At 41.5% G+C, this 144,179-nt stretch overlaps 4 protein-coding genes and 1 long non-coding RNA gene across 6 annotated transcripts; 1 reads left to right on the top strand and 4 right to left on the bottom strand.

Moving 5' to 3' along the window:
- The first annotated feature begins 1,073 nt into the window (after positions 1–1,073).
- On the top strand, positions 1,074–5,118 carry LOC116790856 (interferon alpha-inducible protein 27-like protein 2B). Its single transcript, XM_032696317.1, has 3 exons — positions 1,074–1,335; positions 4,197–4,343; positions 4,940–5,118. Exons 1-3 carry the CDS (start codon positions 1,188–1,190, stop codon positions 4,966–4,968), a joined length of 324 nt encoding a protein of 107 aa, XP_032552208.1. The 5' UTR covers positions 1,074–1,187; the 3' UTR covers positions 4,969–5,118.
- Positions 5,119–29,754: 24,636 nt separating this feature from the next.
- Positions 29,755–55,824, bottom strand: GLIPR2 (GLI pathogenesis related 2). 2 transcript variants are annotated; one of them, XM_032688968.1, is made up of 5 exons: positions 55,578–55,824; positions 43,863–43,971; positions 39,951–40,054; positions 32,415–32,492; positions 29,755–31,359 (listed from the first exon to the last, which is right to left on the bottom strand). In XM_032688968.1, exons 1-5 carry the CDS (start codon positions 55,588–55,590, stop codon positions 31,199–31,201), a joined length of 465 nt encoding a protein of 154 aa, XP_032544859.1. In that variant the 5' UTR covers positions 55,591–55,824; the 3' UTR covers positions 29,755–31,198. The 2 variants fall into 2 exon arrangements, with proteins under 2 accessions (XP_032544859.1, XP_032544865.1); XM_032688974.1 differs by lacking the exons at positions 43,863–43,971; positions 55,578–55,824 and adding an exon at positions 40,343–41,467.
- A 4,560-nt stretch (positions 55,825–60,384) lies between these two features.
- Positions 60,385–66,144, bottom strand: LOC116787413. The gene is made up of 3 exons (XR_004357283.1): positions 64,895–66,144; positions 60,727–63,894; positions 60,385–60,573 (listed from the first exon to the last, which is right to left on the bottom strand). It is a non-coding gene; the product is annotated as an uncharacterized LOC116787413 (long non-coding RNA).
- Positions 66,145–67,163: 1,019 nt separating this feature from the next.
- Positions 67,164–73,441, bottom strand: BLOC1S4 (biogenesis of lysosomal organelles complex 1 subunit 4). The gene is made up of 5 exons (XM_032688959.1): positions 73,175–73,441; positions 72,780–72,851; positions 71,539–71,640; positions 70,722–70,856; positions 67,164–68,179 (listed from the first exon to the last, which is right to left on the bottom strand). The coding sequence occupies exons 1-5, from the start codon at positions 73,385–73,387 to the stop codon at positions 68,084–68,086; spliced, it is 618 nt and encodes a 205-aa protein (XP_032544850.1). The 5' UTR covers positions 73,388–73,441; the 3' UTR covers positions 67,164–68,083.
- Positions 73,442–74,570: 1,129 nt separating this feature from the next.
- PARD6G (par-6 family cell polarity regulator gamma) lies at positions 74,571–140,900 on the bottom strand. Its single transcript, XM_032713366.1, has 3 exons — positions 140,793–140,900; positions 127,465–127,687; positions 74,571–77,398 (listed from the first exon to the last, which is right to left on the bottom strand). The coding sequence occupies exons 1-3, from the start codon at positions 140,862–140,864 to the stop codon at positions 76,539–76,541; spliced, it is 1,155 nt and encodes a 384-aa protein (XP_032569257.1). The 5' UTR covers positions 140,865–140,900; the 3' UTR covers positions 74,571–76,538.
- Positions 140,901–144,179: the final 3,279 nt, after the last annotated feature.

Genomic DNA, 144,179 nt, shown 5'->3' with positions numbered 1-144,179 from the left:
GGGACTTGAGAAATTATTGGGTTAGAGATGCATAATTACAGAAGACCTCATGCAAGCAGATTAGAAAACAAACAAACAAAAACCCCATTAAAATTGAAGGAAACTAACATTCATGAATTAAAGAAAAATTGAATGAAAGAAAAGCGTTAAAAGAGCACTGCTGCTCAGGGGTATGTGGGTCAGATATCCTATTGCTCAAATAAATAGCACAGAGAAGAAGAGAGGAAAGGACTTTGTATACTTTGTTCTATAACCCACCACGTACAAGATATAGATACTATACTATCATGAAACGCTATAGTTTTATTCTGTATATTTCCACTTAGAGAACCATTCCTGTGGTAGTGTGACCTAATCAGATATTCCTCTTTACCTAAAGGAGGAGGTCTATGGATTTTTAATGAGCCTTATTTAAACTACTGGCTAAAAAAAGCTGCGATAAAGGAGTGTGTGCCATTTGCAAAGGCCTGTTCATTAAAGATGGAGGCTCTGCTTTAACAGGATTTGTATGGGGAAGAACAAAACATCTGTGTCAATCTGCTCATATGACACAAGGTCCCCTCACAGTTCCTTCCACATTGCAATTAATTCCAATCACCCATTGTTAGCTGGGTTCTGGTTTCCAGCTCTCTGTAAACCAGTAGTTTTTAGGGGTAGCTGTACCACAGCTGAACTCTGGGTGCCATAACCAACTCGAGCTGCAGTTTCTGCATGCTGCCACTTTGCTGCCTTTTTGTCTCTTAACTTTACTCAGAGTTGTATGAATTCTTAAAACAAGGGGCTATCTTCCACATGTGCAATTCTGTGCAATAGGGTGCAATGCAAAAGGGTGAAGAAACAAAGTTTTCAGCCACATCAGTTGCTCAACAATGATTCATGCACTACTAGTTTCCTTTAGTATCATTTCCTCAGAGAAAATTAGTTGGTTTGCCTAAATTTCAACCTGGCAACAGCAATAAAAAGGTCTATTCATAAAGTTCAGTTTCGTTTCTCGGCTGAGTTTCAGTTTCGTTTCTCGGCTGAGTTTCAATTTCGTTTCTCGGCTCAGTTTCAGTTTCTATTCTTCCTGATCACTGCAGCAGTTTCATTTCTTCACTGTTAGCTGGATAGTGTATAAAAAGACTGGCTTTGCAGTGAGCACTGAGCTTTGCAGTGCTTCACTGGACTTTCACCACCAGACAGCAAAAATGTCTGACAAGAATGTCCACAACGCTGGTTTCACTCCTTCTGGGATCTCACAAGGATCGCTTGCTTCATCAATGATGTCCCGTGAAGCGAAAGCATCTGGGGGAGGTGTGCGTTCTGGAGGCCCCACTTCTACTCTCCAGGAAATGGGTATGAGAAATTCAGTGTGTGTGTGTGTATGTGTGTGTGTGTGGTTTTGTGGTTCAGAGCGTAGGATCAAACAATTTTTTTTCTCCTTGAAAATAAGCTTGCCAAATAATCTCTTCTCTCCTACATTCCTGCATTGCACTGGAGATATAAGATTCCTATATTTAACTGTGTGTTGTGAGTGTGATGTTATTGTGTTTTCTGTATACGCACATATGCATGAATGAACGCATACACATGTTGTATTCATGAGGTTTTGGACAGTGTTTATTTGAAGTTTGTGTTCTCTCTTCATTCTACCAGGAATCATCAATAATATGGAGAGTCATGGTAGCAATAAGCAACGACACACTTATGCAAGAACATGATCTGTGTACCTATATTTCATATAAATTATCAGATTTTCCTTGCTCTTTAATCCTACACATCCATACAGGGAGAACTTGTAAAACCTTATGCAAATGCTATAGCAGAGGGAAATTAGCTGCAGTCAAAGAGTTGAATTCATGAAGGGAGTGTATATGCATCCTTGACAGCACGTATCTAAGTACTAAAATAAGTCATAGCTGCCTTTCACATGAACTAACGCTGCAGGTGTTTGCTGTTCTGTTGCTGGTACAGAGCAGTCCCTGACCAGATGACTCTTAGCAGCTTGGCACTTGTTTAACCCCATATCCAGTGGGATTCATGCACAAGGTGTTCTCCCTGCTAGACCTGTCTTTGTGAGCTGATTCAGCAGGCATCCTCAAAACGGGCATGACTCCACAGAGAAGAATGTCCCATGCAATTTTGCTTTACCTAGCAGCACAGTAATTAACTCTCTGATCTTGGATGAAGGCTTCAAAACTCTTTCTGCCTTAGGAGTCTTGGACCCACATGTCCCATGTGTCAGAAGTATGCCACCTAGCAGACATTATAAATGGGATTCTCTGCCATATTTGGTCAACCATTGGTACTTTCCATAATAAGCAGGTAGAAATCTCCTGAAGGATGGAGTTAAACATGACTGCTCCTGCCATAAAATTGGTGGTTGGCCAAATGAGCTGGTCAGGGTCCAGATTTGGGGCATCTTTTAATGGTAAAAAATGTGATACACTTGATTGAGGGGAAATAAGTCGGGGGGGTTTTTGTTTGTTTTTTGTTTTTTTTCTTTAAGATATGATTTACACTGCTACCAATATTATTCATAGCATGGGGCCTCCTAGACAGTGAGGGAATAAGTGATATAAGGGTCACTTAGAGACATACTGCGCATCACTCCCGCTGGGCGGGGGGCTGGCTCCCTGGCTGGAATTTCTTCTGTGCAACAATCTTCTTTGTCTTAAATATGTTATCACAGAGGCGTTACTATTACTCCTAATTGGCTCGACCTTGGCCAGCAGCAGGAAGTCTGTCCTGGAGTCAGCTGACATTGGCTCCATGGAACAGGGGAAGCTTCTAGCAGCTTCCTACAGAAGCCACCCCTGTAGCCCCCGCACTACCAAAACCCAGCCACAGAAACTCACTACAGCAGGAGAGCTGCTCTCAGGCACCATGCTTCCTTAGCAGCAGAAATCCTGGTATGGGGAGATAGTTACTCGCTCTAGTCCAGTTACTCTAGTCATATGCTGGAGTCAGCTGCACAAGCTTGCCTTCTGTTACAGATAAGGGTGGTACACCAGTTCTCAGCACACTCATAACCAGTAGCAAACACTTCAGTGGTCATGCCTTATAGAGAATGTGAAGTTGTTGTTTCTAAACTAAAAGACTGAAGACTTGATAAGAGAGAAAGCAGAGTAAACATTTAACCATGCCTAGTTTTTTTCTTACAATGTCTGTATTAACCACGGACTTTTATGAAAAACACCATTTTGGTGAAGAGAAATCTGCATGACTCAATGAAACCTTAACTATGCCAACAGGAGATACTCCAAAAGAGCTTTTATCCATGTGGAAAATGCTAGCTCTGTAACATTGCCAAGACAGGTGTGAGCTTTGGCTCCCTGCAGCAGGAGAGCTTGCCACACATTCTTTGCCTGATTGAGAGCTAAAAGGGCCTGATTTCATTTCCGCAGGTGCTCACTGAAATCTCTCCAAACACATCTTCTTAACCTTTTCATTTAGACTGTAACCCTTCCTCCCCCCAGAACAAACATGCTCAAAGGAGCGGCTGATTCTTCAGCAGGGCATGAGTATTGTTCAGTATCACTTTACAGAAGATGTTATAACAAGCTCATCACCAAAATATTTGAGCATCCTCCAGGAATGCTTTAAGCATTATCACTAACATTTGTCATCACTAATACTTTACACCTTTCCCTGGAGAAGAAGAGTTTGCAATGGAATATTTTGCTTGGGGCTTATTTATACTGAGATGAAAAATATGCATATAAATTGGCCACTGGCTACTACAGCTTGTGGTGTTTGAATTTTACAGGTATCTATTACAGGTTTATGCTAGTGAAAGTGAAGTGAAAGGAATGTCTGTCACCTGCAAAAGTAAGTGGTGAGGTCTGCAACAATCCTTAGTTTCTGTAGGAGTTTGTTCCACAGTCCTCAGGCAGTTCCTCAGAAAAGTGCGGTTTCAGCAGAGGCAAACTGTTCTAAAACTGTTTTGGAGATCCAGGTTTATCAGAAACAATCTGTACAAGAGTTGTGGATTTTCTTTGTGTTCTGGGAGCATCCACAGAAGCACTGAGAATGTCCTTTGCCAAGGTGGCAGCTAAAATGCAGTATACTGACAGAACAAGTCAAGTAACGAGCAGTCACCTTGTCTTTCGATATGTTTGGTAGACTTAAATTTTTCTAAAATATAGTACTTTATAATTATTCTGTAAGGTTCCTTCCTTTTTTTGTCAGTAGCATCTCCTTTGTAACTGTTTTAGGTGCCAGAGGTACAACCCATTCATCAGGTTTTACCAGCAGTGGGATCTCTAGTGGATCCCTGGCCTCCAACAAGATGTCCCAGGAGGCCAGATCTCATGGAGGTGGAATTCCCAGAGGCGGTACAACTTCCACTGTCCTGTCCATCTGTAAGTGAGAGTCTTCCCGAGAAAGATGAATTAACAAATGACTTCTGAGAAGTCAGTAGTACTTCCGCTGAAGTGTACATTTACTAGATGAAGGGATGTAAATAAGAGAAGTGGCTGCTTTGCAGCTGAAGCAGCATTTCTCCTGTTTGTTGCTTTAAAGTTGGTGGGAAGATGAAACTGAGGAATTAATGGAAATAACTATGCCACAAAGTTGCAAAGGTATGAGTGGACAGCAGAGACAGAAATCTGAAACACCCAGTGACAGAAAAAAAGCCCAAAAGTCTCCTCATCACCCTGCCAGGTTAATGCAACCCATACCTAGATCAAACAAACCAAGGTATGAGGTATCCTAGTCTATATGTGAATGCATCAGTAAAGAAGCCAATTGTGGTAGTAGGAATATATAGGGCTACAAAGAGAATTGGAGACAGGATTGAAGTTCTTAATTTCAAAAAAGTGTCTTTCTAAGCATAACACAGACCCTTGATTTCTGAACAGGGAACATTTTTAACCAATGCTTATATAGTCTGAATGTTTCCCTGTATTGCAACGTTGCTCTAAATTGTTCTCACATGTTTCTCTGTATTTGTCCTCAGCGATGGGTGGAAAAGGAGGAAGACACTGAATTGAAGAAAAACATCAATCCAGAAACAAGTTCCCCAAGCTGTTCATTCTTTGCCAACAGCTTTGACAACTTCTCCTCTTCTTTTCTCTCCTCATGACATAAAAGGCAAAGCCTCTTCCATGTGCACAAATAAAGTTTATGTTAAAGTGATGGATTCTTGCATTAAATTAGTGGGGACAGACATGAGGGGCAGTTCCTTTCTTGATTAAGCATCCTCTGAAGCACAGGCACATACAAAGACAAGCCAATGGAAGCTAAGGTACATTGGACTGCAAGGCTGTCTTAGGAAAATCCTGTGTTTAGCAACACTAGAGTCTCCCAATACAAGTAGCTTGCTTTGTTTATTTTACAAAAAGTCATCACAGTGCAAAAGTCACCTTGTTGTGAGAAAGAAGTATAGAAACACTTGTAAGGGACATCCAGCAGTTCCATTTAGATCTACTTCTAACAAGCTATCAAATTCTGCTTAATAAAAAATACACATAAGCAAATGAGAACAGGTCCCAAGAAATTTCTTAACTCAGAGATGCGGTTCATATTTGTATCCTGCTAGTGTTTCTAAGGTCCCTTTCACAACAATTTCAAGTGTTTGTTTGTTTGCTGAGAGGTCTCACCTTCGTCCCAGTCAGACTGAAACTACTCCTATAAACTTCCAATACCTGATAACAGATAGGGAAGAGACCTCCTTTTCTCTGTCACTGTTGGGGCTTTTTCCTGTTCCCCACGCCTGGCTCCTTTCTTTCATATGTACTTGTACAATGATGTTTCCCCAAATACAAATAACATTGTCTGTTACCTACACAAATTCCCATATACCTACACAAATTCCCATATACATACTACCCCACACTTCCATATTCCTTCTGTCTTTCTGGTTCCTCACCCTCCCTGCCATATAACCTCCCTCTGTATTTCTAAGAAAACCACAAAGTGCAGTTTCTCCTTCCTTTCCCCCATCCCAAGATGGAGGAAAAGAATCTCACACCTTTAGGCCAGAAGTCGAGAGGCTTGACTTGATTTGTGGTGCTGCAGTCAGTGATTTTCTCCAGCGACTTCTGTCACCCTCCTTGAGCACTCCCATCTCAGCTGCATCTCTCCACAGCTGGGAAATGTGTTTGTACCCATGCACCTTATGCTCTCGGATACGGTCTTTTCCCTGCTGCCTAGGCATCTTCCTGAATGGACATGCAGAGTCAGTGCTTGCCTCCAGTTGTAGCAAATTTAAATTGAATTATTTGATGAGGGGAGGAATGCTAGCAGGTAGGAGAGACTGATGAAGAGGGGAAGAATGTACCTTCACTTGCTGTGCTGTGCAAAGCATTAAAAGGGAAGTGAAAAATAAGGGCTTCATTTCATGTGATGGAGCTGCTGTCCTAGCAGGGAGCTATCTTGGGCAAATGCTTAAATGTAAGCAGGAGTTGAAGTCATGAAATCATAGAAAAATTTCATTTCAAAGAGGCCTTGATGTGAGCAGAATGGGAGCAGTTCTCTAGCCTAACATTCTCCTAGAGGAAGGGTTAATTGTAATGTTATACTAGGTAGCCTGTTCAAAAGTTTCACCCCTTTCACAGTTGAGATTTCCATAGGTTGAAGTAGGATTTCCTTTGTTGGAAAGGATCCACTGGATCATTAAGTACATACTAAATAATGAGGTATTTTAGAGTTTTCTACTTTAGAGATTCACCAATAAATACTCATTCCTGAACTGGAACCCAGGCCTCAGCAGTGAAGATGGGACTAGGAACATCCTTTGCAGATCTCAATGTCTGCCAGTGCTACTGCTGGGAGCAAACACACTATTCACAAATCACTTACTGTCACATCAACAGGAATGGACATTTTCTTTTTTCCCATACTTTCTGTATAATTACATACTTAGAGTTTTCTTCACACAATAGCAGTGTCTTATATGTTAGCTTTCATAGTTAAGGATCTTGAGCTGTTTTGTTCACTGCAAGGGAAATGCAGCAACATAGTCATACATGGTGATTTTTATAAATATAAGATCAGACATCTTTTAATTTGACTTGAGTGGTAGTTTCCATGCTCACACGCATGTGAAATCTTCCTTGCTCATTTACTGCATGCTGGCTATCTACTGCTAATTGTATCTATCTACTTGTAATATTGCTGTCGTACTCTGTAACTCATAAAGAGAAGGAATGAAGAGCATCATGCCTAGGTAAAATGAAAAAAAAAAAGTTGTTATGAAGTAAAAAATTGAAGTATTCAGGAACAACAATTCAAAAAATTGAAGTATTCACAGACAACAGCTAGACTCTAGGGTCTGTGAATTTGATGCAGAAATGTGGGGCACATGCTCTGAAATCGTATTTTAGATGTAACTTTCAGTCTTTCTTCGAATCTGCATCTGTTTTCCTCTAGTATCTTTCCAGATCTCGGCCATGTCTTTACAGCAATGATTTCCACACATAGAATCATAGAATCATAGAATTAACCGGGTTGGAAAAGACCTCTGAGATCATCAAGTCCAACCCTTGAATGCCCCAGTCACCAAGCACAAGGCAAAAGGTTTGGCTGGACGCAAACAATAGGATCTGGAAACTGGTGTCAACAGCCACTGGAGGGGAAAGGGAGGGAAAGGCAACAGACTTATAACAGACCTGTCTTTCCCACCATCCCCACCAAAACACCCTCCAATTAAGCAATCCCCTTCCCCTCTTTCAAACCTTCTCTTAGTCATCCTTGTTATGGCAGCAACCTCGCAACTGCTGCAGGACATCAGCAGGATGCTGTTTTCCTCTGTTGCCTTGGCTTGCCCTCTGTGAGAGCTATGTTGGAGCACTTTTGCTGGATTTGACTCTGCCCCACGACCTCAGATCACCTCTAAAAGAGGCTGTGGCAGCTTTGTTGAAGAGTTACTGGGGTATAGGTTGAGAAAGCAGGCTACATGCCCAAGAGCACAGCCAAATTTTTCTAAGGCACTTAGTGTTCCTCGTTAGTGCTGGCTTCATCAAAGTTCTGTCCTCTCTTTGTACAGGAAGAAAGAAGCATAAGGCAATGGGATTTTGACTGAATAGCTCTCTTTTTTTTTGCCTATTTACTACAGACTGAAGGATGTGGGCAAGTAAAAGGTAAAGGAGAAGGTGCATCCTGTCTTTATTGATTGTTATAGATAACCACTGATGCAGCTTTTACAGCTTTGTCCAACCAGCATAATAAAAATAAAGGCATTGAGAATCCAGATACTTGTGCCTTGGTGCATATATGCAAAGATGGACCCAGCAGTTCACTGATCTTTAAGTCTGGGCTAGTGTATGGCTCTAATAAACCATCCTACACTTTCCTCCGAAGATCTAATGCGGCAGCCCATGAAATACAGCAGATCTTTCTTCCCCTCTATGCCCTTAGCACTGGCTTGAGTTGGAGCAAGAAGGTCTGTCCTGGCTTCTTCTCATTCAGAGATTCCCCCCACGTGCAAATGCCAAGTTATGGACCCAGAGAACAGCAGGGACCTTGATTCCCACAGGCAGACGTTCAAACAGCTGCTTAGCACTGATGATGCTAAAATGAGTCATAAGAATGAAATTAATGTAAGAATAAGAAGAAATAGTAGAAAAAGTCAAGTAATTCATAACTCATCAGACAAACAATTTTGTAAATTGAAGCTGTATTACCTGAGAAAAAAATGTGTGACTGTTTCACGGCAATTAAAGACCTTGTTTCTTGTTCAGAGGGGGGAGATTTAAAACTGGATTTCAACTTTAATGTTGTCATTACTTGACCTCAGGTGTTTTTGTCTCATTAAAAAATGACTCACGTTAGTGAGAGCTGAAAGAAGGTACTTATGCCTAAACAAAGGAAACCAAAGCAAAGATCCTTAATCATGTACCATTTCACTTTTCAGCACTGATGTAATTGTGGTGTTACTAGTTTAAATTATTTTCCCATCTTTAGATCTTGTCTTGAGAACTAGCCTAGATAGCTTTACCAAAGCAGGGAGCATCCTCAGCTACAATTGAATTTCTTTCACTGAGTCAGCTCTAATAGGTCTGCAGGAGAACAAAGGTACATGCATCCTCCTGGAAGCCTTCCTCGCAGACGGCTTCAGCAAACTCGTATGTACATTACTACAAATGAATTATTTACATATTTAACAGAATATAATTGAAAAGGTCAAATAACAACAAATATGGCAATTTGAATCCCTTATGTCTCTCAATCAATCTTTCCACAACAAATAGAAAGAAAGAGAGAGAAAGGAAAAGAGGCAGCTGTGTGTGATTACCAGAGCAATAGCGCTGGAGCAAGACACTGCAGAAAACAGCATAGCTCTCCGCACAAAAATCAATTTCTCCCATGGGATGGGGTCGATAGTTGCCTGACAGGACACTATGCAGGCAATTTAATAGCATTTTATCTAAATGAATCTATTCCTCCCCCCAACTGGCCTCACAGTTCATAAGAAGTCTCTCTTAGTAAAATATATTTATTTATTTATTATAATACAACAGGAAAGTATTTATCATTCTGAAGCCACTGCCACTGTCTATTAAGAATCATTTATCCATCTAAGTTACTCATTAACCAATACTACCCAACCATTATTCTAATTTGTTAACTCATGCACGCAGCCTAAAAAAATCACTTTCATTTACTCTGGAAAATCTTTTTGTACCCCAAAATATTTGAACCTATAGATCAACATTTCAAGAAAAATAAGCCCCAAAAGGAGGTAAACTCAGTTAACTCAAAAGAGTATTGATATCTGAAATAACATTTTTATGCAAGAAGAAGTCTTGTTTTTTGAAGAATGATTTGTACACAGAGACTGGTTGTCCAGTCTATCTATTTTAATAGTACGTAATAAATAATAAAGTCAATCTGATCCTATTAGTGGGTATCTGTTTTAAGTAAATGATAATGAATTAAAAACCCTAATAAGCATAATTCCAAGGAGGGATCTTTGGCACTCTGGGAGTTTGGTATTGTGCCCCGAAGGCTCTTGTAAATCCAGCTGCAGTTCTTGCTCATCATTTAGAAGATTAGGGGCTGATAAGCGACAGTCAAGCCTTATTAGAACAGGCTAAGGCAACAGGAAACATTAATTGGGTAATTTAATGCACAAGGAGAAAAGAAATTCCTGCATTGTGGTTTAGATACTGTTTCCTCTGTTGATTTGTTCAAGTCTTGTTCTATGAAATTCTCACAAATTCTTGGAGGAGAGAGTGTAATAGAAAGCCTAAGTTTAAAAATATGAGAACAATTTTGTTATTTCCCAGGGCTTCCCTTTACCCTTTGTTTTACTAAGGGACCCATCAGTAGGCCTGCTCTTGGAAGCAAACAAATGAAGAATATTCCCTTGTCCAAGGACTCTTCCAACAAGGGATGGGAGAGATCCAAGGTCTAACAGCTATCTGCAATGAAATGCTGCCTCACCATCTTACCTGTGTTATGGTTTCTCCACAGTATGTGCAAGCAGCAGGAGCCCTGTGAATCTGGGAGGAATTTCAGACTCTGTTTTCCTCTAGGGAAGCTGGGAGCACTTAACAAAGCTTTCCTCTCTTTCACCATTCTGGAGGAGATGTAGAAATAGTTGCTGGACTGATCTTCCTCTGGAAGTAAGGAAGATGAGAGGAAGCTCTTGACATGGATGTTTCTTCCCTGTCTAATGCTAGAATCAATCCACTCATGTGGGTGGATTCACTACATTCCGTCAGTGACAGATATTAGTTTCTGGAACACTAAAATCCCTCAGCTGTATACCGGTTCCTCATTTGGATCCCATTTTAAGACCACCTAACTTAACCTTTCCACAGCTGAACAGAAGTGAAAAGAGGTTCTCTTACAGCGGAAGAAATTAAAAATTAGAAGGGGAGAATCTTTCCTTTACTTAGCTGACCTACACACTCTTTCCCTCTCATTTTCTAGCACTGTAGCTTAGGAGATTGGGGGTGATAATTCATGGACACTTTATTTTAATAATTTACTTTTGCAGCAATTTAAATATTAAAATGCATTTGGAAGGCATGCAAGCATCATTAATTTCAAATAAACATTGTACATTATGCTCTGTTTAACAGCATTCAGTCTCACTTTTTGTAGCCACAGTCTCTCCCTTCCACCCAGCAGCCTGGCACTGTTCTTGCTCCCAGCAAGGTTCCCCATGTCCATGGTGTGGGCTGGGAGACCACTCCTTGTTGCCTGCTGCAGCAAAACTCACTGTGGGCAGAGTACCCCTCCACTTCAAGCTTCTTCAGGACTGTCACATTTGAAGTTGGTATTTTACTGACAGCTCCCCATGTTTAAGGAAGAAGACAGCCTCTCTGACTCCATTTACCATATGATGCAGTGTGCCTATTAACAGATCCCCAAAATCATGGAAATTTTTTGTAGATGGGGCAGGGTCCACCTACATCACAACACATCCTCTCCACCACCCCATTAACCGGTGCTCTGGCTATGCTCCTTGCACCTCTTCAAGGGCCGACCCAAACACAATGATCCAAGACTGACCACTAGACCAAAACCAGGAAACGTGCACACCTTATTCTTGATACACAGCTCGTGTGTACTTGCACTGAGCACTGTGTGGGACAGCCAGCAACAATGTTCTGCTGGACACAGTGCAAGGATGAGCCAAGGCAGAACTCCACAACTCAGAAGATCTGACAGCCTACCTGGAACAAGACCAACACATTCCTTTCAAACCAGGAACTAGGTAGTCAGTAGCTCGGTTACGAAGGTTGGGCCCTTCCCTCTTCTGGAGAGGAAGACATCCCAATACTCTTTCTGTGGGCTTTCATTCCCCTGGAGTTTTGAGTGTTGTAACCATCATGAAAAGCAATAAAATTTTGCAGGCTGCCCATACAATGGTCTATTTCCTTCGGACCTCATATGTTAAAGAGACACAGTTAATTCCATTTAAATACACAATAATAAAAAAGATTGTAAACTCATCCCCTTATAAAAAAAATCATCATCATGATTACAGTAATTAACTTCCACATCCTTCTCTGTATCACTTTGGGGGAAAAGTGAACACTGACATATAATCTGGATTAGTGCTCATCTAATACAAGCGATATTTTATCTAAGATGTCTTGTTTTTACCAATTGTTCAGTGATTTTTTTTTTTTTTTTTGTTGCTTGTGATGTTTTTTTTATGAATGCCTGGATGTGAAAATAAATAAATAGATAGATTACCCTTAATGTAATAAAATTGCATAGAAAATATCATCCCTAAAGAAAAAAGAAAAGGTGTATGCTACAAAAACAGTTCTTAAAATTCAGATGTTGCTTTTTGCAGTCTTTTGCAATTGGAATTTCCACCCAGCCAAGATTTTTACTGGGCAGTTTTAAGCTACCTCTGCAATTTATGTTTATACATAAACAGCCCTGATTTTAATTGCTATCAACTTCTTATACTTGATAGATGGTCTTAAACATTCTTTGCCTCCTGAGGCTGCTTACTTTGCCAAGTATTGACACACTTTCAAGATTTATACTTCTCTAAGGAACAAAGTTTACAATAAAATATAATGTATTCCGTGGCTGTGAATGGTAATGTTACTAAACAGTCCAAAGATATTTCACAACTGATAGTTATTTTCCTCTCACATCCAGCACTGCACTGTTTTAGTACTACTATAGATTTAGGTTTCTAAAGAAAAATAAGATACCTAATTTGCCTAATCTAATGTGTCAGAGAACTACTATGACTTAATTTATGTTTCCTTCCACTAGAGTCATTGTTGGACTAATGATCACACCTTCATTTTTCACAATAATTATTTTAAGAGGGTAACTCTTGTGGAAGGGATTCATTCACTTATGGGTTTGGAATAACCCCTTCCAGAGCTCAAATATCATACTGCAGCCAGAAAAAGGAGCTGTTACAAATGTGTAAACTACGATGTGAAACATAAAAGTAGTTACTAACAACTGGATAGACATAACTCAGTAGATGATTGTAGTCACATCTTGATCTGAATATTTGGATTGGATCCAGTCTGCTGGTAGCAATCATGGGTCACAATGCCCAGAGAAACCCCAGAGGACAAGGGATGGTTGTTAGAAATAATACATCAGTTTGTACCATCTCCATGCAACTGCTGTGGCATTGTAGTAGAAGCAGCATCATCAGGCCCTAGCAGTAGCTCTTGTAAAATCATCTGGAGATCTTCAGCACTGAAACAATTCATGGATGTTACTTTAGTGATAAAGTTCAGCTCTCAGCCTTCTAAGAATACCCTTTTAAGAGAGAAGATTTCCTTTTCTTGTTTTATTTTTTCCAGCCATTTAATCTCTTTAATGCATCTTTTAATATTAATCCATTTTGTGTATTGGTAACTTGCTGTCACACAGTCTTTTTACAAAGGCAAAACAAAGATGTCTCTAGGTTGGTGAAAGATGCATCTCAGCAATGAAAGGAAACACGCCCCATGAGTTGCACCATCCATCTTCCTCACTGACCAGGGAATAGAAAGGAGGCGATCTGAGAGTGTCTGCAATTTCTCTGGAACAGATGATGATGCAGCCTCTAAAAGAGTAATTTGTTGTGAAGTTTTGAATTTAAACATCCCAATTCTTGGTGAGGCTACAGTTCCAGGTTACTTGGCTTTTGCTCTTGAGATGAAGGAGACATTCCCTACAATTTCTGTAAGAGATACTAAAAATTCTAGGAATAATGTATCTTGTCAAGGTAATAATTTCTATAATTACTCATTGGGAGTCCTTACCCTGGACATTCTCCCTCTCCCACCCATCTGATAGGGATTTTTCTGGAGCAAATAATATTTTAAATTGCAGACAGAATAAAAACTGAAGAAAGCAGAAGAATAGAGGTTTCTAAGAGACAGAAACAAGAAGTTGATTAAATCTGTTGATAATCAGATACAGAAACAATGAATTGGAATAATTAGAAAATTGAAGGGACCAAAAAGGAAAATATTCTTTCAGATTTCCACCTGTAGGAGAAAGCAATAGAAATGGAGACCTAATTTTGGATATGATTTAAAAACCATATAAGTATTAACTTAAGAACTTACAACCTTACTTAAACATTTATATACAAATGCTTAAGAGGTTCGTCATGTTCTTCACCATGAAGTCAATTTTGACTTTGGCCAGATAGTTTGTGTTGCAAAGATTTTTTTGCAAAACCACTAGTGAGTTTCCAACAAAGATTTTATTAGGATGTAAATTAACTCTAGAAATCTATTTCAAGATGTACAACCAATAATTCTTCTGTAGTGCATTTTATTTATTCCTTTTGGTGCAAGAATGTAAATCTGATTATAATTTTGTACCAGTCCAATAGAGGACTTACAAAAGACAGTGGATGAGATAATTCATTTCTGATTATTCATGTTTATTTTATCTTTAGCATGAATAGATTATGAAAATAATCTGTTCCATGGCTGATGCTTTTCTGACGAAATTTGAATTATACATGGAATATTCTTAAGCAGAAAGACACTGAAAATATAAATTTATTATTATTTGTACTCCTGTTGGCTCCTGTGCTTAAAAATGGTATACACACAAAGAGGTTAATAGCATTGCGATTTTCAGATAATCTGTTTTTAAACTGCTGACTTGGAAACCATGAGATTAATAGCATTGAGAACATCTAAAGGTAATAGGATTACAATTTAATATTAACTAAGTGTTTCTTGAGGGTCTGCTGTAGCAGTGCCTCATCTCTGGCATCCACTAGAGTAATTAGTCTGTAGTGGCATACAGTGGTGACACATGATAACTGCAGCTTTTCCTGACACATTTAGGATTTTCCATTCACTGGTAACTAGTTTTTATTTGTAATATCCGTTATAAGCATGTATAGAGCAAGCTTGCAATGCTCTTGCCCTAAGCTGATGCTGATTAGGGAGAGACCAGTTCTCAAAGGGTCCTTGTCATGATTTAACCCCAGCCATCAACTCAGTGTTGCATAGCCTCACTTCCCCCTGGTGGAATGGGGGAGAAAATTGGAAGAGTAAACCAGAAAAAAACTCGTGGTTTGAGATAACAACAGGTTAATAGGGAAAGCAAAAGCCACACACAGAAGCAAAGCAAAACAAGGAATTCATTCACCCCTTCCCATGGGCAGGCAGGTATTCAGCCATCCCCAAGACAGCAGGGCTCCATCATGCTTAATGGTGCCTTGAAGACAAAGGATATCACTCCAAATGTACCCCACTTCCTTCTTCTTTCTCCAGCTCTAGATATTGAGCATGATATTATGTTGTATGGAATATCCGTGGAGTCAGTTGGTGTCAGCTGTCCTGCCTGTGTCCCCTCTCAACTCCTTGTGCGCCCTCAGCCTCCTTGCTGGTGGGGTGAAGGGCAGAAAAGGCCTTGACCATGCTAACACTGCTCAGCAATAATGAAAACATCCCCATGTTACCAACACATTTTCAAGCACAAGCCCAAAACACAGCTCCATACCACCTACTGTGAAGAAAATGGACTCTATCCCAGATGAAAAAAACACAATCCTATACTGATCCAAATCAACAAGGAAAGATTTGCTTGCTTTTCTCCCATATAGCAGAATTACAAATACTATCTGCTGCCACTCTTACTACACTCTAGGACTAGTGATACTGCCTGTTTTAGCCCAGGGTGGCCAGAGGTGATGGATGCTGTGCTGTCTGCAGGAGAGAACAAAAAGAGTAACATCTCCTGCTCTACTATCATCAAAATTTCTTCTTTTTCCTCTCATTTTGCTAAATAAGTATACCCATGTGAAAGGAGTTGGACTCCTTCATCCCATCTTGCCATTCCATCTGGGATGACTCGGTAATTCAGTTCTGCTGTCATGTTTGATTTTTGATGAAGCCACACCTGAAACACCAGTCACAGCTAATCAGGGCAGTGAAGTGAGGGTTTTGGAGACTTTGCTCCTGTTGTAAGAGTTTGTATCAGAAACAATAAGATGGCATGAACCAAGTACAAGTGGAAAAGGACCGCATGACACAGCAAAACAAACGCTACAGGACCAGGTTTTATTTGTAAACAGGAGCACAGTCAACAACAGTCAAGCTTGTTAACACTGAAGAAGGTTTTGTTTACATCAAGATCAAAAGGCCCATGTTTCAGGAAGACCAAAATACAGCTAGGTCAGCAGAGGACCTGGTGGAAGGATGGCAAAAAGGTACTTTTTATCTGGCATCCCTCTTCCTGCTCTCTAAACAATGTTATTACAAGGAATCCAAAATCAAGAAAGTGAAACAATACATAGTAACCCTATGTTTAATACTTACTTAGAAATGTTCAGAAGCAAAATATTATCTCGTACTAAATATTGATCCTTAGAAGCTCACACAGACCAATTCGACAAAGCGCTTCATAACATCCAGCCCATGCCAGCCCCAGAAGTGCAGTGAGATCTCTGAAGCCAGAGCTCATCATCTGCCGGGTAACATAGAGGGACCTCTACCTACATTTTGTGGACACATGACATGCATCTCACTGCTTCTGTGCAGGCCTGGGAGAGTGAAAAACAGGCCAGGGTCTAGTCACAATTTCTGTCAAGTTCAGGATCTCTGTGTCTCGACAAACCACATTAAGTTAGCAGACGTGAGCCACCTTTCCACTCACAGTACCTCTGTGAGGCAGAAAATTTTATCTGGAAGCAACTGAGTGCATGAGAAACCTGAAGAAACTCTACAGCCACGCAGTAGAGGAGGGACCTGGGATTTATCAGGTGGCACTGACACAGACCTTTTTTTCCTTAGGGAGTCACAGAGGCTCAAAATTTAAAATAATTTAGGTTACATTTAAGTGATAAAGTATGACTAGTGATATTTTGAGTCACTCACATGACAAGATTCATTGCCTATCCTCACTGTTCAACCCTCCGCTCCCTCACTGGTGTGTTCCAGGGTCCATCCGGGTGATCACTGCCATAATCAGCCCTACCTATGCTGCACTCATACATAGGCTTCCCTTGTTCAGAGTCCTCTGTTAGAAACCTGGTCCCACAGTATCAGTTGCACACAGAGGAAATGAAAAACAAATTACCCTATATCAGTGAAACATACAGTAAAAATATATGACCACCTGCCGAGACACAGCAGCAAAATAAAGAGGAAGAGAGATGAAAGGCGTGTATGTTTATGAGAGAAAAAGCAATGGCAGCAAACCTCTGGACTGAAGGGAAAAGAACTCCTTAGCAAGGAGCAGCCATAAGCATCTTCTGAGAGGGTGAGGATGGCACCTGAGGACACAGTTCTCCTTGTAACCACTTCTTAACCCCGCTGGGTCATAGAAACACTGGCCAGAAGGGACTCACTGGAGTCCATACTAGACCATGTCATCTTTGCCCAACCAAGTCTTGGAAACTTCAAAGGATGGAGGTGTCTCAAAACATTTTCACACGTCATGGCCACTGATTTCAACAGAATTTAGAAATTTAAATTCATACAAAAATTTTTGTTTGAAACAATAAAACTAAACAGCTCTTCCACTACTGGTAAAAATAGTCACTGCTATTTGAAGCCATGATAATTAAATCCCCATAATCTATATTACAGAGTTATCAGCATATCTTGTACAGGCTAGCTTACTCCTTCTGCCCTATGTGAGCCATAGAAGCTTCTGTAAGTGCACCTGTGCATCTGCCTTGTTTCTTGTAAGCCGCAGAAGAATAGTGACAGGGCAGCATCCATTGCAGGACTGTAATGTGCACCTGCAGTGCACGAAGAGTTGCTTAAATGGATCCCTTCTCGTGATATCTGCAAAAGCAAGCAGGCAGTCGTTTGCTTCATATGGAGGGAGACCAGCATAGCCCACCCAGGAGTTGCTTTTGACCATTGCTACTGATCATTGCCTGCAGCGAGCTAGCTAGCAAAAGTATTAAACATTGATATATTTCAGTGTGCCAATTGACTGTGCATTTTAAATAGACTCTGCTATTCTCTCCCAGTGGAAAGATTTATTTTGCTTTAAGAATATATAGGGCTGTGCTTTCAGTACTTTTTCTTTGTTTAACAAGCAGCTCTCTTGCTGAAAACCCAGTAGACCACAAAACCAGTCAGGGGCTTTTATCGGGGATGTCTGACCCATTGCCTGACAATAATTAGTTCAGGTTAATTACAGCAAATCTGTAGATTTGCAGCCTGAAATCGTCTCATCCCCTAAGCTGAACCCTCCAGAGATTTCTTTTATGAGCTCTGCATCCTAAGGGTGGACTTAAAGTAATGAATTTGTCTCTAATAAGATTCATAGGTTTGTTCCCTAAGCAATGGTGTCAATTATAGAATCTAACACTGATGGCTTATTTTGCTGAAAATAGTGAAATTGAGAGTTTTTAATGAAGCATGCAGGATTTTTAATGCTTTTGTTTAACTCTTTGCATTGTTGGAAAGTATAAAAATACAATTATGTGAAATATCGTACCACTTTCTAAGTATTTCTGTGTGTGCCAATAGCTAATTTCCTTCTGCTCTATAATGTAAAAGGTTAATGTAATGACTCTGAGATTTCATTTGGAAATGTTCCAGAAGAGTGTCTGAGTATTTGCTGCACTTAATGGCAGGAAGTAATAAGTGAGGTTATGTATTGGTGAAAAATATTTCATGTACTGAGAAGATTAATACTGGAGAGAGGCACATGGGACACAAGCCTGAGGCTTCCTCCTCAATTCTGACACAATATAATATGTCCATACTTGATACGTGCCCTTCTGTAGTTAGCTCTTAATCATTAACAAAGCAGACAGTAAGTCTCTGGGGAACGTGGTATCGGGAGAAGAGAAGGAACCAGATGTAGGTTTCTCCTCTCTCCTACAAATGAGTGGCAGACACCTCCACCTGGGAATGCCAGACCAGATGGTACTGGTACCAGCAAGGTATCTGCATCACAAGATAATGCCATAACAACCTGAAATGGTTTGATTCTATCCTGAGTATTCCAACATCCACACTAATTTTGAGGCATTGTTATTGTACTTAGGGTCCCTGGAAAAGGAAGCACCATGTCACAGCTTTTTCAGCATTTTATTTCACATTAAATTTCTTATGTATGAAAAATTTAGCACTACTGCATATGAAAGATTAAGCCCTTTATTTCAACCTTTTCAAATTTACTCTTAATTCCGATCCTATTCCTGCTGTCTTAGTCCATTCAAGTCACAAAACTAAGGTTTCAAGCTCATGAGAAATAGCTCCATTTATTTATTTTACTAATTTTAATAATTAAATTGTCATTTTGCTTTTAACAGTGACTTTTTACAAGGGCAGGTAGTGATAGGATGGGGCAATGGCTTTAAACCAAAAGAGTGAGTTTAGATTAGATATTTGGAAGAAATTCTGTGCTGTCAGTGTGATGCGGCACTGGAACAGGTTTCACAGAGAAGTTGTGAATGCCCCATCCCTGGAGGTGCTCAGGTACAAGATGGATGGGGCTTTGAGCAACCTGAGCTAGTTGAATATGTCCCTGCCCATGGCAGGGGAGCTGAAACTCCCAACCCAAACCATTCTGTAATTCTATTCTATGATTCCATGAAAGAAGGGACAACGTTCAAGGACTCTTTACTCCACTGGAAAGAGATTGTTGAGGTTGGAACTGGAAGAGGGTATACATTGCAGTAGTCATCACTGGAAGAGTGGATATTGCTAAGATACACAGTAACTGTACACCTACAACAGCTCCTAATATTTAAAATACAATTTTCCTCAGCAAGGTAAATTGTTGAAAAATTTAAACTAACATTTCACTGATGACAGATTACCGTGAGAGCTTGTTCTTCTCCCTGGTTGGGGGTCACACTGGCAGATCAGTGTAAGCTACATTTTCAGAAATGCTTTTAGATCAGCTGTGGCTTCTCTGCACCTTCAGCTGAGTTGATGAACTTAGAAACTGTTGGGTTGGACTTAAGAGACTTGTGTCAGGTACCTAAGACAGATGTCTACCTGACACTGGGAGTGGGGATTGAGGATTATATATCTCATCACCTGTTCTCTGAATTCTCGCATTTTACTGAGTGTCATGCATAAGCTGTGGCTGATATCCTCTTTAAAGGATGCTTATCTAATGAAGTCGATTACAGTGCACATTTGAAACAATAAAGGCATCCATTAGGAAGAATATTTTTTAGAAAAGGGAAAAAACTGGAGATACAGGATACTACTTTCTCTAGGTTAAGCACTGATCAGATGCTTGCAGTGACACACTTTTTTTTGCTGGAAAACACTGAAATACTGTACTGGACTTACATGTCAAGGTTCTAGTAGCACAGGAGGCTGCATGGTGGCTTCTGTGACGAGACACCAGGAGCTGCCCTCGTTCCAGCCAGCTCCAAGATGGAAACAATGCTGGGCAAATTTGAGCCCTTCAGCAATGCCAGTGATACCTCTGTGATATTTAAGAAAATATAAAGAACACTGGGCAGCATCTGTGAGAGGGGAGTGAGAAAATATGAGAGAAACATCTCTGCAGACACCAAGCTCAGTGAAGGAGAGACAGGAGGCGTTCCAGGTGTCGGAGCTGAGGTTCCCCTGCAGCCTGTGGTGCAGACCACGGTGAGGAAGCTGTCCCCCTGCAGCCCACGGAGGTCCACAGGCTAGCAGAGATCCACCTGCAGCCCGTGGAGGACCCCATGACAGAGCTGGTGGGTGCATGAAGGAGGCTGTGACCCTGTGGAAAGCCCAGGCTGGAGCAGGTTTGCTGGCAGAATTTGTGACCCCACAGGGGACCCACTGGAGTAGTCTGAGCCTTCAGGACTGTGACCTGTGGAAAAGACCCACTCTGGAGCTGCTCATGAAAAACTGTAGCCTGTAGGCAGGGCCCAGGCTGGAGCAGGGGAACAGCATGAAGAGGAAGGAGTGGCAGAGACGAAATGTTATGGACTGACTGTAGCCTCCATCCGCTGCACTGCTTGGAGAGAGGAGATAGAGGAGTTAGGAGTGAAACTGAGATTGAAAAGAAAGGTGAAGTCACAAAGAAGGTGTTTTGAGTTTCCACTTTTGTCTTCTCACTATCTTTCTCTATTATTAATTAGCAATAAATTAAATTTGCTTCCTCAGTTCTGTTTTGTCAGTGAGAGTAGCTGGTGAATAATCTCTTCCTGTCCTTACCTTGACCCATGACTTTTTGTCCTGTTTTCTCTCCCTATCCTGCTGAGGATGAGGAGTGAGAGAGCAGTTTGGTGGGCACCTGATATCCAGCCAAAGTCAGCCCTCTGCAAACACCAAGACCTAAACCTTCAATGGAAAAATTACTTGATCTCATCTTTTCCCAGCAACATCTGATATTGTAATTCTGGAGAAGGAAACCCACACCTAAGAATGCTAAGGATTGATCACTTGTCTCAAATGGCAAATGCTTCAATATCAGCTGTCATTTTCTTTGTTTCAGGGTAGGGATCTGAACCTACAAATTGGGTGTTGCACATGGGTATCCACTCTACTGGAGGGAAGAGAGGGTCCACGTCAGCCTATCTGTAAATCACGTTGCCCTCTTATCCATTCATGCAAATAGAAAAAGACAGGCAATTGAAGACTGTATCTGCAGCCTGATGGTTACAGCGCTTGTCTTAAACACAACTTAGACCTGGGGGGAGGTAGGGTTAGGAGGATCATATTAGGAAAGGCTCAATTTTCTTCTGATTTTGAATAAAATAAAAATTATACAATCTTTCACATCTCTCATAAAACTAAAAAGTTCTTTTTCAGGTGGTCCTATGGACTGACAAGTGGTATTAATTACTTAGAAGACTGCTTTGGACACCTCTTTGAAAACATTTCCATTACAAAGTTATCAAGCCGGGGTTTAGTTAGGGGAGACACACAGTGTGTTCAGTTCTGTTAAACCTGTTAACTCAGCATTGCAACATATTTTGCCACATAACAATCTCTCCCTGTAGAAAGACCACAGAAAAGCTCAGGTGTACAGAATAGCCGTTGTTTAATCCTGTATTGCAGTCAGAACTCTCCTCACTTAGAACCTGTAACCTGTTAATTGCCTTACCCTCATTTATATGATAAGTGGTTCATTTCCTTTATTGTGATTGAATCCCCTCCCTATATTACAAGAAAACTGGACCTGCAGAGAGTGCTTGATTGGATTTCATTGCTGTAGGCCATTTCTTAAACAGGTTACAGGTTGACAAACATAGAAGGAGGATCAATATCCATCCTTTGCCTCATTGACAAGCTAATCTTTTCAGTAAACATTTCATCAGTACCTGCCATTTGTATACATACCTGCCTTATGAGGATGGAGAAAGCTCTGCTTTATAAGGTTTAGGTAATTAATAAATGAATAGACAAGAATATAAATTGGGCAAATCATCAAGATAGTATTTTTAGGAAAATAACCTTTTGTTGCCTACAGAATATAACCAAACACATTTCCAACCACTCTTAATTTTAATTAGGTTGCATTACACTCAGACCTTGTGTCAGTTTCTGTTTCTTTAACTCAGCTTGTATGGCTCTCTCGGAAAGGTCTGCCCCTCAGCCCCAAATCTCACACTCGCCAGAGTTGAAGATATTAAATGAGCTCAGCAGATGTAACAGGGGAACTAAAATGTCCCTTTTCCCTTCATGGGCCCTGCCCACCTTTTGCCTTCTTTTTCACTCCAGTGCACATGAGAAGGGCCACTACACTCAGTAAAGTGACATCCTCCTCTCTTATCAGAGATAACAGGGCTGTTTTTGAGTGGATATTGAAGGTGAGGCTCTACTAATCTTTTAAAATCCATGAATCATACTCTAAATGAAAGCAAGAGAGTTATGTTTAATGTGTTTGGAGACATCTTTTTTTGTTTCCTTTCGTTTCACGTGTTGAAGCCTCCTTCCCCCACAAGATGTGGGCTAGAAACTGGCATTGTCTCTGACATAAATTAGGGCCAATTCAGTCACTATATTTAGGCTTCTCTTACAGTCCTGAGTATTCAAATTGCATGGCTGAATGACAAATGCTGCAAAAATTGGTGATGCTGAATTTCAGTCTAACCTGAGACAGAGAATGAATACATTCCCCACAGGGTCTGGGGTGAAGGAAAATGAACAGCAAAAATTAAACTTTGGGTTTACAAGAAAATAAAGTAATTCTCTTGTGGATACTTTAGTAATAAGTTTATTATTATCCTCCAGTCTTTAATATTAAACTAAAAGTAGATATTAGTGATGCAAACAGGTTGTAAAGCATGGCAGGTGATTAATTTCTTTTACTGGCCCTTCCTCTGCATCTAGGATTAAAAGCTACTACTGGCAGTACTAGAGGACTGAACTATTTCCTCTTGCACTTCTGAAACACAGCCAGCAGAAGGATGTACACAGGAAAAAGACTCCTTTCTGGGTAGAAGTCTCCGTTCACTGCTCACTAAGGCTAACAGCAGTGGGTGTGCTGGTGCAAACTGGCCATTGGTTCATGTCCTACTTTATCTAAGCTGCTTCTGATCACAGTTACAGAACTTTAGCTTTAAGCAACATTAAGGCTTTTAGACCATCTCCATATAGAACTGCCAGCAGATGCTAGAATGGGATATACTGGTCCTCTGCAGTCATATCAATACATCTGGGATATGCACCAGCTCTGTTTATGGTGCATGCTGTGTTCTTTTGGACGTCTAATTTGCCATCTTTGCAAAGTCCTGCAAACCAGAAAAGCCTCCTGCAATGATTTTGGCAACAAACTGTTTCTTCAATTCTCACTAACTTTCCTGCTTCCTTTTTTCTGTTACATAAAGAAACTCTATTAAGCCACTCAGTAACATTTGCCAGTCAAATAAAGTTTGTAGACAATAGAATACATTAGAGGTGCAGATTTCCCCAGGTTTAACTTTGCTAACACTACTGAAGTAACACTAGAAATATTTTGGTCCTGCATCTTGCTATAGAGCAAAGTGAGGTGATACCAGTACTGAGTGCTTGAGAAATGAGAACAGAGAAACAGTGGGGCAGTGTAAAGGTCAGGAGAACGCATACACAGTTACTTTTCTTCCCAAGGGAGTATTTCAATAAGTCTTTTAAAATACACAGTAACTAACTGCAACACAGCTCAGATGTCTGTTCTATCATTTATATAATGTTAGGAAGAGCAAGTGGAAAGCAAGAGGTTAGTTAATGTTCAACAATCTGGGAAAGTCTTTAATGCAGCATTTTTCCAGCATATTGGATGCCCTCTTTTCTCATATCAAGCTGCTCCATGTAGGTCTGTAGAATTTTGTTTTCTAGCTTTTTCAATTAGCAAAAGCAGTGTTAGGATACATCTTTTATGTGATGTACAAACTAGAATAGAAATGTAATAGAGAAAAAAATTCCCATATGCATAGGTTAATTGCTAGTAAATGTTGCTCAAGCGATCCTGGATATGTTGATTAATGGCCTCAGCAAGGAGATGAAAAATAGCTAGGCTGTTGGAAAGATCATTAGCAATTTTAACTCCTCAGCTATAGCGATTGGCATAGAGAAACAATTACTAACATATAGAATATATTTTGCTGAATACAGTGGCACACTGAAACACGTTACAGTGAGGCAGAAACAATCACTGAGTTATTCTTGCATTCAGTTGTATAGAATTTTACAAGACAAAGAGAGAATATTTTTTTCTTCTTTTTCTAAATTTTTTTGACACATCCTTGATAAATGCATAGAATATTTTATACATAAACACAAATGCTCAGCTCTGCTCATTAGTCCTATTATTTGAAAGAGGAGAGGGACAGAGTTGCTGTGTGAAAGCTACAATGCTGGCAAGCAGACCATGTTTTACCTTGTAAAGGTACAGCAGTATTAAGTGGTGCTTTGCAACAGCACAAAGCTTGAAGTCCAGGGGCTGAAGAAAAGAATTATAAGCTTTCAAGCTGCCCCTGATCTTTCAAAGCTCTGAATATCATAGCCTCCCTCAGAGCATCCAGGAGATGATGGCGCTTGTGGGAATTCATGACAGTACCTCTCCTTACTCAGAGTAACTGCAGGCCCTGATGGTGCCACGGTGCCTATTGAAATTATAGGGAGGAAATCTCTCAGCAGTCAGAAGAGGACATTTCAAAGCTCTTACAGACCATTCCAGGCCATTTACACTACTTAAAACCAGGGCAAGGTTCCCAACATCAGCCTTCAGGTAGATGTCTAGCTCCACAAACACAGTCATAAATTGCCTTTCTCTAAACAAGTCCTCAGTAAAGAAGGAAAGCATCACTTTCAGGCTGACTCTTCTAGTAAGTCTTCTACACGCTGTAGCATGGCCCAAAAAAAACCTGAAGCACTGCACTCAGGAGGGTGGGTGAATAAGCAGCTGAGCTAAGAAGAAAGCTCATAAAAAAGCCACCTGCATACATGGTAGTGGACATTGCTTTGTTTGGGTATGAAGCAGTCTCCAGAAATTATGATCACTTTCCTTGAAAAGATGCACCTTTCAGCTGACGGTGTGGTAGGCAGGGCGTATTGGTACACAGGTCTGCCAAAATCAACTCTACATTTCTGAATGCTCTTTCTAGCCCTAAGAATCATTGACTCAATTCAGGTACAGCTCAGCCATCACCTCAGTCTGCTCCACTGCCTGAACCAGACATATACAGAATGATCCTTTGCAGCCCTGCTGATGTTTTTCTCAATCCTCCCATATTCTTTTGGCCACCTGCCACCTTCAACCCTAGGAATTTCACAATGATTTCTGCCCACCCGATCATATCCCTGCTGAAGAGTAGCAAAAGGGCAGTACAACCTCATGAACAGTCATCACTGTCTCCTCGACCAATATTTGGTAAGCCCCGGTCTAGGATATAAGCACTGTATAAATCCTTTATGAGACATCCCTAGTGCTCAGAGCCCTCTCTTCCTGCCTCTTTTTCTGTGCTAGCCCAGACAAATTTGTGACACCTACCATCAGAGACTCCATGATCCATATTAGCATTCAAATCCCGGGAGGGGATTATAAAACAATCCTGAATGGCAAGAGAAAAAGGGTGGCAAGAAGCTGAAGGCAATATCTGGCTGATAATGAGACAAGTACAATTGTAGCAGGCTCCCGGAAAGCTCATCAAGAACAATCCCTCACATGGTTTCAGAAAATATGCAACAGGAAATTACAGCCTGAAGGCACTGTGTTCACTAGCAATTCCCAGCTAAGAAAAGGAGAGAACACAAACCAAAATAATTGAATAAGTCTCCTTGAGCTTTACTTGCCAGCTCTACACGTGCTAAGGGAAGTGAGCAAGCAGCAAAAAAGGGACACAATATATCACTAATTATCAAATATAGGAGAGAAAAAGCCTGATTGTTGGAGCAACAATTCATAGAAACATAAAATCATAGTACCTTTTAGGTTGGAAAAGACCTTTAAGACTATTGATTCCAGCCGTTAACCCAGCACTGCCAAGTCCACCAATAAACCATGTCCCTAAGTGCCGCATCTACAACTCTTTTAAATATCTCCAGGGATGGTGACTCAATACATTTTCCACAGTGTAACTCTGTCTGGAGTGAGGCATTTGGTAATGTATCTGTGATGAAAAGACAGGGGAAATCCTCTCATGCTTCTTACATTGACATAGCTTTTTTATTGAGGCTTCTAAGAGGAGACAGCCTATGCACAACATGGACACAAAGCAAGCAAGGCACTGTAAGCTATTTGTTTTGTGGAAGAAACATACAGAATAGGTAATTGAGTTGTACAGGGGTTTGGCAGTGTCATAAGGCAAATGAAACACCCTTCTTGGTAATACCCCATCAACAGCCAGCTCACTATTGCAGGGTGTTTCTTCTCTATTTTGTAGAAAGCCTAAATAAATTGGGGTGAGGGGGAGGGGTAGAAATGAAGAAAAGTAGAGGCAGAAGGAGTGGGGAAGCCATCTACATCCCCTATGTGGCCAGGCAGGACATTGCTTTCCCTCAAATGGGAGGAAGCACTACCGATCCAGCCAAGCCACTCAGAAGCAGCGTTCCAGGCCCTGGTCCTGCTACCAGGGGGAAGGGATTCCCCCTGGAGCTGTGACCACAGATCCCCTCCTTTGTGTTCTTCCACTCCCAACACAGTGACACAGTGACAGACAGCCATCTGTATATGTACAGGTATCCAGCACCTTCTTCTCCCTTTGCCCAAGGCCAGAGAGGACATTTAGCCATTGAGTCAGGACTACAAAAAACATTGGGAACTGTGTTAGCCGGGATAGTCTAATAAACACAAGATTTTTGTGTAATGATTTTCCATGTTATTACTTTGTTTACTGGCACTGAAGCTTAATGCGAATTTTGGATGCAGGCATGGATGGAGCAGCAGACCCTGAGCCACAGGTGCAGACTCTGGGCTCACCAAAAAAAAAAAAAAAAAAAAGGACTGAATATAAATATAAATTCACTCCCCGTTCCCATCGCCACATCACTCTGTATTTTGGATGGGCTCAGCTAAGTCCCTTCCAAACCACGTTTTCAGTCAAATTCATGCACCCCTCAGGGGCGGCGCGAGGCGGGAACCGCGGGGCGAGGCTGCCCCCTGCCGGCGGGCCGCGGAACGGCGGGAGCGGCGCTTCCCGGGAAAGGGCCGGCCCGCCGCTGGAGCGGGCGGCCTGCCCCGGGGGTGGTGCTCCAGCCGAGCCCGGGGTTGGGAGGGCGGGGGGCGGGCAGGGTGGTGGTGGGAAAGGTAAACGGCCGTCCTTTCACAGGGTTTTGGCAGGCGATCGTCAAAGAGGCAGACTAAGTGCTAAAGTAAGGGGATATTTGATCGTAGAATCACAGAGTGGTTTGGGCTGGAAGGGACCTTAGAGCTTATCTAGTTCCAACTCCCCCCCCTCTGCCATGGGGCAGGGATACTTCCCGCTAGACGAGGTTGCTCAAAGCCAGAGCCAACCTGGCTTTGAACACTTCCAGGAGCGGGGCACCCACAGCTTCTCTGGACAACTTGTTCCAGTGGGTTACTACCCTCACAGTGAGCAATCTCTTCCTAATATCTAACCTAAACCTACCAGCTGTCAGTTTTAAGCCATTACCCCTATAACTACGTGCCCTCGTAGAAAGCCCTTCTTCAGCTCTTTTGCAGGTCCCCTTTACATACCAGAAGGCTGCTACAAAGTCTCCCAGGAGCCTTCTCTTCTCCAGGCTGCACAACACCAAATCTCTCAGCCTGCCTCTTGGAGTGGTACTCCAGCCCTCTGATTATATTTGTGGCCTCCTCTGGACTCACTACAACAGGTTCATATCGTTCTTATGCTGGAGGCCCCAGGGCTGGAAGCAGTACTCCAAGGAGAGGGTATCAGCAGAGCAGAGTGGGAAAATCCCCTCCCTTGACCTGCTGGCCACACTGGTTTTGATGCAGCCCAGGACACAGCTGCTTTCCGGGCTGCAAGTGCACATTTTTGGGTCTTGTTTTCTAGTCAACCAACACCCTCAAGTCTCCTCAGGGAGAGGTTTTGTTCTTTTGGGAATATAAAGGAGAGAAGCTGGCAAACTAAAGTGTTTAATACAGACTTCCCTCTTTAGCACCTTTTAAAGACCAGTCCCAGTTCTTCCTCAAGTGCTTTTTTAACCCAGAAGACAGGAAATGAACCTCAGTTCATCTCCTTCTTCTGCTGGTGCTGCTGCATAAAGACCTTAGAAACCATCTGCAGGCCTCTAGAGATAGGTATTTCCCTCTAGTATCAGAGCTGACAGTTTGCCTAATCTTTGTTCCCAGGGCAAACGTGACTTGTATCTGTATAACCATCTGAGGAAGCTCTTAAACATCTTGTTTTGGTCTAACACAACAGGAGATAACCTTTCTTTTCTCCTAATCTCCACAACTCTCCAAGATGTGGTAGAGAGTGGAGCAATATACCCATAGAGAGTCTTGTAACACAGATGGCTGCTAAGTCAAGTGTCAGTGTACAATTCCCCAAAATCATATGGCTTTTCAGTGAGTCATATCAGCAACATTACCCTTCCCTTTGGACTCCTACATACACCATGGCTTGCTGTGCAGCCAGAGTTCATTTGAAGAAGGTATCAATATCATAATTTTGGGTTGTGAAGAATTAAATTAGATTTGGGTTTTTTAATTGTTACAATCATACTTACTTACATGGACCCATTGAGGCTATTTGAGTGGCTTTGTGCCTCTTCCATGTGTAATTACCTCTCAAGCCCCCTCAAAATGCTCTGTTTAAAAACCTCCAGAAGTTCATTCGTCATTATCATTTTAAATAAAGATAACTACAGGCTTTGTTTTGTTTTGTCCTCTCTTTACCTACTTTCCCAGTTCTGACATTAAAATAAAACCTAGGTGGCAGCAGAGAAAAATTCTGACTTGACTCACTCAACTAGGATACATACAGTTTTACATCAACCATTCAAGGAATTATAGGGTCAATAGCATGAATGTCATTAGGATAAAACCAGAGTATTTTAATACCACTAATTTATTTAAGATCAGCTTTTAGCTTTATGTCAGTTGCAGCAAGCCTATTGTTTTTTTTTAGAAAGTCCTGTTTTCATTCCCATCTCACTTGTCAGCTGAGGGTTGAAGGGAGGAAGGTCCCAAGGCTGCAGTTAGTGAAACACACACGCCTGAGTGGGAGTCGAGTGGGTATTCTTTACTGGCAACACGTCAGCCGAGAGAGGGAGCAGCAGAAATGAAATGAGATACAAAGCAGGAGTTTGAGAGAGAAAGAGATACGCCTCTTCAGCTTCAACTGTTTGCTCAATCTTTATATGAAGGGATGATTTATGATCTGCTGTATGATTTATCCTTTCTTACAAGGCCTCTTTTTTCTTTCCTGGACTAGAATACTTGCTGCTTTTATTTGCCCCATGTTCCTAAAGTAATAAAGTCATAGGTTAATGTCCTAGAAATAAAATTTGAAGATTATTCCACAAAGAATCAGGTAACAGCAAAGGCTTGAGTAGTTCATATGCAAAAATATTTATTTTTCAGTTGTTCATGGTATGTATTAAAGTCTTGGTTACAACAAAAAATTGTAACAAACAGCATCACAGTGACGTATAATCAAGCCATAACAGTGCAGTTTATTATAACTGTGTAAACAAAAAGAAGTATTTCTGTAATGGCACTCTTCATGAACCAAATTATGGCATACAGAATCTTAGCAAAAGTCAAAAGAAACATTTAAAGAGAAAAAAACAAACAACAAATTGAAGCGGTGTGTAGGAACCTGGCCAAAACGGCCCAATCCACATTTAATCAGAGAAAATAGTGTCCTCGGCATTTTTGCTTGGCTTGTTATTAAGGAAATTAAGTCTTCATTTTTTTTTATAGCATCAATCCAGCATGTGAAATATCGCTATTATTGAATGATATGCACAAAGAGCAAACATCTCTTAATTATAACCATGTGAATACCTCCTACTGTGACATTATTAAAGGAGACGAGATGATTTGAGAATGTTATTGTCTGTAAAGCATGACAGCTGTGAAAAATGTTCCTTAGGAAATAAAAATAAGTTACTGAGAAATAAAATCCAAAGTGCACTGTCAAAGAAACTTTTTTTTTGGTGTAAATATCAAAAAGTAGAATCTTACTTTTCTGTAACAGAAGTAAACAATTTGATTATAAGACAAGGTACATACTGTAAACTGTAAGGTGGACTTTGAATCTGAAGTACACTCATCTTAAACATATTTTATATATTAGCACCTAAAATGGGATTTAAACAATTTTGGTCGATTTCAGTTCATGCATTAATTATGGTTTGCTTGACGGATAAAATTTCTCAGCAACCTTTTAGTGTTCTGTGAGATCCTCTTAATCAAAACACACAGGTCTGAATGCCACTACATTTTACACGTATACCTTTCATACAGGAAGTCTGCATATGTTCCACCTGCAGAGAAAAGGTCCCATAGTAGCAGGAGGTAAAGACAGAGGAAAGAAGTTACAGTTATTAAAAAATACTGGAAAACTGAGAGTATTCATATAATTCATAAATATTGAGAGTAATCATATAATTACAAGCTGGTATCTTCAGTATACAGAAGGCTATAAATTTCTTGTTTAAAAAAAATAAAGACATCCAACATGTGCCTACTCACATGCTGACATGGAGTTCATGCAAACTATTAAAAAAAAAAAACCACCATAAATTTTACCCTTCAGAAATGCTGCATATACTTCATCATCAAATAAACTGAGGCCTCCTCAGAAGCAATAGGGACTTAATGTGCACATTGACTCAAGCAACATGTAATTGCTTTCTCTGTAATGAGAAGTGAACAGCAGTATCAAACAGGAAATTTCATTGAATAGTGCTTCATTTCAAACACTGTTAGGTCCAAATCCAGGTTCACTTGTCGTTAAGCAATAAGATGACCTTAAAAAAAAAAGTTACTTTCTTGGAGGAAGGACATTTTCTTCATAATAGCCTGGATTTACTACATTTCCAGCTGGATCATATCTAGCCACCACAAACGTTGAGCCATCACTAGCAGATGCTTTTCCAACTCCCATCTTTTTTGTATTCTTCCAAACCATTGCTGTGAAGTGACCTGAAGAAAGAGAGAGAAACATATGCATTCACTTTAGGTACTAAATCTGTAACATCCCCTTTACCATGTGAGGTGCTAGGAAAGAAAAAAACAATACAAAGCTGTTTCTTTTTCTAACAGGTAAGGACATGAAAAAGAACCCTACATTTGCATTTTGTCTTGAAAAACCCTGATCCATACTGGTTCCCTACTACTATTCCCATTTCCATGTCCTATATCCAAATAAGAATACCTACTTGGAGAATCATAAAAGAAGTAGTTTGGGAAGTATTTGACATAAAATTCGACAAAGATATCATGGTCTTTACTCTCTGCAGTGTGAACAGCAATTCTGAGAGTGACTTATTATTCATTTGCTTTAACCACTTCATACTCCCCCATGTGTTTGCATGTGCAACTCTTCAAAAGAACACTGTTTTTGTGGCTTCTTCTGCCTAGTTTAATAACCACCCCTGCATTGTGCTGCTTCATCAGTTGTTCCCTCTATGCATAGACAAATCTCGTGGGAGAAAAACATTATTTTCTTCATCTGAAACAAATTCAGGCATCTCTCTTGCTTGAACATTATTCCAGGAACAATGTCCTTAAGTTCATTCCACACCAGATTGTCAATATGCAGCCAATGGCCTCTTCCTGATCTCTAAATTTTAACTCAAGTGGTCTCTGTGAGCAGAGTGATATCATTCAGTAGAGGTCACATGTCAATATAAACAACACCACAGTACATTTAGTAAGACACCTATATGATTCCAATTTAGTACTTCCTACAAATTAATTTGCCCTAAAAATAAGTTGCCTGTTAAAAACTTAGGAATTGGAGGAAGAATACAGTACTAAAAAAAGTCACTAGATTTTGCTAACTTTCTCATTTCTCAGTTTCCTTTTACCTTCTGCCAGTTTTTACACAAAACTTTAGGGAAATTCTAATTTTTTTCCTCTTTCTAATATTTTTTCTAAGAAAAAAAGTAGATTTTTAAAAAATATTAAACAAGTTGGCTAAGCAACTTCTTAAAACAGCTGTGTTTTTGAAGAGATAGTGCCCAGTTTGAACTTACCTGTCCCAGAAGAAAACCCTGGGTTTTGAAAGCTGTAATTTTTTATTTCACTGTACCATCTGTCAGCCACATCCTTTCCTGAAAGACAAAAAAATATGCTGTGAAATCATGACATAAACACAGAAGTGTAGCTCACTTACAGCCTGGCCAGCAAGATCTTCTGTTAAAAGCTGTCAAGAACTTCTAGAAACATGGAGGAAGTCCTTTTACTGAAAAGAGTTTTTGAAATGTAGGTAATGTGGCAGCACATAAAAGTATTTATTGTTTCACAATAGCTGTTGCTACTTTTATCACAGAATCACAGAATAGTAGAGGTTTGAAAAGACCTTTAAGACCGTCAAGTCCAACTACTAATTCAGCACTGTTAAGTCCACCAGTAAACCAGGTCCTTAAGTGTCAATTTTTCCTCATATCCAATCTAAATCTTCCCTGGCACAACTTGAGGGCCTTCTCCTCTCATCCTGTTGCTTGTTACCTTGGAGAAGAGACTGACCCTTATTTTGCCACAACCTCCTTTCAGGTGGTTGTAGAGAGTGATAATGTCTCCCCTGAGCCTTCTTTTCACCAGGCTAAACAACCCCAGCTCCCTCAGCTGCTCCAGACTCTTAACCAGCTCTGGACACACTCCAGCACTTCAATGTCCTTCTTGTAGTGAGAGAACCAAAAGTGAACAGGATTTGAGGTGAGGCCTCATTAGTGCCAAGTACAGGGGGATGCTCACTTCCCTGGTCTTGCTGGCCACACTATTTCTGATGCAAGCCAGGATGCCGTTGGCCTTCTTGGCCACCTGGACATGCTGCTGGCTCATGTTCAGCCAGCTGTCAACCAGCACCCCGAGGTCCTTTTCCACCAGGCAGCTTTAAAGCCACTCTTTCTAATTTATTAATTTAATAAATTACTAATTAGTCCAATGCTTCTAATTAAGCACCTCATGCCACCAATGCCATCAATGATTTGAGTTCTGTTTGATACAAACACAGTCCATCAGTTTCTCCACTGGAGTACCAGGGAACCTGTGGCCAGCAGAGCCTGGCTCAGAGCCTGGGCAGGCAACCCATGAATCAGCTTTAGAACCAGGTAGAGTTCATCCTGTTGAGGAAAGATGTCTGCAGCAAGGCGCGCACCAGGTAGGACAGAGCTGATGATGAGAAGAGTGTTATACTATCACCAACAGATCAGGAAACAGGACCGTCCATCAATTCTCATCTGCTGTTAAAACTTTTCAAGGCTGAAGTTAGAAAATCCTTTGTACAAGAGAGAACTGCGTGGCATAGCATTTGGATCAAAATGGTCCAGCAATCCCTTTAGTCCTCAAAGAAACATCTGGAAATCTTAACACATCGAGTTTACGTTTTTTTTTCTGCCCAGAATCTTCTCTAACTTTCAGCTTGAAAGGTAACAAAGACACATCTCTCTCATCTTGGATGAGTGCTCCTCGCATTGGGTTTCTACACACAGCTTTCACCAGCTCCTTCTTCTTGAAATGTATTTGAAAATGCCAGATTTTCTAAGCAAAGGGCACAGGGACCTGTTCCACATGGAGGCCTCCCACCTGTGGTACATGAAGATACCCCCTTACAGCTCCAGATAAACCAAAGAAAAATTACACTTCTGAAGTCCTCCAGTTTCCCATGTTCTCATCAGCATTGAATACTTCATATTTCTGAGTGCATTTATTTTTAGTTGTTTATATTTAGCATTTCAGCCACTGTGAAGATCCATTTTGAGACACACTAACTCAGGGTATACAGCCAGAAACCTCTAATATACATACTGCGTCTGCGTGGCAGTCCATGTGTCTCAACCCATCAAAGGCTTTCACTGATAACAGCTGTATAAGGACATGACTACATCCAAGGATGTAGCTCAGACCAGAATTTGCAGATGCTATGCAGTCAAAAGTCAAATGTTACTTCTTTTCCATTACTGGTTGTTAGGAAATTGTTGTGTCAAACACGGGCGGGGAAGGGGGGGGGGGGAAGGTTTTTTCCTGAGCTACATCAATAATGATATTTCTGCTTAGCATTCCAAGATGTATCATCAACACAAGGCCAGCAGATTTCATAGCAATGTGCCAATGCTATTAAGCCTACCGTCATGAAGAATGCTGGTCCCTGGTGGACTGCTGGCTGCAGAACAGCAGTGACTCATGCTTTGCTATTTCGCAGCAAAAAGCCTTAAACTTGTGCAGTTCTAGAAGTCAGACACTGCCTTAACTTCTTTAAACTTCATTTTCTTATGATTGAAGCTGCTAGCCTGGCAAGCTGGCTGTCAGAGCTGTCATTGAAAGGAAAATATTGAATAAAATGCCATCTCTTGAGAGGTTTGTGAACTGGAAGTCCCACAAACTTATATGCCACACTGCTAGTTAAGAATAGTGCTTAGTAGGGCTTTTTCTTTCCCTCTCTCCCTGCGCCAAACAAACCCTGTAGAGCTCTTTTATGGTTGAAGTATGTAACACATATTTATTCGTTCACTTGTTACTCACATTAAAGCTAAATGAAGACTGAAAAAAAGTGCAAGGAGCAATCTTTATGCAATACAAGGGAAAAAGAAAAAGCACATAGTAAAAAAACCTGCAACAAACCAAGCAGATCATCCTGTCCCACTCCAGACTTGAAGGCTTTGAAGGATTTAGACACGTTTGTAGTAAGCTGGGTGGAACAGAAGTACAGAATGTGATTGCTGACATATCTGGCCTTATGAAGCCCATGCGTTTTATGTGTACAAGTGCTGAAGTAACTACACTATATAAGTAGTATTTTTACAGATGTAGAACTTCATTCCCACTGCTACCAGCACTTCATTCCCTCTGTTAATGTATCAGTGTGATACAGCATAAAGAATATTTAAAGAGAAAGCAATTCCCACTCTGCTTACTGTAGCTCTAAGAAGTGTGCTGCATGTGACAGAAAAAATCTTCATAATGGAAGTACTGCAGGACACATGGAAGTTTTAGCAAGCACAGTATCTCTTCATAATTAATTTGCTTTTAATTTAAAGAACACTATTGTGTGAAAATTTTTTAACTTTTTAATTCAAGGGAGGTGGCAATGCCATCAGGTAAGACTACCTCAATCCTCTACCTGAAAGGCAACAAGCATAGCTGGACAGCATAGTCTACGATGTGCTAATTCCCAGACTTCAAGGATGAAAAGTTGCAATTTACTGAGGCCAGGCAGTGAAAACCTAGAAGTTGATCACTATGCTCCATTTTTCACATGCAGGATCAGGTTATCATTTTATGGCATTGCTGTTATCATCCTTGAATTAAAAGAGTCATGACATCATAAGCTGTGAGAAAATAAAGACTAATTCGTTTCCAGCAAAAGAGAAGGTGACCAAAGGACTAGGCAACTTTTGACAAACTATCTTGAAATCTTGTTAAAGAAGTGTCCTGTCAGTGAAGGGACTGAATTGTATCTGTCACATGCCACAGGAGGTGAGAGGGAGTCCAACGCAGAAGTTATTACCACCTGAGAAGACAGGTGATTGAACACTCTCTCTTTCCTCTGAAATACTTGTCTTCTGATTCTTTGCCCTTTGGGGAGCAGTAAACAATGCCCTGGTGGGAACAAGACAAACCAGTGCTGAAAATGACAGCTGGCACACAGGGGACTAAGGAAAAACTCTGTTTTGAGCCCGGCGATCCCCAGGCTTCCAGAGAGAAAACAGCAGAAGGGTCAGCAGAGCACTGAGCCTACCTGCTTTAGCAGCAACTTGCATCTCAGACATACCCTTTCAGAAAACTGACCACAATATTTCCATTTAGAAGCATTATGGAATAAATTATGTAGTCCTATTTACAGTCTGTTCCGATTGCTTTTCAATGTTTCATTGAAAACAGCTCCCACTGCCCAAAAAGTTCCTCCAAAACAGGGGTTGGTTGCTGTTCAAAATGCTTTTCAATCAGAAGGGAAGAACACAGAAAAGAAATCACTGCCACCCTTCATTCATGATTATAGCAGAATGATAAAGTTTATTTCTATCAAGAAGTGTGTGGACCTGCCCTATGGTCAGCCCTGTAGCTTCTCTTCTGTTCCTCCACTTGCAGAATCAATTAGTACACTGCTGAATTTTTAAAATACCCTTCCTGTTTGCATGGCTGTAAACCACACTCATAGTTGCAATACTTTCACTGTGGAAACACAGTTGGACTCCACCCCTCTCCTAGTGCTCGGTTAGACTTACTAGATGTTCATTTTGGAACAGGCTGAATCTCACTCTAATGAGTTTCAACAGTACCATGATAGACAACTGGAGTGGAACTGCAGCCTCAGGGATTGGTATGTCCGGGTGCAAGCTACTGGGGACACCAGGATCCAGGGACAGTACTGGGCAGACTGAGTGTCTGAGCTTAGCTACTGCAGAGATCCACACTGGGATTCTATTTCTATTACTGAGGTGTGTGCATATATATACACACACACACAGAGGTGTATATATATATGTATGTGTATGTGTGTATATATACGTACACATACACACACACACGTAAAATGATACAATTATATATTAAGCACTATGAAATATACATTATATCTACTTTTTAAATCAATTACTAAAAAGACATATATTTGTATTTACATATACTAGATTAATTTACTTATACATTTCCAGTAGGATATATCATTGCAGTCAGCCAAAAAGGGGAACAGGAAGAGACCACTGGTGCTCTTCATTTTCATGCTGACTGCATGAGTTTGTGCTGCTCTGCATATATATGCATGTATATGCTGTATACGTGTATTTGTGGGTGCAAGCCTGGAAATACATTCCTAGTCTCACCACTGGGAACACAATATTGTGGCAGCCCTACTGCTGTATTCAGCTCCCCATAAAACTTAATTTCTCTAGGCCCAGCCTTACTATTTCTCCTCATACCAAAGAATCCTTAAATCTTCAAGTAATCCCACTGAGTGAGTTGTTGAAAACATTCTAATAAAATCACATAGGACATATTTCTCCGCAAGGATGGGCAGCACCTTGGTAATCTACTTAAAAACTGAGTTATCACAACATTCCTTCCACCAGTCTGAGGGGAAGGAAGGTAGAAGATTTAACTTCACCTCAGAAATAAAATATCTACCTAGAATAAAGTCATACTAATGGGTTTTGGAACTAATTATCTACTTTCAGCATTCCTCATGCAGGTCCTTATCTTATTTTACTTTATTTAATTTAACAGTATTGTATAAGCTTGGTGTTAGACAGGGCTGAGGCAGATGGTGCCTGTGCTGCTCTGCCTGCTAGTCCCGATCTGTAGGAGACGCAGGTTTTTCCCACAACAGGTTTGGGTGATAACACACAGTGGATTTCTCTTATAAACTCTCTCAAATCCATAAACTGCAGTGTTTTCACAGGCAATACAGCACATTCTTCACGACCACACCAGCCATCCCAAACAGAATTTAGGCATCCAGTGCTTGCCTTCATCCTCCTGACATATGAAAAATGAGATGAGGCATCCTGAGAAGCCTGACATACTACAGCTGCCAAGGCAGGCTGTGGCCTCTTGCATTAGTGGCAGATGACAGCTCACTTATTTGAACACAGACAAAGAGAATTCTGCCACGAAGCAGTTCCTGCAGGACTAGAGGGAGGAAACAGCTGTCAACTATTTCTTGAATTACAGGGATAAACATATTTCCAGCAACAGCTTTAGGGTATGTAACTCTAAAATCCTGAATACAATTCAAGGTATTCTTGTACCAGGAGAGGAGTCAGACTAGAAGGCTTTATAGTTCAAAGCTTAAATCTTCTCTGAAACAAGAAATGCATCTTCTGGCATTATTACAGAACTCAGTAAGAGCCAAAATAAACAGCAGCATCACTTTGTGAGAGAGAATACAGAGTATGTTAGAGGTTTATTGAGTTTTGCTTTATCTGGGGAAGAAACCGGAAGACATTGCCTGCCTTTGTTAAGCCCTTGAATGGATGCCTTAATCCAAATTTCAGCCTCATTGAGCAGGATACAAATTAACTATCCAAAGAGAACTATATGAGAAAAAGAGGAAGAATGAGCCAGCTCCACAGAGATGAAAACTAAGCCCAGAAGAGAAAATAACTTTCTTTGAAGAACTAGCTTTCTCATTCTGGTACTTTGAGTGATCCTGCTTCATTGGAAATGTAGAAGTGTTTTACAGAACAAAAGAGGATAGAGGATATATAAGGCATTCCATCCTGTAGATAAAAAAAACAAAACAGCAAAAGTGCTCAAAACTGGAAAGTTATGTATGGAAACAGTGCATTGAAGAAAACAAATTGGATCCAGAAAAAGATAGCCATTATGTAGAAGGATTTGTGTGTTATATTTCCAGCTCTCTAAATGGGAATTCTGTGACTTTAACCCAGGGGGAAGGAGTGCAGGGCATTAACACAAACAAGAAGAAAGAAGTAAGCTCAGTCAGTGAGTCATAGCCACTATGCAAGCTTTGCTGTACATCTGTGTTTTCCTATGCTGCTCTGAACCCTTGCCTCACACTTTTGCAAAGGACAGAATGCCAAATATGAGTTGATCAAATTGTAGTTTTCCACAATGGGTTTCTTTTTCAACATGAAAAAGTACCCATTTGGGACTAAAGTTGGCACTTGAAGAGGAACTAAACAACGTCCCTGAGTCTAAAACTCACTAAAATTTCCAGGTCCTTCCAGCACAGCCTGCAGAAATGAACTTTTGTTTCCTCAAGGCTGTGCTGGAAATTCCAGAGGTAGATTGGAATAAAGAAAACAAGTGGTCACTTTTAATACATCCCACCTGCTGTCCCTGCAGGCTGAGGCAGTAGCCCTGCCCACTGGAGGAAGCAAGGAGGGAAGAGCCTGCCGAATCTCTCTCTGAGGGCTCACTGCAGGCTGTCAGCCTGGCGAAAATTCAGCTCCTGGGGCATCCAAACCAAAGGCTGCCAGTTACATGCTACATTTACAATCAGAAAATATATGGAGTAATTTTGTCTTCAAAAATGAAGGCATAGAAAAGGGCTCAAAGCCTGTTTGCTGACAGAGTGGACATACTAACATAGTAACACTGTCACTTTGGTGTCCAGTTTCCCATTTTTGCCCCCCCAAACAGGAACTACTGTCTAGTGCGCAATAGACATTTTTCCACTTTCCTCACCACAGCCATGGGCAGTCCTCTCTTTGGCTGGGACAAACTAAGGACAAAGGTGAAGTACATAGCATTGACGTCTTCCTTCTCTCCTCCTATGGACATACAAGTAGCACTAAAGACAGCTCCACAGCAGGGACATATGAAGCAACCTAGCTGCCAAGTGCCACCTCCAAAGGAACATAACACGCTACCACAGTCCCTTAACCCCTCTATGCCTACATGTGCTTCTTGCTCTCCATACACGTAGGAGATTGCAAACCACCATCCTGCCCCCAGGGAGCCTGGGCTAGGCTGGGCTGGGCAGTGGTGGATACATTTTTGAAATAGAGGAAACTCCAGCACCCTTGCAACCAGATGCTCTGAGTTCAAAGTACACGAGACAAACTATTTATCTGGTGTCTGTGAGACAACAAGAGAAGAAAACTCACCTGACTGGTCATAGGATGCCCATGCTAGGTTTTCACCACATTTTCCATTAGCAGACTCAGAGCTGTGCTTGAGGACCCTTGTAGTAGCCAGTTCTTCTGCATACCTAGTAAAGGAATCCACACATTGGGTCAGGGACCGTAGCTGCAACGAGCAGCAAGGAGGAAGAGAAGGAGATGCAAGCAAGGAGTTTTGCTGGAAGATGATGGCTTTAAGTCAAGTTATCAGGTTGCAAAGCCCTGAAGACAGGGATGCTTTAACCTTATGTAGATCTATTAGTTAGGTAAAGGGAAGGCCCAGAGGCCCAGTCTTTCATGAGCATCTGTATCACCGCTGAGAAGGGCCTAGAAGAAATCAAAAGTCAGGTCTCCTCCCACCACATTCTGCCCATCACCTGGAAATCCATTGGCCATCCTTAGCTGCAGCCATTGGTGGAAAGGGAAGTACCTGTAGCAATTGCTACAGATGTCACCTCCTGACATTTCTAGGCTCCTCATGGGAGTAAATCATATGTTCTCAGTGAGATTGGAAAAAAAGACAGAAATGGGGATTCAGTTAAAGCAAGCGTAAAACCCCTACTTTATAAATGAAAAAAAAAAAAAAGTCAAATGCAAATAAACAACAGTGTGCCAGGCAATAGGATGGAAGAGAAGGAGACCACATGGAGATTCTGAGGCAACAACTGTGTAAACTGACATAGGGATAAGCAGAAGTCTTTTGGTAGAAGTTGACATGTGTGAGAGCTGTCAATATTTTACTGTCTTTCAACAATAGGGTTAAGGAGGACATCCGGAGTAAACAATTATTCTCTTTATTCAACATTGGAAAGGCTTCAGTACAAAGACAGTGAAATCGGAAAGACCATTTGTTATTTCTCATGGTACAAGAAACAGGAGGCAACAGGGAGAACCATCAGGTCACAAATTTAAAAATCAAGTGAGACAAAGCACTCCTTCCACACTGTGGCAGAAGTCATTGCCACAGGATGATGCAGACACTGAAGCCCATGTGGGTTTGAAAAAGAGAAAGACAAATTTACAGTGTGTGTACGTGGGGGAGAATCTTCAGGACTTGTAAACAACAGCACCAAATAAATGAGGAGACGACCTACTGCTTAGGAAAACCACAGTTTGCAGGATAAATCTGTAATTTCCAAGAGAAGATAACAGGGGAAGGATCAGTACAATTGTTTTGTCCTTCTACTCCTTTCCTAATCATGAATTACTGGTATCTGCCAGAGAAAGGAAATTTGTCCAGCTGAACATTTTGGCCCAATCTAGTACTTCAGTCATTGGGTTCTAATTTCCTTCTGTCCTAAAACTCCCATCCAAACAAACAAACAAAAAAGTATTTAGCTACATCCATTAATTTAGAAATAATGAAAAGTCAGTTGTCAGTCTGCTACAGTCCGTGGGGGAGAGGGGAAAGGCCGCAGCACTGCACAAAGGGGTCTGACAAAGTTTGAGGTTGCGATGCAATGCCCCTTTAATGGGGGTGCACAAGGGCGTGGAATGCACCAGAAAATGGGGTGGAGCATGAGACAGACAACCAGGGAAACGAACAGGGATAGGGACTCAGGCAAAGAGGGAGGAACGAGCTCTCTCCTCTCTGAAGCTTCTTCAGCCAATCAGAGAGGGAAGCAGGGAGCAGGCACGCCTGGGCAAGCCCGGGAATTACAAATCTCGGGGAATCATACAATGCAAAACACATAATAACTGTAATAGAGTCCTTTCAATCGCTGTATATCTTTTTCCATTCCTGAAATCGTTCCCATTCTGATCCTTGCTCCTTCACATCAGCCTGCTAGATCCTGAACTGAGGATCTCTGAATGCTCCTTCATGCCATATATCACCACAGTCCCACAGTTTTTCTCTTCAAGGGTTCCCACATCCCAAGTTAGAGGGAAGACTGGAACAAAGTACACATTAGAGATGGATGAAGCTGCCAAGGATGTGAGACAAAGGGTGATTAATACACTCCAGCTCAGGCTGGAGACTGAAAGCATGAGATTTTCATCTGAGATCATCACCCTATGCTTCATTACAGTCAGAGATAAACAGACACCTGCTGAGGGTGACTCATCTCATACTAAAGTAGGGATCCATAGTCAGTTCATCTAACCTGTCACCGTTACTGGAACAAAAAATAGTAGAAAACAAACCATTTTCAACACAGACAGAGAAGCACAGAAAACTATCCAGAGATACACCAAATACATATCAACAAAGGGATCAGATGCACCTAAAGAAAAGTTGTTCTTCTTTGAATTTAAGAATATGCAAAATCTGTCTTGACAAATACGAAATTTCTTAAATTTCATGTCTTTTATTCATATCAAAGCATTTCTGGTTCTTGGTATCAACCAATTTTACCAGTCTCTGAACATATATCTTTTAATTCTTTCAAGTTAAGCTACAGACCACAACCAAACAAAGGTTTCCTACTGTTATTCATCACATAGGGCAAGTCAGCTGAAACCAGAGAAGACTGTGAGGAATTTCTGAAGGATCTAAAAATACCCTGCAAGGGCGATAGCACGTTTAGAGATAAATGTGGAGCAATGCATATTTGATAGAATAATCTGAACTATTCATACAGGCTGACTTGTTCAAACTAAGTGCAGCACTTTGGAGACATAAGAAGTGCTATTGACAAGTCAATGAAATCTTTTCCTCACTGCGAGCCATCACCTAAAACAGAAACAAAACAAGCCTTAGAAGAACAGAAGGAAAGCCCCAGCAGACTACAAAGGTACATGGATGAGTCACTGGCATTCCATCTCTTAGAAATACTGTATCCAGTTATCATGATGTCTCAAGAAAAAAACAGAAAAAGTGAAAAACCCAAGATTTTACTTGCTGCCAAGGTCATGTCTTCGTGCCATGTAGATGGTGTGTTGTACAGCACAACACCTGGCAGAGATGACTGGTCTAGGAGTGTGGGAGCTGGTGCATCTGTGTGACAGTGCAGCACCATGCTGGGACAGTAAATCAGGTTCTGCAAAACTACAGCCTCTCTGGCTCCCAACCAGCCAGCACAGAGAAGTCTGAATAGTCATGATAGAAAGCCTAATGATCTTTTACCTGCAGAGATCAAACTGGCCACTGTTTAGCTGTTATGGGAAGACATTTATTTTCTGAATAGTTTTATCAGCATTTACTCCTTCAGTTATATTTCCTTTGCACTGTGAAGATCAGCCTGAAAAAATTGAAGATTTTTAAATCTACTTTTTGAAAAAGGTTGCTGTAAAGTGAAAGGAATTAATCTGGTTGTCGTAACTACAGTAAAAAGGACAAGCAGTATCAGACTCAAATTTGTCTAAGAAAGACTTAAGTCAGAGAGCAGGAAGATGGATTCACTGTGCGTTAGACTGACAAGAAGCTGTGCAGTCTTCAACACCAGAGAAGAGGTAAGATGTTTCTCTCCTGACAGAATGGAGAATGCATCATGCTTTTGCTTTTGGGGCAGGGAGATAGATAATTAGATCTGATTCCTTCTGATTCCACTGATCTTAGACCAGTCACCACTTCTTACCATGAAGAAGTTCTTTATCTCACTATTTCAGCAGCTGTGGATATTCTCCTGCAGATGATAATCCATCATCTGACAAAACTGGTGGTGAAGCATGGTTTAGGCAACTACCAGAGGAGACATACCAGTGCAGACTGACACAGTGGCGTCTGAAAATGGGTCCCGGAAAGATTTATACAGTTGTGACCACAGAAGTGTCCATATAACCAGCTAGACCTATGTGATGGAGAAAGAGAGGACAAAAGAGTGGAGTCCCACACCTTCCACCCAATAAGTCTTCACCGAGTATCAGCATGTCAAAAGGCATTTTTGTATGCAGAGTTGAACCTAACAGATAAAAGTGTCACAAATCTCTTTAGAGAAAAGAAAGGACTGAACTCACTGTTGGGCTCCTCTGTTTAACTTCTTGCAGAGTTTTAAGGGGGGAACTCCGTGTTTCTTCCTGCAGTCATTGTGTGCTTTCAAGACTTCTTCAGCAAATTGTTTGGAAGCTGAAATCACATTAAAAAAATTGGAAAGGTCTGTCAAATACAGACATTGGTGATGACAGAAAAAGCATACCCTGTAGCTAAGACACTGGTGCAGGCTAGACAGAAGAACAGAAGAATACCACCCTCATTACCTGGGAGTAGGATGAAAGGAACCATTAATGACTTCCATCCAGAAATTAACAGACACTCCCATTGGGATGGTACAGACTCACCAAAGGTTGAAGAAAAATGTGATCCTTACTGCTTTCCTCAACAGCAAGGGGATTTAAGGTTAGTCAGTCAGTTTGTCAGTTCAAAAGAAAAGTCACTTTGACTTATTTTAAGATATCAGTGCTCTGCATCATCACTGCAGAGTCTCAGAGTAAGTGACAAATAGCTCCTTCAAGGAGATGCATTAAAAATGCAAATTATGGTCCACAAATTACCTGTATTAGTCAGGACACCACCTAGAGGAAATGAAGACACTAAAATGTTCAGAACTATGGAAGTACTTTGAAACATGTACCATTCTTCTTATTCATTATATAGTACAAATTCATAGAAATCTCAAAATGCACCTTTATTTGGCTCAAGACAAATAATTGTTCACAAACAGCAAATCCTAAGGAAAGAAATGACTGCTGGGGATGAGTTTTTCCCCTTGTGCTAGAGTGTATTCAGTAAAAATCTGAAAAAGCAAAGTTTTAAAACAGCTTATGTTTGTACCCTGGTGAACTTCAGACTTTCAGCAGCACAAGCAATCAGTCACAGTGCAATTCACTTTGACAGCAATTTCATGTTACCTCCTTTTATGCCTTTGCTGACTTTTCTCAAGACTCAGAGGGGAAAAAAAATTCTGCCATTGGTCACTCTGTGGAATTTGCTGCTTAAAGAGAATTTTGGAACCCGAAACAGGGTATTGGGACAGTTAGAGAGGTATAGATAGCATCTTCAGAACAATTTTCACTTTATCTTGCTGAAGCTTCTGAACAGGGCAAGAGAAATCTTTAAGTATTTAACTCTGCTTTTATCCTGACACAGGTTTTTACATTTATTAGTGATTCACCAGCTTCATTTCTGAATATCCTAACTACACGACTACCATCATTTTCCCTGTAAGACACTTTTGAAGCCCAAACAGACCTCATATCTAGAAAGTGTTTCCAGTTATTAACCTCAGATTTCTCACCTTCCTCTTTACTACTCAATCCTAACAACTAAAATCAATCATTCTCTGCTTTATTAGCAAGTACACTGTTCTGTTGTTTGTAATGATGCACTTTCCCCACAACAGAACTGTCAGTTTGCACATACTGCTCTCAGAACTTTTTCCCAAGGTAATTACCCGACTCACACTCATGTTTTAAGCTGTTCTCGGCGTTCTCTCTAGTTTCCTCAAGAGCATTAGGATAATGCGGCAGCCTAAGATAATCTCAATATCCAGTGCACATAGGAAAGCCATTACTGTTCCATGCAGTATGTTAAACCTTTAGAACACAGTCTGAAGTTGAGTTGACTCTTTCCTGACCAAAGTGTCATTGTGGACATATGTCTAATATATTCTTCATCAGTATGCTTGCAGGCTCTTTTTTTTTGTGGTATCAGCAACCCTTTTGAGTGAGATGAGATCTGCCCACCACACCTTCCTCCTCTTCAGTTCTCCTTCAATTTTTTGTATCACAAGTTGCATATCATCAAACAAAACAGGCACCTCCATTCTGGTATTCAAGCACATCCTTCACATCCCCTCCTTTCCATCTCCCCCCACCACCTTTTGCTAATGAGCCTGTCTCATCACTCTTATTACCATTGCTCACAGCTCACTGATTCTATCAGGTCAGAGTCCTAAACCTCTCATCTGCTACATCCAGTGAAGGTAGATAAGGGTAACCTATTTGCACAACATGTATCACAGAGGAAACAACACCGATTACTGAGGAAGGCAAGCCTACAGCCAGTTCACTTAAACTCACTGATGAGGGAGTCCATGCTTCCAGCAGTGAAATGTTAAGACACTCTGCAAATCAAAGAAGTTGAAACATAGCTTTGAAAGTTGCATCACATACTACAGGTTACTTTTTTTTCCATGAGACCATCCTAAAGCTTGCGACTGTTATCACCTGGACTTAATATCCCATCCGCTCAGCACTGAATAGTAGATAAACAATCTGACCTGCAACTATGAAAATGACAATAACAAATTAAAATTTTAGAAAAAAAAGTCAACTGAAATACAGATTTTATCAACATCAGTCCATCCATTAACAGAAATAATTCATAATTCAGCTCTGTACTAACATTCTGATTTACATAGATCAACAAATCATGAACAAAACTCAGCTGTTTCTAGTTACAGTAGGCACTGCTATGCTGTCCCTAGAGAACCTCCATCTTCCCCTTCCCTCAAAGTGGCTGCTATAGAAATACTTATCTTCTGTGACTCAAGCTCATGTGCTAACCACCTCCCTCTGCACAGCTTCTCCCGTGCCTGATGATGTGTGGAGAGGGACGCCCAACCGCCAGATACATTTCAGACTTGTTTCAGGAGGCATGTTAAGTTTTTCCATTTTACCAATGTTCCATACACTGAGAAGCCAGACATTAAAAGTGAGAGTTAATGGGAGTTTTCGGGCTCCCACCCAAATGGGAACAGCTTCCCCAACAGCTTTGGAGACGTACTTTTTTCCCTTCATGTAAGCTGCTTAAGCTGCTAGAAAAAAATTATTTCCTACTGCCAGGAAGTTAGGTTTGGTCATGAATCATTACAGAGCTTAATAAGTAAAACAACTAAAGGTGTTAGATACAATTGCTTCCTCCTCATTATTCAATTATTTACCTCTATTTTGTATTCTTCTGCAAAATTGGCTAAGATAATGACAGCATGTGACAGTAAATTTCCAGGCTATGATGTGGTACAGAGCACACCTTGCAGTTGTGATTTTGGACTTCCAGATTCATTGATTAACTTTGTGTGATCACAGAAAAGTAAGCAGAGGCATCTGGGTTGCCTTTTCCCATCAGATTTGTTTTTCAGAGTTTTCTTATTTCTCTGTTCTTACTGTTTCTGACCAACACCAATCTACTTAGTCTCTCTTGGGTGAAGAGCTCTTCACGCCTGAGTCCCATCCTGCCTCTTCTTTGAACCATCTCCTCCTGCTGTTTCTCCTTTAGTTTGGACATCAAAACAGAAGCGAGTTACCTGAACATGTATTCCACAATACAAGCTGCTCTGCATCACCTTTGCAGCTGTCAATTGTACCTACTCCACTGGTCTTGCAGAGCCGCAAGATGGTACGGGGAAACAGTAACAGTCAATTATTCCACCAAGCACCTCTCTACCTAATCCCAACACAACAGAAATGCTCATTGCTGGAGGTTGGACTAGATGACCCTCAAAGATGTCTTCCAACACAAATTGCTCTATGGTTCTATGAAACAAACCTCCATGTAGAATCCTACACAGAAGAGTACCACTATGTCTGTCTCAATTGCTCTTTGAACCATAACAGAGGCCTCAAACTTTTCACCCAATGTTTGCATTACAGGTAAATGGAGATAATGACCCCCCCTTTCAAGCCTGCCCCCAAAATAACTAGAAATGTGCTCATACAATAGCAGGATAGCATGTAACTTCCACACTCTTTACAGCCCAGAATCCAGGCAGTAAGAAGCCAAGTGCTAGAATACATGGAGAGGACACAAATGCAAAGTAGATAGAAAACACATAAAAGGTAACCAAATAATTTTTTTAAAGACTGAGTATAGCTCTGCTTTGATACTGAAATCTCTTCAGTCTCCCCTGACTCTGCAGAATTGCTGTACCCTACTCTGAGAGCAGAAACGGGGTGTGGAATAAGAATGCAGCAAATACAGCTTTTAATATGTCCAACAGGTTTGTGGAAAAAGTAATTAGAGGCTTTAGGGAACTGTAAAGTAATTGAATCTAGAAGTCCTTTGTTACTGTCCTAGATAACTGAATATACCTCTATTTTGACAAACTTCTCCAGTCCTCCAGTCCTTCTAAAGGACTGGACAAAAACAAAATTCTTGAGTAAAAAACACCCCAGTTTATAAAGATGATATTTTCATCTAGACTCTTCTAATAGACCTGACATTTATTATTAATAATCTTTATCCTCATTTGCAATGTTATTCTCTGGAAATTAGCCTTAGCTGAATCTTTTACACTCTGAGAATAGTTTAATTGATACAAGAAATGTTAAGAAGACAGTTATGTTCTACTGCATTTTGACTCAGCACCTTGGTTTGAAGTCACAAATGCTTCAGGGTGGTCTTGTGCTGGTTGGCCTCTGCAGTGACAGAGGGAGTGAATGTTCCATGTTTCCTTCTCCATTTATTTGACTGCACTTGCTTGCCCCCACATTTGGCACTGTAACATCTCCCAAGACTGGCCCTTAATGCTATTCCTAAATATGTCATTTGGGAGCATGGACCTGATACTCCAATTCATGAATCCCTTTCAACCATAAAAGCTGATCTCCCTCAGTGCCAAACTTCCCTGCTCTCTAACAAAACTGGCTGACTGCTTGGAAATACACAGAAGAAATGAAATCACATATAAATCTTGGAGGAAAGGAAAGATAAAATCATTCAATGTTCAGAAAGTATTATATCCTAGGTGGGGTTTCCTTGGCTCCTTTTTTGCCTTTGAATCAAGAATTCAATAAAGGGGCAATGTCTCCATCCCATTCAGTAGGCATTTATGAGGGATATCATAATTGTTCGTACATTATTTCCCTTACAACCTGAATTATGCTATAAACTTACTAAAATTTAGAAGAGAAAGTATTGCTTATCAGAATTAAAGGAATTGGGAGTTATAATTAGAACAAGTTTGAATGGGAGTAGTTTCCTGGAACGTTCTTATGTTTGCTGCTCAAAATAGCTTTCCCTTCAGCTCAGGAGATCCTTTTTAAGGGAGGAGTTTCTGTGATGTTTTTCAGCATTCAGTTTTGCCTGAACTTTGTTCACACACCTGCTTACCACTGAAGTGAGCTTCAGGACAACAGTAAGATGTCTCAATTAACTGAGTCTGATGGACAAGGACATCACTCATTTTTTTATATGGGCTTGCTTTACAGCAAACTAGCAACTTAAAAACCTTGCATTACCTGTGCTATATGATGTAACACACTCTTTTCCCCCTTACCCAATTTGAGGTATATGGCATGAGAATAGGAAGGCAACGCTGTAATGATGTTTCAATGACATTAGTCATGTCACCTTTTGATTGCAAATCCTATTCTTGCTATGACAGACACTGTTGATTACTTCCTCACTTAAGGCCTTTTATAAACTGTTAGGCAATTGACTGCCCTGATTAAAAAGGAACACCTGAGAAACTGGAAGCTGCTCAGCTCTGAGAAGCAGCAGAGCCTTCCAGGATATAAGCATTTAAAAAACAAGCAACACTAATCACCAGTCTTGAGCACTGACAGAACCAAGTTTTCACTTTCACTGGAGGCAAGGGTGGGAGGAGAAGTCCTCTGCTCATAGCCCCTCTCCTCCAAACAGACCCACAAGTCAACAGGCAGAACAAGCAGTCACTACCACAGAGTGATTTTCTCACATAAGGTGGGAACTGACTGCTCATCATATCTAGAGCAGCCAGTCTTGGCTTTGCATAAAAGACAATAAAAATATTATTTTTTATTACTACTCTGCCATTTAGGACAGGTGAGTCTTGTAATCATGCCACACACCCACAGACACAGCTCTAGGAGGCATTTAATCTGTATACTGGTAACCCTTTAAAAAGACTAAGGAGACTCTCCCATTTGTAAGGTCTTCTATTTGTAAATCTAATTGCCACACAATTCCTAGGGCACATACACTTCCAAATACAAAGCCACCTGCATGTGTTAGAACCACACTATGCAAGAGAAGAAATTCAAGCAAACTTCTCCATTTCTTCTCTTCTTCTGTCCTCAACATTGTATCTGCTTAGACTTTATAATTACAGTAATTTATGAAGAAAATAAGGTGCAACTATATTCACTAATGAGTAGCAGCAGAAAGTGTTTTGAGTAATCGAAAACAAGTAATTGAATTAAAATTGAGTAATTTTTACTGGTCACCTATTCGTATTTTGGATGCTGCATACTCTTATGGGATGGGCAGCCATAGACAGAACCTTGTTTGTACCCAGTGCCAAGTTCATTTTACATAGCACTGTGAGCTGTTTGGTGCCAACCAAAGACTTTGCAAAGTGAAGAATTTCGCAAAGAAGAACTGAAAAGAGGTAGAACAATCCCATGTCTCCTGGAATATGCTCTGTCATTTTATACCATGTTCTACCATTGCTTGGGGTAGGCATACCTGAATTAGGTTTCATCTCATTAGTTTCAATACCCTCCCACCATGCTTTTCTGCCAAGGACATCCAAGATAACTCAGGCAATGTCCAAAGTATATTTATTTATGCACCTTCCTGAGGCATGGAAATATGGCCACGAATATTTCTTCTGATCACTGATGTGTAAACTCCCCTATCCAGTAGCAAAAATCAGGCAGGGAAACAGAGAGAGCTTTCTTCACTCATATTTACTATCAATTACATCATATCTTTCTCATCCCTCTACTCAACAGGTTAAACCCCAGTTATCATAACTCAAAATCTTGGCAAAAAGGTATGTATTTCATGAAATCCTGAATAACAGAATGGTTTAGGTTGGAAGGGACCTTTGAAGAGCATCTAGTCCAACTCCCCTGCAACGAGCAGAGACATCTTCAACTAGATAAGATTGCTCAGAGCCCTGTTTAACCTGACCTTGTACACTTCCAGAGATGTTAAATGATGTTTGTGGTGGCCTTAAACAAGCCCATATTGTCTTCCTACACAAGACTCCAGACTACGATCCCATTTTCTCACCCTTACTTGCACCAGGGAGGTCGGCCACCTGCGTGGCCTCACCTCATCCCCCTCTGCAGGGCCACCCAGACCAGCTCTGGCAGAGCTGCTGCTATTCAGACCTTCATAGACTAGGCAGAACTTGCCTACATCTGCCTGTAAAAACAGAACATAGATATGCTCCAGCTAATCTTTTGGAGAACAGTAAGGCCTCTACAAAAATAGAGATCTGAAATAGCCTTCTGGCCTGTTGAGATACATAAACGACAAAACAGTTAAAATCAAAACACTCATTTTCTCATACTTTTTGCTCCTGCACACTCATTTTCTCATACTTTTTGCTCCTGCACACTCATTTTCTCATACTTTTTGCTCCTGCACACTCATTTTCTCATACTTTTTGCTCCTGCACACTCATTTTCTCATACTTTTTGCTCCTGCACACTCATTTTCTCATACTTTTTGCTCCTGCACACTCATTTTCTCATACTTTTTGCTCCTGCACACTCATTTTCTCATACTTTTTGCTCCTGCACACTCATTTTCTCATACTTTTTGCTCCTGCACACTCATTTTCTCATACTTTTTGCTCCTGCACACTCATTTTCTCATACTTTTTGCTTCTGCACATAGAGCAGCAACAGAGGCAAATTCAAACTCAGTCAAGATAGACACTACAACCGTATTGACAGAAAACTAACAGTCTGAATCTTCCCAGCAATAAAAGCTTTCTTCATGCTTAACTTTTTTTTTTTTTTTTTTTTTTTTTTTGAGAAAGATTTCTTGGAGGAGTCAGAAAGAGGAGATGATGTTTTTTGATGTACAACTCAATAGCATAGGAAACCTTGGCAGGTATCTCAGTTGTTACAGACCATCACATTGTGTCTTAATTCTTCGTGAGCCCTTCACACTTGTTTTGACATTATCTGACTTGAACATGAGGAACTAAGGGTACTAATCTAGCAGTCAACAGGAGCAACAACTGCTGCATTACCCTCTTTTCCCCCACCGAAACCTGGTGGTTCAAAAGATAGGTAAAAATCGGGCTCAGAATATTGTTTGTCAAAGCCTAATGCATTTCTGTCAGACTTTTCTCTATTTGATATTTATTGAACTTGAAGCAAGTAATCAACGTTTTCCGCACACAAAAACTGGAGGTGTGGGGTTATGAATTGAATTAACCTTGTTTTTGAAAGGCCCTTTTCTCACCACACCTCCAGTTCAATTCTGGTGTAAAGAAAAAAAGACAACAACAAGTTCTGCAAACGTCCCATGTAACCAAATGCAAGCGCTCAGCTGCTAGCAGTTTAGACCAATTCATTTTCTCTACTCCCACCAATCCTGTAAAACCAGCCAGCACGAAACACTTGGTCATTTTGGCAGCTTGCAGGTATAGCATTTCTCAGAAAGCCAACAGGTCACTTCTCTAGTATGCCCGTACTTTTGTTACGACCTGCCACGGCTGTCTCCTACTGAGATGCTGAAGTACAGGTTAGCGCTTCAGATCAGCTGAAGATGTAGCTCTCCCTGAAGGAAACACAACAGTCCTTTTTACTGTGCTCTGAAGGTGCATCCTGAGAGTTAAAAAACAGCACATGTTTCTCAGATAGATTAAAACCATCGTGGAAAACTGCACTGAGTCTGGTTTCTGTCTTTTTTCTTTTTGTCAAAACATTTTCTCAGCCTTTTTTTTTTTTCTGTACTGACTCAACAAGTAGAACAGTGGGCAACTCCTAGTCTTCTCTGAGTCCCACCCACATTTCCAGAAGGGGAAAAAAAAGAGAAGAGAGAAATAAATTAAAAAAAAAATATAAAGGTAATCCAAACGCTGTAAAAAGATAGCCAGTATTTACTGAGCCCGTTCTTGTCTTTCATAGCGTCTGCAGCCACTTGCCAGAGTAAAGAGGGCGATTCCCCCGCCATCACCTCCACCGGGTTTTTAGGGACCAAAGGGAGCAAGCTCCCTTCCCCCACCAGGTTGAGCCAGAGGGGAAGTGGAAGAAATGAGACTTTTAGCAGCCTTTTTCTACCACCATCCCAGCCTTTTCAGAGACTCCCACTGCTCAGCAGGAATCCCCGTGCTCCAGAGCGGAGGAGTGGAGCTTGCAGCCAGCTGCTTCCCTGAGCATCGGCTGCAGCTGCTCGAATGGATATCCCCTCTGGGGCAAGGGCTGCCCTCAGAACCCCGGCCTCCGGCCCGCACAGCTGCAGGGGGGTCAGAGCCTCGCCAACCCGGCACTCACAGCAACAGGGCAACGAGGAGCAGCCAGCTCACCATCCCTTCATTTCCTGCAGAAATACTTATCCCTGTCTTTTTGGTTAGGGCTCTCTAGCGCCTGTGGGGAGGGCTGCCTGCACCCCCCACCAATCCAAATGCTGTCTGAAAAGAGAATACATGGGAAGGGCGGAGGAGGTCTCTATGTTTGGCTTGAGTATTTGCAGGACTTACAGTGATGGGAGACATTTTTCTAAACCTGACAAGGAAGTTTCAGCACAAACTTGGTTTCAGCACAAACTTGGTTTCAGCACAAACTTGGTTTCAGCAGCCTGCAGCTTCCAGGGAGGAAAGCTGAGTCAGAAGTACCAATATCTTGCAACACTGAGCTCTGTTCAATGAAGCAAAACCAATGCTAAGTCTCTAGCTTTGATACTCGCAATGAACATTGGTTCAAATACAATGTAACAGCTAGTAATATAACATTATTGAAGAGCATTTATCAAAGAACTGCGATTTTCAACAGTAGGATTTCTTTGTGTGGTGATACTTCTACCTCAAGACAGGTTTACCAAAACCAAAAAGAGACTGCTCTGAAGACATTTATTTTAAAATAGCGGTCCCACTTTACATGAATTAGAGCATCCTCAAATTTAGACTTCAGGCAATCTCTGCCTTAATCTTTCTGACCCAGGAGAGGAGCAAGGACTCTGTTTCCAGGTTAAACAGATCCCAACCTGTTTCATTTTCATGTACCCTAGTATAGAGAAACTTGCCCACATTGCACCTCAAGAGTACTACAGTGGAAACGTGAGGTATTTGACACAAAACACAGAGGAAGCAGTACTCTGTAAAACAGCTGCTCTTCCCATTCAAAGGCAAACCACACTGAATGATCTCAGACAGGAATTTGAAGACTTCAGTGCACTGGAAAGGGCAGATGGGATTTAGTTAATAAACCAATTGTCAGGACAGGATATCAGTTTTATGATTCACCTAAAAATATTGCACACAGCTCAAAGATAGTAACCTGGACTCAGTTTAATCTTTATTTGAAAAGTGTGATACAACTGACAAAATATGCACCTAGATCTCAAGTTTTATTTGTATAAGTACTTAGGGATGCAAACATTCCCCAAGCCTTGGCAAAGGGAGTTTCTCATCTGTAACTGCTCCTAAGTTTGGAAAAATCAACTAATGTACAGCAATAAATGTACAGGAAAAAACAAAGATGGTGATTGCCTTATGACTGTTTTAGCAGTGTGCATGTATTAAAACAAAAGGAGATTTTTACTCCTTCTGAAATTGGGAGCTTATATGGTATTTGTACTTTTTATGCTATTAGCATAGGAAGTGCTGAACTTGATACTTCTGAGCAACTACACTTACTTAAATTGTTATAAGGTTAATTACTAAATGCCAATCCACTTTAAAACATATGCAGCTGCCAGGACATGGGGCCAAACCCACTGACAGTCACATAGTGCTTTGCCTGGACTGGATGTCATACCAGTAAACCCTTTACAGTCACATTTGCAGTCAGTTCTGATCTCATCTAAGAAGCTGACCTTTAAAAACAAAGAAAAAGAAAAAAAATCAACATACCCATGCTGAGGCCCACTAAAGTGTTACCCACACAAAGATTTTCCTCAGTTTTCTCTGGAAGAGGTCTTGGTTTTGAGTGAATAGAGTACTAGGTTTTGCTGAGCCTGTCCCATACGTGCTGTTTACACACAGGACAGACAGACAATATGCCACCAGGCTCTAATTTGTCACAGAAGTCAAGTCCTAACCACAAGATTAAAAAAAACCTCCATCCAGTTTTATAGCCATTTCAGAAGTTTGGCACAGATTTTCACTCATGACTCTAACAGAACAAGGTAAGAGAAAACAGGGGGCATAAGTCCTCCCTTCTTAATATCTCTGGCTCCTCGGCAGCTTCGGAGGTGTATTCCCCAGCCCAGACTGCCAAAGCAGGGCACGCAGACAGCTGGCAGCAGTGGGAAAAGGAGCAAGAGCGTAGGCAACAGCAGGCAGAAGCTCCAAGGGTATGTGCACAGCTGGGGAGAGACTTAGGAGCTGAGGTGTCCTCAGTTAAACGGCAACCAAATCTTAAATCTAAATCCTTCCGACAATGAAGGGTGATAAAAAGCTTCCCCCCCTCTCAAAGCATCCTGCTGCCCATCTGCAAGGCTGGTAAGTTTTGTCAGACAGCTAGACATGAAGTACTTTTAAAGCTATAGGGCTTATAATTATTGCACACAGCAAAGCAAAAGTAATTTAAGCTACAAAATATAAACTGTATATAAATACAGCTACCTCTGCACTGTGCAGGCTGGGGAGACAGGGATCGTTTTTCTTGTTTTTTGTTTAATCTAACTCCTTGTCAGAGAGAAAGCTCCTCCCAGACTGTACCATGCACAAACGAAAGCAGCTTTCTCCGAGGAAAGCCACTAACGCTTTAGTAATGCTTTCTGAGCACAAAACCAGGCACAGACACTGTATGAAAACACAGCCAACTGCACGATTTTCCCATGCTCACCTGATTTTCCCATGCTCAAGTGGTGTTTTTTTTTAATTTCACCTGCCGCCTCCTCTCTTGACTGAGTTTCGCCGTTAAGTGCCGGGACGAAGCGTTTGCAATTTCAGTTTAACTTCTTCAGACGCCTGCGACCGCTGCCGGAGAAAACTCAGCAGCATGAACCCGCTACTGCCCCTCCTTCAGCACTGCGATAAGCCTGCCCATGCCTTATAAGGCACAGGGACACCACTCTTTTTTTTTTTTTCATAAAAAGATCCTGTTTAGGGTCAGCAGCTATTTATCCTCCACAGTAACCAAGCAGCTCCAAAACACCATATGTTTTCACATACCAGTTTAGTTTAGTAATTGCGACTGTCCTCTGATAAGAGTAGGCTGTGCAAGGAAATTCTGCTGACAAATAATTCTGCTGCCACAGTAGGCATAGCCCACGAGGCTAATTCATACACACAAAGGCTGCTGAAGTTTTATCCAGTTACTGTACGTTAAGTTAAAACAGGAAGTCATAAAACACTTCGAAGTATAACTACGTTTTTATGTCTACAATGAATCACTTCCTGCACTGTTGCAACATAATCTGTAGAAGGTATTAGTAAAATAAAATTTTGCAGGTTAAAGAGGAGCTGTGCTGATGGTGTGTTTCTGTAAAAAGAGTTGGATGTGCGTACACCTCATTTTATCTGTGTAAGCACTGTGCCACTGTTATCTTCACATTACATTGAAACGCCTCAAGCTAATCTGGCAAATATTAACTACTTTAACTACAGTGAACAGGATACTTTGATTTAACTTCAGAAGTGCTGCATATCTCCAAACAATCATTCAGTTATGTGTTTCCAACTTTCATCTTTTCATCACCATGAAAAATCATCTGAGGTTAATGCTTCCCCATTTTTCACAACGCCTTTCAAAATTACGAAGTTCTACTTGGTTTTGTGCCAAGTCTGCTGGCTCAGCAGGTTTTAATTATCCTTTACCCACCTCTGGAGGTGAGTTCCATGATGAACAAAGGAAAAAAAACTCTCAGAAATAAAAAGATGCAGGGTTTTGGGGCTTTTTTTAAACAAGTAGCAGCAGCAGGTGGGGAAAGACAACATCCCTTCACCAACACGCTGCTTCTCCTGAGGTTGTTTCACTGGCAGGGCTGAAAGAGAGGCTGAGGGGGTGTCACTAACAGCTGATGGGATCACTAAGAATTAAGGGGGAAACCCATGGAGGAGGAAACTGCAGGGCATGAGAACACATTCATGTTCACAGCTACCTGATGTTTACCCTTGCTGGTAGCAAGGCAGGTAGCAGAGCAGGAGAAAGAGGTCAGAGAGGATGCAGAAGGAAATCCCTTCCCACTGCCTTTGCTGCACGTGGCAGTAGGTGGCTGAGGAGCAGGGTGGAGAGCTGTAGCTTGTTCTATCAGAGCCCTATCAAGGCGAAAGCTGCTGTTTTATTTGCTTGCAGGAGTGAACAAACCATGGGCTAGTCTGTGAACCCTAGTCTATAAAAATGCTCTGCTAACTTGAAACCACTGGGCTGTACTACTCCTAGGCCGTACATCAATGCTCAGCAATAGCCAGTGCCACCCTACGGTCATGACAAGGAGAAGAAGGGAATTTCTATTTGCATAGTGGGGAGTTTCTGATACTCGAAATGCTCATTTATATTCTCACAGTTGATTGTTATATTTTACACTGTTTATGTTTTAGGTCTTCATAATATTCAGCTGAACTATAAAGCAATATCCTTTAGGACCTGGACTGCTAGTAGGAAACAGCATCAAGCATCTTCAAAAGCAACCAGATACAACTGCATAACATTTCCACAACATCCTGTGCAATCATAACTTGGAAAATAGGGTTTCTCTGATTTGACAAAAATCCCGTGTTACCTACAGGGGAAAAAGTGGTGCTTTTTCTGATCAGAAAACAAGGAAATCAAAATCACTGCTCAGGCTAGAAATGTAAAAGTACCAGTACAAAGTAAATGCAATGACTCATCAAAGACAGCAAAGCAGTGTAAGCTGAGACATACGGAAGCAAAGAAGAAGGAAGGAGCTGGGATTTTTTAGCATTTTAACATCACCTGCTGAAATTTCCACACTAAAGAATATTACTGATCTTATCAGATGGAAATTTGGAGGAGGTATGTACACTAATAATTAAGAATGCAAACAAGTCTTTGAAAATAATGAAAGTGATTAAATAAAAAAGCCACTGCTGGTGACGTTTGCAAACTGTAAATTATTAATATCCTTTTACCAGTTTCAGGGAGTATCAAACAAATCAATCTGAGTGGAAACAAACAGGATTTTCCATTTACTTTATGATGTATCAAAGTACCACCAAATGCATGTTTGTTTAATTACTGCATGATTCCTTTACACAGAGAAATTACTAGGATGACATTGGTATTATCCAATGGTGGGCATTGGAAACTATCTTACAGAAACAGAAATGCCCTGTACAGTCAGATGAGTCCAGCATTCTGCCTCCTATAGCAACACCTACTAAATGTTTCTGGAGAAGATGCAAAAAAAAAGTACAACATAGACTGACTAATTTTTAATTGTTTCATCTTCCTGCTAAGAGGAAAGCAGAACAAAAACAGCTGGCTAGAAAAAGTAACACTTAACTAGTAAAGACTGTTGTAATAAATATTTTTCCTGGAAATAGGTTATATAGAGCCCATGAGAAGGAAAAATGTAATTTGAAAGGAAGTGCTTGAATCATTACAATCAGGGAGTTAGTAACAATTCAGCTGCAGTAGAGCTATTTCATCTGCATCCTGAAAATCTGTGGCTAAAGTTTTGGTGTCAAACTGACTATGTGGTATTCGGATGACAAAACATTCCTCCTTCTATTCTGTCTTCCCTTTTCTCCCAACAAAGTAAATCCATTTTACCCACCCACATCAGCCACTTCTGTTTACCTTGATGTGACTGACCCTAATGCACACTGTCTCATAACCTCCTCTGATGCCACCAGATGTAAACCCACATCCTTCCTCTGCTTTGCTTTCCTGTCTCTTCTGGAAGCTTCCTGCATCTCGGTTTCTCTTTCCTGTACCCCAGCCTGCCCTGTGAGACCTGCTGTTTGCATTGTGACCGGCCCTGGGTAGGCACAGGCACTCCTGTGGTGCCCCACAGATTGCCCCAGGGCATGTGGACGCAGCAAGGCCAGTGTGGTGGAAGTGGCAGTATGGGTTTCTGGGCCCAGCTGGGATTGTGCTGCTGCTGCCTGCTGTCTCGCACAGCTTAGTCTTCACAGCCATGTGCTGACAGCCTTCAATATTCCTCCAGGACCTTTCACCAGCCATCCATATATGGCTACATCTGTGGAAACTCAGGACTGAACAGATGTTTTTTGATGGAGTAAGGACCCAGGCAGATCTCAGGTCACCTGTTGTCTTCTCAGAGGTCTGCATGCACACAGCTGAGTATTCCCCTCCATCTGGCAAGGGAGCCCACCTAAGCAGGGGCTCTGCAGCAATGTGCCTATTGTGAGGGCCCCAGCAGCATCGTGGATTTCAGCCTGCAGATTTCTGTTCCAGCAACACTGCAGTGATGAAGGAACAGCCAGCCAGCTCCTGCCTATCAGATTCCCAACTGGTTGCAGGCAGGTTTAGACACATTTAGAAGGCTTGAGATGGAACCTTTTCACATGTGCATGCTCTGGTGAGTCCAGTTGATGCAAATGCCTGTCACCATTAATGTTTTGAATCATTAATCATTCCATCAGTTGGTATCTATCAGATACAATTAGTTGGTCTGCACAGACCAGACAAACACTGTCACACACAAGCCCGGCCGAGGAGGTGTGTATGCACTCCCAGCCTTCTTCTACATACAACTCTAAGCAGTTTCTCCACAAGTCAAACCACTCAGACAAAAAGGTTTGTGAGCCATTCTAAATGTACAAATCTGTTTTTCCCAGACCCTCTTAATAAGTGACCCTAGGTCCAACAGTATTCATATGACTATAAATACATCACATATGAATGACATCATATATAGTGACAAGAACCATAAGTGAGCCGTAAAATTATGCCCAAAGCTCTATCAATCAACTAGAAAACTGCAATATTTTTAAAATTGTAAAAGGAAAATGGGACAAAAATTGTGGTAGAATATTGAGAATATTCAACCTGTTCCAGTTTGGCCAGGCTTTGCTTGTGAGACCCAAATTGGTATTGCCATTTCACCTCTGAAGTAACCCAGGCTGGGTAGCAGATCAAAAAAATTCAACTTTAACACAGTTAGAGATGTTAATTTTTCTTGCAACACAGCATGTTGCTTTCTAGTTTGATCATAATGCTCAGATGCTGAAGAAAATGAAAAGAACTGAGCTGAAAAGAGCAAGAGTACAAAAGCAAGGCTATACCTCATTTCTCAGCACTGTACTGTTATCAGCTGACCACAACCACAAAACCCTTACAGAGAAAACAGGGGACTGTCACTGCAGAATAGTCATTGACTTAACTTCTTCCCACACATTGCAAGATAAAAGTAGCATGTGATTAATCATCATCACAGAATCACAGAATAGTTTGGGTTGGAAAGGACCTTAAAGATCATCTAGTTCCAACCATTCAAACCCTCTGCCACTGGAGGGGAGCAGGTGGAGGAGTCGGAACAAACAACAGTCCTAAGGGCTAGATTCCAAGCAAAAGCTTGGGGGACAAAATGTGGGAATACTGCTGTCCAAAGGAGTGTTGAACAGGCACTACCATTCTCTCAGGGGGCCTAGCACCTTCCCCAGCTGACATTCTTCAGGCTCATCTAAATGTTTGAGAGTACAAGGACACAAATCTCACCAGAACAGGGCAATGAAGTGCCGACTTCAGATTTTGGATGTTCCTCAACATGGGTCAGACTACTGGGTTCTGGCTTCAGAAAACAGAGGAAAACCTTCAGCATGGGTTGCTCTCAACTAGCTTGAAGCAGGAGCCTCCATAAGAAATGTCACTCTCCACCTGTGCAAATGCTCGGAGTGCTTCCCCTGCATCTCTGACATGGAGAAAGTAAGAGGAAACGCAGCCTCTGGGTACAGAGAAGTTAAGGGAAAGAAGGGGGAGGAGAGTGTACCCTGAAAGGAACTTTTGGCACAAAAAAGGATTTGGGACACTGAAGAGAGCTTCTGTCAGTTCCTCAACATGTTACCTCTCTCCTCCAAGGCTGCAGTGGGCTGAAGAGTAGCTGGAGCATGCTGTTAGGACACTTCATGGGCTTCTCTGCTTCAGCACAATACCTCGGGTTGAGTTTAAACAACCATTTTTCCAGGACCACTGCTCTGTAGTTGTGATAACAAAAGTTAAACAACAGCCCAGGTGAGCACAAATACATAAAGAGGTCAGACAACTAGATCAGCTGTTGACCTCCAGTAGTGGCATATTCACACACAGACTGACTCCCACAGCATCTGTATTTTAACTTCTGTGCATAATGCTGAAATCTACTACTTTTTATATAAGATCCACATAGGCAGTAACCTTTGTTTTAGCAAAACCTCATCCTACTAACTGGAAGCACCTCCTGCTTAACATCCACGTATTTAGCCATTACATTAAAATATCCCTGTATATGAACCACTTTATGAGTCAGAAATTAAATTTGAGCAGTTACTCATGAATGAGATCACACAGTTTTGGTAGGTCCTGGAAATCAGCAGTTTGAAGAGTCAGAAGAAGACAAGAAAGAAGATCCGATATTGGGGAATAATTAGAAAAGAGACAAGAAGAAGGCAGACTGTGGTACTATTTAAACCTCTGATTTGCTTATGCATTAAATTATGTGGGTAGTCCTAGTTTTCTGACCTCAAATAGAATATGGCATAAGTGGTAAAGGATCAGAGGAAGGCAACAAGGTCATAGAAGCTTCATAAACAAAACAACAGGGCTTCAAAACTTCAGTCACTTCAAACCCAGGCCATTCTATGATTCTTCAGCCAAGGGAAGAGATCATGGAAAGGAAATTACAGACATTACTAGAAGAGGATGAGCAACAGAGATGGCTCATAACTGTTGATTGTGCCCTCCAATAAGAGAATTAGAGGATATTAAAAGAAGCTGGTGGGAACATAGTTCAAAAATACGGACGTGGGATGCAACAGAGAAGATGCTTTGGCAAGGAGAATTTATTTTTGTGCACATTGCCTCTTGTCCTACCAGCGAGCACTGCTGAGAAGTGTCGGTGTCCTTCTCCCCTCACTCCCTCCTCTCCTCCCAGGCATTTACACATGCTGATGAGTTTGCCCCTGAGTCTTCTCTCCTCCAGGCTGAACAGTCCTAGCTCTCTCAGATGTTCCTCATAGGAAATGTTTCAGTCCCTTAATTGTCTTTGTGGCCCTGAACTGAACTAACTCACTGCAGTTAGAAGGTCTATGTCTATTCCTCCATGTCACTCCCCCATCATCTCCTCTCCAGCAGCTTTCCTACCTGACACATCAGGCTTTTCACAATCCCTGCAATATCCATATTAGTGACCCATTCGAGTCAGATATAAACACCAGCACCATCACATCTGCATTCATCACACAGCTTTGGTTCAGTCTTTGTACTCCTGCAGGGTGCTGGGGTTTACCCTGGGGCTATGCCTGTCCTACCAAGTAGTTCAGCACAGTAGTTCAGGCAGATTTGTAAAGAGAAACCTGATGTTCAAGCTAAATGTTTCATTGAGTTTCATCTTGACCTAAATGTAGCGCATGGCCAGCAGCACGGAATGAATACCCAAGAGCAGTTGTAGCATGTCAGCTAAACTCCTGAGCAAGTCTTTGGCTATATCCAATCCCAAGAGAACCCATTTTACACCCACTTAAAGAGGCAGTTCCATGGTGCAAGCTAATGAGAGCCAGAATGCTATTCAAGATGGGCAGTGGTGTCTCATATAACCCTGCTTTTGCTGACCTCTTTCTATTGTTGATTCTGTATCCTTCTCATAATTTCATCTAACTCACTTGTCAGAATCTTGACTTATCTCACTGGTACATGCAGTGAGTTTGCAATGGCACTGCTCATCTACCTTGTTAGCTAACAACATCATAGTTGATTTTCCTTAGGAAAGATTTCTCTGGCATTATGGCTTTGTGTTTTCCTTCCTTTGACTACAGAAACACAATTAAATCCAGGAAAAGTCAAGCTACTAAATCCAGAAAGAAAACACAATTTTTGTTCAATTATATTGTTTAGTACTTTTCCCCTCAAATATTTTTTCCCTTAATAATATACTGGATTTTAGATGCTACAGGCACTTCAAAAAAATTCCCAGCAACCTCTGACACCAAGAATAAGGGCACTGCTTATCACTTGCAGTTGAACCACTGTATTTGAGTTGATAAAAAAATCGCTGGAAGCAAGCATCTGAGCAGGCACACAGATATCTCTGTAATGACAACCAAAAGGCTACTCCCAATGCCTAATTTTTTTGTCTTCTTTTCCTCCATGCTTCCAAACAAATTGCAAAACCATCCCTGTAGAGGAAAGGGTTAATCAAACAAACATGAGGGAAACAGATGCTAATTCCACAGCAGGCTGTACATGGGGAGACACCGCCAGGGAAAGTGCTTTGCTTGCCCTCTCAGGGGGATGGCTGGGAGTAGAGAAGTGTCACCCTCCACCCTTGTGCCAGGTCATCAACACTGGGGTTGGACTGTTTGGCTTGGCAGGACTGATTTTTAGCCAGAACAGTCCAATGGTCTGGCTAACTCTACCTGCAAGTCCTACTGCTTTCATGAGAGAGGCAGTAACAAGAGGCAATAACAGCAACCCAGTCCAGACACACACTCTAGAACTACTCCACAGTTCAAGCACAGTTAAAGCCCCTCCTAAAACTGTACTTGGGAATAGTGCACCCTGGAGTAAAAAAAAATAAAAATAAAAACAAGGTCCTAAACTGTGAATAAATAACAATATCATGTGTATGTCATGTATGTTGTAGATCTTCAGTCAGATTTCCCAGTTCAGGGATCTTGCCCTCATCTGTTCATGCTGTGTCACTGCAAGTTTATGCCTTAGAATGTGTCCTGGCTTATCTCCTGGCTATGCTATTTTCTGCCTCTCCATTCCTGAATAAAGCTCTTACCATCCCTTTTTTTTTTTTTTTTTTTTTTTTTTTTGTATGAATCAATCAGAACCAGCTTTTCTGCCATCCTGCAGTTCTCTGCAAACCTTTTAGATTCACTGACATTCAGAGAAACATTTCAGGTACTCCTGTCATATTTAGTGTCAGCCCTCATTTTTAAAGTCTTAGGATTGTGGGAATTTCTGCTTTTGCTTTTCCTTTAAGGTTGCTTTCTAGACCTCTTGCTTGTAAAGAAACTCCCGACGGTGTCACCTGTAAGGAACAGATGGCAATTAATTTATTTTTAAATAATGTACGCATTAAGCTATTCTCAGGAAACCTACAACTTCTGAACCGTGGGAGATGATAAATCAAATTGGATACTTATCCTTCTTCCCTCAGCGAGTGTTTATTTCCCCTCATGAATTTCATTCCTTTGTCTTTTCACTCAGAACCCTCTAAGGAAATCCTTGCTAACATTCAGTTCCTTTTCTTACTTATGTCAGCACAGTTAGTTACCTGTATTTTCAAAATACTTTTTTTAAAGACTATTTGAGATCCTGTATAGATAGCACATTGGACTGAAAACATTGTATTTTATGACTGCTTATGCAATTTTAATGTCTTTTTTTATTACTTTAATAGTCCATCAAATAATGTACAGCCAATATTAAAGTTGACAAAAATTAAACGTCATTTTGAGTCTTCCAGGTGGATTTTAGACAGTGGATATTTCGGTTTTCCTACCATATCCTTCTGTCTGCTATAATTCCGAAGGCATTATTTCAATTTCTCTTTTTCACATTCTGCATCTCCAGGTGACTGCATTCTGTCTCCCCAGTGTTGTTTTGTACTGCCCAGGAGCAATACCTTCTGTTCCCCTTTTTTTTTGCTTTGCTTGTTACTTAGCACTTTCAAAACTCTGATCATCATGTACCATTTGCATACTACTTACGCTGTTTTGCAAAATCATAAAAATGACCAGCCTTGAAAGAGTTTGCGAGTAGATAACCCCAAGCAAAAGGTGAAGAAAACTCCCCTAATCTCCGAGATCAGCTGGAGCTGATCAGCTGTACTACTACCTTTAGGCTGTACTACCACCCATCGGCTTAAAGTAGCATCAGCAAAAGCAGCCGTGTGGACAAGACCTCTGCTCTGCCACCGCAGCACAGCCTGCCACAGCAGCTCAGCTCCTACAGGGATGTGAATCCCAGCCGTTTAAAACTCCGGATACCTGAAGGATTTAGCTGCAGTGGCTAGAAAGATTACTGACCTCCATTATGATCCTCTTTGACCATAGATATATCTGAAAGGGATTCTGGCTTTTCAAGGCAGGGCTTCAGTCTGGGTACATAGGATTTTCTTGGTAGCTGGTCCAAGACTAGATTTCTTTTCTTTTCTTTGAAAACTGAGGGAGTTTAAAAATGTCATCACTTAAAAAACGTTTTCTATTTTTTTTCTTTTCTTTTTTTTCTAGGGAACCTTAAAATATTTACCAACTTCAAATATAAAGTTCTTTTCATAGATGAAGACGTAAGCTCTTCTTTCTCATTCTGGAAGGTCTTTCACTCAGGATCACTCTCTACAGCTTATGAGCTTGGTATCTGGAAACAGTTCCTGTGCAGGACAGAGTCCAAATTAAGTTTGCTACTAATTTCTTAGTAGTGCAGGTAAAACTCCTTAACTTTGATAGTTATTGTCAGCAAAAGTAATGAAATGCCACAGGTTTTGATGTCAATGTAATCTAGTGCATCTTTAAACAACTTATTATATTTTTTGGTCAGATAAATCATAAAATCTGTTTCTTTTAATTTCCATAATGTGCATTCATCTGTAATTTCTTTGCGCTTTATTGCAGCACTGCTCAAGTGGAACAAAATATGTCGGTCCAAAAATAATTAAATACAAATATCAATCTTTATGTGCCTGCTTCAGCCATAGTTTATCATATAACTAAATATTTATATAAGACAGATGACATTGATTTTTGTCCAGGAGCTATGAAAAATGTAGACTTCTGACATTCAGTTCAATCTGCACAGCTTGTGAATAGAGCTTCTGCTACATATTTACATACATCATAGAGTAAATGACGTATGTATCTTTTAGAAAGCTGCAGCATTAGTTTAAATTAGCATTAGGCTAATGCTAATTAACATTAGCCTAAAATGTATGTAACTATAAGAATATAAAAACTTTTACCACTACTTCTGCTAGGACTGCTTTAAAATGTTTGCTTCATGCCATAGAAAAAAAGATTTGTGTTGATTTTAATAATTTGATATTAAACATTAGCTCATTTCACATGCTTGATAACCAACCTTTAGCAGCTCAGCACAGTAATCACATCCTGCTTCACATCAATTCGAGCTGAAGACCTCTTCATGTTAAAAACCGGTAATAAAGCCCTACAGTTCCTGGCTTGCATCTTGGAACTCAAGCAAAAGGAGAAAGACAGACACTGTGCAATGAAAGACACAATTATGGATTTCTGGGTCTATGAATATTGGTACCAGTGGAAATATTTTGGACCATTTCTACACAGAACTATACTAACTGCAGGAACTGCATGATTTTTGTTTGTGGTGTGCTTTGAAGATACAGCCCTTTTTTTTTCATACAGCTGTTTAACATAAACTCCCACTTCAGAATATATGATTTTTTTCTCTCATTAACATGAACAATATTGTAAGACAAATACTCAGCTGTATAAACTTACTGAAAACTTTATTATTTAAAATATTATCTGTTTAAATGCAACTCCATTTTGGCTCACCTTAGCAGAGGACAAAGCTTTTATTTGAGCAGTTGATTCATTTAATTAGAAAGCTGTTCTAAAGTTATCTTTTTTTTTTTCCATGTCAGCATTAGTGCACTTGAGAGTATTTGGCTGTAGCTTTCTGTTGGTACACTGAGTTGGAGGTATGTAATTTCATTAGACCTCACTGAGGGATAAACCTTCAAGCATTATTTATGCATAAACTGAAAGGTACCACACTTTTTAGAAATGCAATTGTTGCTGCAGTGAAAAATCTGAATAGTGAATTATTTATGAAAGTGAGGAGTATGGGAGGTGGAAGAGGAGCCCATCTTCAATGTCATGTCTGTTCCTTTCTGCATGTTTACATACAATTATTTTTCTAGACTCTTTATGTTAAAATTCAGATAAGTTTTACATCAGGACTGCTTTTGGAGCCTAATAATTCTGACTTCATGATCTTTGTTTTCATTTTTACTCAATGTTGTTTCAGATACTGCTTACAACCCCGTCCCTTCTGCTGTTTGGAGACAAGAACATAAGCTTTTCAAAGCCTTATCTATTAATATATAATCCTTGCTCTGCAAATCCACACCCTTTTCTGTGCAGACATACTGTTTCCCTAAAGCATTCCTTATTCCTCCAAAATCTGAATTTTGGGTATTTCTAGTGACAATTTATGATTAACACCTGTTAGGTATTATATGAGGCTGTATGCAAAAAGGTTCTCAGAAAGAAAAGGGCCAACCAATACTGTCCGGTGAAATGCAAGACCACAACAGGGTTTAGATAGCTATTAGTTTATTGACAATATAAACTGCAATCAACAAGTCCCAGTAACCACATGGAGAGTTGTGAGGGAAAAGAAAACAGTCTGGTGAGGTGCCTGACTAAGGCTCAGTCAGGCACATCCCTGCCTCAAGTTTTCAGCATGTTTGTTTTATATGTGTCTATAGACAGAGATGTATCTATCTCATGTCCACCTGGCTACACATCAAACATTACAATGATGCACTAATTAGAGGCTTGGTCACTGTGATCTGAGGGTCGTCAGTGGGAGTGGGATAGTTGCTTTGTGAACTGGGACTAGGTCATGTGGATCAAGAGTTGGACTTAATGATCTCAGAGGTCCTTTCCAGCCCAGCTGATCCTACGATTCTATGATCCAGTCACATCCCTGATGAGCTTCCCCTTCCTCCCCTTGCAAATAGTATACCCCAACGTGGTACATTTCTCTGTACAAACTGCAGGGACCAGGCTTCAAACCTTGGAGTCGATGGTTTTATGCATAGTTTTTCTTTCACCTCCACCATTACATTAAGAAAAAAACCCAAAATAACAACCATCCTTGTGGTATAGCTATTTACACTTGCAGCAGCACAAACATTTACGTGTTAAAGAATTTATATACAAAAGTATGTTTCCTATTATTTTCCTATTAAAAAAAACGAATGGCAAAGTATTCTTAAATTCTCTCCCCAAAATAATCTGAAAATTTATATGGTGTTTTAGGAAGATTTTTGAAATAATGAACACAAACAAAGATTACCTGAAAATACTGCCTGAAGGAAGACAATGAGAACCAGAATGGCAATATGTCATCAATAGTGCCCAGAAATGCCGCTGTTTTGAGGTTAGCATTTCTTTTGTTCACTTGGCTGTCTCTATTCTGGCTGATTCATATCAATCCCAAAGCAAAAACCATCAATAAGGTGCTTCATTAAGACATGGAAAATAGTCTTCAGTCTTGAAGAGGACTGGAGGTTCATAGAGAGTCTGTTGTCGCGAGGAAGACGATTTCTGAAAATCAGACAGGTTTATTTTTTGCCTTTTTAAAAAAGTATTTTAAAACAAAGCCTACAGAGCTAAAATGCAAAACAACAAAAGTTCTTAAGGTGTATCTCCTTAATCAAGTGAATTCTTAACCATAGCTCAGACAAGTCTGGCATATTCTTAATGTTATTGAAGAAATGCAGGTTTTGATGCTTGCCATTCCAGCACCTAAACAGACTCAGTCCTGGAAGGTGTATGATATGCCAGTGTTGCAGGAGCCAAACTGTACCATCCAGGTGATGGTATAGTCATTGAAACCTTCATCCTCTCAAAGCCAAATACCTTTACCTTTTCTGCTCCAACCTTCGAGTTCTCCGCAGCCGCTTCTTTTGAGTTAACCCCAGGCCTATGCTCTCATTTAGTTAGTTAAAAAAGTCTTCATATAGAAATACACCTAGTAGATGTTGCTGTCAAGAAGGCTGCTGCTCCTGTTGAGCTTCTTCATATGACATACAGCTAAAAATAATCTGGTAGTGGACTGGAAAAGAGCTGCTACACTGTTTTTCAGGAAAAGTGTACATGTTTCTTTTCAATATTAAGCGTACATTGTTTTGCTATGCCAAATGGCAGGAGAAAAGGACCACTACTGATTACTGCGTCAGTCTTCCTGCATATAAATAATGCTGCAACACAACACAGACCCAGTGTATGTTTTCAGTAAATGGCCTTAAATAGAATGTTATCTAATAAATCAAGATTTATTAGAGTCTTCACCAACAATAAAGCTAAAAGCATACCAAATATTATTAGCATACTTGGAGTTTGGAATGCTTTTGCAATACCAAGATGACGATGTAAGTAAGCATACCTCCAAAACAGCAAAGTGGAATATTCAGTTGAGCTGTATACTTGTACTCCATATGAAATAAGTACATAAACTCCTGTTATATACAAAATTGCTGATTTATTAAATTATATGTTGTTAACTTTACGATAGTATTAATTTCTCTAAGTTTGTTTTGGCATTCAAGTTGTGATGAAATTAAAAATTATAAACAAAGATCTGATCTATAAATAGTAGATATAATCAGTGTTCTCAACACCACAAATTTTTGCAAATGCAAAAGTAACATCTGAAATCAAAGTTCTGATGTTTAGAATCATCTCCTATCCTGTACTGTCCTATGAGAAAACACCTTGCAAGAAAGGGAAACTAAGGGCACAGGTCTTCTGCAATCCACTGATTTGAGGTGTTATATTTGCCTATGTGCAAGAAGGGGATAATTTCAATCCAGTGACAAAATTCATAGGCAGGCACAGTACCCACAGTTGCCTAAGCACACATTTATGATTAGTTATTTTTGCAGCTGCTTAGCAAACATTTTTATCTTTTCAGAGTCTATATCCTTAGTGATACCAGAAGTCTTATAGTACTGTACTTTACACTGACTGGTATTCACAAGGGAAGAACTCTGGGCAAAATCTGAAAGTGAGATTACAAATACACAGCTTGAGAAATACAAAATATATCCTTTTTATAAAGAAACAGGGAAAGGGGGGGGGGGGACCTTGACTAAATTAAAACTGCACCTGGAAAATACAAACTACAGCTACAATGAAAATCATGACATGAGAAGAGCCTTCTTTTCCAAACCATGAGGAGAAATCTCTATAGGCATTTTCATTCAGATATGCTTGTGTTTACTAGTGAAAGCAGGTATTTTACTGTGCAATATCCAGTAGCACTGCAGAATAGTAACCTGCCTTTTAGCTAATCAATTAATGCCAGTAAGTTCTGAGTGGTTTTTTACTGCTATCCATACTCAAACTAAGAAACCACTGGACATGACAGGTTCAGCTTGCTGACACTTCTTAAGAGTTTTCTCATTATTAATTGTGAAAAAACAGCTAAGCTGATGAAGTGTTCCCATGCAACACTGAAAAAGAAGGCACTTTCTTAGAACTACCAAACTTTTCAATTGAAGATTATATTGCCTTGGTTGATAACTGTTTTTAGGAAAAAAAAACCAAATGGAAAATACTGTTGAATATTCTTGAAGGCCACTTATGTAGTTGTTTGTTTTTGTAACTGGCCTATAAATAGCAGCTTTGTGTTGTTTTTTTTTTTTTTTTTGAAAAGAAAAAAATGACAGCACTCTAAACTTAAACATCAAGGAAAATGAAGGAATGAGATGAGAAATTAACTAACTATCCTTTAACAGTCTTGCCTGTACAGGCTCTTCCTACTTGCTTTGCATATCATCAGAGATCAGGGGTGCTTCAGTATAAAGGCTTGTGCATTATGTGCTTGTTTGTGCCCTTCACGTTCATTTCTTTGTGTCTCAGACTTGTTTTGCTAAGTTACACAAATCCTTGTAAGGAATTGTGATTTTTAAGTTTGGCTGTGGTTTTTTTCTTTTAATTAAGCCTGAAAACTTTGTAAAAATCCTAATGAAGTGTATAAAACTTAAATTCAGATGCATATGTAACAAACTTACCATTAATTTAATAATCTGCTTTAGTCAGTAGAGCAACTAAGCTGGTCACATGGTAACTAAAGTTTACTTACATTAAGGAAGGATGGTATGCTGATTGTGTGCAAGATTTTCTTGAATGTGCTTGGAAAAGCTCCAAGGTCTGTTTCTGCCTTTATGACCCGTTCTTCCAGTCCAGCTACGCTATTTCCAATCATTTTCACAAAAGCCTAGTGTGAAAGAAAACCAACAGAAATATGACATTTTCACTAAAAAAACAGGATTATGTATTGCAGAACAGTGGTGAACGATCCATTACTTAAATGAGGAGTCAAGAGTTTCATGCTGCCTTCCACCTACAAGTCTATTTCATTGCTAAAAATTACTTGAGACACTTAAAAGGCTGAACACCAGGTTAAATCTAATAAAACAATCAGTCTTTCTATTTACCTGTCAAGTAACTCATTTGGACTTCTTAGAATCTAGACTTACTACTACTAAAAGAAAGACCAAGGATCTGCATCACAATTTTGAAGCTTTATCAGAAATCAATAGACCTCTCATTCTATTTGTCTCTGAGGACAGTAACTTTGAAAGACTACAAAAACTGCCTTGCTTTGAGCAGTCAATAACCAAAAATCCTTTTTTTTTTTTAAATAGATGTTTTAAAAAAAGATGTTAAAGAAAGATCCAAAAATGTTTAGAATGCTTACAGTGTCCAGAAATTATTAATAAATTGTGTTCTCGTTATTAACCCTGAAGTATTGAACCCAGATTGGACATGGAGAACAAAACTGGCCTGAGCCCACTCCACATGCATGCATGAACACACACACAGACATGGTACATCATTGATTCTCCCCCCCTCTTCTGTTAGGAAACAGAATGCATCTAGAGATATCAAATACCTACCTCTAGTTTGTCAATCTTCCTGTATATCTGCCTCATTTCTATTGCTTTTGTGTAAATTTGAGGTATACTTTCATTGACAACTTGAGAGGAATCACTTCGAATCTAAAGACAATTCAAAGAATTAATACAAAAATCAATGAATGAAACAAAGCGTTTAATAGATTTCATTCTGGAAACTAGAACTGTGCTCCAATCAACAGATTAAAATTCAGAGTTTAAAACCACCAGGTTAAAATTAGTACAGGAATACTAGATTAAAACCAAAACACTAGCTTTTTTGTATAATTTCGAAGAAAATTTATTTTGCATAGGCTAATATTTACCTTTATAATGATATTAAAAGTAGGCTACTACATCTCCTTAGAACTGAGATGGAACATTTTCCAAGACATACTAAAGAACTAGACACATTAAACTAAAATTTTTACTTAAATTTTACTACCCATACTTTTCCTCAGGTTTGTTAAAAAAGTCAGGACACAAAGTCTTGGTTTACTGCTATTAAAATAAAAAAATCCTAGGATGAAGTTCCCCTTAGAGTTGTGCAGAACTACATGTGCTACATGTGCCTGTATACCAGTGTCAGCTTATAGGAACTTTTCATTCAGTTCCCCCATCTAACCCAATGCAAAAGTGAAAACAAAGCTGCCTTTCTGATAAGAGGGTCCCCCTCTAGCTTTGGAGGTTTGGCAACTCAGATTAGAACCCACGGAGCGTACCTTTACATATTTTAAAGGAGAAGCAGAATATCATATTGTTCTTTCAAATGTGTCATTTCACCACTCAAAATGGGATTCTCTGTAGGTACATGGATAAGTATACAAATAAAGCTACGTAAACACGCAGCTAGGAAAAAATTCTTTGCTGAAAGGATTGCCAAGCACTGGAACAGGCTGCCCAGGAAACTGGTTGGTGGAGTCATCATCTCTGGAGGTATTTAAAAGATGTGTAGATGTGATGCTTGGGGGCATGGTTTAATGGTGGACTTGGCAGTGCCAGGTCAGCAGTTGGCCTCTATCTTAGAGGACTTTTCCAACCTAAACAATTACATGATTGTATGACCACAAAGCTACATGGCCATATTTTGCTCTGACATGAAATTTGGCAGTTTTATCCACAAGCTGTCTAATTACCAAATGTGTTTTCATACTGAACCTACCTAGACAGAAGGCTTCTTCCTCCCCGTGTCTTATTTACACAAGCACTAATTAAAAACGCAACTACATGCAAGTTACACATACCATGTCCAGCATTCCCACGAATTCATCCACTCTGGTCAGTAAGTCTTCTAGACTCTTGTCTAAGCTTTCTATCTGCAAAACAGAAATCCTTTAAAGGCAGTTGAAAACACGAAAACCAGATTCTCAGAAATAACACTACCGAGTACAGACATCGTTCACATTAAAACGAATCTCACAGAAATCCCGCAGCTTTCCCCTCCTTGTCTTTGTTGAGCACAAGGGACTCGACACACCGGTACGTCCTGTCCTGCACAGCACCACAGCGGGAGCGCGCCCGGCTCCAGAGGGCTGCGCTCCCAGGATATTCCCTCCCTTCCCGGCGCCGGGCCCGCCGCTGCTCCCTGTCCCCAGGGAGCTCGGCAGATCCCCCCCGAGGGGCCCGGCCCCTCGCCCACCTGCTCGCTGAAGAGGCTGCGGTCGGCGAGCAGGTACGCGGAGTAGGCGGCGGCGGTGGCGCTCAGCGACGCCTCCGAGGCGTCCTCGTCCTCCGGCTCCCCGAGGCCGGAGGCGCTGCTGTGGCTCTGGGACACGTTCCCGCTGTCCGCGCCGGGGCAGGCGTCCGGCAGCTCGGCTCGAGTCCCCTCGCCCGCTCCGGCCGCCGCCGCCATCCCACCCCCCGCTCCCGCCGGGATGGGCCGTCGCCGCCGCTCACATGACCGGGGCGGGCCGGCGCAGCCGCGCTCCCGGCGGGCGGAGCCGCCTTCCCAACTCCGGCCCCCGCGCCCTGGGAGACGGGAAGCGGCCGCTCCGGGACTGAGTTCACGTGTCGCCAGTGTCCGGGCACGGAGTCGGGCCTGGCTGTTGGAAGCTCAGGCCCTGCTGCGTCCGCCGCCTCTCGGAAGCGTTGGGACAGAAACGCGGCTCCCTCTCCGGCAGCGCTTATGGAGGATTTGCCCTTTAAGGAGGGCTGGCGCGCCTCTGTTCCCTCAGCCGCCCACCTTTACAGAGTTGGGCAATTTAATCTCATAGCCGAAGGGGTCCCGGTCTGTGAAGCCCGAACAACTCAGACGCGTTTCCCTGCAGATTGCTCTGATAACGGGCTGAGGTGGGAAGGGAGCTCACCGTGAGAGGATAATTGGTATAACACAGATTCAGGCATCAGTATGGGGCATTCAAAAGAGAAGCTGCTTTTTCCACCCCTCCTCGCCCCAAAACGTTGCACAAAATGTCTGCAAGCCTTAAAAGTTAATTCACAAACTGCTGGCTCTAAAGCTGACGCATCAATACTTGGGTGTTCTTAGTTTGTAATTCATCTTGGGTACACGCGTGTGAAACACAAATTATGCTTCCTATCCCCTCCGATGAATGAGGTAGAAGAGTTTGGATAGATTGTACTGCACGGTTTCTTTGGACAGTGACATCCAGAAGGCTCCAGGCAAAGGAGTGCAGTGCAGCAGCAGATCACTAAGCCAGAGGTATCCTAGGCTTTTTCTGAGGAGTCAGAATTAACCCTCAAAGCCCTGAGGTTTGCAGCTGGCCCTGCTATGAGAGGGGTCCCAAAGTAATCAGTGTAACAGTACCCTTTAGTAAAAGCAGTACTGGGAAAACTGCTATGAGCGGGTTCCCAAGGAAATCAGTGTAACAGTACTCTTTAGTAAAAGCAGTACTGGGAAAAAAAAAAACATTATGGAAAGAAACTCAGTATCACTGAGATCAAGCACCGGAATCAAAGTCTGTACTAATACAGAGAAAATCATTACTAAAATGGTTACATAGATGAAGAGCCATCCAACCCAGATACCTTGTTTTCACAGGGATGGGATATACTTCCACATAAATGCCTGAGCACAGAAGTAAGACAGTGCACATTTTATTGCAGATAGGTCACATTGTCATCAGTTAAATAAGGAAAAACAAGTAACTTCAGCCAGACAAATCACTTATTCATAAAAGTAGTCTTATTTAAGGTGTAACAAAATTTTCCTGATAAGATGGTCTGATTGACTGAAGCATATCCAGCTATTCTTTTTTTTTTTTTTACTGCACCAATAATCAGATTTTTTTAAAAAATGAAAACCTTTGGTAAAGTACAAACACAGTTTTAAGACAAACAGGATCAATGATCTATTCTTACTGTGCCAGTAAAAATAAGTACAGCTCTATAGCTGCTTTGATACCTAGAAAAAGTTTAATTAGAGTAAGTGAAAGAATTTTAAAATAAACTTTTAAAGCAAATCTAAAAGAAACTAAGTTCAATGTCCCAAAGATATTTAACAATGAGCAGAAGACTGGTTGTTCCACAGGTATTCTAAATTAGCAACAATGAATTAGTCCGCACATCCTTTTTCCAGCCATTACAGATTCCAAAATGGAATGTAATTTCTTCAAACCAAGACTTCTGAATTTTCATATCCATACAATATTTAAGAAATGTCTATTCCACCATATAAAAAAAGCTTTAATGTACTACAAAGTTAAAAACAAAGAGCAAATGACACAAGCTAAAAATAGAAAAATACATCGTAAAACATTTATATTTTGTTTCTTACACTGATCGAGATATAACAAAATATTTTGGATTAAATCACTTTCTTAGACTCATGGCATTTTCAGAAGCAGACAGGTAGTGACTCAACAGTCACTGGTCACCCAATAGCCAGCACCCAGTAAAGGTGTCTGACCATAACAAACATCCACTATATTTTAAGTTTCTAGAAATCCTGTGTAGACGTTAAGCTTTATTACTAGAACAGTCCAAAAATAACAGTTAGGTTTGAGAGTCAGTCAGCCTCCCCCTCCTGCTCTGTATGGCAATCAGCCAATCTTTTGTAAGGAAAGACCTTGTGGATTTAGGTGGCCCCAAAGGTACAAGGGATTGTGTCAGCTCTGAGGTGAAGGGGACAGTCCTAGCACACTCTTCCACTTCTGCTGCTTTCTTGCTTGCATCTTTAAAAATTCACGTGAACCACGATTTTGAAAAAAAAAAAAAAAAAGAGAGATGATGGGGAAAAAACCAAGAGGTATTATCTAATAAATATCGGAAAACAATACACCACCACACAGAGGCGCTGACCCCGCCGTGTCGGTGCCTCCACGCGTTCCCAGCGCTGGCCCGCAGGTGGCGACCGTGCCCCAGCAGTCACGGCTACATCCTACACACGGCCGCCTCGGGCCTCTAAAACCACTTATTTTTTTATATATAGAATCTACAGTTTCCTTTAGAAAATGTATTTGCAGCATCTCCCAAACGTTGTTACCACCAGAGTAGGAAACAGCTACTTTTATATAGAGCTCGTCTGGATTAGACATAAGGCTGAAAATATGGTGTAAACAAGTTAGCGGAAGGGCTGTGTGTAACAGTAGAAGATGGGATGGCTGTTAAGCAGCACTCCCTTTAAGCCAGTATTAGAAGAAAACCAGGTTCCACTTCAAATAGACATGTCTGTTACTATTAAAATCTAATTCATATACATGCACGTATTAATACATCCACCCATGTATTCAAACCCAAGTATTGTAGCATTGCCATGGGTAGGCTGTAAGACTGCTTAGATTTATACCAACTAAACCAAATTTGTGTTCTCACTTCAAGGCTGGGATATGAACCAGATTTTGCACTCTGGCTTTCTCCCGACAAATTTTGCAGTGCATGACAGTTTTATGTCTAACTCCAGATGCCACGTTTCCTAGAAAGCAACAATTTTCTGCACCCGTGAGGTCTATGAGAATATCAGCTCCCTGTTTTGTGCATAACATGTTGCACGAGTTAATTGTCCCAATTGGCACTTAAGACTGTAAGGAGAATTGCAGAAGTTGCTACTAAAGTGTAATGACTGTTCCATCCTCCTCGATACCTCCTCTGGGGATAACCAAACTGTGTCGGGGGTCAGTTTTTAAGGAACTGAGTAATTTGTGGATGTTGCCATTGCTTTCTCGGCCAGAGTTGTTGTTGAGCACCAGGTCCCTTTGAAGTCTGTGGCTAAGGCTGCTGCCATTGATTCGAGAGAGGCTACTGGAAGTAAGGCTGTGCAGTTTAGGAATGTGCTCTGGCTCCAGACCACCCTCAATGACAATGTCAGCCTCTTCATCACTCTCCATTTCATCAGGGTGGAAGTTCTGCAGCACATGGGATGTAGGCAAGCTGTGGTGACTCGCAGTGCTGTCTGTAGACTGGCCAGAGCTACCAGACATCCTACTGCTCCGAATAATATTGTTCCTCTGGTTTGCTGGCTTGACTGTGATAATAAGATTATGGCTGTTGGCAATCATCATGTCTGTGACTTGGTCAAGAGTCTTTCCTGCTACTTCAATGCCATTAACTTCCAGGACTTCATCATTCACAGCCAGCAAGCCTGTGCTCTCTGCTAAGCCACCAGGAACCATACGAGAGATGAAGATACCGGGTACTTTTTCCAGTCCATGAGGAGTAACTCTTACGCTGGTGCCATCGCGAATGTAAAATCCTAAGGGTTTCTCACACCCGTGTCGATACAGCCTCACTCTCCTGTGCGTTTCAGGAAGAATGTCCACATCAATTATGGAAGACACTGGTCTAAAATCATGAGGCATGCTAATGTTAATGTGAGGGCGCCGTCGGAGGTTGTCATTGCGGAGTGTCACCAGAGCCTTCTTCTTCCTCGATAGCGTGTTGGTCCCAAAATTGCTGTAGTCCACTTCATCTGAAAGAGAAGCAGTACCGATGTATATCAATCAAACAGAATAATTCAATCTGCAGGGCATTTTACACTTAAATTTGGTTCAGTGAAGGCACACTCTTAATAATATGGAAAAAAAACCAAATTAATTCTCCCACTTATTCTAACCTTTGTTTCATTTTATGTCCATCAGTACAACATTCAGAATGAATGAGTTGTTTATAATTACTACCCACACTTCCATGTTTTGGGGAAAAAACCCTTCTTTTTCTGAACTCCTGTTTCAGCTATGCAGTATGCAATTACTTCCTGCAGGCCTGATATACATCTTAGACATGAGACTGTATTTTCAGAGTTGGATTCTAATTTTACACATACATCTCAAGTGGGCAAGGAGCGTATTCCTAACCTGAAAGTCTGAATTAGGGTGCATTTTAATACTCAATACATAGCCTTAACTGATAGCAGGCCTTAGGTACAAACATGATAGAGTGCAAGAGAGTAGTTGGATACGTTTTTTGCCTAGCCTTTGTTAGTTAATATGCATCTCTTGGTACATCACTTTTCTCTTTGGAATATTTTACTTCATTTCAGCTGAACTTGACAGCAATAAAAAGTGCTAAAAGTGCCAGATAACAAAAGGTTCTGTGTAAGCAAGCAGCCTGGCAGAAAGAGATGCAGGGAGAAACTGCTCTGCTGCCTAGTCCGTATGCTAAACATCACAGAATGGGCATGGAGTCCTGCCCTTGAGAGGAAGATCCATGGGAAAGCTGCCTTTCTAGGGTCTGCAGTTTAAGGAAATGCTTAAATATTTTAGTCTCTGTAGCAGTTATTTCAAGGGCATTGCAAAGTAATCACTTTTAAATCATCCAAGTAAAAGAAGTTATTCCATATAAGCAGCTCATGTTGTGCTTTGCATAAAAAACACTTAAGACATGAAGTTGTTAGTGTACAAATTGCGTCACTGCATTTCCCATTAAAAATACTGTGCATAGTTTAAACATGAAACATGCACTAGCTGGAAAATTATTTCACGGGGAGTTTAGCATGATAACACTTTTCAGATAAACTAGCAGACTTCCAGTGTATTCTACTGTTGAAAACAAGCAGTATAATCCAAAAGTACATTTACAGAACTGCCACTAAGAATTTTTTTTCTCCAATAAATTAACCTTGCATAGGTTAGGGGAAAAACGCTGTTAGTAAAAACGAGCTTATAATTGCATTTCTATGGCTTGCAAGGTCTCATTTTCAAGTCTAATTTCAAGGCATATTATTGACAGACTTCACTTAAGTGACATTAAGTTACACTAATCAAAGGACACAAAAAAATGTGCTAAACAGCAACCTGATCAAACTGAGCCTCTTTGGAGCAGGGTGTTAGATTAGCTGGCCTCCAGAGGTCCCTTCCAAACTAATTTATTCTATGATCCTACACAGTTATTTGGGCTAGAAAAAGTCCTTTGAAGACTTCAGAAAGACTATTTCTGCATTCTCCTATAACTTATCTACATTGGCTATACTAACACTGAGGACATATAAGGCATCTAGAAGGTGGCGCCAAAGGAAAAGTTCCTGTGAAATAAAGATACTCCTTGAACAAATTTGTTGTGTTTAACTTCACATTTGCCTCTTCTCTCTCCTCCCAGGCTGTTCAGAGCTGTACCAATTACACAGGCCTTACTGTGTTATTTAGGTTGGTAAGGCACAGGACTGGAAGTCCTTAAAATCACTCAAATGCGAGAAGCTCCCAACTCGTTTCTGGAAGTGTATTCACAGCCAAGACAGTGGCTTTGTAGAGGGGGCACCTTCTCAAGTTCACTTGGTGAACAGTCAGTGCAGTGTCTACTCTTTTGAATGCACAAGCCAACTTCTGGAGCCAAAGCTAGGTATTATTCCTTTTCTTTCATCAAGAAGATCACCATCTACATATTCACCTAGTTCTGATGGATGATTCTGAAGGTTCACAACAAATACCTTTTCCTTGTAAAGTATGGGTCCATAAGAGATGCCTTTCATCACTACAGTCTCAAACGCTGTGCCCTGCTCACCCTCACAATTCACGGATAAATTTCTGTGACAGTCCTAAGAAAACAACTTGGGGATTCAGATTTAGAATCTAAGTTCTTCCTCACTTGAAACACAGCACTGTAAGAACAGCAGTGCTGTGCCTTAGAGTCCAAGAGAACCTTTATCCCAAAATTTCAGCTTAAGATGGCAATTAAAATTACATACACATTACAGGTCTATGTGTTTAAGACTGTCTCCTGCTGCACTGGCAAACCAAACTTAAACCAAAATCTGCATCCCTTAAAGATTCAGAAAAATAGACGGGCAAGTACAGTTCAGTGCACTGTAGGTAAAATGAGCATATGCCCTGGTTAGTCATCTGTCCCCTGAAAGCACTCAGGTAACTGTTATCTCCCTTCCTCTCTATGTTAGTATATTAATTACTTTAAGGCAAACTTGCTAAAGCTTTACCAAATAGTTCATCTGGGAATATTTGTTGATAACACTGTTTTCTTCCCCTTAAATTAACAACAATCCAGAGAGTTAATTCTCACATGCAAGTCTGTGATGATCAAGTAGTAATGTCACAGGAGAAGTATGATGATCCTCCTAAGACACACGGGTCATTTCTGAATCAGCTGTCTTGGGTTGGGCCAGCATCAGGGCAGTGGAACAAAAGAAGTAGTTGTTCTATGCCTGTGACCTCCTCACCTGTGCTCAGTCCAGTAACCTGCCTCCCCAGATGACTGCCAGCATTCCTAACCTCTGAACCAGCTTCAAGACAACCACCTCCTCTAAAACAAAAAGCCCATCTTACCACAAAAAATCCTATCTTTTTCCTCCAAACATGAACCAGGCAGAAGCAGGAATACATTACAAGTGATACAGGCTACCTTCAGTGTTGGACCACTGACCATTCTTGGATTTAGTATTACAGGGCTAGACCATGGTAAAAAATGAAATCCATGTCCCATTGATGACTGAAGTTTCTGTTTTTAAAACAAGGTCAAGCATTAGCTTCCAACACTGACTCTAAACAGGATTCCATACAAGGAAGATGAAGTCCTAATTTTAACAGGTAAAACCGCTAAAAGCTATTACAGGTTAGAGAAATGAGAGCTAATTTGAAGAGCTTTTAAGAAAAAATACTAATTAACTTTATTTTCCAGAAAAAGTTCAAGTACAGAATATATGCTCCTTAACAATACAGGGATTATTAGATTATGTGAATTCAAGATACCCTGCTCACTAGCAGTTATACTCAATTGGACATCACCTTAAAATAAAAAAAAAACAAAACAAAAAATCCTGCAGAACAAAACAGCTACCTCCTCGATGGTATTTAGAACCACTACTCTTGCTGTAGGAATAAAGCAAAGTATCTCTACTGAAGTTTAACATCAGCTGTTTCTGTAGCATCAGAAAGTCATTAATCCCTAGCACAGCAAAAAGAAAACTTCCTTCTTCACAAGGGAACTGGGACAGGTCAGACAATATCATTCACTTTTACCAGCTGTGGGGTGGCCACAACCAGTACTAAACTGCTCTGGTGGCATGTGTCAGACTGAACTGAAAACTGTATCATTGCATAATTTATGATGACTTTTAATGAAGGTCAGCAACTTCTTGTTAGGTTTTGAGTTTCTCACTGTATTGAATTTCAAGCAGGAATGCCACTTCAGCTAAAAGAATGGACTGTGCTTGATGCTGGGTCTCAGGCAAGACCAGTATATACCACATGGAACTAGGCAGAGCTCATTTTTCATGTTTCATTTGTTGCAATATCAAATTCTCCTTTTGTGGAGCAAAAGGCCTATAGAATTCTGCATGTGTACTACCTTGAGAAGTATCATCAAATGGGACATTTGAACAGTGCTTGAAGCCAAGTGTCATGTCTTCTTAAGTCTCAAATGAGGCCGGAATGAAATGTTACTTACATACAGGTGACAGAGGGAAAATTAACCTTTTAGGTCTTGAATACATCCCGGATTTCTCAGAATGGGGCAGATTACATGGACCGTTTTCATCTACAAGATGTAGTGCTTTCAGACAAAGATGTACTATGAACTGGCCAGATAATCCTGCATAGCCACTAAATTTTGAGACTTAGACATGAATTTTACTTGTGCCCATAATTTACTTCCCACTGAAAACACTATTCCCGTAAAAGAGATGAAGAACACAATTTACCACAGTTGGAGAAGGACTCCTCAGATTTTCCGTTCTCTCTTACTTGAACTTGCAACCCAAAGCTACACAAAAAATACCTCAAACTCTTCTGCAGACACTGAATATTATTGCCACTCTTTTCCCCAAAAAGCTTCAGCTTTCAGTAAGTTTTAAGAAACATTTTATTATCTAGCATGAGTTGCATAGAATCATAGAATCAACCAGGTTGGAAAAGACCTCCGAGATCATCAAGTCCAATCCTTGAACATAAAACCTTGAGTATTTTGGCTGCATCCTTTCAGTTAATATGTGCTTGGTGGTAGGTGTTTTTTTTTTTTAATAGCCTTGTCACTACCTGCTTACCCATAAGGACCTCTCTGTTAGAGACGATATACGCTACAGATCTAAAGACCTCTTCACATAGGAAGCTCACCTATGTTCACTTTCTTGACAACAGTGGTGGTGGTTAAAAACATACCTGTAAATTCACAGACGGTAACATCTCTGAGTTACTCTTCTAACAATTCTGTAGTCAGCCTGTGACTTCATGGAAGACATTACACCTTCCTGGTGGGCACCATGAATCCTATGGTCTATCTGGATTTCAGCAAAACCTTTGACACCGTCTCCCACAGCATTCTCCTGAAAAAGCTGGCAGCTTGGACAGGGGCACTCTCTGCTGGGTTAAGAACTGGCCAGATGGCCAGGCCCAGAGAGTGGTGGTGAATGGTGCTGCATCCAGTTGGCAGCTGGTCACTAGTGGTGTCCCCCAGGGATCAGTGTTGGGCCCAGTTCTATTTAATACCTTTACTAATGATCTGGATGAGGGGACTGAGTGTACCATTAGCAAATGTGCAGATGACACTAAGCTGGGGGGAAGTGTTGATCAGCTGGAAGGCAGGAGGGCTCTGCAGAGGGACCTGGGCAAGCTGGAGAGATGGTCTGATTCCAACGGGATGAGGTTCAACAAGGCCAAGTGCCGGGTCCTGCACTTTGGCCACAACAACCCCATGCAGCGCTACAGGCTGGGGACAGAGTGGCTGGAGAGCAGCCAGGCAGAAAGGGACCTGGGAGTCTGGATTGACAGGAGGCTGAACATGAGCCAGCAGTGTGCCCAGGTGGCCAAGAAAGCCAATGGCATCCTGTCCTGTATCAGGACAAGTGTGGCCAGCAGGACCAGAGAAGTGATTCTTCCCCTGTACTCAGCATTGGTGAGGCCACACCTCGAGTACTCTGTCCAGTTCTGGAAGGATGTCAAGGTGCTGGAGCAGGTCCAGAGAAGAGCAATGAGGCTGGGGAAGGGACTTGAACACTGGTCCTATGAGGAGAGGCTGAGGGAGCTGGGATTGTTTAGCCTTGAGAAGAGGAGGCCCAGGGGAGACCTCATCACTCTACAACTACCTGAAAGGAGGTTGTAGCCAGGTGGGCATCGATCTCTTCCGAAGCAACCAGCAGTAGGACAAGAGGGCATGATCTTAAGCTCTGCCAAGGGAAGTTTAGGCTGGATATTAGGAAGAAATTTTTTACGGAGAGAGTAATCAGACATTGGAATGGGCTGTCCAGAGAGGTGATGGATTCACCATCCCTGGAGGTTTTCAAGATGAGACTGGACGTGGCACTTAGTGCCATGGTCTAGTAACCACGGTGGTGTTGGATCAAGGGTTGGACTTGATGATCTTGGAGGTCTTTTCCAACCCAGTTGATTCTTTGATTCTATCATTAAGTCATACAGGACGTAACAGGAGAGCATAGTTTAAGGGCTATTTATAAGGGAAAGAAAACTGGTTAGAGCATTTGGTTGTAGCCAAGAGAGTATTGTATTTCTTTAATTTACATGAAACAAGAAATTATAGACCTTCTGAAAAAAACAACAGGAGCACCACTCCCACTGCTTGGACAGCTGCTTTTCATAGGAACTGCCTGCCAGATAAAATACCAAAGCTTAGCCAGATAAGATTGTATAAACAAACTGAATTCCACAGAGAAGCAGACTATCAGGCTCCTATAGGAACAGTTCACTTCAGACTCTACATTTTCAGTGTACATGCGCTCATGGCTTATTATTTCCTCTGGGAACTGTGGAACATTAGTTGACAGTTCTGGAAAGTACTTCAAAGACAAAATTACTTCCACTAGGGAGAGCAGCACTTCAGGCAGCTTGGGAAGGAGGCCAATGAGTCATTAATAGTGAAGGGTAACCCCTCCATCCAACAGATCTCCATTACTGAACATTCAAATTAGCAGCAGTCAAAACTGTTTCAAGGGAACGTGTCATGTTTAACCCTTCTACCATTCTGTGTCCCAGCTACAAAACACTGTCTGTGTTTGACACAAATTGCAATCAGTGTCTATCTTCTCAGAAAGATCAACACCAGAAGCATTTGTGAAAACAATGAGACAACAAATAAGCTGGCAGACTCTCATTTATGACCTATAAAGCTGACCACATGCAAAGGGATTTAAGAGGAAACAGATATGAAGTGAACTTTGACTTGGGGGGAGGATCAGTGGCAATACTGCTCATCAAGGAGTATTTAATAACGGGAAAAATAAGGTTATCTGAATGCTAACATTGCATTCTATATGTTGCAGGAATATTAAAAAAAAATCCAGTAATCACTGCTGCCAGCAACCTCTGGGTGAACCAACCCAAAAAACACACTGTAGGTAAAGTAGTTGTAGCTGCTATTCCATCAAAAGTGAAGTAATGTATCCCACACAAGCACAGACCCACACACAGCACTTACTCCTTTCTCTCCCTTCATATCACTGTATCACAAGAAACTGGAAACAATCTCATCAACATTAAGACTACTTAAATGTTATGGTTTATCTATAACATTTAACAGGGCTTTGGAAGCACAAACTAGGCCTAGTAAACTACAGTTTTGCCAAAGGCAACCTTCCTTCTACAATGGTTCAGTACTAAAGATATTAATTTGCCTTCCTACTTAGGAAGTGTTCATTCATAGGTTAGGACTAAAATCTAATACAAATGTGTAACATTACATACATGGGTAACACAAATGTATTTCCAACATTAACATCTCTACTTCCAACACTTATAAATTTAAAATAGCCTACCTTCTTTCAAGAAAGTGAATGTTATTTTTTAATTTGGTTTAGCATGTTACAGCAAGCAAAACTTGAATTGCATTAGCCTCAGGCTCTTTATGGTGTCAGACATGTATAAAAAATATTTTTCTGCCAGTTACCTTGAGGATGGAGACAATCAATTCCTTGGGACTTAAGTCTACGTTGCTGGTGTGGCCTCCTGCACTTCTCACTGTTTGTCATCAGAGGCCACTGTTCCCTTGCTGAACCCTCTTCCCTTCCCAGCAGCAGGCCTTTTGTTTCTGACTCACAGCACTGCTGCAATGGAGCAAAAGTTGTTGCTGGACCTCCAAGTTTGCCCCATAAAAGAGTGAGGCCTTTGGAGGAGAAGGGTGCTACCAAATATAAGTAAGCACTCAGGCCTGTACCTCCCAAAGTTATCCTTGCCCTCAGAAATATCCAAATCCAGCTCCCCAAACTAGCCATACGCTAAATATAGGACTCCATCCACACTTTCACCTGTAAAATTTGGTGTTTCCCAGGATTGTCAGGGGTTTTTTCCTCTAGGTTTCATATGTGACTTCTACCCTAAAACATGACAGAAACAGCCCTTCTCCCCTTGTTTTTTTTCCACAAACCACGTTATGCCAAGGTTGCGTTTTTGCAGCACTAGAAAATTGTAGGGTTTGAGCTTTGGCTTCGTTGCTGTTTTGCTTGGGTTTTTTAAAGTATTAGTTAATCTTCTCATTTCCTGCAGTAGGTCAGTAGGAAGTTGGGAAAAGTCATGTTTTTCTTCCACATCTCAGCCATCAATCATTATTATGTTCATCCCAAGGTCACAGGTGCTGCTCTGGAGGTTTTATTGGTGAGATGGTTTCCCAGGCCAGTCAGCACTGACCGGACACCCAGCAGCAGTAGTGGGTTGGTGATGCATGCAGAGAGCAATAGCATCACCTGTAAGCAGCTCTCCTGATGGCCAGAGCCTGACAAAGAAATCTATATGTACACAACAACTCCTAGCAACCATCAAAAACTGTGTTCACTCAGCCAATGGTATCAAAATGGGAGGGCTATCAATCCTAATCAAAGATGCCTAAGGAGAAAAAAAAAAAATCACCCCCAAACCCACCACTCTCCAACCTACAGTTTCTTGCAATCTCTACAAGTCATGATTATAAACTTTAAGATTTAAAGTTATTAAAAAGCAACCCATTAATTATTCTGTTTCACCCACTCCATTTTTGACCTGGAACAAACACGCTCTTCTATTCACTCAGAAGATCAAGCAGTTGAAGGGAGCAGTAACAGCAATAACTCTTATTATGCACTGCAGTTACAATAAAAATCCTATTAAATGACACAAAAAGTGATAGATTTTATAAAGTGAGTATTGAATATAACTGTTTCCAAACTGGTAGCAGAAAATAGTTACTTTTTCCACAAATCTAAAGTGTGGAAGGCATGAAATGTAAACAGAGTTTACAGATTGAACCAAAGAGCAAGTTCAGGAGAATACCATTCTGTTTTTCGTAACTGCAGTATTTGAAAAAAAAATCACAAGTAATGAAAAAAATTCACCTCAGGATCATATGCATTCAGAATATGAATTTTACACCTCTGACAAGAAACAAAATTTTTGTCTCATACTAGTCTCAGAAGAAGCTGCAAATGAAGCTTGGAAAGGCAGCACAACATCAGGCAACATAAAATAAAGGCAGTGTGTTTGTATGACAAGAGTATTTACACAGCCATGGGTGAAAGGAGAAGGTTTTGAAGAGCTGCAGTACTGAAACTGATCAGAACCATCATCCTATAGATGATAGGATATTAAAACACAGCCATTTCCTCTGTTCAGAAGTAAGGTCAGCAGCACTGAAGGCCATTTCAACAGCTAGCAGAGGTGAGCTGTGCCAGGAAGGCAGAACCTGTACTACCCAGTTAACACAGTTAAGACTGTAGCTCACCCAAGGGAATCTGAATCTAGCCTGGTATTTCACACTCCCTTCTGCTCCTTTCTGCCACATACCCTCGCCTTCTCTGCCAGATGCTCTCCTCCTCTCCAGTCTAGAGTGATGAACCCTCCTTAGCTAAAAGAAAAACTGGCAGTTATCAAGAATCTTCTATTACCGTGTGGTCAGGTTAATCGTATTTCTGTAGCATGCAGGCAGTTTTTCAGCTTGGAAGGAAAAGATATCCCAGAGCTGGGAGCACTAGTAGCTTATTCAGAGGTGACAAATGAGACATTGAACTGCTACAAACATTAAATCTGTGAGATACAAGACTACTATGAAGAAAGACTGTTTTTTGTTCTGAAGTAATTCTTTCTCATGCATTCTTTTGCTGAGTAACACCTTATTCATCCCAAGCTAGTTCAGACAAGCAAGCTAGGAAGTGTCTTATTCTTCTAAATTCCCAGTAAAAATAACTAAAAGAAAAAAAGAAATCCCCAAACTGTGGAGAAGTTCATATTAATGAAGATTTAAGTCTCAAAGAAATAAATGGTGATCTCTTCCACATTATCTTGGATTGTTCTGAAGTTCCTACCAGACCTTCTCAGAGAAAGATGTGTTTTTAAGCAGTTAAAATTCTTTTAGGTTTTGTTTTCTCTCTTCAAAAAAAAGGATGCAATAATGTTTTTATAGCTTCACTGTTGTGGTGTGATAATACCACTTACATCCTGCAAAGTGGGGGGAGGGAGAGAAAAACATTTGCAGTGCTTTACAAAGCACTTTTCTGGTTCCTGCCTCCAACCCAGCTGATGGTAAACAAAATCCAGATTCTGCCTCTTATCATGGAATTAAAAAGGTTTCACAACAAGTGTGGCATAAGAAATTAATTACAACACTTGTCTTTCAAGTCCCGACCTCTGGGAGTCTCCCAAGCTTTGTTGGCTGGAGTCAGATTAGTCATAAGATAAACACCCCTGTGGGCCAGCCCTGTGAAGGGCTCACACAGCTGCTCCCTCCCCTCATCAGCCCCACACAGCCGCTGCCCCGGATGCCCCGGCCTTACGGCACTGACAGGCTCTTGCCTACACCTGTGGCCTCCCGGATGCATCAGGATGCCCTCCTGGCTGATGGGACTGCAGAGCTATGGGAATCCCAGACAGTTTATCTCCTGTGTTCAGATGGGACAGGAACAGGTGGCACTGCCCCTGCAGAGACATGTTTTTCAGTCCCCTGTTCCCTAGGCTGGAGCAGGCCAGGGCGGGCAGGAGCAAGCCCATGGGCAGAAGGAGAAGGAGCAGCACCAAGCCCTGGCAGAAGCAGGACTGAGCCAGTCATCATCCTCATCAATGGCCAATGCAACCCCGTGCGTCAGACATGGTGACGATGGCACTGGAAAGGAGCACCAAGAATTAATGCAAAATTAAGGGCCCCTCAAGTGGCAGGGGACAAGGGAGGAGCAACCTTGAAGAGTTGCTGGTACCAAGCAGAAAAGCTGCAAACACGTATTATATAAATCTATTTAATGTTCTGTTTCCTAATGCAGAGGAGAAGCAAGGTCAAGAACCCAATCTATTACAATTCAAACTGCATCTGTAACGCTTCCCCAAGTTGCCGGCACTCTTCCTCCTTCAGAGGACATGACAGCTCACCTCACAAATGGAAATCATTGCTGCTTCTAGATATAAACAAAGCAAAAGCCAGGAAGCCCTCTTTCATGATGACAGGTTGCAAAACAGTAAAACTGCCTGTGGAGTGCAAAGTAAAACTTTTTCCCAAATAATCACTAGGGCAGAAGAAAATGCTACTTTTCTTGAGAGCCCAGTCGCTCTGGCAGAGGCCCAGCCTTTGCCAGTCAGTGTAGAGCTGATCTATGATACAGAGAGTGGCCAGAAAGAACTCCCCACTAAGGGAATAAAATGCCAACCTCATCCCTAATGCACAGCTGCCCCCAGCTGAATGCTGCTGCTGGTGTATCCCGAGTCCCTTCCCACAGGCTAAGGAAGGGCTGAAAAAAGTCAGTCTGAGGAGGGCTGCCTGTCTGATATTTGCCCATGCACAGCTTCCCTACAGAGCCAAGCACATGTTGGACATTTCTGTGGAGGAAGAAGCTCCACAATACACCTTTTTATTCAGCACAACAGTCAATATTTACATAATAAAACTGTATCTCACAGGTTCTCAGTGTGACATTTAGCATAATCCCTGTGGTCTTCACAAACATACACACGTGTTGCACATTACTTTGTGGTACCCTTAACCCCTGCTGCAATGTTGGCCCTTACCCGGGCTAGAGCAGCAAATTACTCTCCTTATTTCCTTTGCTGCCATAACCATGAAGCAAGAGGGTTAGAGCAATGTCCCCACCCCTCTTCCTCAAAACAGAAATGAAGCCTTGCCCAACAGACACTACCTTGGCTTCTACAGCTGAGAACAAAATAGTTTTTTACTTTTAACATTAGACTAGCAATATCTTTTCCTGGCCATCATCAGAAAGCAAGAGGCACTTAACTCTCATCCCTCTTCTGTCAGTAAAAACTACATGTTTTACTTAAAAGCAGATTAAAGGATCATGGCGAGTCTGGCAGAAGGATCAGCTATGTAGACTTACTGGCTAAATGATTTCCCCAACATTATTTTTATAATGCTGTATTCCTTTCTCCATCACTGGCTAGGGCTTCATGCTCAATTAGGTACACAAACTAATTAAAGGCTGCAGCTTGGGCAAACTTTGCACCTGAGGTGACTCCTCAAGAACTGTCAATATTTGCAGCACCTGCATACTTGAGGAGTCTAGCCCTCAGATGACCATTAACAGGACTGTGAAGCTTTTTTCCTAGAATATCAAGTAGCGATCTGCAATACTGAAAAATAAACAGGCCAAAAAAACCCCCAAATACACCACCAATGTTTTACACCGCTTAAAAAGCCTGGCTTTTTTCTTCAAGCAACTTTTGAGATGCTCCATCATTATGTGAGTGTGGTAAGCTAGTGGAGGGTGTACTTTCTTTTTAAAAAGTGTTTCTCCCTATGAGCACATGATACAAACAAGGGAGTGGCAGACAGGAAGTGATTATTCAGAAATTATAGAATTAGATCAGGTTCCACGATATCAGAACAAAACATGACACATGGCAAGTGAAGCTGACATTTACTGGTTCAAATGTAAAAACCTTTTCTTTATTTACTAAACCTACTTCAGGCCTCATGTAAGCATTTTGTCTCCTTAACTAGTATCAGTGTTGGCAGCTACAAGCATCGATATTGCCTCCTGGGGAGCACAATTTACTCCATGTATTTCACCAGCAAAGTTATACCAAACACTTCAGTACAGACCTCAATCTTTTACCCAAACAAGTTTTTTTGAAAGAAAACATAGCTCTGCCAGTAATAGCAGCAAGCAATGGCACTGCTGCTCATGGTTTGACTGACACGGCTGCTCCTGAAATGCTAAACACAGGCAATGTTCAAGTTCAGACCTCATCTCTGTTACTAGCAAACTCCTGTCACAATGAGCGGAGGTTCCCAATGCCACGCTCGGGTACACCCACTATTCATGCCACTGGGAATTCCCTTCATGATCTCAGTTTTCCTGTTACTCAAGAGATAACACTGAGTCATCACCACATTTGCCTGTTAAGTGACATTATTGAAGGGTAGGGGCAGACAGCTATCTCAGAGAACATACAGGCTTCACAGCCTGATCCCTGCTCTGAGTGAAGTGCACAAACTGTGCTGGGACATGGCTTTTACTGTACCTGGAAAAATTAAGCTGTGGCCAGAACTTACTGCTGTGCAACTCCTTAGTGTGCACCGACTGATTTACTACCATTATAAGTTCCAGAAAACGCACCTTAAAGAAAAGTGTCCCACACAAGAGAGCTAATTACATAAAGTCCTTTTCATCTGTGAATCCTGAAGTGCTAAAAATAAAAATTTACTGTTCATGAGAGACTAAGCTCCCATAAGAATAGTTAAGCTAAAAACCTGGAGAATACATCAGAGATTATGCAAAACCCAGCAGCTTTAAAGGAAGGAGGAGGGATTTGCAGGGTTCAAAGGCAGGAAAAACAGATGCCGTATGTTAGGACTAATTTTCATTACACTGCATAGCTTGTTTCCAAGAATGCTTTCAACAGAAGCATCCTCCCAATACAACAGGCAAGTGCTCCTTAAGCTGATGCCGGACAAGCTTCAGTACAAGCTACATCAGAGCCCAGAGAGAGTGGACTGCTACAAGTAACCTCCGTTCACCACTTCTTTTGTCTTCTTGTGAGACCTTTCACTACCTCGAGTCCCTCATGGGGTTCTACTGTAAGCAGCCAGTTCACATCGTCACCCCCTGTATGAAACAAGAAAGAATTAAAAACACCTTCTGCTTTCTTTAGACAAAAGCCCAGTGTCCCAGTTTCCATGTCTTTCCTCACCTTACTCTCTTAAATTGCTAGACAGCATCAGGAATTGGCAAGATCTCTAATAATAATATCAGTCAGCATTACTAAATCCATACTAAATTCCCACAACAGAAGCCAAATAGTGACCAAGACAAGAATTTTTATTTGATGATGTGTTCCAACTTCAGAAAAAAACTGTTCCAAGGACACGAAAAGTGAAGACAAATAGCCATATAAAACAAAAACAATGGCTCAGAAGTTGATGCGACTAATATGTCTTCTTGCTAAGATGCTCTTGGGAGGGATATAAACACTCAGCACTAAGTTGTACTGTATTTTAACATGTACTCATTAACATAGTAGCTAATCAAACACCTTATTTAAAGTCTTCCAGCTTAACAAAGTTTTGCAGCTGCAGTGTAGAGATCAGCATTAAGAACAAACAACTCACTCTCAGGGGTAAAGAAGTTTGCTTTGTGCTTATGTTAAGTGTTACAGATATGTCTATAGGTGGCCAAGAACCCAAAGTGTAAAACCTTTGTGTTTAGTACAGCATCAGCACAGGGAACCTCCTGCAGAAACTGAAAAGGTCCCAACGCTTCCTCCCATGCTGAAGGATAGATACAGAGCATCAAAGGAGACAAGCTAAACAAGTTTCAAAGTTAATGACACCTGCCCTTAGCTTAGCAGCTAACACCACATTAATCCAGGGAGCTGCAGTGAGGAGAAAAAAAAATAGAGAGGTAGAAATTTTTCTTTCTGGGCTTTTCCTTACCCATCCACATTGTATTTATCTACTCAGCTTCAATTTTTCCTTCTGCATGGATGCAATTTAACATCCAGATCACCACGCTAAAACTCTGGACAAGACAGCTCATCTTGCCTTTGTATCAGTTCATTTCACACAAGTCAGGCCTTCAATCATGGCAAATCAAGATATGTTAGTTGGAAGGAATCACCTTGAACCTTTAGTGTCCCTCTTTTAATACACAGATACAGGTCTGAAAGTTTAAGAAAAAAATGGGGAAAAACAAAAGGCTGTAGCTATGAATCACCTGCTTGTCTGAGAAAGAAAGAGATCTGGAAAATCCTGATACTAAGAGTACCTGAAGTATACTGAAAGACTGGCGAGGCATTCAAGACGCACTAGGCATCATAGATATCAAAAAGCCAGTTCATAGAACACAAATTTGTAACACAAATTTCTCTGGGAAAGCACCACTGTCCTGTTTGGTTTTATGCCTCTCATGTCAGATCAGTCAAAGGCCAACGTAAAGTTAACATGCCAGATTTCACATCATCTGCTCGCCCAAACAGCTGAGAACACTGTTTTAGCTGAGCTCTGCTCTTTTGCTCACTTTGGATTATCGTGCTAATTAAAAAGTCTTGCTCTTGTGTTACACAGCCCACAGGAAGTGAGGAGGAGATTCCTAGCTTCATAATCATGATAGCCAATAGCTCCCAGCACTCTCACCACTGGTACGTGGAGTGCCAGGGTTGTGCTGTCAGCTTGACAGGCTGTGGGAGGATGCTGTGTAGGAGACTCGTCACATTATGCAGAGTCAGCCCGAGCTCCTTCACAGTGGGAGCTTTCTGCTGAAGTGCAACATAAGAACCTCCCTAAAACTACAAGACTGTCTAACCAAACTTCCCAAACAGAGAGCCAGCCCCACGAAAATCCACTCGATAAACGAAAGGTAGTTGCTGGCTAGGGAGTTACTGGATATAGTGTCCCCTTTGGGCTCACCCCAAACCCTGCCTAACAAGTGAAAAATATTACTATTGTCACCTCCAAGCTTAGACTTAAGAATTTCCATCTTGGAAGCGCTACAAGGAGTGAGTCATTCTGTATACCTTGGCACTGATTTGCAGGCCAACAGGGAATATCCAGAGGGAACTAATGTCACCAATTGGTAAGGCAGTAGCTATGTTTACCAGTTTAAACAAGCTTGTGTCTCAGTACTTCTAGTTAGGCATGGCCAACAGTGAATCTCCAATTCACAAGTCATAAAACTTTCAGTTCAGAAGTAATTCACAACTTCATATGACTGCAAATTAGAGATGTTCAGAAGTTATCACAATCACTGAAGAAAAACACTAGCTATTAGAATCACACTAAGTGGCGAATTCTTTTGAATACCTGTGTTGTTCCGGCCTGATGTCTGTAAAGTCTTTAGCAGAGTGGGAGGTTCAGATACTTGAAGTACATTTGGTGTGAGGCCAGAGCAGCTGCCACCTTGCCCTCTCTCTGGGAAGCAGGAGGAAGCCTTCACAAACAGGAGCCAGGTGTGGTGGCACCGGGCACCCACAGGACAGTAACCAGAGTAGCTCAGCAAAGATAGGAACAAGGTGGGGAGCTATCAGTCTGAGTGATTTTGACAGCCTCAGGAAGGTTTAGCTTTCATCAGCTAGAGCTGACCATCATCAAGAATTTACAAGGTGTGAGCAAGCTGGCTAGGAAAAAAAAAAACAAACAAAAGAAACCCCACCCAAACCCATTTTGTAGTGGTCAAACTGAATTTTGATGGAGTTATCAATAAAAGAGATGAATAATTAGAGAAAACTGCTTATGTACCAAATGAGATGCTTAATACTGTACAAGGTGGCATCTATTCACTAGCTAAAGCTAAGAAGAAACAGGAATTAAGGGCTCTCAACACATCTGTTTAGTACATAACTTCTAGCAATGTACACCCATGCTACCTGTCTGATAGCAGTGCTAAAGGTACACGGAACTGCTCTTAAGGAAGTCTTCCTTCCTCCAAATAAACTCTTCATGTGACTTACATTGTGACCTAAAAGGATACTTCTAAAAAGGACTAATGGAGATGCAGCGACTGCACCTTTCAAGCAGAGAGTGATGAGACGAGCACAGAGCCAAGCCCATGGCATGGCAGAGTTAGGATGAATATCAGACCAAAGGCTTCATAGGAAGCTCTGAGAATACCACTAGGCAGTCACTTGAAAGTGTATTAATGGAGCAAGACCCTTAGCTGGTTTTTCTCTATTTCTAACAGATCTAATATCCTAAGAAGATTTATTCTCTCCAGAGCACACCAACTGCTTTCATTTCCAGAAATGCTTTATAAAAAGCTGGACATTTGTATGACCAAGTATCACATACAACAACTGCAAGTTTTTAAAATGGTCTGCAAAAAATGAGGACACAACCCCCTTCCATTACATTGATTCAGAAAGCAGGAGACATACCTTTTTACTTTTGCCCCATCCTAAGAAGTTTTAAAACTATCTGATAATAGACTACATAAACATCCTTTCTAGCCTTTTTATTTGTGTGTAATACTGCAAGTCTCTAGGACGCTTTCCTTAAGGCTTCAAATGGAAGAAAGTAATCATGAGCGCAAAGTCTTCCCTTTTCCTCCTTAAAACTTATAGATGCCTTAAGTAAGAATTAAAATAAGGCACAACAGTTTAACTGAGATGCTTCAATTCTCAGGTTTTATCTCCTTCACTGTGTATATTCTATGCCCTATCAGCTGCCTATTAATAGGCAGAAATGAAGGTGTCATACATTTTTAACACTGCAACCCCAAAACCACAAAATAAAAGCCTTGCACGAGCCTCACTATCTTTTAATAAAATATGAGGTTTCTACTGCCCACTTGGGAGGGCATTTGAAACATTCTTATTTTCTAAGCAGACAGAAACTATGTCTTTGCAAACTCAAGGAAAGCAGCATTAGAAAACCTGTGTTCATTTCTTCTCATGAGGAAACAGTTTTCTGAAATTCACTTTTAGATTTCCATTTTTGAGGTATCAGCGCATGGGGCAGCAGCACACTGAGTGTGTCCCTAACTGGCATCTGCAGTTATTGCACATTGTATTAGTTGCTCAGTACACACATATCACCAACCATAATTATTTGCAGATTCTTAAAAAAAACGCTGCCTTTCTATAATAGTGTTCTCACTACACCCATTCCAAGAAATCCCTAAGTTACAAGGAAGATAAACAAATGTAAGTGACCATCTTGATAGAGCATTTACAATAGGAATATCTTGTAAAGTTTGAGAACTTGATTTACACAGAATGTTTGCACAGCAAGTTCTCTTTAGATGATGACTAAGCTGTCACTGAAACTGGCTGAAACTCTGAACCACAATTTCTCTCACAGGGAGCTTTGCCAGCTTTGCTGCCTACTGCCAGTTTTCATCAGCTCAGCAGTAGCCACCACTGCCACCACCTGACAAAACTACTTCCAAATTCAACTTCTGTATCAATCCTTGCAGTCTAGGGGCAAGGTAAGGCAGCCAAGCACGGCAACAAAATTCAGACTTCTTGCACTGTGGAGCACAATGATTCAGAATGAAGGAGTAGTTCTTCTGTTTTTCTGAATTTACACAAGATCAATACTGATCTCTCTCAATTGCTGTAGTAGGGAAAGCCACATTAAAAAGAAAAAAAAAAAAAAAAGAAGAAAGACTACTGTATCAGACTTCTTCCATCCAACATTTTTATTTTCCCCTCTTGACACATCTAATGGAGCATGAAAACTATTGTTCTGTCCCCTCTGCTGGCACTCTGCCAACAACACAGCCAAGAGATTCTAGCTCTAAAATTTACAGATTGTATTATAACCTGTCAGCACCTTTAATGTAAAAAAAATATGTCAGATCGAATCCTTCTAACAAGTCATGCTGTCGGGGGGATGCAGAAAATGGAGGAATTCCTGTTTACTCCTAACTTGAAAACTTACTTGGGAGGGGACTTCCAATTAAAAGCTAACATCTGAAATACCACACTAATTTGTGTGTCATTAGCACACATGTTTATCTAGAAGATCAACCTAGAGTTTGTTGATGAGGAATCACTGCAGAAGGTGAGCAGCGACTAACATGAGAGGAATGGGACATGCAGGAAAACATTGCTCGATGCTTGTTAGGATAGGAAGTGATACCAGAGGAGAGACGTGGCCTTGTCCTCTCAGAGGACACCTGTGCAGAAAAGTGTGTGCTACGTCATGCTATCGCACTCCCAAATGTCATTGTCAGGGCTCAGCAGTCATATAGACTGCTATATGGATTCTGATATTGAGCTGCCAGGCATGCAGAGACCTCAGCTTACAAAAGCCATGATCTGTCATTTTATTTTAGGACAGGCCTGACTTTGTGACGTTCTGTGTTTCAGATGCTATATTACTTTTAGAGTTCACCTGTCCTTCCAGTTAAATCCCAAACTGTTAGCTGGAGTTGGTTTGCTAAAAGGTACCTCAGACTTGCAAATCAAACTTGACTACATACTAATGTAAGCAAAGAGTCACTAGTTTCCAAGTGTGAGAGTCAAATAATGTTGGCAAAGCTGGGACTGCCACTGTCAGGAGAACATACCTAACATCCTGCAGCATGCACAAGTGGGTGCCACCTGCTCCAGCCAGAGCTGAGCACAGTTCTGTCCTATCTCAGCCAATTATTCACTGCAGAATGAGGGACAGGGAAAGTAGACACACCCAGGGGGACTTCTCATGAGCACTCCCAACCTAAATAAAAGCCAGATTCCTACCCAGTGCTGAGAAAGAACACACCTGCTCAGAATGTCACCACATCTCTCACAAGTAAGTGCAGTGAGACCCTTGGAACAGTAACTGGCTTATGACTGAGCTGTAAGACACATACAGCACATTTCAATTCTGGTTATTCATGGATGGTTGATTCATACCAATAGCACAACTCTGCCAAAACCACCCAACAGGACCAGTCTGAACCCTCCAACACTGTCAGCTTCCCATGGACATACCTGACCTTTGCTAACTAAACCCTACCCTCAGCTCTTTCATCCTAACAAGAGATTAGCTTGTCCAGGATGCCCCAGGCTGATAAGTAAACTCCTTTTGATTACTGCTGATTGTACTAATACAGGCAGCACTTCAGCAACTGGCTCCACACAACACAGAAAGGTTGAGGAGACAAAAACCCAATCACCACACCAATAAAAAAGAGCGTCATTGACAGATGACAGATGAACTAGAGAAGCAAATAATTTGTCAGCTATTGGCCTGGTTCACTCTGCTCATGCAGCAACTCTTTCTGTCTAGTCTCTCTGGACAGACTTCTTTCAGGGCAGGGACTGGATCCACATTTTTGGTACAGTGAGTCTTCAAATTCTAAACACAACACAGAGATCACTGAAGCTTGTGGAAGAGGAAATGCATGCACAGAAAGCACTGGTTTGTAAAAGATCTTGAAAATTTTCCTGTAAAAAGAATGTAGTATCTTTTACGTTCGTACATACACATGAATGTGCATTTCACAATTTTCAATCACACCTTTTCATTTGCTTTGGCTAGTGCTGTCTGGAAGACAGTCATACTGCATTGAACATTCCACAGTTTCCAAGTCTAGGCAGAACAGGCCTAAAGACAATCTGGATTCAATTCAAAAAGCAACTTTGCCTTGATTGAACTTTATTGGCAATTCTGCTTGTGAAGAGGCAACCTAACAGAAGGGAAGGCCCATGTCAGTCACATCCCATTTTGGCCACAGAGACTTTCAGTGTGAAAGCTTTGCTCTTTTTCTACCGCCAAAGGTAGAAAAGGAGCATGGAAAACACACTTGAAAGGCAGTAGGAAAGAAGTATCAATACCATTAAGTTCTGAAGAAGGGCTACAAACAGACATGTGAGTAATGAGGACCACATCCAGCCTGTTGGTAGTTCTGCAGTAAGGACAGATTCAATCCATGAGCAATTCCAGCATGCCTCCATGATTTGTGCTACAAGTTTGGGTCTCAGATTAAAAACTTTACACCTGCTGTACTCAAGCTTGCATTTGGGTAGACTTCTTGTTCATACTTCTGTCTTTTGTGGCTAATTTAATCAGTCCCTGACTAACCTCTGAGGCTGCAGTAGGCCATGCCACAGTATAACCCTAGCTTGATCCCAGGATTGCTGCAGCAAGCCAAACCCACTGCTGTATCTTTCTCCACTTTCCCAGGATAGTGGGTGTTGTGGCCACTTAAGAGCACTTTCTCCTTGATAGCCTCCGAACAATTGGGAAGTCATTGCTAGTTCCTGCAGGTCACCAGCTATGGCTTTTAGTCTCTCCCCATGTGAGTCTAGAGGTTCAGGATTCATCAGGTTAACACCCAGTTATAATGCTTCCAAGCAGTTTCACAAACCAATATTAACAAAATTATTTTCACTTAACCTTCTACCTTTTTTTTAGTGTGCACTTTCAAGTGCACCTAGCCATGATGAACTGATTCTTCTTTTTAGTTCTCCTAGCTAAACAAAGAGAAGTTTCCAATTCATTCAGCTCTCTCCTAAAATTACTACCATAATTATAAAGTCTCGACTTCATTGTCTTCCTGCTCCCTTCCTAAAAAGTTCCTGGGATGACCAAAAAAAAATAAAAATAAATCCCATAAATTTTCTCATACAGAATTATTTCATTCAGTTTATGTGCAAGTTTTTAGTAGAAGTCTACCAATTTAGGACCAGTAAGTTATAGCGCAAGTTGAAAAACATTGGTCCTTAATGGTAAATATTTCCTGTGCTGTCTTAGCTCAAAAGCCTCAGCCTAGGTTGCTCCATGTTTGATTTGCAGGCTTTGCTTTAGAAAGGATTCAAGTCAAGAAAGGCCTGAAATAAAGTCAAATACATATGATAGCTCTGTATCAGCTATTTCTGGATGCCTTTACAGTGATCTTAGGGATATCATCACCTGGCTATACAGACACCACCGCTAAAGGAGCTACTGAGGAAAGCAGGCAGGGAACAAAGTAATGACTTTTGCTTTGGAGATAAGGGACTTAAGAAGAAAACACTCGAAGGACCATTAACAAAAATCACAGTGATAGTGAGCTAGTAACTGGCTGTTCATCTGTCCTGGCTTTAGAATAAATCTTTGAAACTTCTCTACCAGTCCTCAAGCAGTCCCAGATCAAAAGTACAGTGGAGCTTGCCCCCATCCAGCTCCTTCTGGGAAAAAGAAATGTACATGTACACACATGTACACACACGCTGGGGCACAGATGATGAGCAGCTCTGCAGAGCAGTCCCTGGAGCTAGGCCATGTGGCTAACATCAGAGGGGTGGTAAACCCTGTGTGAATAGATCTGCATAAAAAAGGCCTTTGAAGTGAGATTGCTGACTGCATGACCCGTTACTGGCCAGCACCCTGCTCCAAAAGGATGACTGCTGTCTCTGTGGCTGCTCCTAGACTTGTAGCGAGAAAGAGAAGCCAGTCTGTGGATTTACCACTCATGGATATAACTCCCAAGTTCCCAAATACAGGGCTATAAGCCAGATTCTGTTCTAAATGTTGGTGACCCTCCCAGTCCAGTCAGCAGAGAACTGACAGCAAGTTACTTCAATATGAGCAGAGGAACCTGGAGAAGGGGCAGTGCCACAGCTCACTTTGACAATCTGGTCAGATTCTGAAGGGACATCTTCTAAAGAAAGGAAAAGTTTGAGTCTGATGTTGAATGAGATTTGGAGTAGGAGCAGATAAAAAAATCCAGGGTTGTTTGGCCTAGGAGGTTCTGACAGGAGCTTAAAGCAATGCTTATGTTCTGGCCAGTGTCACTAATGAAGGCCAGCAGATGAAAGCAGTGTTAAGTGCTACTGAGGAGGGAGCAGAAAGCATCTGAGCATTTGCTGACCTCACTAAAACAGTGGCTACTTAAGTGAAAAAATTAACTTCCAGAAAACAAAAGCAAGAACAGCTTGTTCTTCAGACTGTTAAGCTTAGAGATATCCACTCAGAATCTGGATTTCACAGCAGAGGCATACAAGGCAGTAGTCCAGTGTACAGCACAGAGACCCAAAGGCTTTCATGGACACTCAGTCACAGAGATATTTAGAGGAGCACAAAGGAGAAAAAGGAACAGGAACAGAAGAGGGAGGGGGAAAGAGGGAGCTAGTGCTGAGCTGATGACTACATTACAAGGAGTACTTGCTATGAAAAAGAAGCACTAAGTGCATTTACAAGAGTCAAACTGTATAGCCTTAGAAGGCCAGCCACAGTGAAAGAAGATAAGAAAACAAGAGGGTCATGAGGTAGAAAGAGCACTGTGGCCAGCACTGAGAAAAGAGGAAATTCATATTTAGGAGAGGATGGAACCAAAACGATTGCTAAAGACTGAAAGGACCTCTGTAAATAGACTTACATACATTTCCTCAGACATCTCACTTCAGACTGAGATAATGCTTTCCTTAATGCAGATTCCAGGAAGCAGATGAAGAAAAAGCTCACAATTCACACCACCTAGACACAAAGTGCTAATTTATTTGTATCCTCCTATCCACTGAAGACAGCATTTGGGCAGAAAACTATTCCAAACTGACACCAAAACCTTTCACTTTTGCCCCTACAATGAGAAAGCTTTAGCTTTTATCTTCAAATGATACATTAAGAACTCTAGTTTGTAAGGCAACCATCTGCTATGACTAGATTTACAGGGCCACATCATCAGTTCTCATGTATCTCCATCACATCCTCGAAGTCAGCTGCAGTGGAGCTGCAGCTGGATCTGTGTCATGAGCTTCACTGTTTAAACATTAGTCTGATATGCTGTCAAGTTGCAGAAAAAAATATTATCTACCTTTCAGAGATTTATCTATTTTCTACCGAGACAGTGAATCCTGATTTTTGTTGTTGGTCAGTTCTTCAAGGTCTGGGCCTAGTCTTCTGGAAGCCTTCAAAGTGCCCACCTCAACCATTCAGAATTTGGCACCAACCATCCTTTTGCAACCTTAGTGTTTGATCTTTTGCAGAAGCGAGTGCTGAGGTGTCCTCTCTGAACCACCCACAGCATCGGCTAGGCCATCCCCACAATGAAGACTTACTCCTGGCAACATGAAGACAGGTGGACTGCATGGCCCAAAGTCTGCACATGTGTTCAAGGAACAGTGCTTTGTAAGCTCTTTAGCCTACAGGGATAGATCTATCACATCATGTCTGGGTGACTTCTCTATGAAGACTAAGCATAACTTACAAGTGGGCAGGAACCACACCATTCCATTTAGATGCTGCTGAAAGACTTGAGCATTGCTTAAAACTAGGAAAAGATGTGGCATTTCCAATCCAGCAACACATTGTGCAAAATAAATTATGGCTCTGCCCTGAAGTCATTTCATGCCTACTCCCCACGCTTCTCCTCTCAGCCACTGAAGTCATTGAATTGTACTGCTCCACTTCTACAGCAGAGCATAAAAACAAGGCAGAGGAGACAGGAGGTTGGGTCAGCTGCCACGCTGCACAAGTGGAGAATTCTTGTTCCCTACAAAGATTAGAGCCTCAAAGATGAGAAAAAAATCTCTAACTCCTGCAACTCTATTCTCTCGAGTAATGCTAGGTGTTGGGAGGAGGGATAAGGGTGGTGGGGGTGGTGGTAAAAGATGAGCTCACACAGCTATCAAGAAAAACAGGAGAGAGGGAGAGGAAAGAAAGCACACCTTACAGACATGTTAAGAGATGTCTGAACAAGAACAGGGCTGGCCCAAAACCACACCACAGTCTCCTGAGAGTAGTGGAAGTAAAAGCAGTTCTGCAACTAAAGGCTTATCAATCACTTGTGTGTGTATGCTCTACTGAACTCCTGAGAAATAAAAGACAAGAACTGAAGGATGACTAACAGGCTCTCAACAGACAGGAAGACAAGAGCAGATATGAGCAGAAGGGAGAGAATAAGAAGAAGTACAAACATTATGTTTGGGAAAAGGCAAGATATAGAGAATGCCCATATGCCATACTGCTGCCTGGAACAATTCTTATCTCACCTCCTTAGAATAACCAGCACAACATTGCTGACTTCCTTCATATTCCCACTTACATCAGACTCTCCCAGAACATCATTTCTTTTTTAGGAGTGTGACTGCTCAGTTCCAATCTATGAAACAAACAGCTGCTGAAAGAAGGATGCAGCAAGTTTTCAGTTGACTTCCAAGTCATGGAACTCTGTCAAAAGAGAATAATTCATAGAGCCATTCTGTGCAACAAGAGAATGAGAATTAGATGCTGAACTATCCCCATTAGCTCACTATGCATGTTTGGATCCACTTTGTCCATAACTTTAGCAATCCAGAAGAGGTGGTCAACTTGCTTCCTAGGGGAAAAAAAAGCAAGCCAGCTAACACCAGCTTACAGACTTAATCCCACAAAGCATGACACCGCCTTGCAAAAACATATTCCAGCCTTAGCTTGTTTAGGTAATTAAGACAAAAGATCTTCCACCCTACCTTTGCTATAAGGTATTCCAGTACAACTGTACTCAACACTTAGCCTGAAAACATGCCCATTCAAGTTTGGATACTGGATTCAACCCACTTAAAAATTCTTCTGCATAACTTGAAAAACTAAGCATAGACTTCATTAACAGCTGGATGGTTAGCATTAATCAGCCATTTCACTCCTCTCCCACTGTCCTTGTAGCCAAAGGCTGAAAGGATTCACTATAAAAGCTACTCAATTTATAAAGCTTTTCTCACGTGATAAATATGGTCATGACTTCAGATTACCAACAAACCTTTCCTGAGTCAGCACCGCCAAGCTGACCCATCTCCTGCAGTGAGTGTCTGCCCAAGCTCAGGGCAATGTCAAGTTAAAAAAAAAAAGTACAATTCTCATATTTTTATGAGAAACTTATTGAGAAAACATTCATATTTTCTGGCTATATTTAAAACTTCACCCTTTACTTTCACAGGAGTTAACAGAAGAAAATCAGGTCCTTTGTTTATTGCTTTGCTTATGTTGCCCTATTTTTAGGGTAGGGGGTGTGTGTGTGTGTGTGTAATCCAGACTTTGGCATCTGTTGCTCTCCCCTTGGCTCCCCTGACATTCTTTGTCACACCAGACCTGATCATGAAAGACTCCAACAAATTGCTTGAGCATTTTCAAGTATGTCGAATCAGCTTTACCACCCCTCACCCAATCTGCCCTCCTACACCCCAAGTAAGTCTATTCATTGTGAAAGCACGACCTGCTGAAAGAGTAGAGATCACACAACTGACATATTTTCATAAGGTAGTGAGACACTTCCAGCCACCCCTTTTCCTGGGGATTCCCAGCAAGGATGGTCTGCTGAGAAAAAAATAAACAAAAACAAAATAACAAAGTCACAGTTTCACATCAGCAAAACACAATGCTGCTTCTGCAGCAAGTAGGTGTGGAGAAGACATTTCACAGTATCTGCCACTGGCCTCCTCCAGATTCCACAACTGCAGTCTTTCTAGTCAGCATGAAGTTCCTTACTTCATAGGATAAGAAGTCAGCTGTCCCATATAGTCTTGGTCCTGTGAGACCACTGTGACAGTTAGCTTGCATCTTGCCAGCACGCACATATTTGTGAAGAAATTAAAGCAGCTTGAGTAACCCACTGCATGGCCACCTACGCATCTTTTGAAGTCACAACTTGGCTCAATGTGCTGAGGAGACCTACGGAATGCTGGCAAGCAGAAACAGTGGCCAAAACCAGCAAACCAAAGTGGCATAAGCATTGGAGGGAAACCAGTGGTTAACACCTGCTGCTCTAAGTCAGACCTGCAAGCAAGTGAGGTTCCAGTGAACATTTTTTCAAAGGCACATACAGGATTTAACAAACTCCTACAGCACAAATAGAAAACCATTCCTTTTGGATGTTTCAAACATGAAAACCTGTTCATTTCTACTCCACCCCTCCGACAGCAAAGGCATTTTCAGTAAAGCCAGAAATAAGATAAAAACAAAAACCGAATTTTCCCTTCTTCATACATAAGCAGGACGGGGGAAAGCTGCTTTTCTCATTCAGCAGAGGCAGCTGCTAAAGGAAAGCAGAGGGCGGAAGGAGCAGTATTGCCAAAATCAGCAACACAAACATCAGAACAGCTTCAGCATCTCATCCCCTGCCTGCTGGCGAAGCAGCTGCCCTTCTGCCAAGGCACAGGGGAAGGTCAGCCATCGCAGAAGTAATTGAAACAGAGATGAACACTGGGGATGGATTTCCTCGAAGAGTCTCATTAGCAGAGCAACTAGAGTATGATCTCCTCCCTCTTTACTATAAAAACATCAAAACATATTCTTTATTAAACTCCACTAGCAAGTGATTTCAGAGAGACTAGGAGAAGGGCACACTTAATAATAAAACATGACCGGAAGGGCTAGACCTGATTTAAAAAGTCAATAAAGCGTGTGTTTTCATTTAAGAAACAAAACTTAACTGTGGTTTTAATAAAAATCCAACCTTTATTTGTTTTGGAGAAGGAGAAGGGAGATCAGTGTGCTACTCCCTTTGCCTCCCCAATTTTGAATCCATCTCATTGCTCATGGCAACAACAAACAAAATTCAGCACAGCCCTAAGAGAGGTTTGCTCCTAAACCAAGTGGGAAACCCAGGCATGTGCTGGGTAGATAGAGAAAAATCACTTGGGGATTCTTGCGTTGTTTCAAAGATTAATCTAACATTTTAATTTTAGACCAGAAGCAGCACAGCAAGATTGGGATTTTGTTTTAAAAGGGCAATTAGAGCCTTCCTCCTCCATTTGTTCTTTCTTTAGAAGAAATATCTCTATTGTCTTGACATTTTAGAAAGGAAAAGCCCCACTGTGATTGTTTCACAGCAGTTATAAAATGCAGCAGCCACACAATATGCTGCCCTAGGTTTGTGTTTTTGGTTCTCATTTAGGTGCCCAGCCTGGGCGGTGCAAGCATGAAATCATTTGCCTGACAGCTCAGCTACTGGTCACTTGTCTAAGGAAAAAATCACTGATGACTGCAAACCAAGATAAACACTCTGTGCACAATGGAAGAACTCAGAAACAATATGCTCTTTCAAAGAGAGCCCACACATTGATGACCCATTGCTTTTCCACCTTAGCCACTACCTCTACCATAGTCATATCTTAGTGATCAGTCTATTCAAGTTCACTTTACTCATATGGACGATATAAAAATATTTGGCTTACAGAGCACTCACACACAGACTTAAGAACAAGTTACCTTGGAAAGCATGCTGCCAAATTTATAGTCTAAAAACACCAGGACAAACAACCATTACCTGTTCTACCTAAATGGCATCTGAAGAACCATTTTAAAAGTCCTTTAATCTCTTATAAAAAGACTTGCCAGTACCAAATGAATTGCAGTCATGTTGCCTGCTAGCTAAGGTCAACAGTTCTGCAACACTGTGCTGTATGATTTTATCAGGCACGAGAAATGCAGAACTCACATGTGCCAGCAGCCACCCCACAACACTCGCAGTGAGTGAACAAGGAAGGTGAATTTTCTTACAGTAAGCAGCTCCCTGAGGACAACTCAGATTCTCCAAAATCTTGCCGTTTATGAGGTGCGTGATTTTTATGCAGCAAGACTGCAACTGTGTTTCTGAGTCCCAAGGAGGAAATTTCGGGCAGCTCTACTCAAGACAAACCAGGATGGAAACCTACTGCATTTTTAATGACAGGGTCCTTATTTATCTCATATAGCAGTCCTCAAAAACAAACCCAAGAATTTCCAGGATTTTCCCCAGTTTAAGCGGGGGAAAAACATGTTTGGTATTTGATTCCAGATTTCCCACAGTGATTAACGCATTTTAGAAGAGTTACCCAGTAAGACACAAGAGCTATACTTATCCAATCGATTTCACGCCATGACACTGAAGTAAGATGCCTTCCTGCCAACAGCTGGCTCCTACTAATCCTTCCATTCAACCTGCTGAAACACGATTTTGCACCCAAGGCCACATGCAAAAGCATCTGGCTCAGGAGCTCAGGATGAGCTCCACACCTTTCTTTTCTACCCCCATAAATGAACACAAACAACATCTGATGCCAGATCCCACAAGCCCTGAGATGGAGGCAGCAGCCAGGAAATGCTTCTTTAGAAGCAGTGGTAGAAGCATACACTATAAATTAGGTACACTATAAATTGGCCCAGTGCAGGTGGCCACAAGGATGTAATGTAATGCAACCTTAATTTCAGATTGAGTTAATCCTGAATCTGGAGGTTCACAGGACATTGTTGAAGTCTCTTCTGCTTACTAAACAAGAGACAAAGTCAAGAGTCTGCTGTGAATTCCTTACACCTTACAATCGCCAACTTAGGTAGGTAGAAAGATCAGGGCAGTAAACAGCAGCTTCCAACATAAGTGAACTCCAGCAGAGACCATTCTAAGAAGTTAACAGAAACAGAGCTGGACAGTAAAAAGACTAAACCCAAGCAAGTTCAAGGCACTCCAGCCCTTTCCTGCTATAACATGCCATGTTTAAACAGAATCAAGTCTTTATGCCTCAATCCAGGGAGGATTTCCCTTTCTAGGACAGAGTAGCATAACATTTCCTTCCCTCATAAAAAGGCAGCAAAACTAGGTCTTCTGAACTTAACTTGATCCGGCAATGCTGGCATTGAGTGCTGGTCAAACAACAAGGGAGAAATTATTTTTAAAAAAATTAACATAATAGTTTGCTCAGAGACTACCTTTACACTAAGACTCAGGAAATGGATGGCAGTAGTTTTATTATAACTAGAGGGGGAACATTTTTCTTTAATAATCTCTACAACTGAAGTTACTCAGGTGTGTCTCCAGCAGACCTAGTCTCAGACACATTGCATAGTCAAAAGATGAAGTCATCGTCAGTGCAAAAACCAGTCTAGCCACTGAAGATGGAGGCTTTTCTCACACTCAGCTACTCCACAGCAAACATCTGGTGTACTTGAATTGAGCAGACCATGGCCAACAGCCACTGCAAGCAGCAAGCTCGTTGAGAAGAGGCAAGGTAAAAAGCACAAGCTACAAATTCAGTAATGGAGAGCCCTGCAAAAGACCAAGTTGCTAAGCTGTGGAACTGCACTGTGTCACCAACACCCCCAAGGGTTTAAGGAACACTGACACATATTTGCCTTGAAGCTTCAAAACAAAACAACTAGGGAGCCTTTAATGAATCTTTCTCTCCTGTGTCAGGAGTGCATCCCAACCATACAGTCACAGAAAAATTAATGGCCGGTTAAGGGTTAAAATTGCTTCCTGAGCCAGCCAAATTTAAACATACAGCTTAATGAGCTTATGTGAGGTGTGTGCCAATTAGGGCAAAGCATCCTTAATTCAGATTAGGTTTTATTTATTGACTATTCACATCAGTCAATAATGTTCCCTCCTCTTCCATCTTAAGCAATTTCAAATGTGGGGGGGAGAAGGAAGAGGAAGCAGAATCATAGCATGGCCTGGGTTGGAAGAGACCTTAAAGATCATCCAGTTCCAACCCCCCTGCCATGGGGGTCTTTCACTAGACCAGATTGCTCAAAGCCCCATCCAACTTGACCTTAAACACCTCCAGGGATGGGGTATCCCCAGCTTCTCTGGGTGACCTGTTCCAGTGCCTTGCCACCCTCACAGTAAAGAATTTTTTTCCTCATATCTAATCTTTCTAAAATAACCTGGCTTGCAGTTTTGGGCTTTCAGTTTTAACAGTAAGCAACTAGTTATATTCAGCGGTGAGATCATAATCCAAGGACAAGAAGTTTACTTGCATTTTCCAAGTTGACAGCTGTTTGTTACATGAGGCAAATGGCAGACTTGGACTTCAGATAGTTGGACTAACATATCTCTTTAGATCAAGCATGTTTGAAAACAAAGCCATCCAGACACATAGAAGGGAAAGGGTAAGGAGATCCATCTCCAAGTTCACAGTAGACTGCACCATGGGATTTCTAGCATATATCTAAACTATGTTGTTTTGGAACAAAATCTACCATTGCAATTGAGAAGGCAACTGAAAAGTTGACTTCTCAGAAGTGTGCTATTTGCTCCATGCAGTCACACACAGGCAAGAAATTTGGTCAGCCAAAAACCGGCTGCAGGCAAATTGTGGCATATGCAGGAAATATGGCACCAATTCTTCCTGCACCTTGCTGGTGTAAAACAAGCAGTGCATGAGGAAAGCTAATGCTGCACTTCTAGTGGGATCAATCTTTCTCATGCTACCCTTTCTTACCCAAGCATGCCTCTTTTTCTCCCCACTTTATGTTTGATTTTTCTCTTATTCACTCTCCTAACCATCATTTCAACCTGGACAAAATACATTCAGACTGCAACAAAATCATATGCTTATGGTAAAGGGTAAACAGCTCTGCAGGAGCACACAGCAGCCAAGAAAAACTACCACATACCACCTATACAGGAGTTTGATATGCAGGGCCTGAGAAAGCCCTCAAGAGACCATTTAGTGCAATTCTCTACAATGAGACAAAAATCAATTCTGTCCCAGGAAGGGAGAATAGCAAGATGATGAAAAAAGGGTCCTGACAACGTTCAATCACAGCATGAAAAGCAGCTATAACAAACAAACAAACAAACAAGGAAAACAAACAAAAACCAAACCAAAAAAAAACCTAAAACCACAAAAAAACCCAAACAAACAAACAAGGCAGGATACCTAACTTTCAATGCCTTTATCCCACACCAGTATCAGACCCATTTTCTCCTCCCTCAATTTGTCTGCTCCCTTTGTGGAAAAACAGAAGGAAAAAAGTTTCCTAAGCCTCTTCACCTTTTCAATGATCACCTCTGGACCTTTCTTTCATGAGATGAAGGGTTAACAGTGAAAAAGAACACATTAAATAGAGCTTTTCCCTGTGCCAAATTCCTTCTCAGATGACAGTATGCTTGTTTTATTGATGAATGCATCCCACCACACTCATCTTTGCAGCATATTTAGAAAAACATGCTCTCTACTCTGCCATTGACAACACCAGATGAAAGTATGGACTTGAAGAGCAGCTTTTACAGCTACTTTTGAAGTGCTCCCTCCAGTTGCAGCATTGCTTCAAAAATGGCTCAAGGCTGGGAGTGGTGAGGGAGGATGAAGATGCTGCACTGTGATGTCTGTTGTGTGGGATAGGTGCTGGGCTGCTGTTGGAGCAGGGAGGAAGCCAAGAGCTCGGAAGCAGCAGCCAGGGCAAGGACACTGACACAGAGAGTCCAGCTGAGACTGCTTACTTGTGGAGTGGGAGGGGTATCAGCAAGCACTCTGAGAACTTAAGAGCTCCCCAGCTGAGGAACCTCCCCCAAAGATGGGCATTAACATCAGCTTGGCGCAGGCTTACAGGGCAATGCTACGCAGGACCGTGGACCAAGAAAATATGGACGCTTTGCTAGGCTGCAGAGTCTGAAAGCACAATTTGGTCCTATATAATAACCTCTCTTTAAAAAAGAGACCTTAACTTGTGGGAAGCTTTGGCAGCGATTGTAAATTATGCACACACACACACACACACACACCCCTTATATGCCTTGAAGAGCTTCAAGCAACACTCAAAACACTCCCAAGACTTCCAGTTGCTGTCTCAGCTAAATAGCTTAATATAGGACCATATACTGTTTACCCTTCCCACATGCACATCTTCCCCAGTTTTCCAAAGATCCACCTTTGCCAGCATGAAGACAGACATGGGTTACACTTTTGGCAGCTAGGGGAACAGGCTGCATGATTACATAGCAGATTTGTAGCAACTCCTCACAGCACAAAAGAGTGCTTGAGATAGGGGAGAGGAGAACACAAGGGGACCAGTGTGCTTTTCTCCAGTTCAGAGATACCAAGTGGGAGTGTTTTTGTTCATTTCAAGGGAAAAAACCCAATAAATTCTTATTAGTATGCATACTACAATTCAAAGTCTTACAAACTTCCCTGCAATAGCTATCTGACTCTGCCAAGCAAAGAACTGCTGTACTGCAGAAAACTGGGTATAAGTGGAAAAACTGCATCAAGTAAGTTTTCCCCTTCTTCCGAAGGAGTTTTACCTCAACACATTAGCATTTCATTTTCTCCCTCCATCACCCCAGTCACTGATGCTCTTAAAGCTGACAGCAATTGTCTGCACCGTTCTCCACAGCTGGTTCAGAAAGTGATGTCCAGGGTAACTTGGTGCATGTAAAGGGGGATTGAAATCAAGCTAGGAAACAGTGGGGGTAACAAAGCCAGACCTCTGTGCTTTCAGAAGGGTCTGTTTCTTTGCCCTCAAATAGCAGCCTCCTTCAGTCCCACTTCTCTTTGAGGCCACCTTTCCTTTTAGTCCCTGTGGCTGTGAGTCATCAAAGGACTGAGGTTAGCCTCTGGAAACCATCAGTTTTCTTTCTTCCTGTAATGCTTGGTGATAGAGACCATATGAACTTTTTGGGAAAAATCTGGCCCTGGAGGGCACACATTTGTTCACTGTCACCTAGTGACCCTTTCTTTTTGCTGCATAGGTACTCGTTTTAATGATGGTAAAGAACAGTTCACACCACATATAGAAAAATTAAAGTGCAATAGAGAAAATACCTGTTTATAATATAAAGAAATAATTGGTGCAAGCCACATATTGTAAATTCCCCTCCTCCACTTCCTCATCCGAAAAGGGGGCACAGTACAGGGAAAATAAAATAAATACACATAGTTCTGTTAGGTTACCCTCGCAGCACCAAGGCCAAGGGCACTGCTCTCCCATCCACAGCGGACGGCTGCTCTCCCAGCCCACTCTGGACACCAGGCACAGGAATACGAGCTTGGCACCACTTAAACCCAGCTATGTGGCTTCTGGAGCAAAACTAGTTCATGTCCAGCCAAGAAGGCACAGAAGCAGCCAAAATGCAAATTCCTGTACCACTGTCTGCAACTAAGCCTTTAGATACTTGTACTGCTTATGTTTTCAGGTCAAAATTTTTTTTCCTTGGTAACTACGAAAACTAGACAACTTGCAGAAGTGTCTCAGAAGTTGACCACAGGCTCTAGAATGCAAGGGCTTTGCAAATAAAAACACTCTGCAAGGCCACAGCTAAACAAAGCAGCTGAAGTTTACCTAACTAAGAGTATGTTAACTACAACATACTTTCTTGGAAATCACCGTTTCATTCTTTAAGCTATGAGCATGCACTGCAGTGCTGCCTCCCCAGCCTGCACAGAGGATATATCCTTTCTACTCCTTGAATTTTTCCTTCAGAGTTTACACCCCCAACTACATCTATCCGCCCCCAGGCACGTGGTCTAAATTAAGCCAAAAAAATCAAAGCCAGTTGATTATTTATTAAACAAACAGGATACATTTTGTCTTTGGTAGAACGGAGCACTCCTGGTTAGCTGCAGACTTTAAACTTCATTTTGGGGGGGGCAGAGGGAAAGGAAGGAAGTGGTGTTTCACTTCAGGAGAGCACTGAGAAGTTATTTTACTTAAAAGCCATCTGCCTACAAAACGAAACTGTATGCACACATATGACTTAACAAGCTATAAACAAGCATCAATAGCAACAATCATATTTCAGTGATAACAGCTGGCTTTGATCACAATTCTTTAGGACTACCCTCCCCTTCAAATCATTTTCAACTCCTGTCAAGCCTGTCTCCCACATCTGCCGATTAAAGGAAGAGGCAGAAATTGAAATTAATGGGAGTGCAGGGAGCAAACTAGTGTGCTCTGTTTGTGTGCCAAAAATTTTACCAGGATGCAGAGAGATCCCTGACAAACAGGGGACAGCAACACGTGCAAATGAAAAAAAGCCACAGCTATGTACATGGAAAGGCAGTACTAAATTTTTCCAGACAAATTCTGAATACTTTGTTTCCTGTGAGAAAATAAGCATTTGACTAGAGATCTCCTAATCAGGAAACAGACACGTCAGGTATTTCTAGAATGCTAATGAATGTACAGAACAGAGTGGGGATTATCTGCTGCCTGCCTCAGCTGACACCAGGGACTCCCAGTATCTGAACTCCCTCCTGCTTTTATGCAAGTCACAGTTTGCAGAAAGATCTTTTGCATGAAAAATACCAAAACAATACACAACGTCAGTTCCCAAATGGATACAGAGAGCTACATGTGGAGCTACAGGAAGACAGGGCTTAGAAGCCACTTGCATCAGGGATTGTTTTCTTCTTCTGGTTAGGGAAAAAAGAGAAAACATATCCAAGACAAGAATGTGCAATAAAATCAGATTAAGGAATGTTAGTCACTCCTGGCTTCCCTTCAAAACAGAAGTCAAAAAGTTTCCTCCATTTATTCACAAGATGTCTAAACACTGAGTCTTGTTGAAAGAATAGGAAAAAAAAGAAAAACAGAAAAAGTGAAAGGAAGAAGGGAAGGTTGCTCTTCTCAACTTACTAATAAGCTCCCCAACTGTTTTTCCTTCGTCCATGTGCTAAAAGCCAAAGCAATCCCTGCAGCATCAGCAGGCACCGTGGTCAGGGCTCAGTCCCAGCCAGCCAAGAGTGCAAATACAGTATTAAATGCATTCATACTTTCCCACTGAGACAAAGCCTGAACAGCCTAACAACTGCTACATCCTCTGTGCTGTCTCTTCCCAGCTAAGCCTCCTGATATTGCTCCTAAATAAAAACGTCCCTGGCTGATTCCATCTATGTTTACACAAGGAAGAGTCTGAGGGTCACAGGCTGGAACAGCTGAGAAGAGCAGGCACATTGCTGCAAACGTGTCTACTCTTCTTCAGATTTGGCTTTGGTACTCAGCGGCTTTGCTATTGCTATTCAGCATCCATTTACACAAACACCAGTGTGGTTCTCGGAGAAAGGAGGATTGTAATTGAAACCACCAAAAATAACCATTGGCATACAACACTTGTTATTTAGCGCAGACCCCCTTCAGCAGTTTTCATGGTCATGATTCAGCAGACACAGTGGCAGCACTCCAACATAAGGTCTCTTTCTCCTTTTTCTGCAAGAGGACCATGGAGCTGCACAGAGCAGCCTAGGAGAGGACCTCATGCCCCAAGCTTAACCAATTTACCACCACACTGCATTCCAACCAGAAGAGAAAACACAGCCTAATGCAGTTGCAGGCAGAGAATTGTGCTAAGCGTTCACAAAGCCTCTCCCATGGAGCCCTTTCCCCACAAGCAAAATGGACCAGGGCTACTATTCTCAGCAGCTGATGAGTCAAATAACTTCATTATGAAACACTTGCTTAAGACCAGAGTTGTTATTTAAGGAGCCAGTATCTCACCTGTCTCTCAAAGATAATACAGGTAACATGAGACAACACACCCATAACATAGCTCCTCTCTTTGATACAGAAGTGATGTGCTCTGAAGCAGCTTTTGACTGTTTTAAATGTGTCACACTAGAACAGGAGTTGTTTACCCAACTTCTGCTGAGATAAAACTGGACATGTAACACCTCCCAGCAGTTGCAGAAGATAGTCAACATACAAAAAACCCTGCTGTTAGGTTTGTTTGTTTGTTTGGGGTTTTTTTAAATAAATGAATGAAAATTCTTCGTGTCAAAGAGGGCCTAGCTGAAAAAGTTACTGACTGGATATATGAATTGACGTTTCTCTCAAATTTGTGCCACTCAAGGAGCAGCAGGGAGTAACATATGCCCAAGACTTCTTGTAAATACATTTTGATACAAAAAAGATTGTAAGCCACACAGTTTCAAAACAGTTGAAATAGAACTCCCTTCATTCCTATGAATTTGTGCTTAAAGTTCAGGCACAACATACCATATTTAGCATTTCCAGAGGAATGCACATAAATGACCATGAGGAAAATGACTGTGGTTGTAGACTTCCCTTTAAACATCATCTTTTACTTTGAAAACAGACAAATACACCATGTCTGAGGAGAAGAAGCTGTTTAGCAGCTCCCAATTTACACATCTCTTGGGCAAGAGAGTTCCCACAGACATGAGAGCTTTTGTCTTGCATTGGTCACATCAGCTCCTCTGAGCTGTCAGATACAGCCACCTCCATATATGAGGACACAATCTTCTAAACCAATTTGGAGGAACAATTCTTTTCCTTGGAGCCTTTATAGGGCTTTGACTGAACCTGGCACACAGCTTTGAACCTCATCATCCTCCAAAGGTTCTGGGCTGCTGCCTATTCCGATTGTTATTGGTCATTGTCCCCTTGGGAGGGCCAGGAAACAGGATACAAATAATCAGCAAAGCATAGCAGCAGTATCATGCTGGTGTATGGAGAAACAGAGAGAAAAAATGACAGACAGGAAACAACTTTTTTAAAAACTGTGGAACTTGCATTTGACAGCTCTTTTTAATCAAAGTAAGCCACTCAGAAATGTATATGTGTTCTGAGCAGACTACTAATCGTAACTATTTTAGAACTATTAGGTGGCAACTATTTCCCAGCTGATGTGGATTTCCAGTTCCAGGTGCACTAGATGCCACACCCAAACCCTTTAGTTTTTTTCCTCATCATTAAAAATAACTAAGTGGCATGGGATCTAACTGTCTTAAAAACATTTGATGATTGTTTTCCTCAGTAAAAGCTTATTGGAACAGTGCAAAAGCTGTTCACCCAGCTTTTAGCTGGATGATAAAGAGTTAGGCTTATAACTTGCACATCACAGGATAAAAAAAAAAGCAAGCTTACCTATCACTGGCTGTTGGGAAAGCAGAATTCTCCAAGTTGCAAAAGTTCATATGCTTTATCAGGGCAATGATTACATTATTCAGGAGTGGCTAGTGGCAGTGACTGTGCCATCACCCTGGCAGACACACCACTCGTGTGAACTAGTAGCCTGGCAATAGTCCGTCTCCCACCCTTTGTTTCCAAAGGAAGCACCATTCTGAACAGCAAAAAGAAAAGTTCCCTATAGAAGCACTACAGTGCAAACAACTTTAGGGGCTGTGTTGCAGTAGCTCTACTCTTCCACACCTTACAGCAGAACTTGATTCTACTGCCCTTCAAGCTGGCAAGAATTTGAGATATAACAAATATAGGCAAATATTACATGTAACCACTCTGTTTCTTCCAAGTGCCAGTATTCTCAGCACCATTGACACTGACAAAATATTTGAACCATATTCTGTACTTTACTATCCAAATTCAATATCCATGTGATGTCCTCCCTGGTAGGGTTTCTATAAAAGCCATTCTAGCCAGATAGCAAGATATCAGCTGCTTAGGCCTCTCAAATTGTTGTTCAGAATAGTCACTGTTTCTGCACATGAATTTTCAAGCCAGCTGGTTGCAAACACTAAGTGCTATAAAGATTTAAGCTGATTATTTGCTTAAAAGTGATTCATTTTGAAAAAAAGTCTTGAAGCAAAAGATCCAGGAAGCAAGGTTTTGCAGACAATGTGAATTCACAACTGAAGTCCTTAATGGCTTTCTTTTTAAACCAGTAAGATTTGGCCTCTTTTTTTTCCACATTTTCCCCCTCCATCTTTCCCATAGATATTTCTTTTGTATTCTCTCTTCCCCTGCATTTTGAATTCTACTAAAACATTATGTTTGGGGATAGATGGATTCTGGAAGAAACCTCAGAGGTATGAAGACAGCAGTCTCAGAACCATCAGACCTCCTGCAAGCTAATAAAGCAGCCAAGTGCACAGTTGCAAGTTAAGTGCCATGTGAGCCCAAAGAGACCCAGCTTCCACCTGTACAAGATTTCCCCTTCGATCCTGAACTCTACCCTAGTGCTCTGCACTGAAGTGCACCAACCTCTGGTATACACACATTGGACCAGCTCACAAAGCCCATCAGCATGCACTGTAGGCAAGCACCGTGTTCAAGAGCACAGGGTGCACTGCATTGAATAACAAGCATTCCTGATTTATTTTAGGCTGCATGAAAGCTAATAACATAAGCAAATCTTATGTTTGCCTTAAAACAGTACAAACACTAAGACTCAGGGAACAATGTCTCAGCAAGACAGCTGGAACCAAATCTGAGTAATCACAGAATAGTTTGGGTTGGAAGGTACCTTTAAAGGTCATCTAGTCCAACCTCACTGCAATGAGCAGGGACATAGACCCCATAACTTCATGACAGAAAGCACGAACACGCTTCGCTCTGTAAGCCCTTCCAGTCCACATGAGCTGACGCAGCCCCATCATGCAAAAGGGATGCAAGGCCATGCCAGAGCCTTTGTGCACCTTACAGACACAAGAGTGTAGCAAGCTGTCTTTATGAACCTTTGGATCTCAGCACAACTCCAGAAACACGTCTAACAGCATTCCCTCCTCAGTGACTCCTCCTCAGCAGGCATGTAACCTCTCTGCGTTACTTCTGTGCACAAGCAGCTATCCAGCAATTTATGTTACCGACACTGACGTGTCTCGTAGTGCCAGGGGGTCTCTAAGGCAAGGAGACCCAGTTTGCTGGAATTGCTCAGTTCACACCAGTTGCAAGAGCCCACCACAGAAGGAGGGTACCATTCAGCAAGATGCTGGCATCAACCTAGCTAACAAGGTTTATACAGTAACAAGGAAACAATTCCCTCTCACAGCTGCTGCTGATGTGCATGCATATCTTCTTCACACTGACCTCTTTCAGCTTTCTTGGGACATCCACATGGAACTGGTATGAGACAGAGGCAATAACATTTCCGAAGACAGATGGAACTAGTAACTTTGATTTTCCAAGATAAACACACCCACCCATTAACTAGACCAACAAGACTCAAGAGCATGCTACCCACACACTGTATGACACTCATCATGGTAGAAAGGCACCTGCATCACACTCTGCAGTTCCAGTACTTCCTCGTGATGCAATAGGGATCTGGCAACTGGTGAAAGGAAGGGAATGGGACATTGCCACTGCTTACCAGCTGAACTGGGACCAGTGAAGTACAGTGCTAAAAAAACAACTCAGGGAAATACTGCCGTCTAGCCTTATTTCAGGCATCCAGAGGCAGGACAAGTTAGTTGCAGGGATGGTCTCCACATGGTCTCGTGATCAATACTGGTGAAGCCCACTGTAAGACAGTGCTTTGTGCATACCTCTGACAACATCCTTCCTCTTGCTCACCACCACTATGCACTTGCCAGAGCTGATGCAGATGACAGGTACCCTTGCTGAGGGGTCATATGAGCAGAGGAAGACAACTTTGTTGCAGCAAGCTGTTTCCTGTGATCTGCAACCCATAAGCTGGCTCATGTGGTCAGCTGCTTCTGGGAATATTTTAGAGACAGGAGATGGGTTCTGAGGCACTGCCAAGCCACTTTGCCCACAGCAGCACATGTTAAATCACAACAGATATCCAGTCTGCAGCTTCTCCCAGAGCTCCCCCTCTCCTCTTCTCTCCATTCCCTCTAGATGACATGGCACGCCTGGGAGATGAGCTTTAGAACCTCCTTGCACCCCAGAGTGCCCTGCAGTGCTTGTACAACAGCGTACAGCAAAGTACAGCAAAGAACGACCTCTAACGAAGATCCTGCATTACAATTCACAGGTACCATACTTTGTTACTCAGCATGTCCCCTGCCAGGTGACTGGGAAACTCTGTGTGTGGCAAGGGGAGGTGTGCTGTGGTATGGTAGCCAAATACATCAAGGAAGGAGAAATTTAATCCCACTTAAAACAAAATACAGCACAGGACAGTGTTCTTTTAGGGGGCAGGCTGAGACCCTCAGGGCAGCCTGTGAGAGCTATTCAATTCCTCTCTTTCAATGCAAGAAATGTTAACATACTGAACTTTACACTGTGAAAAGAGCTGCCAGGTAATGCTGTCAGATTGCCTTTGAAGTCAGACAAAAAAAAACGGGAAAGGGGAAATTCCACAATACTCTCACCAGCACCTTTGCATCCACAAGCAAAAGGCAGCAGATCTGAACTGAAGACTGAAGGTAAATAAAAAAGTTTCCTGTTTTTCATAGTCATGGTCCAATGCAAGCACAGACACCTCGGTGAGGTCAGAAAGGCACCAGCCACACAATTACTGAAATCAACTAAAAAAATAATCTGATGTGCCTTTGGGCTTGTTCTATTTATACAAAAGGTATTAGCCAGATCTAATGAAAATTGTGATGAGAATTAGCATTTTCAGTCACTCATGCAAATGTTAAGACCACTAGCAGATCATTGTCAGCACTGTTTGGCCTCAATTACTGTCTGTCCAGGGGAAACACTTGGGATGCAACCTTTCAGGTACAAGCTGATAAATGGAGACATCATCTGTTTACCCACACAGGCAAGTAACTCCCTCATGAAGGAACCTCATGAATGAAGAAGCAAGTTCTGAACCATCGCACTGTATGACCCAAGGTCAGTTTAACACTGGAAACAGCAATCTCACATTTTGTGAGAGGTACAGGTAAATCCTGTACTACAGTTTAGTGCATAAATGTTGACTCCCTATATGCTATCCTCTCCTCTTTCTAATATGCAGATATTTTAAAAGGAACCAGTACACTGCACTTAAAAGTGTCCATGTGCACTTTTAAGTGACTGAAGAATAATGCAGCCACAGCAGTCACTCCTCCTGCTATTCATATTCTTTGTCTCAGCTAAGAACTGCTCTGAAACAAAATTTTTAAAACTTCTTGCTGCATATTGTACTCCAAATGTGCTGAACTTTTATTTCTTCCCCTCTACAAAGGATAAGGCGTTCAAGGAATGCAAGCTTAGGAAGCTCCATTTTTTCTTATTACTAGCCATAAAGGCACTACCCTTGGACTTATTTATGGGCTCTATTATAAACCATTCCTTTATTCACTCAGAGTCAGAAAGAATTCCCCCCAAACTGCAAGAAAATTTTTGGTTTACTGGTTAACATAATGCATTTGGTTAACACAATGGTTTTTCCTCCCATCTCTACTCATGTCTGCTGCATTTAAAATCAGACCTTAATAAGTGCATAAAAGCAAAAATGTACAGATTACATTATTTTGTAAACAAAATCACCTCATCTTGTGGATACATACTACTAAAACTACTGAATTGCCTGGTAGAATGAAAACAAAGCCACACTAAATCAGGCTAATAAAGTGAACAGTTTGCCAGCAGTGTCCATCCCGAGGTCATAACTAACAGACCTCCTCTTATGACACCTCCGTGGTATCCAGGGATGGGGGAAACAGCTTTAGGCCTTTTCAAATCCTTAACTGGTACCTCAGCTTTAATGAAAACAGTTGTGTTCACCTACAATAGAGGCAGAAAGGCTGTCTCAGAGTTTGCTGCTGCCAGCAGCTGAGTAGCCTTGCAATGCCCTTGCCATGTAAAAATGTTGCTTTTAACCAACTCCACTGGATTCCACCTCTCCAATTTCCAAAGACACCAAGCAGTATAGAATTTCTTATTCATATATAAATTCAAATTAAATAACCATTCTCCTTCAAAATTTCACAATGTTAATTTTTTTAAATTCTCAAGCCATTTATTGTTTCTAATGCAAAAGGATATTCAGAGAAGAAAACTAACTGGTCCAAGACTCACAGTAAAAGGTCAATTCTCCTCAATAACTGCTATTTCCACACCTGTTCTGTCACTGCTGCTCTGCCCAACTGATGGCAACGCTCTCCAAGCTGCCTTCTAATGCTGGGAGTAAAATAGCACCAGCACTCGTATGCTTTCACCTAACCCATGCTCTCCTGCCTGGGGAGCAACAGCCTTGCAGAGCAATTAAAAAGCTATGGGAAACAGTACAAAGCAGAGAGCTGAAAGAAAGAAAAAGCAATACAAGGGAGAAAGAACCAAAAGAGAAAAAATACAAGAAAATTGGGAGTGGTGGGGCAGATGAGTGGCATACAAGTTGTTCATGTGAAGTTTTTAGAGGTTACTTAATATCAGCATATGGCAGGGGACTGAAGAGCAAGAACAACAGTGAAGTTTTCTAGGTTAATAGTTTCCTTAATATTCCCACAGGATTCTTTGCTACTCTAAACATAGCACAGAGGAAAAAATAAGATCCAAGTAGATCATCATCAGGGGCAGGTTCAAGAAAGAGTTCTTTCAACCTCCCTCAAGCTGCTTTCTCTCTTAGAGCTGAAAAATATCCAGAGTTCTTATGCAGTATTAATTATGCTGACACTTTTAAATTTGGAACATGCAATCCCAACAACGCAGGCAGTCTGACGACAAAAGGGAAGCTTTCAGTCACTTAAAAATTAATTTGAGTGGAGTTATATTTGTTGATTTACATTTGGAGTTAATTTTTAAATGCCTACTACAAACACCTAGCAGAAATACCCTTCATTGCATGCTTGCTTTCAGTGCAAGAGTCTACCAATTAAGTTGTCCTAAGCCCTCTAGTGTACTTAAGAGTTTGGAGTACTTCAAAAATTTAGCAGAAAACCTGTTCCTGAAGGTCTGAATCTTGAGTTAATGTTTGTATTTGCACTGTGCTATCTACCTCCCCTTACTACTACATGGAAGCTTCTTTGAGCTTGTGAAGTCTTGTCAGGTAAAATTCAGTGCCAAAGAAGAGACTGTCCACTTTCATTATTATCTGCACATTATACTTGTTTCCAACACTTACAGAAGGGAAATGACAACTAGGCACAACAGGAAAAAACCTGAGCCATCAGCAGGAAACAGAATCTCTTGTTTTGACTACTAAGGTAAGAAAAGATAAATAGTGGAAAATTCCCCTTATAGGCATCTTAATAGAGGTGGATCATTTGAAAAGTCGTCCCTACCACTGTTCTTATACAGCCAAGGCACCTGTCAGAGTAGCTTCACTATCTTAAATAAAAAGGATCTGACCAAAGAAGAAAACAAGAAATAGTTTCACTTGATACTGTATGAGTAGACATAATTGGGGAGTTCTTGTATTTTGCTTTTTTAAGTACTGTCAGAGCAGCAATCCACAACTGTAAGACAACAAACAGAAGTTTGGGGGGACACAAGAGTGTTTATTTGCTTGTCCTTGTGTGGGTTACCAGCTGAAACTAAGCACGGAGTGGAGCAGAAGTTCCTATTAAAGGCTGCATGAGTTCCCACTATAAACAAGTTTCTTTAGTCTAAATTCAGCACAATGTTGTGGTACTGGTACCAGCTTGGTGTGATTTTTAAGAAGCATCAACTGTTAAAGTCTATTTTTATTATTAATATATTTGGTTATGTGTATTTATTATTAAGATATTAAACTCTGAAACTGAAACCAAATCCCACGTAGCTTTAATACAAGTGCAACAAATGTTTACTGTTTTTGCTAGGCTTCTGTTCTGTGCTTGCTGTACACTGCAACTACAAATATTTATGCAGTGCATATTTCTGCGACAGTTCCCACTACCAGTTATTGATCGACTATAGGCGAGGCTTATCTGTAAGCTATGCTATTTCCACATGCTTTCAACCCCCTTTCCCTGAAAATTCTTGCTTAGCAGCTGTTCTGGTTGCAATTAAAATAACTGGTGATGAAAATCAAATATCCTCATACTCTAAAAATGAAGTTTTCAAGGAGAAGGAGAGAAGCAACCTCACACTGGCTCTGCTCAGCCACCAGGTATCACTAACCATGCCAACAACAAAATCCAAGCCTGTTTTGTGTTTATGTCTGACAAGCCAGATTAAAAACTTTATGTTTTTAAAGTTGCTTAATATACTAGTAGAAAGATAACAATTATTCAGTCTCATCATTTGCACATGAAAGGTGAAGCAGAGAAGTTACAGTAAGGTGTTGCCAGACTTCACTGGAACAAATAGCTGCATTTTACTTATCTTCAGATATCAAAGGACTTGAACGGGACAAAGATTACTTGGCTTGACAAGCTTTCCTAGATCTCTCCAGCTCAAAACCAGAGATGTTTCTGAAGAAAATCATGAAAGGATTTAATTTAAGCCTAGCAGCAACTCTTATTATACTAGCACAAAATTTACTACCATCCTCTGATATCGTCAAAGCAAAGACAAGATGTTTTGCCCCCCTTCCAAATACAGTGGAGCTGCATATTTCCAAAGGCTAGAAGCAGACAAGTTCTTCCTCCCAGGAAGCAGAGGCTTCATAACAGTGTTAAGCTGCTTTAAAATGTGCTGCCCATCCCACGCTAGGTCCTCACTCAAACAACTCGTTTTCTGCCAAAGAATGGGCTCAGAGAGCTCAGCCACTGGATCATACTAGTGCCAGGGCAGAGGACACAGGGTAGCAGCCCTGGGACAGTCTGACCAACAGCACTGCCACATCCTCCACTGTGCCCATGAGCTACACTAAGTGTCAGGAGAGTTTCCTCTCCACCCTCCCACCATCTTTATACAGGAGCAGGTAAACTGAAGCCACCTTCTCTACACCCTTTATTTTATTCCCTCATTCATCGAAGACCACTGTGAAAATTGCTTAGCTCAACCAAAAGCAAGATCAGAAGCAGTATTTTCCCTCAGTAGGTGGTGCAACCTGCTTTATTCTTTAATATATCAATCAGATGCCTTTGACAAGAGCAGTAAAATCACATTGTTCTTGTTGGGAAATACATTTTGAGAAGGTGAAGTCAATGCCTGTGCTGTAAAATGAACACGAAGGTTACTGAAGAACCAAAAAGATGTGAAAGACTTCAACTCAAACTTTTCCAACTGTACCCAATCTAGAAGAGCAGAGAGTTAAATGTTTTAGGTAGCTGGAAATAGTTGCTGCCTCAAAGCCAGTTTTTCTGTTTAACACATGTGGTTAGACAGCCAACAACCATTCCTAGGGATTATCTGCTCAGAGTATGAAAGACAATAAAACAACCCACCATCGGTTTTTCAGTCAGATCTGGGCATGATTCCCATTAGCACATTTTTATTTTAAAACTGTGTGTGACTGCTCTGATTTTATAATACAAGAAAGCTAAGGACAGATGTTGGTACTTAGAGCTGAACAAAACTCTGCCAGGTAAATAAATTGTAGAGTTATGAACTGCTTCTGAACGTGCAGAAATATGTTTCATGGCACAGCAGTTTAAATACATTAGTCACTGCATGCAGTTGAAGAAAAACAGCATCTTCCAATCTTTAAATTAAAACAAGCCAAATCCAAAATCCAACCAGGTAAATGCACATTTTTCCCTGTTGATTTTGGATCAAGCCCTAAGTGAGAACTGATGGTAGACAGCAGCTCTAACCACTCAAGGAAGAAAACAACTGGTATTCAGTACTGGTTTACTGTTACAGTAACAGACTATTACAAAATATAGCTACAAAAGAAAAAAAACTTATAGCAAGTTTCTGAAGATGATACTTGATGGCTTTTTACACACAATCAATTTTTCAGACTGCAAAATGCAAGACGATACAGGTACCAGAAGTCATCAGCCTTCTCCAACTTCAGCCATGTTAATTAATAGCTGCAGTTCATTTGTGGCATTTACTAAATTATAATGTAAAGCCCTTCTCCAGTTAGCTGTGGAGTGTGTTTTAGGACTGTTTGCTGTTAGAATGCCCTTCAGTTTGTTCAGATTTTTTTGCCTTTTATGCTCCTCCAAGAAGTATAATATTTGAAAAAGCCAACGTGAAATACAGATTCAGCACCTGACACTTCAGCACTTCACCTGCCTCCTACTTGGAGGGCACTTATCATGGAACTGTTTAAACCTTTAGAGAACTTTAAAATTAATTGTATTGTTGGAAAGATTGTGAATTTGATTTAGAATTTGTTTTAGGATTGACAAAGTGCCCCCACACTCATTAATTTATTGTTATTTTATAATAACAATACTCTATAATAGCAATTTTATTGTTATTGTTATTATAGAATCAGAACAGACCTCCTGTTGCAATGGGGACAAAACAAAAAGGCTTCTCGGAAGAGTTCATTTGACCTCAGTCTGGGATCAAGATGAGACCCAACAGGCTGTGCACCACCTTTGTCACCTCCTTTGCAACTTGAGCTATAGCAGATTTTGTTACTGCCCATGTAAAGTCTATAAACCCCAACGAGTGGTAAGAAGTGTAGATCTGGTTGTCATCAGCCTTCATCACTTCTCCCAGAATCAGAATCATTAGTCTGGATTTACAGTAGTATGCTCAGTTCGAATTAAGATCCAAATATCACTCCATTCACTATGCTGCTGTATTTCAGCATCTTGGTCCTAGATATAACACTTTTCCTTGGAAAAAAGCACTGCACAGAGTACTTACAGAGTGATCAGCACGTTCATTTTGCAACACTTCCCTGAGTTTCTGAACTTTCTAGGTCGAACACACCATAGCAGGTAAGAAGAGTAATCCTGAAATGTCTTTTACCTGGTAGACCTCCACTTACATCTTGATACCCCACTTCCTAAGTTCAAGGAGTTGTTTCAGGGAGGTTTATAATGAAGATATTATAATTCTGCTATTTATTCCATTCTATTTAAGAGCCTCCAATACATCTTGGAGGCCTCTGCCTCTGTGAGACAGGCATTAAAGTAAGATTTGATAATAATTTCATTCCATGTAATCATACAGGAAACACTACATACAGGACGTAACACCTAACTTCTTTCAGTTTTTCTGTTCTATGTTTCTGCTTGAATTCATAGTTTATGCTTAAATATTTTTGCAGTATGCAAGAGATTGTCTCAAGTGCTGTAGTTTGACTCAGACACAGAACAAATATTACTGAAAAAATGATGATCAACTGTATCATCAGATAAGCTCTTCCTCTATGCAGGTCTTGGCTAGAGTACTAGAGTTCAGATATTATGGAGCAAGTCAAGCACATCCATGATTTCTTGTGTTATTCTAAGGTCTTTGGGATATCCATCCCTTCCACAGCAGCGGGCACCTTCCATAGAGAGTTCTGTGTATATGTGGTATCAGTTACAGCTGAGTGAACAAATTCTCAAGCTCAAAGCATCAGCTGATATAAATCACTACTGTACTAATGAAGCCAAAGGAGCCACATCAGTTTACAACACAGGACATGACCCATACTTGCAGCCTGGGAAAGCAAGTCAAAAGAAAACTGCCTTTTCTTTTTATAGCCTGGTTCTCTAATTAGGATTTTTGTCTGCACTGTAATTTGGTATAGGGAAAAAAAAAAAAAGGAGAAAAGAGCACCACATACTTTCAGCAGACAAATCACCATGAGCTATAAAAACTTGCTATAGCTGAATTTACTCAAACATAACCCACAAATGTCCCAGATTCTTCAAGACCCCAAAACCCATGAACAGTAATTGTTGCAAGCACACTGGGAACAGCAATTCAAGTTCTTACTAAAACAGCTAGCTAAGAAGCACTGACATCGCTGGCCTGCGAAGGGAATGGTTGCTGTGATTCTGAAAAATCTGGGGCTGAGGAGACTTGAACAAAAAAGGAGAAAGTGGAATAAAGCCATCCCACACCTGGACACCAACCTGGCATGAAGAGTCCAAGCAATGAGCACATGGTTTGCCTCTGATGACAAGTGAGGGAAAGGTTTTTGAACTGAAAAAGTACAGGACTAAGCTCAGATAAAAAACATCTAGGCAAACAAAAATCAAACTAGCAAAGTGTTCCTTGATTATTGTGCAAAGAGTAAGTTATCTATTTTGCCACTCTGGGAACAAACAGGCTGTTTTAATGTGATTGTATCATTCACTCGACAAGAGAAAGGATATCCCAGCTATAAACTGAGAAAACAGATGACTCATCAAGCAGTTGATAAACAGTTTGCTCTGCTGGAAAAAAAAAAGACCTGTACTTCAACTATTCAGTCCTTTTATGTCTGTGTACTTCTGCCTAGTTCCCTCAAACAAGACTGTGAGAATAACCTCTGGCATCCACCTTCCAGGACTACTCCCACTGAAGAGCAGTGAACCCTGATCCAAAAGCCTAGAGAGCCCATGCTCTGCAGTCTCCTTCAAAGTCACAGCAGAGGACTACCCTCATATTTTACTAGCATCCCTGTCACCTTAATTTCCTGCCTCTGAAGTCAGAGTTTAGGGTGTGAGCTGAAGCACTGCAGGCACACCACATTCCCCTGAATGGCACAATGATTTCTTGGACCTAGTCACCTTGTTCTCTCATGCAAGTCTCCAACAGAAGGACCAGCATTGCTCTGTCACCTCCATCTGAAGACAGGGAAAAGAGCAGGGGAGCAAAGGAAAAAGAGATAAAAAAGATTTCAGTAATTCCTACTATTCTTGAAGGGAACAATTTCTAAAAGCTTCATCAAAGCAAAGGAAATGGACTTGAGACCATCCACAAGTATAAATGTCAAATGTTAACTTCAGGAGTCCCTTATGAAAGGTACCATTAAGCAAAGGGATGGGCCAGAATTTACTATTCCCTTAGCTTTATAGAAGGAGAATGTGTGTTGGGAAAGTTTTCCGGCTTTTCCACAAGCGAGGAGGCATGGGCCTGTCTTCCCTCTTACAGGAGCTTTCTTACTTGTCAGCATGATTCTTCTCACTGAGCAAAAGGTAAAAGAAAAGCTTTTTAAAAAGGAAATAATGCCCTTTTCCATTAAATTTAAAAATTATAAACCTTCACAACTAGCATACTTCTCCTATTGAAGAAAAGGAGGGAGCACTTTTTCTATTTGTAGTCAACAGTTCTCTCATTTGCCTACTTCTGTGATTTGCATTTTGGTGGCAACCCCCTCCCAGTGCAGAGTTAGGGATACTCAGTGGTTTCAGCAGTCTGTTCAAAGCAGAGCAAGGACAACTGCATTTTGAACAGGATTGATGCAGAGACCTGAATAAACTTGAACTGAAGTAGGCATGGTAAGGGATTTCTCATGACCTGACCCACCATAAACACCAGCCCTAACAGGCATCACAGGAAAAAGATTTCATAGAATTTGTGATCCACCTTTGTATTTTCTGCACAAGAAGGGAGAGCAAGTCCTCTCCCACAGACATATTCATTCACTTGATAGACACATCACCAAAGCAAACTGCTGTACACCCTCTTCTCAATTGTCTCCTTGAGTACTTATCACACGTAAAAGAAGGTGGCAGACAACATGCCCTGAATGGACAAGAGCCACACAGCCGTGGATGTACCTGAGGACACTGAATCGAACCACACACTAGCTCATATCAATGAGAAGGCTGGAGCCTCCTGCTACATCCTTATCATTACACAGCAAGAGTCCAGGTGAAAAAAGCTACATGACTGCTCAAAGTCTCAGATTAAGTCTTTTTTCTGAATCTGTTGCTGACAAGACTTTAATTCTAAATTCTATGTGCTATAAATCACTATATGACTGAAAAAAAACGTGGAGGAAGTGTTAACACAGTGTTAGGTTCCCCTGGGATTTATGGAGCTCTGTGTTGAAGACACCTTATTATAAAAACCAATTCTCATCTGAAGCAACTGCCAAACATGGTCTTTAAGGAGAACAACACACAGCCACTTAAACTTGATGTCACCCTTAACATTTAGGCAATTCTGCCCAAGGTTTGCTTGATGAATCAAAATGAGAAGAATCAGCATTTAGTGTAACGAGAGAAAAATCATCATTTATCTGTTTGCCAGGTCAACACAGTCAAACAAAATGTCATTTATGACTTTTTTTTTCCTTTCATAACTACACATCTCTGTGGGTTCCCATACTACACAGGCAGGAATCATTTGCGTATGACACTGACTATCAAGATGGATAGATAAGATTTCTAAATGTGAAGTAGTAGTACTACAATCCCCTTTCTCCTCACTCAAAAAAGTGGAATAGTGCACTTGGCATACTGAAGTGATGATACGGTACCAGTGGTACACTACCCTTGGAAAATACAAGGCCCATGGTGATTCTCAGCATGTTATCCTTTAAACACCTTACAGGTAGCAATGCAGTCCCTCTACTTGCCCTGAAGCCATGCCATTCCTGCAAGTTGCAATGAAGTGCCTGAGAGGAGATGCAAGATGGCTCCTAGGCCCCTCTTACATCATTTCAGCCTTTAAATTGGTGCCACAAATCCACTCTTCACCTCACCCCAGCACACTTCAAGGCACTGAAATGAAATTGCATCTTACCTTGTCTTTGTATAAAAACCCTGAGGAGTGGATGAGCACTTGAAACAGCCTTGAAGAAGTTGTCATCATTATTAATAGGGAGAAGGTCTCCATGCACATCAGCATATCCAATCATCACTTCCAGGTTGGCTATGTGATGAATGTGAAGAATTAGTTTGTAGAAGTCTTCAAACTTTCCTGGCTTGTAGCGATCCAGAGAGAACCTTCTGAACTCTGCCCCAAACTGCAAGAGAAAGCAAAGATGTGTCAACACAGGCCAGTGCTCTAGCCTGGCATTCAAACATGGTATACGTCACCTTGCTCTTTTCATAGAATCCGAAAACCACAGAATCAATTAGGTTGGAAAAGATCTCTGAGATCAAGTCCAACCTCTACATATTCCAACATATTCCATGGTGAATATAGCCACATGTTGTTGCTTACAAGTCTACAAACGGTCCTCACATTAGAACATAAACATGACTACCAAGACACCACTCTGTTTGACAATAGATATGTTCAAGTGTTCCATCTTAGAAGAAATCACATTTTTAAAACATTAAGTTTTCATTAAATCCTCTAGAGAATAACTGCATTTGTAGGATTTAACTTTGAAGGTCCATCATTCATTATCATCATCTCAGGCATCCACAGAACCACGATTCCCCAAAGCAGAAGTATTCACTCTACTGATTTCAAAAAGAAGTTACACAGTTATACAGACAACCTTATAAAAATTCTTTGCACGTTTCCCATCAATACCACTGTGATCGCAATGAGAAGACCTTTAAAGAAGCATGGTATGTGAGCACACAACTTGTTATTAGAAAATACACTCACTCTACGTGACACCTGAATCTCCTAGTAGTCCATACAGGAGGAGGAAAGTTAGTTTTCATGGTTTTATTTTTTCTATCACTTCACCAGTTTTTATTTTTAAAGCTTTACAGATCATGAAGTGGCTGTCAAAAACAAAAAAGGTGGGTGTGGAGGGGAGGTTGTGTGATTTGGCACAAGACAATTGAAAATGTTATAAACCCATGAAGCTGTTTAAAACAAGTCACAAAGTGGTTGCGGAGAAGATTTCAATTTACCTGATTTCTGATATTAGAAACAAAGTATGCTATTAAGAACAGGAGAGGAAAAATTTGATTCTCTAATGAAAGAAATTAAGAGAACGAAAATGGGCATCTAATTAAACTAAATGGCTTAAATCATCTTTCTGGTACACTTAATTTAATAACTCAGATTGTATAGTATTAGTAAACTACTGTTCATCAACTGAACCTCTAAAACCATCCTAACTCACTCCTGAAAACATGAAACCACAGCCACACATCCAAGTACAAGTAAGACTTGGACCAGGATCTCATGGAAGTTCTCATTTGCAAAGTCAGTCAATAAAAGGGCTAGAAACCAAAGACACAAAACTAACAAGGACACAAAGAAAAAGAAGGAAAAAAAAGAAACAAAAAAAGGGAGAATCTTCTCTAGATAAATTCTTCATTAAAATGAAGAATGACTTGCTTAGAGGTGCTCAGCTGTTAAATCAACTATACATGCAAGCCAATCTTTTGCTGAGACTAACAAAAGTATGAATCATCACTATAATCATCTTCAAGCAAAAAGAAAAAAAAAAAAAACCACGACAACCCTAATGGCTTTGGGCACAAGCATGTTCTCAAATTACTTCCGCAGTTATGAAAATCCCACTCTTCAGCATCAAAGCCTAGTTGTGATCATCTGAAAGCTTGTTTAGTCAAATTATGCTGCTTGTTTGTAATATTAACTGCTAGTTCCAGTTTGGATTTCAGAGTGCCCATCCAAAGGCACAAGAGGCAAACAAACCACAGCTGGTTCCAATGGGGGAAAAACAGTCTGCCTTTGTCCTTCACCCCCCGCTCCTCTCCAGAGAAATCCAAGTGGCAACTTACTTCCATTGACACATTTCAAACTGAAAAAAATTTAAGTATTTTTATTTAAGTTTTCTTTTTCCTAGATTCAAGCAAGAAACAACCATCTTCCAGTGACAAGTTTATCTACATGGTAAACTAAGGGGGCAGGAACAAGGTCTTCGTAGGCTTTGTTTAGAGCTGCATCTCCTACTCTGCACACCTGAGCAAACCTGGGATTCCTTGGGATTCCTTTAGCCCAAATGCCAGGACATTCAGATGCCAATTCCAGGAACCATTTGTTTACTGGACAACTTGTTTAGGACCATTAGCACACACAAGGATGAGGCTGCTGTGCAGTCTCACCCCAGTCAGTACAACACCCATCCTACAAAGCTCCCTCGGACACCTGCCTTGCACGGTCTGCTGGGGGAATCCATCGGTCCTGCTCTGCCCAATACATAAGCCTAGGCAGAGGCCAGCTCCTGCAAAGGCACAGCACACTCAGCAGGAACATGACATGGAAAAGGAGAGAGGAAAGAAGTAAGGATGCTTACTTGCACATTGCTATGACCCAAAGCTCAGCTTAAGTTGCCACATGAGAAGAGGACATGTGGCAAAAGGGCCAGGCCTCCCAGCCTAACCCCTGTGGACATGCTGGACATGACACTACTGGATCAGTGGAGAATGCAACTGTGGGAATGCAACTGCAGACTTGGGGCACTGTGGTCTGACACAAATGCTGTACAGTCAAATTAACTTGATCACATGTTGAGCCCTAGGAAAGTCCAAAAGACAATTTCATTTGCCTAGGAATAGGACAATAGTAAATAAATGCAAGAGATTTCACTTGTACTTTTTGCATGACATAGCCTTTTAAGGCAAGAGAGCTAGAAGGTGATTCTGTAGAGAGGGGTAGGAGGAGGGAACAGTCTCTTTTTCAAAAGACAATAGACAAAGAGGATGATTTTGGTTTTGTTTGAAGTTAGTATTACTGTAGTAATAGTCTAGCTGATTAATTCCCTCTGTGCATATACACAGGCAGCAACCATTGTCAGTGGGTCTCTTCAGAAGAGGGGGAAAAAATGCTTCAGCTCATTCATCATCACTAATGAGGCTGATAGAAAGTATCGCAGTAATAATAGGTTTTGCAGTACCACACAGCTTGGAGACTGAGTGCTCTGCATTGTATTCAGCCAGGATTTTGAGGTAACATCCACCATGTATCACAGAAACTACAAAATCTGAGGGCTTTGCACAGATAGCCAAGATTACTAATCTGCTTCTCTAAACTACAAAGTTCATCTTTAGCGTATCTCTTCACAGAAAGATACACAGGGACTAGTGTCTGCCAGCAAAGTCTCTGCCAGCACAGTACTGTATTACACTGATATGATAACAGTTTTAACAGGCAGATTAGTTTTCCAGAATGAAGTAAATTATTCAGACCTTTTTAACTAATACAAATACTGCATCTAGTATTGCAGACGTCAGAGGACAACAGGGACACAGATAACTTAAAAGAATTTAGTCTGACAGAGCTACTCATGACTGAAAAAAAACAAGCTAGAAAGAACTGTACGTTTTCTTTCACAAAAATAGCCTCTGTCCCAAGATCCTCAAAGTATCAGCCAACCACTATGCTGTCTGCAGTTTGATGACAAAAAGCACACAACAAAATACAATACATCAGGCAGAAACCTTGATAAAAACAGATGCCAAGTTAGCAAAAAAGAAAAGTGTTCAGATAAAAGTTGTCTTAAACAAGGAAGTCACAGCTAACTGATCAAAACTTAGTCTGACCAAAAGCAATCAACTGCTTTTTTTGTTGTGGGTTTTTTTTTTTTTCTTGCTAAGGGGTACAAGAGGTCAGAGGAGATGAGGAAACAAGATTTTGAGGTTTATTTACTTAGAGAACTGTTATTTTGTAAAATGAAAGAGTTATTTTGAAGTAAAAGAGATCAATTTTTTTTTTTTAAATTTTAAGTTTCAAGAAGTTTACAGGGCCAAAAATGAATCCCTATGTTTATGAAGTGCCATCCCTCCAGTTTATTGCTAGCTTTGAAATCAGGGTATTATAATAAGAAGACATCAAAGAGCAACATTTAGCAATAAACATGAATTATGTTAGCCACCTAGTCCTCTCATGGAGTAAAAAGTCAAGAATAGAAAGAAAAACAAACACTTTCATCCTTGCATGGACTGTAATTTCTGCTTACCTGTGAGACTTTCAAAACTGGGAAGACCTAATCAGTGATGCTTTATCAGCAAGAAGAAGCAGAGGGCAAGAAAGAAGAGGGAAGACAATGTAAATGTTTTTGTGCTTGCTGACTTTACCTGGGACTTCAGAGCTCTGCTGTCACATTTATGTCTGTTTCTCCATTCCCTTTTTCTCCCCCAGTTATGTCTCCCCCAGCTCACTCAGCACTCTCTTGGTCTCCTCCGGGTCTCACAGTGGTTGTCACTATGGAAAGACACCACCAAACACGGAGATGTTCTCTGCAACAAGTTCTTTCTTCAACTGTTTGCCCCAAAGCAACTCTGCTTCATCCCACTGATCAAGCTGGTAGAAGCGTGGGATTTCACGTTCTGCTGTTCCGTTCTCACACCTTGCTAATTCTTCCAAGAGACAGTCACAAGAGCAAGACACCCTCTCTTCTATTTGCCTTTCACAGAACCGACATCACAGACGTAATTTCACTACCTTCTCCCTCAAACTTTTTTCCTGGTTGATACCATGCCATATTCCTACCCTTCTTCCTTCTATTCCCTCCTTTCCCATAAAAATACAGCCAGGCTTTAGTATCTTAAAAATCTTAGAATAGTTTCTCTTCCCAAAGAAAACCAGTCGTTCCCCTTCTTTTTGTGCTTCTTGGATACAATGCTTCACATCTCTGCTTTTTGTTTGAAGAACAACCTTTGTAACTGCTTAAACCCTCTCCAGCAGTCTGTAAGGCTCAGTTCATGATAATACTTTTCTTTCTTCTGCATCTACTTGGAAGAGAAAGTCAGCTTCTTTGTCTATCCCCATCACCCTCAGTTCAACTGAGATGCAGCTCCTATTCAACTTCATAAAAATTCTCTTCATAGACACTCAGCTGCCAGTTCAAGGGCAACTTAAAGACAAGCTGATCCTTTCCCCTGCCTCACCTACCTTATTTCATGATTATTGGGAACTAGACCACTACACTGCCTTCCCCAGCATCTCTAACTCCAGTGCTACCTTTCATTCAGGCAGTTGCATATATTTATGTGTTAATTACCCAGATCTTTTCTGCCCAATATCGTAAACCCATGGACACCATTCAGCTACTCATCTGCACACCTGGACTGCTGCTCTGTACTTTATCCTTGCTTTCCTAAACACTATCTTGCCTCACTACCATGTGGTAGTCTGTGAAAATAGCTATCCATGAAAGCAATTTTATCAGCCTGTTCACTGGAATCCATCACTCCTTTCTTTGCCACCCCTGCTCCAGTAGCTCCTCTCCTATTAGATCGCCCACATAACTGCTTCCTCCCTACCATCTCTCTCAGTACTGCCTGCAAGCAGCATACTGCCAGCCTTTGTCACTGCCTCACCTCTTGATATTTAAACCCCCACTGCTGTTCTCCTTCAAGAAACAGTCATTAGCAGCAAAGCAAAGCCTTTAAAATAAATAATAAGTACAAAGTTCACCTTTCCAAAAGAAAATCTCTTCCTTTTTTATTCCAGTCCCCTACATCTCTGGGAAGAAACCAAACTCTGTTTGCAAATGATGTAGACCAAGATGGTCCTGCATTTTCAAGAGAAGACCAAGCATCACACACTCCTTCACACCACAGAGCTTAAGCACAAATACAGCACAGAATGCATAATACATCCATGGCATGTCACCATCAGGACAAGGGAAAAAGGAAGATTTGGCACCTTGCCACCCCAAGAGACAAAGGACCACTGAATCAGGTCTGGTCAACACTGCCAATAGCATATAAAGCCATGAGCCTAACTTTCTGCAGAAAGGTAGCTCTGCCCAACAGCAGGTCTCTAGCAAAATCAAAACACTTTCTGAACATTTAATAAGAGATATCTACATGGATACAAGAAACCTGTAACCAGTAAAGGCTCTGGCTGGTTGCAAACTTATTGAAGACCCCTTTTAGTTTCCGCCAGAGGTTTCCCTGTGAGCTCAATGCCAACAACAGCTGCAGAGAAGTAATTTGATGCACATGCACACAAACCCCTGGCCAGACCCGAAGGGGGACTGGGAACAGCTGTGCAGGGCGGAAGCAGGAGTGATGGCCCAAGGCTGGGTGGCCCTGGGACTGGTGCACCACACCCCACCCCAGACATTTCTGCTTGAATTAACTGCAGGAATTTCCAATGGGAACAGGACTACTTGGGAGATTTTGCCTTCACTTAGAGGGAGGGAACATCTCCAAAGGTACATTTCATCTTTTAACTTCTGGCCTGCAGTGTAAAGGTAGTTAGGGGCAAGCAGTCAATCCTTGGAAAATCTTTCTTGGTTACTAAAAGCTCAGATTGAGTGCACGCAGTCTCTTACAAAGGGAATGATAAGGGACTACAGAGGAAAGCACCATTAATTGCACCTCTGAAGAATTCCTTGGAGGTGGCTAGTTCTGGAGCCTGTCAGACAGAGCCTCCACAGGTATTTTAATCTCACACAGGAGACATTCCTTTCTGACTTGGCTGTAAACAGCATTTAATTTTCTGAGGTGCTCTTCAAAGCTGAAAGGTCTATTGTTCAGTGTCCTTTAAGACTGTTTCAGTGTGGCGAGACTAAATTTCAGAAGACAACTCACATAAGACAGACAGGCTGGACAAAGTTTTAAGCCAATCAGAAATTCCCAAGTTACTAGACTAAAAATTATTACGAATGAGTGAGAAGCTGGAGGAAAGATCAAGAACAGGAGAGTATGGGAGGTACTGAAACACAAGGCAGCAGCCCTAGCCCTTATGGTCAACGCATCACAGGGACACTGATAACCATATAGTTAGCACAGCTAGCACCCAAGGCCGTAACAGTATACTAACTTTGGGAATGTTATTGGAGGAACCATCTTTCCATAACTAGACAGACCTGAGACTACATACAACCTGAACATATCCTCCTCTACACCATGCTCTATGATACCAGGCAGCTCAAAGCACAGGTTCTAGCCTTCACTGTATCTCCTACAGACACAACTTCTCACATAGTGTCTGAGTACAGGTCAGAGAAGATACTTACACTGTGCTGGTGCTTACTGCAGCTGTCACCTGAACAGAACTATCACAAAATGACTTGTCTGTGCAACACCTTCCAGCTGAAAGGTTTGGCCTCTCTCTGTGAAGGGCAGCAAGTGTGCACAGGGCCCACTGTTGTGGCTCAGCTGCTGCACGGTACCTTGTAAAGCTGCAGCCACTTTCTATAATGTCACCTAACCACTTAAAGACAGACTTAAGTTTACTAGGAATGACCACTTCAGAAAGTCATCCTACTATGAAAAGCAAAGATCTGTAATAACAGACAAACCCGGATTTTAGTAGGTGCTATTTAGCACATCAGAATAAGTGCAATACCTGCCGTGAGAAGCCCAGCAAACTGGGAGGGAAAGGAACAGAGGCAACACTTCTTAAGGGATTAATGTTTACAGCCTCTTTCTCTTGACACGTTTTGCAACAATCCAGACCGTCTCAAGTTGCTCTTACCATAGCACACTTGTCTTCATCTGAGAGGGGGAAGCACTGCAGTTTTCTGAGTCTGTGCCACATTTGGTTTGCATATTATCAAATATGTTTTGAAGCTCAAAACCAGAAGTTAAATCAGCTGGTTACAGGGCTTTTCACAGGACTTATTTTAGTTTTATTCTAGGTATGACATGTACGACCTTAACTTGGAAGAATAAGTACTGCCTAAAAACTTAAAGCAGACTTAAAGTCTGTTTTAACATCTTGTAGGTTTAAAAGGAGTGCTGCTTTTTGATCTATTTTGAAGAGTGCTACACATGGAAAACTTCTCTTAAAATTTCAGAAGGCCTGTAAGGCTTCAGGGTTAGCGTGAAATCAAAGTACAAAAGGCTGGAAAACACTATTTGTAGACCTCTCTCACTTAGTTAACACCAGAGAGTGTAGAACCAGACCTTTAAAATCTCTTCACAGGGGACTGTTAAAAGTAAGTTGGCTCTTACTGCTGTTGCTACAGTTATAACACTGCTTGATGTTCTACTTTATACCTTTCAAATACACAGTGTGTGTACATATACTGTAATAGCTGAACAGTCACATAGACATGCAGTATCAGCAATTTTTGGAGGAGGAATAAAAAAAAAGGATGCAAAAGGTTTAAACCAGCAATCTTTATGTAATGGTACAGGTACACTTCTAAGAAGAGGCAACAACATGTGAGCAGGACAAACCACTCGCAAGCTGTTTGGATGTTACGTCTATCCAGCAGCTGGGCAGGCTTGCTGAAGCACTGACTTCTACACTTGCCTCAAACTAAAGCACATTCTTTTAGCTGCTAGTGACTTTGTAAGAACATGGAGCACAGCTGATCCTAAACATGCTGTCTGTGTTTGAAAATCATAACTGTATCACGTCTATTCAGGACACATCAAAAATGACTGAATATTTATTAAAAATCCATTTGCGACATCCATCTGAACACCAACATTTACCGGAACAAAGTCAAAACAGGATGGGAGAAGAGAGTAAAAAAAATATGGTTATAGTTAACTGGTTCTGTTTATCTTAATGGGTTTGTTTATAGTAGTAGGATGTTAGTCACATTATTGTTAATTTGTAAATCAGTTTGTAATGCAAGAAAACATGACACTATTAATAAGGCAGAAATGTCACAGTCAGCACATGAACCAGGTAGCTGTGCTTTTATAATCCTCAGCCATTACCAAAACTTCCACTGTCTGAGAGGGTTCAGCAACAACAAAGGGTTTTTTCCAAAGGACTATTTTTTGGGGAACCATGAGTACATTTGAAAACATGAAAATTAATTCTTACTTGTATATATACAGTTGGCAGGAATTTAAATAGTAGTAGCAGAAAAATAGTGCTCTGTTGCTTTTAAGCCAGAAACAGAAAGCCGTCAGTTTCAAAGTACAAAAAAAAACCACCAAAAAAAAAAACCAAACCACACTTTCACTAACAATTCAAAGGCCCGAGGCAATCTTATATCTCTGCTATTCCAGAATATCTAAGTAACTCGAAAAGAAATACATATCTGGGCTGATAGCTACCTTCCCTGTTTGAAAAAAGGGGACAAAAAATTAAATCCCCTTTCACTCAGAGCAAGACAAAAGAAGATTGGCTGCATGGAGTTATAATTAAAGAGAAGTCTCACCATTAATGTAGGAATTCCTATTTTACAAGTATTTGTTCTTCTGTAGGCTTATACTTACAGGCAAACAAGCCTGCAACCTCTTTGTAAAGCTAAAGACAGAAAATGAAAAATAGGTTAAGAACCCTGCCTGTGGCCACGAGATCCCAAACAAAACAAACAAAAAAAGCCCCACACACTGCAGGCACTGGACCTCTTGGTAAAAGGGAAAAAAAGGGAGAGAAAGGGTCATCTGGAAAACTTTTTCAGAGATTAGAGACATTTTCTTCAGAGGGGAGAGATACTTCACTTGTCACCCAACAGAGGAAAAGAGGTAGTGAGTACTAGACACATGAGAATACACAGTTGCTTTAAGCCAGTAAGATAATGTGTTTTCAGATCCTGTCTTAAAGGGCTGAAACATTAATCCTGATCTACAGAGACAACACCTAGATAAGAACTGAGCTTCTAATTTATTCTGTCGTGAAACACGGGAGAGGAGGGCTGAGGTGTAATTACAATTCAATATTTTCCTATGACATGTGCCAATTTCTAAGTGGGTTTCTCTTTACCCTTCCACTTTCCTATCTAGCAATAAGCTTTAAAGTGTTTTGATTTTAAAAGCAGTTCTCAGAGGAGGAGGCAGAGGAAGGGAGAAAGCAGGGAGCCCGACAGAAGAGGACTTCTTAAAGCAGAAGACTATAGCAATTTCCATCATTGCCATGTCTGAAAAGAGAGGTGCAGATGCTGTTTTCCCCTTCAGTATTTGCTGCAACACAGTGATCCAAAAGGCTTTTGCAGCACCTTAGTCACACAAAGAAAAAACAACCTGTTGTACACCAAGAGTCATGACACAGTGTCACGAAGCACATCCTTCTAAAAAGACATGTAGCCAGGGAACATATCACTGCCAATGATCATAGTCACAAGGCATTAAAAAATTCACAGGCACAAGCATCAGCAGCTGAAGCATGCTTCTGGGACACGTTCCCAGCAGGGATGCTGGGTCAGGCTAGGTCCAGCGAAGGTACAGGCTGGCTCAGACCAGCTGAAATCCATCCAATCAACCACAAAGCTCACAAGTCTACTGGACAAGAGAATACTGCCTGGAGTTTTGGGCCCTTTGACACAAGAAGAATGTTGAAAAACTGGAGTAAGTTCAGCCACCAAGATGCTCCCTTCCTCCTCTCCGCTCTGCCCTTTTTGATAATCCTCTGGCACACATTAGGAACCTTACAACTTAAGGATACTTGGGGATTTACAGAGAAGTGTCTTACCCAGTATGGTACTAAGCTCTGATAAGTTCTCCCCTTCCAATAATCAAGGGCACAAACCAACTTTAGAGAACTTTATTTTGGAGAAAAGGAAAGAAACCCAGGAAAACCTGGAAAACCTCAGTTTTCACAGGAGCCATTTTTGAATTGTGACTAATGTGACACACCAGCTGGATAGTGGTTTATCCTTAAGAAAGGAACCACGTGGCTATCATAACAGAGGCAGGGATATCAAAAACGCAATATTTGCAGACTATCACCCATCCGACTCCCCACAACCATTTTTTCCAGAGCTCCTTTCCATCGAACTCGATCTTCAGAGAAGATATTTTACACCACTGTGTAAAAGCAGCACTCTCTCACACAGCTCCTTTGCTAAAAGGGATTCCACGTGCCCACTGACTGCCTCTTCCCCAGCCTTTGAAAAGCCACCAAGAATCCCTTGATCTGGGGCCAGCAGCATGCCCCAGCGCAGAGGCTGAGCTGCACCCACCTTCGCTCACCTGGCAGCTTGTGCTCTCAGGCGATAGCTGCAAAAGCAGGAGTTCAGACTCAACTTTCAAGTTCTCAGGCAAGCTGGGACAGGCCTCATACTTACAAAACACAGGCAACTAAATGTTTAAAAGCTGACTACATATGGCTACCAAAAGTAGCATTACTGAATCTTTTTGTTTCCCCAGCCTTAGATAGTCCATGCAAACAAAAAGCCTCAATAATCCGTATTTCCCTTTGATCACAGCAGGACAACACAGTGATCCACAGGGACAAGACAGACAGCATCATAACCGACCCTATAAGATACTTAATAGGACGTATGAGGCCTTGACACAGTACCGTGCCAAGTATCATTTGCCAGAGCTTTTCACTTCAAACCATGGAAGAGTAGCTCCGTGAGAGGGAATCTATGAGCTTTACAGACAAAAGAAAACCATCCATACGAACTCTGTTTGCCAGCAACTGGCAACAGCCTGCTACATCGACAGCCTGGCTGTTACTGTGCCCAAGTCATGCTAACAGTGAAACCCACCAGCACCAGGAAATTCAGCAGCACAGCTTCCACTGACCCACAGTGCAGGTTCAGGGATCATCACTGGGCATAGGCCCTCAGCAGGATATTTTGACTTTAGCCTCTATTTTTTTTCCTCCAGTTTTTTTTCCAATGCAGTACAGTCCTCTGCAGTTACTTCTGGGTTATTAACAGTGACAACCCTGAGCTACAGAAGACCTCCAGTAAACCCCTCCCACCCATACAAACTTATTTTCTTTCCCTCCAAAAATGTGCAATCATTGCTATACTTACAACCTCCCTATATCACTCTGTGTCTATAGAGCCACATAAGAATTTGCTTACAGAATTCCTGCAGCTATAGAGGAAGCTACGAGCTGTTCATTATACAGTTGCTTTTTAATTGTTAATAGAACAAACTCAAGCTATAGCAATATTAAAGTAGATGAGAGAGGATGACCTTAAAAATTCTTACCTGTGTTTTAGTGTAAAGCTCACACAATGCATGGGGTATAACGCAGCAGACAGAAAACAGGATTTGGGAGCCACAATGAATGTTGTGGGTGGGTTACATCTTAAAACCAGTACAAACTGAACCAAAACTTTCCAGCAATGGAAGCAGGATGGAACTTTCTAGGCCAGTTGAGCCCTTCCAAGTTGCAACAGGAGCTTAGGAAATAAGGGCCTCAATGTACATTTCAGGTGCCACATTTAGAAATTATTGGAGGCTCCCCTGGACACAAGGTACTTCTCCCACTGAAGTCACCTCAGCTCTGTATGTTGCTCAAGGCCTTTGATCTGAAAACAAATTTTACCAGCAGCAACAGACAAAAATGGGGACCACTGAGCACTAACTCCCAAACTCATCACCTCTAACTCAGCAGATGACTGGGGACTCCAGAACAGGCTAAAGTTATCCGTATTCTTTTCAGCTCATGCATTACCTACACCTTGCCTGTTGTATGTGTACAAAACAAGGCTTCCAGGGAGATTTCTCAGTGTTGCTCAAATGCTACTTATTTTTGCCCTCAGAGGTGGCAGGCAAGATTTTGACGTGCTGGTTCAACCAAGAGCGACTAGAGGCTCTTGAAGAGAGCTCGGCAAGACCATCCTCAGGCACAGCCAACCATCATCTTAGGCCACTGAGCTCCGGCAGACGGCTGTTTGTGGACACGGCAGCCCTGCCGATCTCAACTCCTTCCCTAACACCGCCAGCGCGCACAAGCTGATGCCGGTGCCAGCATCCCCAGGTAACACCCGGCACAGCCGCCGCTGGGAGGAGGTCGAAGCTTCCCGCAGGTCTCTGTCTGGCTCCTCGGGCTCGGACCCCCGGCCCATCTCCTTCCTGCTCCTCCGCTCCTCTCGCCAGTGCGCTGGGGAAGCCGTCTCGCCCCCGGGAACCGGCAGGAGCACCGAGGCAGCGGCAACAGAAGCGCCCCGGGCTGGAGCGGGGGCGGCATCGCCTCCGCGCCCCCCACCGCCCCCGGGCCGAGCCCCCGCCCGCCCGTCAGGCGAGGCCAACGGCGCTCCCCGAGCTGCCCCGAAAAGTTACCGCCGGAGTCCCCGCGGCGGAACAAAAGATGGAGCGGGAGCGGCGGGCGCCGCGCCGGGGGCGGGCGGGGAAGGGTCGCGCCGCCGCCTCCCGCCAGGCAGGGGCGGCTCGCCGGGAGCGGCGATCCCGCCTCTCCGCGAGCTGCCGCCAGCCCGTCACCGCTCTGCGGGCTGTGCCCGAGGCTCGGCTCCGGCCGCACCGGACGGGGAGCTGGGATACGGGATGGCGGGGGGGGGGGGCTCCATTCATTTTTGGGAGCGCCGCCGGGCAGAGGTGCTCCCGACCGAGGCCGCGCCGCGCTCCGCTCACCTTACTCTTCACTTCCACTGCGCTGCACTCCAGATACCGCAGAGTCTGAGATTTGTTGAAACTCCGGTTCATCTTCCCGGCCCCGCTGCCTCCCTTCCCGCGCCGCCGCCTCCCTCCCTGCCTCCCGCCTGCTCGCGGGCCGCGCGCCCCCGGGCCGTCCCCACGAGCCGACGGCCCCGCTCCCGCCGCGCTCCGCTCCGCTCCTCCGGGCACTTTGTTCCAACGGGACCGGCGGCGGCGGCGCCCGCAGGGATCCGCGCGGGGCTCGCGCGCTCCGGATCCCGACACTGCCGCGCGCGCGCCCGCCTGCGCCGGCGGCGGGCGGGGCCTCGGCCAGCCAGGACGCGCCCACGGCCACGCCCACCTCGCGTGGACGGGCCCCGCCCACTCGGCCGCCGCGGAGCTCCCGCGCGACCCCGCCCCGCGCGTGTGCGCGGCCCCGAGCGCGGTCCCGGCGGAGCCGCCGCGCAGCGGGAGCTGATGCGGGAATTGTTTTGCCGGGCGGCGAAAGGTCTGGCTGCTGAGGCCGTGCAGGAAGCAGACAGCGCATCCGCGGCAGCCGCCGGACCGTGGTTCGCCGAATGCTCGGAGGTGCCCGTTGTGTGGCACAAAGGAGACCCGCACAAACTTTCCAGACAGCGCTCATTATTCATTGAAGAGTGTTGGGATCTGAAAAGTGCTGCGAGTCATTAATTTGAGACCACAGATCATCAGGTTTGGGAGGAGAGTTTCCACTGCTCTGTCCTTGAAATAAACCGTCAGACTGCCTCCCTCTTCTAGCAGGTCTTATTAATTAGGTAGGTTACTAATTTGAAAATCTCGAAGGAACTTACTTCTTTCCATCTTCTGCCAAGGACCTTTATAATTCTAACAGACCTTTTCTCTTCAGTCAACTTCTTTTAGTCACTGAGAGCCTTTGAAAGTGGTACTTTTTCCTATACAGTCCTGCCCAAAACATCAGAAACTTAGGACATGGAACAGACCTGTGCAACCAGTTTTCTGCTGCTCAACGTCTCCTAGGATTGTTTGCCTGCCTAAGCAAGGAGCATAAAGTCCTAAAAGACATGACAAATCACCCATGCCTTCTCTAGACCCACTGAGCAAATGTCAATGGCAGTGATGGGGAATACTCGTGAATTTAAGGGCAAAAAAAAGAACTGAGTTGACTTCTCATGTGACTCCAAATGGGAGGATCAAAGCATATGCCCCAACTACAAACTAGCTCCATCTTATTGGAAAATGGACCTGAAATGAACATTTGCCACATGTTCTGGGCTTGCACCGGGTTTGGAAGGCTTGCTGTAAGTTAAATTGGAAAAATAAAGTCTAGATAGCTGAGAAAGGAAACGCTTGTGTGAACTTGACATTTTCCTCTTTTCATCTTAGTGTGAGGAATGCAGCAGCTTTGCTTTCCTGCTGTGATGGCCAAGGCCAAGCTGTGGAGATACAGCATCCCTGGGGCGCTCAAGGGCTGAACATCGCTTTTGGGATGTTTTGATGTAAAGACGGCTCTTGAAATCCAGCAGCTGGATTCGAGGGTTTAGAGGTTCAACGTATTGTGCAACAAGGCCGGTTCACTGGCATGAAGTTAATCAGTAGCTGAAGGACCAGTCTAGTTATGTCACCTCTGACGGGGGAAATGCTGGTACTGCTCATACCACTGGAAGCGTCAGGGGGACTTTATTCCAGCCCACCTGTCCTCCAGCTGACCCTTGAAAAGAGACCCTGCTGTTTGCTTTACCTTCTAGGTCACGAAAGTGCCCCGGGACTTACACTTCACACATGTGGTGATGTGGTTGAATTCAGAATCACAACCACAGAGAAGAAAGATCTAAATTAATTTTTTGTTTCAATTTTTTTTTATTTTTTTTCTGAAAAAAAGTAAGTTCTTAACAGGTGGCGATCAACAAACAATTTTAGTCTTAATTTTAAATTTGGTACCTCTTGTATTTGTGATGCTCATTTGAGAAGTAGAGATTGCACTTGTTTGTCTTTTATTTTATGCTTCAGGGAGCACATATGCTTCATTACCATCTCTTTTATATTAATGGACTCTTCAAACTAATAATGCCTACTAAGCTGCATGTAACCAGAATGAGAATTCAATGAAAATGAATAACATATATATATATATATGTATTTGGGTGAAATGAAAGCTGGTAAGCCATACTGAATTCATAAAGAATAAAGATATGTTTTTTGAAGAGTAAGACACAGTTTATTTACCAGCAGGGCTAAGGGGACTTCCACTTTCCCTGCCCTGTCAGTGCAGTCATTGCGTATGCTGTTCATATTTCCACCACCACATGAATACACAATCCTCTTCTTCTAATCTACCCTGTCTTTTGAAGCTAACAGGTGTATTGAGGACACAACTTACTGTATTTCGGGAGTGGAGCTAATGTTGTTTCTATTTCTTCTATCCTACAAGAATTTAGAAGTGGTAGATCACTGCCACTCTTTTTTTTTTTCACCAATCAGAAAAGCTGCTTTTCTGTGGTTTCATTCCTGCACATTTTTTCAATCTCACATTAAGCACATCGCAGTAATCAAGGTGAATACACTAATATGAGGAAATATGCTCTTTATACCTCCAAAGAGGCTATTACTAGGCTGTTTTCAAACTACTTCAACAAAATCTGGTTTCTGCTGCTTTTTCTCAGTCGATCTGTTTGCCTTAAAAAAAAAAATCCATTGTTAAACCTGAAAAAGATACTTTAATTTCAGTTATTTTCATTCAGGTTTTAATATATGTTACCATGATTTCAAACATAATGATGAGCAGACCTTTAAAATGCAAGTGTTTTAGTTAAAAGAAGTCAAATTTGATTTAAATATTCATAAGTCCAATTTGAGTTAAATATTCATACTTTTGTAGATTAATATAAACACTTTTTTACCCACTCTGATGTGAGAAATAATCAGTTTCTAGATAGCTCCTTGATTAGGCTAAAATAGGGGGTCACAGTATGACAAATTGACTGTATACTTTCATTAGTAGAAAAATAGAATGTAAGTATTTATTAAATTAATAGAATATTATATAAGTATTAAATTATGTATGATTTATCAATATTATTTATTTAATAATTTATTAAACATGAATGCTTCTCAATCAAGCTTCACTGAAATCCAGTTCAGTCCATTCTTGTAAATTCTCTAAAATACAATTTTTATTCCTCCGCTTCCAAATTGGTTGCAGGTTTAGTCCCTTTCCTCCAGAGCAGAGCAGAGGCACAATTAAGACAGCTTGAGAAAATTCTTTCTTCTCTTGCCTCCTCTTTCCATGCCCATGCTCTGCTGTAATGAGCAGTGACTTCAGCCATACACCAGCAGGACCCAAAACACTGGATGTGCTCTCAGGCTGCCCTGGCCCCACATTGCACC

Source organism: Chiroxiphia lanceolata, chromosome 1, assembly GCF_009829145.1.
Source record: "Chiroxiphia lanceolata isolate bChiLan1 chromosome 1, bChiLan1.pri, whole genome shotgun sequence".
NCBI classification, from domain to species: domain Eukaryota; kingdom Metazoa; phylum Chordata; class Aves; order Passeriformes; family Pipridae; genus Chiroxiphia; species Chiroxiphia lanceolata.
This window is presented reverse-complemented; position numbering and strand designations above follow the sequence as displayed.

Bases quoted from the DNA above. Each gene is read 5' to 3' on its own strand.
- LOC116790856 (XM_032696317.1), top strand. From the start codon at position 1,188: ATGTCTGACAAGAATGTCCACAACGCTGGTTTCACTCCTTCTGGGATC. The intron at 1,336-4,196 runs GTATGAGAAATT...TAACTGTTTTAG, and splicing joins TTCTACTCTCCAGGAAATGG to GTGCCAGAGGTACAACCCAT. The intron at 4,344-4,939 runs GTAAGTGAGAGT...ATTTGTCCTCAG, and splicing joins TTCCACTGTCCTGTCCATCT to CGATGGGTGGAAAAGGAGGA.
- GLIPR2 (XM_032688968.1), bottom strand. The intron at 40,055-43,862 runs GTGAGTTCAGTC...TTCCTTTACTAG, and splicing joins TTAAACAGAGGAGCCCAACA to GTATGCAGAAGAACTGGCTA. The intron at 31,360-32,414 runs GTAAGTTCAAAC...CTCTTTCTTCAG, and splicing joins AGGGTTTTCTTCTGGGACAG to GTCACTTCACAGCAATGGTT.
- BLOC1S4 (XM_032688959.1), bottom strand. From the start codon at position 73,387: ATGGCGGCGGCGGCCGGAGCGGGCGAGGGGACTCGAGCCGAGCTGCCG. The intron at 72,852-73,174 runs GTGGGCGAGGGG...TCTGTTTTGCAG, and splicing joins GCAGCCTCTTCAGCGAGCAG to ATAGAAAGCTTAGACAAGAG. The intron at 68,180-70,721 runs GTAAGTAAACTT...TCTGATTTTCAG, and splicing joins GCATACCATCCTTCCTTAAT to AAATCGTCTTCCTCGCGACA.
- PARD6G (XM_032713366.1), bottom strand. From the start codon at position 140,864: ATGAACCGGAGTTTCAACAAATCTCAGACTCTGCGGTATCTGGAGTGC. The intron at 127,688-140,792 runs GTGAGCGGAGCG...TTTCTCTTGCAG, and splicing joins CAGTGGAAGTGAAGAGTAAG to TTTGGGGCAGAGTTCAGAAG. The intron at 77,399-127,464 runs GTAAGATGCAAT...CTTCTCTTTCAG, and splicing joins GGTTTTTATACAAAGACAAG to ATGAAGTGGACTACAGCAAT.